The sequence below is a fragment of the Ornithorhynchus anatinus genome, chromosome 1 (assembly GCF_004115215.2).
Source record: "Ornithorhynchus anatinus isolate Pmale09 chromosome 1, mOrnAna1.pri.v4, whole genome shotgun sequence".
NCBI lineage: Eukaryota > Metazoa > Chordata > Mammalia > Monotremata > Ornithorhynchidae > Ornithorhynchus > Ornithorhynchus anatinus.
In genome coordinates this window covers 56237644-56380670 of record NC_041728.1, presented here as the reverse complement: position 1 = coordinate 56380670, position 143027 = coordinate 56237644, and the positions used below count along the sequence as shown (strand labels likewise).

The following is a 143027-nucleotide window of genomic DNA, read 5'->3' as shown; positions in this document are numbered from 1 at the left end:
TTAGTCGGTAACCCTGGAAAAAGATTTTGTGGGAAGGAAGCTTGAAACTAGTGATCGAAGTGGGATTTCGGTGACCCCTTCCCACATTATTACAGCAGTTCTAGAGACTGACTGTGGTGGGGGAATATCTTTCACAAGAGTTTCAACCTAAACTTTCAGTTTTCAAATGCCGATGTGAATGCACATCCCCTGCTTTTAAAGCACACATCTACATCTGAGGATTATTATATTTGGGGGGGATTGCATTTCTTGACTTCCCATTACAACTTCTCTGTGCCTCAGTGACCTTATCCGTAAAATGGGGATTAAGACTGCGAGCCGCACGTGGGACAACCTGATTACCTTGTATCTACCACAGTACTTAGAACAGTGCTTGGCACATAGTAAGCACTTAACAAACACCATCAACATCATTATTATTATTACAAGGGTTATTTGGCTCTGTTCTTGCAACACACTAGGAATGATAGAAGATTTCTCAAAGCCTCAATATTTTGCTTCCTTATCTTTCAAGGACTCAAATAGGGTGGCATGTGGCAGGAAAGAAGGACTTGGAAAATAATTCTGTGCAAAGAGAGGAAAATCTGGTTCCTCCCCTCCCTCTTTTTATTTTTTTTAATCTTTCACAATCCCTTAAATTTTGGCTAAAGCACATAGTGCCCTTAAGCATTAAAGTTGACGACTTCCTTGGATGTGAATTGCTGGGTAAGCAAAAGGTAATAAAATAATTTTGTATATGTACATAGATTGCTCTCACCTATAGTCAAATACATATATCATGTTCTACTTTTTCATGACCAGTTTATTAATATGTTAAAAATGTAAAATTTGTGACCAGAAAATTGGGAGATGGTATTTGTACAGTATATATATATTGACATAAAATACATACCTCATCTTTTCCTTCTCAGTTTGTCTTGATGCCGCTTACCACTCATTCATTTCTTTTCCTTCAACTTGGTCGTCTCTTTTCAACATTTGGGATCGTCTCCTTTTCCTGCCGCTCATTAATTAACAGATATTTCACACTAATCTGAAAGCAAGTTAGCCCATTTTATGGAGAAAAATTTAATTTTCCCTATTCGTGTTAACTATAAGAGAATAAATATTCTTTTTAATATAACCTGTCACAGTTATGCTTGGGCTAAGAAATGAATTTCTACAATTAATGTCCAGATGCATAGTTTAATACTTTTATCTACAAATGAAGATCATGGATTTGAGAAGCAGCGTGGCCTCATGGATAGGGCACAGGCCTGGCAGTTAGAAGGACCTGGATTCTGATCCCGGCTCCGCCACTTGTCCGCTGCGTGACCTGTGCTCTGTCCGCTAGGCTATGTAGCGATCCTTTTTAAATAAAAAATGATGCTTTTTAAACAGTGTACTTTAGCCCCAGCCCCCACTGACATTTTTAATGAAGAATTCAAATTCCAACATCCCTTTGGGTTTCGTTCCAAGTGCTAAATCGAATTGACCGCAGATAAAACAGAACACACAATTCACAAGTTATATTTTTCATGGTTCAGGCATGGACCCGGCCACAATATACAATGGCCATCTAATGTGTATTTCCTTCTGCCTTCAGGGCATCTTCTTGGATGTAGTGCTGACACCTCAAACTTAACATGTCCAAAGCAGACCTCTCGCCATCCAAATCCATTCCTCTCCCTGTCTTTCCCATCACTATCCTTCACTATCCTCCTTGTCTCATAAACTCATAACTTTGGTATTAGCCTCGACTCATCTCTCTCATTCAACCCATATATTCAACTTGTCACCAAATCCTCTGGATTCTTTCTTCATAACATCTCTAGAATCCACCCCTTCCTCTCCATCCAAACTGCTAACATGCTGATCCCAGCACTTAAGGTATCCTGTCTTGACTACTACATCAGCCTCCCTGCTGACCTCCATGCCTCCTCTCGTCCCCCTACTCTGGTCCCTACTTCTATCTGATGCCCAGATTATTTTTCTAGAAAACCGTTTAGTCAGTATCCCCACTCCTCAAAAACCCTCCGATGATTGCCCATCCATCTCCACATCAAACAGAAACTTCTTGATATCGGCTTTAAGGCAGAGTTCTCCTCCTCCTACCTTGTTTTGCTGATAACAGTAATAATAATACTATTAAGCCTTAGTATATGCCAAGCAGTGTACTAAACGCTGGGAAAGATACAAGATAAGCAGGTCCCACATAGGACTCACGGTCTAAGAATGAAGGAAGACAGGTATGACTCCCCATTTTGCAGATGGAGGTACAGAGAGGTGAAGTGGCTCTGACAACTGTCTGCAGACTTTGGTCCTCTGGACTGTAAGCTTATGGAGGGCAGGGAATATGTCTGTTTATTGTTATACTCTTCCAAGTGCTTCGTACAGTGCTCTGCATACTGTAAGCACTCAATAAATACAATCGACTGACTAACCTTATTGAACCTCCATCTCGTCTGTCTTGCCACTGACCCATTGCTCACTTCCACTCTTTGGCCTGAAACTCCCTCTCCTTTCATGTCTCACAGACCTCCCCTCCCCTGCAGCGCCCTCATAGAAATCAAATCTCCAAGAGGCCTTCCCCTATCGATCGATTGCATTTATTGAGCGCTTACTATACGTAGAGCTCTCTACTAAGCACTTCCCCTACTTGCCCTCACTTCTGCGTTGCCTCTGCAACTTGGATCTGTACCCTTTAAGCCCTAAAATTCACCTAAGTCCCGCAGCACTTATGTACATATCCTCTCCCAATCTCCCATCTGTAATTTATTTTAAAGTTTATTTCCCGCTCTGGACTGTAACCTCCTTACGGGCGGGGATTGGTCCACCAACCTTTTTGAATTGTACTGTATTTTCAAAGTCGGTGAGGGTAGACACTGTACAGTGATTAGAGATGATGAGACTGAGTGGGTGTCTATGTTGGTGAGTGCGAGATGGAGTGGGGAAGGAGGTCGCTAGAGTTGGGGAGTGAAAGGAAGGTCACTGGGAGCAGGCACTTAGTTACTGAAGTCCCAAGTATTATGCTAAAGAAGAAAGAAAGCATGTGAGAAGGCGATCAAAAATGGTTCATAAAGTTGTTGTTGGGAGCTAGAGGTTGGTAGATAATGGCAACCAGTAATTGGAGAGGGTGGTAGAGATGGATAATATGTTTTCCTTTGTGATGGAGAACTCTCTGTAGAGTTTCTCAAAGTTTTCATCCCTTTCCTACCCTGTCCCTCTAGATTTCAAGGATCCTAAACCATCCCTCTCTAAAAAGACCTGAAACCCAATTTTTCCAACTTTTAGGATCAGATCTCATCAATCAGTCAAGGAGTGGTTTTTATTAAGCACTTGGTTTGTGCAGACCACCGTCTCAAACACTTGGGAGAGTACAAGACATTTGGTAGATACGATCCCAGCACTCAGGGAATTTACAGTCTAACAGGAGACAGACATTAAAATAAATTACAGACAAGGAAAGCAACTGAGTGTAAGGATAGTTTATTATCAATAAACTGTATTAATAATAACTGTGGCATTTGTTAAGCACTTACTATGTGCCAGGCACTGTTCTAAGCACTGGAGTGGGTACAAGCAAATTGGGATAGACACAGTCCTTGTCCTACTTAGGGTTTGCGGTCTTAATCCCGTTTTACAGATGAGGTAGCCGAGGCACAGAGAGGTGACATGATTTGCCTAAGATTACGCAGCAGAGAGGTGGTGGAGCCGGGATTAGAACCCAGGCCCATGCTATTTCCACTAGGCCCAAGAAGGCATAGTAGGTGGGGGCTAAGTACTTTCATCGAGAGAACCAGAGTCAAACAAGAGCACTCTAGTTCTGGCCTCAGTTTCCCTCCAAACTCGATTGTATTTATCGAGTGCTTATTGTGTACAGAGCACTGTAGTAAGCGCCTGAGAGAGTACACTACAGCAGAGTGGATAGAGTTCGTTGTCCCTCGAGACTGTAAACCCATTGTGGGCGGTGAACGTGCCTACCAACTCTGTTATGTTGTCATGTCATAATAATAATGTTGGTATTTGTTAAGCGCTTACTATGTGCAGAGCACTGTTCTAAGTTCTAGGGTAGATACAGGATAATCAGGTTGTCCCACATGAGGCTCACATTTAATCCCCATTTTACAGATGAGGTAACTGAGGCACTGAGAAGTGAAGTGACTTGCCCCCAGGCACACAGCTGCCAAGTGGCAGAGCCAGGATTCAAACCCATGACCTCTGACTCCAAAGCCCGGGCTCTTTCCACTAAGCATTTAGTACAGTGCTCGGAACACAGTAAGCACTCAATAAATTTGATTGACTGATGGATAGGCAAGATCCCCACCTACAACTCTCCACGATCCCTTTTAGAAGAGTGATTTTTTTTTTTTAATTTGACCATTATCTTCAATTATCTGTATGTTTCCAGTCCGGCGGGGTTGAATATTATCAACTCTTCTTAGAATACAGCTCTCACTCTGGTGGAAGCGAGCCTGCCTGCAGCTGGCAACGGCCAACATCCAAACAGTGGAGGAAAGGGAGGAGCCGAGTGTCAGGGATTCTCTCTTTTCTATCAAGAGATCAGCAGTGGAGTTCCACACCAGGAGACATGGGACACACAGCCTACTCTCCGGGCAACGAACCACACGTTTCTTTAAAATGGGATGTTGTCGAGTCTCTCCGTTAATCTGGGCCATGTAGCTTAACTGGGAAAATTCTGGTCCTCCCAGTCATTCATTTTTGGGTGACCTGTTGTCCCAAATTGGGTGAGACAGTCATGCTGATGTGGGTGGGCTCCCATTATTGAGTTTTGCAATCCTTTAAGGGATGGATTCCTCCCTCTTCTTCGCCTCCCCTCAGCACTGTGCTCATTTTTATATATTATTTCTTCCCCTATTTATTGTGTTAAAGAGGTGTATATCTCCTCGATTCTATTTATCTTGATGATGTTGTCTTGTTTTGTTCTCTTTTGCTGTCTGCCTCCCCCGTTTAGACTGCGAGCCCGTCACTGGGCGGGGATCTGTTGCCGACTTGTTCATTCCAAGCGCTCAGTACAGTGCTCTGCACATAGTAAGCGCTCAATAAATACCGTTGAATGAATGAATGAATGGAGGGTCTCCATCTGTTGCCAAATTGTCCATTCCAAGGCTTGGTACAGTGCTCTGCACGTAGTAAGCGCTCAATAAATGCTAGTGAATGAATGAATGAATGAATGGAGGGTCTCCATCTGTTGCCAAATTGTCCATTCCAAGGCTTGGTACAGTGCTCTGCACGTAGTAAGCGCTCAATAAATGCTAGTGAATGAACGGATTTTAGAGAGAGAGGGCTGAGGTTGGTCAAGGTGTGGACGTGGGATGCTGCAATACCTTCAGAAGGGCAGCAGAGAGAGCTCAGTCCCTGTGGTTTGGGTTATATCGGTGACGTTGGTTTTCCCTTCCTGCAATAACGCTACTAATAATGGTGGTATTTAATAATAATGCTGGTATTTGTTAAGCGCTTACTAGGTGCAAAGCACTCTTCTAAGCGCTGGGATTGTTAAGTGCTCCCTATGCACCGGGACCTGCACTGAGCACTGAGATGGAGACAAGCAAATCAGGTTGGACACATCCCCTGTCCCACGTGGGGCTCATAATCCCCATTTTACAGACGAGGGAACTGAGGCACAGCGAATAATAATAATAATTGTGGTATTTGTTAAGCGCTTACTAGGTGCCAAGCACTGTTCTAAGCGCTAGGTAGATGCAAGGTCATCTGGTTGTCCCACGTGGGGCTCACAGTTTTAATCCCCATTTTCCAGATCACAATAATAATGTTGGTATTTGTTAAGCACCTACTACGTGCAGAGCACTGTTCTAAGCGCTGGGGTAGATACAGGGGAATCAGGTTGTCCCACGTGAGGCTCACCGTTAATCCCCATTTTACAGATGAGGTAACTGAGCCACAGAGAAGTGGTGACTTGCCCAGAGTCACACAGCTGATAAGTGGCAGAGCCTAGATTAGAATCCACGACCTCTGACTCCCAAGCCCATGCTCTTTCCACTGAGCCAAAGTAAAGTGACTTGCCCAAGGTCACACAGCAGACGAGGGGCAGAGCTGGGATTAGAACCCATGACCTTCTGACTCCCAGGCCTGTGCTCCATCCATCACACCACATTGCTCCAGTGCACTGAGGGGAGAACCCGGAAGGATGGGGGGGTGTCAAACACTTCATCCGGTGTGTGTTTCCACAGAGGCTTTATAGGTTCCCTTGGAACCTGTTGAAAACATTCAAATTCTATTTTGGGAGAGATTTCTTAAGTCTGGGTGGGAAGGGACATGAGGCAATCAATTAATCAATCATATTTATGAGTGCTTACTATGTGCAGAGCATTGTACTAAGCACCGGGAGATTACAATAATAATGTTGGTATTTGTTAAGCACTTACTATGTACAGAGCACTGTTCTAAGCGCTGGGGGAGATAGAGGGGAATCAGGTCGTCCCCCGTGAGGCTCACAGTTAATCCCCATTTTACAGATGAGGGAACTGAGGCACAGAGAAGTGAAGTGACTTGCCCACAGTCACACAGCCGACAAGTGGCAGAGGCGGTATTCGAACCCATGACCTCTGCCTCCCAAGCCCGGGCTCTTTCCACTGAGCCACGGGGGGATAGACTGTGAGCTCCATGTGGGGCAGGGACTCTCAAATCTGATTACCTTGTACCTACCCCAGCGCTTAGAACACTGCTTGCCATATAGCAAGCACTTAGCAAATACCATTAAAAAAGACAAAGAAAAAAGAAAGGCGTTACAGGATTTCAGGCTCCTTATGGTTGGTTGAGTGGATAGAGCACGGGCCTGGGAGTCAGAGAGGCCTTGGTTCTAATCCTGGCTCCTCCATCTGTCTGCTGTGTGACCTTAGGCAAGTCACTTCACTTCTCTGGGCCTCAGTTACCTCAGCTGTAAAATGGGGATAAGAGTGTGAGCCCCATGTGGGACAGGGACTGTGTCCAAAATTGATTACTTTGTATCTTGTCCAAACTGGTTACCTTGTAGCTACCCCAGGATTTAGAACAATGCTTGGAACATAGTAAGTGCTTAACAAGTACCATAATAATAATAATAATTATAATTATTATATATATTTTAAGCCACAGACGACATCTGTTTGAGCCCTGCCCAAGTTGGAGCTAGGGGAAGCAGCGTGGTTCAGTGGAAAGAGCCTGGGCTTGGGAGTCAGAGGTCATGGGTTCTAATCCCGGCTCCACAGCTTGACAGCTAGGTGACTTTGGGCAAGTCGCTTAACTTCTCTGTGCCTCAGTTCCCTCATCTGTAAAATGGGGATTAAGACTGTGAGCCCCACATGGGACAACTTGATCACCTTGTATCCCCCAGATCTTAGAACAGTGCCTTGCACTTAGTAAGCACCTAACAGATACCATAACTATTATTGTTATTATTATCAAGTCTGATAGCCTGAGGATTCAACCCCTCCATCTGCACATCCATCCCTTTGCACCTTATCAGAACACTAGCACACCTCTCTTCTTCCCTCCCTAACTGCCATCTTCAGCTGTTTGCTCTCCAGTGGCTTCTTCCCCATTGCTTTCAGCCACACCCATGTCTCCCCTTTCCTAAAAAAGACCTCCATTGACCCCACACCTCCCTCCAGTTATCGTTCCATCTCCCCCCACCTTTCCTCTCCAAACTCCTCGAGTGAGTTGTCTATACCTGCTGGCTCAGGTTCCTCTCCTACAATTCTCTCCCCGATCCCCTCCAATCTGGCTTCTGTCCCCTTCTCTCCATAGAAACCACCCTCACAGTGGTCACAGATGATTCCTTCTTGACAACTCCAATGGCCTCTACTCCGTCCTAATCCTCCTTCACCTCTCAGCTGCCTTCGACACTGTCGACCGTCACCTCCTCCTGCAAACGTTCTCCAACCTCGCCTTCACTGATACCGTCACCTCCTTGTCCTCCTCCTGACTTTCTGGCTGCTCATTCTCAGTCTCGTCTGTGGGATCTTCCTCTGCCTCCCACCCCCTAACTGTGGGGTGGGTCCGTCAAGGTTCAGTCCTGGTCCCCCTTCTATTCTCCATCTACCCCTACTCCCTTGGAGAACTCATTCAATCACTTGGATTCAACTACCGCCTCTAGGCGTATGATTCCCAAATCCACTTCTCCAGCCCTGATCTCTCTCCCTCTCTGCAGTCTCGCATTTCCTCGTGCCTTCGAGACATCTCTACTTGGATGTCTTGCCGTCACTTCAAACTTAACACGTCCAAAACCGAACTCCTGATCTACCCGCCCCATCCCTGCCCTTCCCCTGACTTTACCGTCACTGTAACCACCACCACCATCCTTCCTGTCTCACGAGCCCGTAACCTCGGCATTAACCTCGACTCCTCTCTCTCATTCGATCCTGCAGGCTTAACCTGCCCAACATTCATTCATTCATTCAATCGGTCGTATTTATAGAGCGCTTACTGTGTGCAGAGCACTGTACTAAGCGCTTGGAAAGCACAATTCGGCAACAGAGACAATCCCTACCCCACGGGCTCACAATCTAGAAGGAGGGAGACAGACAACATAAAGCAAGTGGACAGGCATCAGTAACATCAATGCAAACAGAATTATAGATGTATATATATCATTAATAAAATAAATAGAATAATAAATATGTATATATAAACACAAGTGCTCTGGGGTGGGGGTGGAGGAGGGAGAGCATCACTAAAATGTTCCCTTTCCTCTCCCTTTAAACTCCTACCATATTAATTCAGACCTTTATCCTATCCCTCCTAGATTACCGTATCGGCCTCTTTGCTGACCTTTCTGCCTCCTGTCTCTCCCCATTCCGGTCCATACTTTGCTCTGCTGCCCTGGTCCTTTTTCTACAAAAACGTTCAGTCCGTGTTTCCTTACTCCTCAAACAGAAACTCCTTACCATAAACCTTAAAGCACTCAATCATCTTGCCCCCTCCTACCTCACCTTGCTACTCTTCTATTACAACTCAGCCCGCACACTTGGCTCCTCTAATGCTAACCTCCTCTCTGTGCCTCAGTCTCGTCTATCTCACCAATGACCTCTCGCCCACTACCTTCCTCTGGCCAGGAACGCCCTCCCTCTTCTTGTGCAAAAGACAATTACTTTCCCCCGCTTTGAAGCTTGAAGAAGGCACATCTCCTCCAAGATGCCTTTCCTGCCTAAGCCCTCATTTCCTTTTCTTCCACTCCCTTCTGTGTAACCCTGCCTTGCTCCCTCTAGTCACCCCCCCAATCCCAGCCCCACTGTACTTATATAAGTATCCATAATTTATTAATTTATATCAATGTGTGTCTCCCTCCCTAGAGCGTAAGCTTGTGAGCAGGGAATGTGTCCATTATATCGTTATAGTCTCCTCTCCCAACCACTTAATACAGTGCTCTGCACGCAGTAAGCTCTCAGTGAATACGATTTACTGATTGATAGGATGGGGCGGCCGCTCTCCTCTGCAATTATAATAATAATGATGATGGTATAATTAGGCCCTGGAGGTCAAAAATAAAAACAAGGGATAAACACAGTAAGAATAAGACAAAGGGGACTCAAGCCAGCAGGAACAACAGCCCCTTAAAAACAACATATTTTCTTTCCTTGAACCAAAAAGACACTCCAATTTTGTTTGGGAGAAAGAAAACAAGATGATTAGGCAGGCGCAAAGTTTTCAAATACAGTGACTTGGCATAGCAGATATAATTCTGTTTTTGGCATCTTAGGCAAGTTAGAATAGAGCTGGGGAAGGTGCAGAGAAGGGCAAAGGAGATGATGAGATAGATGTGGTAGTTTCTGGAGGGTAGAGACTCCATCTTCTATCAGTAAATGCTGTGGATGAAGGCAATGGAGATTAGGGAGTTGGGGGAGCTTCTGAATGAGAAAAGACTTAAAATATTGGGATTCTGCAGCGGAAAGATGAAGGATGGAAGCTCACCTGAATGAAACCTACAGAATCACGAAGGGAATGACAGAGGCAGAGGGAATTATAGTTCACCCAAGAAGCAGCCTTAACTAATGGATAGAGCATGGGCCTGAGAGATAAAAGGACCTGGGTTCTACTTCTAGTTCCGCCACCCGTCTGCTGTGTGAACTAGGGCAAGTCACTAAACTTCTCTGTTCCTCAGTTACCTCATCTGTAAAATGGGGATTAAGACTGAGAGCCCCATGTGTGACATGGACTGTGTCCGACCTGGTTATGTTGCATCTACCGCAGTGCTTAGTACATTGTCTGGCCCATAATAGGTGCTTAATAAATACCATTAAAAAATTGCTCTTGGTACTGAAGCTCAAAGGAGACAGGGACAACATGAAAGGAAGCACTTTTCCACAAAGCAGATGGTAAACTTATGGAAATCATTAACACAGGAAGTCATGCCAGGCCTGACATAGAATTAGATTTAAGAAAAGATTTGATAAATTCTTGGATGAGGCAGGACTGCTGGATAATCAGCGGGAAGAGTTGTGGATGACAGAAGGGAATCTTTAAATAATAATAATGTTGGCATTTGTTAAGCGCTTACAGTGTACAGAGCACTGTTCTAAGCACTGGGGTAGATACAGGGTGATCAGGTTGTCCCACATGAGGCTCACAGTCTTAATCCCCATTTTATTGATGAGGTAACTGAGGCACAGAGAAGTTAAGTAACTTACCCACAGTCATACAGCTGACAAACTGCGGAGCCAGGATTCAAACCCATGACCTCTGACTCCCAAGCCCATGCTCTTTCCACTGAGCCAAACTGCTTCTCTATGTACATGATGCAGAAAGGATCATAATGTTAATATGAATACCACTACTACTAATAATAATTTTGATGTTTGTTCAGTGCTTACTATGTTCCAGGCACTATACTAAGCACTGGGGTGGTTACAAGCTAATTGGGTTGGAAACAGTCCCTGTCCCATGTGGGGCTCACAGTCTCAATCCCCATTTTACAGATGAGGTAACTGAGTCACAGAGATGTGAAATGACTTCCCCAGGGTCACACAGCAGACAAGTGGCAGAGCTGGGTTCATCAGTTTCCTTTCAGTCTGATCAGTCAAATTTGCACATCCTAGTGAATTTTCACTGTCGATAGCATCATCTTCATACCCAGATCAGTCAGTCAGCCAATCATATTTATTGAACACTTACTTTCTGCAGAGCACTGTACTAAGCACTTGGGAGAGTATGATGTCCCAATAAATGATTCTATTTATTCTTGATTCTATTTATTGCTATTGTTCTTGTCCATCTGTCTCCCCCGATTAGACTGTGAGCCCATCAAAGGGCAGGGACTGTCTCTATCTGTTACCGATTTGTACATTCCAAGCGCTTAGTACAATGCTCTGCACATAGTAAGTGCTCAATAAATACTATTGAATGAATAACCAGACACGTTCCCTGCCAGCAACAAGCTACCAGTCTAGACAGCTAGACTTTAAGGAGAGCTAGCCAGAACAGTGCAATTATTTGAATGTCACAAATGTTTGGGGCTAAATTACTCAGAGGATTTCTTATTTTTTGGCATAGTTTTCCTAATGGAGATCTAGCCTAGAGGACTGGGTCAGGAATTTGGAGGTGAATCAGTGAAAAGTTTAATAGCTGTCTACTAGGTTCTGTAGGGAATTACAACGAAAAAAAGCCAGGTATGATACCTCTTCTTTAGGACCTGTCACTTCTGTAGAAGAAATCTCAAGCAGAGAGAAATGGAAAATAGATTAGAAAAGACTCTTTTGTGAGAAGTTGAATGGAAGGCAGATGATGCATAGTTTAGGGTTAGATTAAAAATCGCAATTCAGGAAAATCCCCCAAATCGTAAAACCCTAGGTCATTTATAGCCATGAAAGAGCTTGTGACTTCCTCAGTGGAAAGAAATGGTGTGTTCAAATCTCTGTTAGAGAAACAAAAAAGGGAGACCATTTTATGATATCAATGCAGTATTTGAGTTTCCAGAAGGGCTGAAGTATGTTGTTGTTGAAACTAATCCATGTTATCCATTCATTCATTCAGTAGCATTAATTGAGCGCTTACTATGTGCGGAGCAATGTACTAAGCCCTTGGAATGTACAAATCGGTAACAGATACAGTCCCTGCCCTCTGACGGGCTTACAGTCTAATCGGAGGAGACGGACAGACAAGAACAATAGCAATAAATAGAATCGAGGGGATGAACATCTCATTAAAACAATAGCAAATAAATAGAATCAAGGCGATGTACGTCTCATTAACAAAATAAATAGGGTAATGAAAAAATACAGTTGAGCGGACGAGTACAGTGCTGAGGGGATGGGAAGGGAGAGGGGGAGGAGCAGAGGAAAAGGGGGGAAAAGAGGGTTATTCTGGAGAGACTAGTTTTCCTTGGATTGTGTAGATCCCCATCTCTATTCTTTTCTGAGAATAGGTTTAGGGCTGGATCAAAGCCTTGCTGCTGCTTCTCTTCTTCCCACTGTACCTTCAGAAACAGATCTCTGAAGCAGCGTGGCTTAGTGGAAACAGCACGAGCTTGGGAGCCATAGCTCGTGGGTTCCGGCTCTGCCACTTGTCATCTGTGTGACTTTGGGCAAGTCACTTAACTTCTCTGTGCCTCAGTTACCTCATCTGTAAAATGGGGATTAAGACTGTGAGCCCCACGTGGGACAACCCGATTACCTGTATCTACCCCAGTGCTTAGAACAGTGCTTGGCATGTAGTAAGTGTTTAACAAATACCATTATTATTATTATTATCTCTGTGCCACTGGGTTTGATCTGTTTTTGGAAAATTCTCTGGGAATTTGAGGGATGTGTGGGGCTTTCCATGTAGATCCAAGTGATCTCTAAACTGTAAACTCCTTGTGGACAGGGATTGGGTCTGCCCACCCTGTACTTTCCCAGGCATTTAGTTCAGTGGTCAGCACACAGTAAATGTTCAGTAAATACCATTAATTGATTGCCCAACACTATGTGGGTCTGTAAGGGAATCAACCAAGAGACATTTTATTTACTGGTCAAAGTTTCCCATTGTTTGCCTGAAGGGAATTCTTCACAGATAACCAGGGAAAAGGTCCCTTCACAAATCAGTCAGTCAGTCATTCATATGTATCTCATAATATCCCAACTGGATTATTGTGTCTCTCCTCTCTGATCTCCCTTCCTCCTGTCTCTCCCCATTCCAGTCTATTCTTCATTCCGCTGCAGGGCTCATCTTCCTACAGAAACGCTCTGGGCATGTCACTCCTCTCCTCAAAAACCTCCAGTGGTTGCCTATCAACCTCCGTACGAAACAAAAACTCCTCACTCTGGACTTCAAAGCTCTCCATCCCCTTGCCCGCTCCTACCTCACATGCCTCTTTCTACTGCCCACCCCATACACTCCGCTCCTCTGCCGCTCACCTCCTCACAGTCCCCCGTTCGCGCCTGTCCTGCCGTCGACCCCTGGCCCATGTCCTACCGCTGTCCTGGAATGCCCCCTCTCCTCACATCTGTCAAATTAACTCTCTTCCCCTCTTCAGAGCCCTACTGAGAGCTCACCTCCTCCAGAAGGCCTTCCCAGACTGAGCCCGCCTTTGCTCCTCCTCCCCTCCCCATTCCCCCTTCTCCCGCCCTCTGCTCTTCCCCCTTCCCCTCCCCTCAGCACAGTGCATATTTATGTATATTATTTATTACCTTATTTATTTTGTTAATGATGTGTATATCTCTCTGAATCTATTTATCTTGATGATGTCTGCACTAGACTGCTTGTTTTGTATTGTTTTGTTCTGTTTTGCTTTGCTGTCTGTCTACCCCATTTAGACCGTGAGCCCGTTATTGGGCAGGGATTGTCTCTATCTGTTGCCGAATTGTACACTCCAAGAGTTTAGTACAGTGCTCTGCACATAGTAGTAAGTGCTCAATAAATACTATTGATTGAATGAATGAATCTAGTGTTTACTGTGTGCAGAGCACTGTACTAAGAGCTTGGAGAGTACAATATAACTATAAACAGACACATTCTCTGTCCACAGTGGGCTTACAGTCTAGAGGGGGAGACAGACATTAATATAAATAAATTACACACATGAACAAAAATGTTGTGGGGCTGGGAGGGGGATAAATAAAGGGAGCCAGTTGGGGCGATGCAGAAGGGAGTGGGAGAAAAAGAAAGGAGGGCTTAGTCAGGGAAGGCTTCTTGGAGGAGATGTGCCTCAATAAGGCTTTGAAGAGCGGGGGAGAGTATTTTGCCTGCAGGATTTGAGGAGGGAGGGCGTTCCAGGCCAGAGGCAGGATATAGCAAGAGGTCGGCGGCGGGATAGATGAGATAGAGGTACAGTGAGAAGGTTGGCATTAGAGGAGTGAAGTGTGCAAGCTGGATTGTAGTAGGAGAGTAGTGAGGTGAGGTAGGATGAGTCAAGGTGATTGAGTGTTTTCTACTGATAATTATGGCAGTAATCTCTGCTTTTTGGACCACTCCTATCATGGCAGCCCTATACCCATTACAGGACTCCAAACAGGGCAGCCCCCACCACTGGAAAAATTCTACTGATTTCCAGCTTGGCTTTCAGCTACTCCTCAAGCGATCAATCAATCGTATTTATTGAGTGCTTACTATGTATCGAGAACTCCTGCTCCAGCAAAGGCCTGGGAGCCAGAAGGACCTGGGTTCTAATCCCCACTCTGCCACCTGCCTGCTGTATGACCTTGGGAAAATCACTTCACTTCTCTGTGCCTTAATTATCTCATCTGTAAAATGAGGATTAAGACTGTGAGCCCCATGTGGGACAGGGACTGTGTCTCACCTGATTAACTTATATCTACCCTAGTGCTTAGAAAAGTGCTTTGAGACATAGTAAAGAATAAACAAATACCATTAGAAGAACAGAAAAACAGTAACAGCAGTTTCTGTCTTCATTTGCTGAGGATACCAGGTGAATTTTGCTCTCCCTTTTTACTGAGGGATAAACTGAGGTTGCTAACTGCCTTCCAAGATCATGTCTACCACTGGAGGTGGAGTTGACCGAGATGAAAATAAAAATCTCTGAGTTTCTAGCTTTGCCGTATGATCACATGAATGGGCCCTGAATGTAGTTAAGCTACTTCTCTATAGCAGGAAGAATGAATTAGCAGAATACTAAGGCCCCTCACTAAAGCTACTGTGAACAGGGTGACGGAAGGGTGACGGAAGGGTGACAGAGATCCCAAGAGATCTCTGATGCTTCTCCTCTTCCTCCCACTTTCCCTCTAAAAGCATGCGAGGCAGCCTATTCTACAGACCACCAGGAAAATGGTGCAATTTGCATGTAGTTAAACCCTCTCTACCCCAAAGACCTTATTACTCAAATAGAATTAATCATTAATGGGTCAGCAAGTTTCACTGCGGGAAATCAAAATCCAATGTTGCAATGCATTTTCCTGTAATTCCGTTCTAGTTTCCTACCCATCGGGAACATCTCAAGAGGAGGTTAAGCAGCTGCATCCATTTAAAGTTTGCTGTGGTTTAGCAGAGCAGAGGCAGCGTTAAGCAGATTGATTTTCAGAGCAGGAAGGAGAGCTCCTTCTGAGAAGCAACTGGGAAAGGAGGAGAAGGAGGATGTGGGAGAATGAGGGGAAGTTCACCTCTGATGGTAACTTATAATAATAATAATGATAATGATGATTTTGGTAAGCGCTTACTATGTGCCAAGCACAGTTCTAAGCTCTGGGGTAGATACAAGTTAATCAGGTTGGTCCCAGGTGAGGTAACTGAGGCAAAGAGAAGGGAAGTGACTTGCCTAAAGTTATAGAGCAGGGGAGAGGGAGACGTGGAACACTGAGGATTCAAGAGGGAGTTAAAGATCTGGAATAGTTGGTGGGGGCAAAGGCTGTGAGAGACGATGTGGGAGGCAGTAAATAACGTTGGTATTTGTTAAGCGCTTACTACGTGCAGAGCACTGTTCTAAGCGCTGGGGTAGATACAGGGTCATCAGGTTGCCCCACGTGAGGCTCACAGTCAATCCCCATTTTACAGATGAGGTAACTGAGGCACAGAGAAGTGACTGGCCCACAGTCACACAGCTGACAAGTTGCAGAGGCGAAATTCAAACCCATGACCTCCGACTCCCAAACCCGTGCTCTTTCCACTGAGCCACGCTGCTTCTCTAGTAAAGGGTTGCTGAGTAGAAAAGAGAGGATTGAATTATAGCAGGCCAAAGTGAATTTGATTCCATCTCTGTCCTCATTTATTATTAAGTGCTTACTGTTGATCATTGGTATTTTCAATCAACTAATCAGGGGTATTTATTGAATGCTGTCTGTGTGCAGAGCACTCTACTAAGCATCTGGGGTAATAAAATACAACAGTTGGTAGACATGTCTCCTATCCATGACAAGCTTACAGTCTAGAGGAGCGCAAAGTTAGTCAATTGTATTTATTGAGTGCTTATTGTGTGTAGAGCACTATAATAAGCGCTTGGGAGAGTCGATTGCGACAATAAACAATGCCCAGGTTAAGTATTGGGCATCCAACCGGGGGAGGACAGACTCTCAGAGAAGGGATAACCAACTAAATCTGATCATTTAAAAGCAGCAGCAGTAAAAATAAATTCACTTCTTTTCAGTTTGGTTAGTTCCTGGCCTCCTTGGCCCCTCGTTTCTCCAGGTGGTCTAACCCTCCCAAGGTTTGCAAGGTTTTAATTTAATTTTAACTTGTTAAGACCTTATTATGTACCAGGCACTGTATTAAGTACTGAGGTGGATGTAAGAAAATAGGGTGGGACACAATCCCTGTCCCACATGGGGCTCATGGTCTCGATCCCTTTTTTACAGATGAGGTAATTGAGGCTCAGAGGAGTGAAGTGATTTGTCCAAGGTTACACAGTGGACAAGTGGCAAAGCTGGGATTAGAACCCATGACCTTTTAACTCCCAGGCCCATGCTCAATCTACTACATCATGCTGCTTCCCCAGTTGCTTTTGGGGTGACTCCTGTCCGTCCTCTGCTGCAGTGCAGGGGAAAGGGGAGAGGGTGTCACTCCAAAGATGGAGGCTTCTTCCTAAAATCAGGGAGTCCCCAAGGCCCCAGAGACCCCGAGACCAGGTGGCTTCTGACTCTCTGGATTCCCCTATCCAATTGCCCCACCCAAGTAGAAACAGTGGGGCCCTGTGGAAAGAGCATGGGCCTGGGAGTTAGAGGACATGGATTTTAATCCCAGCTCTGCCCCTTGTCTGTTGCGCTACCTTTGGCAAGTCACTTCACTTAATAATAATAATGTAATAATGATTATGGTAAGCGCTTACTATGTGCCAGGCACTGTATTAAGCGCTGGGGTGGGTACAGACAAATCAGGATGGACACAGACCCGGTCCCCCATAGGGCTCACGGTCTCAATCCCCATTTTACGGATGAAATAACTGAGGCACAGAGAAGTGAAGTGAGTGGCCCAAGCTCACCCAGCAGACAAGTGGCAGAGCAGGGATTAGAACCCATGACCTTCTGACTCCTGGGCTCTACTCTATCCGCTGTGCCAGGCTGCTTCTCTGGGCCTCAGTTTTACTTCATCTGCAAAATGGGGAGTCAATGCCTGTTCTCCCTCCTACTTAGATACTCAGCCCCATGTGGCACCCGATTTTCTTATAACTACCTCAGCGTTTCAAACAAAGCTTGGCATATAGTAAGTGCTTAACAAATATCACAATTATTGCCAGTGAGAGTAGAGAAGAAGGAAGGGAAAGGAGGAACAGGGGAAGAGGGTGAGGAAGATGAAATCAGGATGCTTTTAATGCATTTTTCCTGTTATTGAACAATTACAGGTTAGGCAAACCTTCCCAAGACGTCAGCTCTGAATGCTTAAGGTAGCTTCAGTCATTCAGTTGTATTTATTGAGCTCTTACTGTGTGCAAAGCACTGTACTCCGCAGTATCTATCAAGGTCCAGACTAGGCAAGGGTTCAATTAATAATAGTCACTGTATTTGTTAAACGCTTACTCTGTACCAAGCACTAGATTAAGAATTGGGGTAGATTCAAGATAATAAGGTAGGACACAGTCACAGAGGTCACAGTCTAACCATGGTGGATTCAGGGTAGGAGTGAGATGCTAGTCTGGCTCTGAGTAAACTTAAAATTTAAAAGAACGGACCAAAAAGCCCAAATATGCAATGTCAGTCAGTCAATGCCATTTACTGAGCGCTTACTGTGTGCAGAGCACTGCTCTAAACACTTGAGATTGTACAGTATAACAGAGTTGGTAGGCACAGTGAGCTTATGATCTTGATGGGGAGACAGACCTTAAAATAAAAAATAGATTACAGATCTGTACATACGTACCGTGGGGCTGAGAGAGGAATGAGTTAAGGATTCAAATCCAGGGACAAAGACAACACAGAAGGGAGTGGGAGAAGAGGAAGTGAGGGCTTAGATGGGGAAGGCCTCTTGGAGGAGATGGGCTTTCAATAAGGTTTTGAAGGAGGGGAGAATGATCGACTGTCGGATACGAAGAGGGAGGACGTTCCAGCCCGGAGGTAGGAAGTGCGTGAGAGGTTGACTGCTAAATACACAAGATCAAGGTACAGCGAATAGGTTGGATTTTAGAGGAGCAAAGCTTGCGGGGTGGGTTGTAGTAGGAAATTACAAAGTTAAGGTAGGTGAGGGCAAGGTGGTTGAGTGCTTTAAAAACTGATAGAAAGGAGTTTTGGTTTGTTAAGGAGACGCATGAGCAACCACTGGAGGTTCTCGTGGAGTGGGAAACCATGGACTGAATGTTTTTGTAGAAAAATGAACGGGGCAGCGGAGCAAAATGTAGACCGGACTGAGGAAAGACAGGCACGGAGGTCAGCGACGAGGCTGATGGCATAATCAAGATGAAACAGGGTAAGTTACCGAGTTAACACGGTAGCAGTTTGGATGGAGAGGAAAGGGTGGATTTTAGGGAAGTGTGAAGGTTGAACCGATAAGCTTTAGTGACAGATTGAATATGTGGGATGAATGAGAGAGCTGAGTCGAGGGAAACACCAAGGCTATGGGCTTTCGAGATAGGGAGGATGGTGAGAGAGGGAGTCGAGAAAAAGAGAGCTTAATCGGGGAAGGCCTCTTGGAGGAGATGTGACCTTAATAAGGCTTTGAAGGTGGGGAAAGGGATGGGCTGGTGTATTTGGAGAGGGAGAGTGTTCCAGGTTAGAGAGAGGGCATGAGAAAGAGGTTGGTGGTGAGATAGAGAAGGTTGGGGCGCAGTGAGGAAGCCGGTGCTAAAGGAGCCAAATGTGTACGAGGGGCTGTAGTAGGAGAACAGTTAGGTCAGGGAGGAGGTGGTGAACCTATTGAGGGCTTTAAAGCAGATCAAACCTAAGTGACAGAAGCAGCTAACCATTCACTGTACAGGGATTTGCACCCAAAGGGTGAGAAATTACAGGAAGGGTTGTGTGACTAGAAGATTTGAAATAGAATTGTCTAGAATTGTGTTTGCCTAGAAATTAAATAAAATTAATCAAAGCTAATTAATGCTTTATGCATACAGAATACTGTATAACTCCTCAATGTGGTAGGAAAAATACTACTATGGTGACACCTCAAACTGATTATGTCATCATTTTCCCCCATGCCCTGTCCTTCCCTTCTCCTTCATATCACTGTAGACAACAGCAATATCTCTGTATCTCACAAGCTTCCAACTTTGGCATTACCCTCGACTCATCTCTCTCATTCAACCCATATTTTCAATCTGTCGCCAAAGCCTTTTGGTTCCGCCATCACAATCCACACTTTCCTCTCCATCTAAACTGCTACTACCCTGATCCAAGCAGTTATTGTAGCCCACCTTGACAAGTGCAAGCAGCGTGGCTCAGTGAAAAGCCTGGGCTTCGGAGTCAGAGGTCATGAGTCCGACTCCCGGCTCTGCCACTTGTCAGCTGCGTGACTGTGGGTAAGTCACTTCACTTCTCTGGGCCTCAGTTACCTCATCTGTAAAATGGGGATTAACTGTGAGCCTCACGTGGGACAACCTGATTATCCTGTATCTACCCCAGCCCTTAGAACAGTGCTCTGCATATAGTAAGTGCTTAACAAATACCGACATTATTATTATTATTATTATATGCCCACTTTCTGACCTCCCTGCTTCCTGTTTCTCCCCACCCCAGTCCACACTTTAATGCCTGGATCGTTTTTCTGAAAAAGAACATTCAGCCCACACCTCCCCTCTTCTCAAGAACCTTCAGGGGTTGCCTCTCCACTGCAGTATCAAACAGAAACTCCTTACCGGTGGCTTTAAAGCACTCAAGCAACTCGCCTCCTCCTACCTCACCTCACTGATTTCCTGCTATAAACCAGCCTGTAACCTCAATTTACTCACTGTACCTCGATCTCATCAACCTCGCCGCTGACCCTTGTCTGTCTGTCCTGGAACTCCTCTCTCCTCCATATATGACAGACCACCACTCTCCCCACCTTCAAAGCCCTATTTAAATCACATCTCCTCCAAGAAGCCTTCTTCATTTAAGCCCCTCTTTTCCCCTATTTCCTCTCTTTCAACATTGCCTATGTGTTTATATCGGTATCCTTTAAGCACTTGGTATTCACCACATCCTTAGCCCCACAGCACTTAGTACGGATCTGTAATTTATTCTAATGTTTCTAATGTGTCTCCCCATATAGACTTGCCCGCAAGGAACAGGTCTACCAACTCAATTGTATTGTACTCTCTCAAAGACTTAGTCCAGTGCTCTGCACACAGTAAGTGCTCGATAAATACCACTGGTTGAATGATTTGATACAATTGGAGCTGAAATCACCCTAATATTAGAGAGATTATTAACAAACTCCATGAACTTGTTTGATCAAAATCTTATCAGGATTCTTAAGGATTTTCTACTCACCCTATCTCCTTTCATTAGACCTCTCGTTCCCTTATTCTCTCTCTTTGAACTCCCAAATTTTTCAATCTGTGCTTCTATCCTTTCCCTCTCACCCAAATCCCCTTTTCCTCATGAATGCTTAAGACTGTTTTTCAGAGAGGAAGTAGAACATCATATTAGCTGTTTTTCTTAAAGAAATTTCTACTAGGAGGAGGAGAGTTAGGGAATGTCTAGCTGGGAAAGTCCAGTTCATACCTTGCGGGTATGGTGTGTCTGTGCCGTGGGATTATGTCAGCATTGATCTGAACTCTCTGGGTGGATTTGGGAATGCAGTGTGTTGGGATGAGGTGGGGCATACAAACAGCACCTTTACCATTTTTTTAAATGGCATTTGTTAAGGGTATTTAAACACTTACTATGTACCAGACACTGTATTAAGTGCTGGGGTAGATCCAAGCAAATCAGGTTGGACACAGTCTATGTTCCATAAAGGGCCCGCAGTCTTAATCCCCATTTTATAGATGTGGTAACTATGGCACAGAAAAGTGAGGTGAGTTGTCCAAGGTCACACAGCAGACAATCGGCAGACAGGGGATTAGAACCGAGGCCTCTGACTCCTAGGCCTGTGCTCTATCCACTAGGCCACACTTCTCAAAATCTGAATGTGAAACCTAGTAGCCCATCTTCAGCTGCAGCAACAGACATCATCCATGACGTATTTTTGAATGGGACATTTCAGTATTAATTGATAAGTAATTTCGCTACGATTCCATTTCTCTGCAGTATCCCCGGAGCCTCAGGATGTTGATTATTTTTTCAGAAACTTATGCCCCTGTGGAGAGGTATCTGACCAATCAACATTCTGTCCCTCAGATCCGGGAAGTAAGCTTCCCAGGAGGCTTCTGGAAGGAGCTTCCAAGGGGCTAGGAAGAGGTCAGCAGAACCTCCCCAAGCTGCCCGTAGCTGACTCTATCTCCGGCTCTCCCGTCTTTCTCCCAGGCTCTGCTGGGTCAGCCGTCTCCAGCCTATCTCCACCATCTGCTCTTCCTTCTTCCTCCACCACCTCTCAGCCACTCTGCCCACGCTCCCTTCCATATTATTAATAATAATTGTGGTATTTTTTAAGCACCTACTATGTGCCAGGCACTGTACTAAGCACTGGGGTGGATACAAGCAAATCGGGTTGGACAAAGTCCCTTTCCCATGTGGGACTCACAGTCTTAATCCCCATTTTACAGATGAGGGAACTGAGGCTCACAGGAATGAAGTGATCTGCACAGGGTCACCGAGCAGACAAGTAACAGAACCGGTATGAGAACTCATGACCTTCTAACTACCAAGCCCGTGCTTTATCCACCGCACCATGCTGCTTCTCCCATCACCCCCACACCGTCCGCGGTCACGGGGCAGGGTCATCAGCTAGCAAGCAGTTAAGAGCAAGTTATTCTCCTCTGGCTCATTTTATAAATGAACTGACGAAATGCACTTGCTGACTGTCCTCCTTGGTATGCACTAAACTAGAGGCTTCGGAACATCTTGACAAGTTCAGCCAAGAGCAGTATAGTACCCTGGAAGAATTTCAGAGTTGGAAATCTGATAAATGCCTAGAGGCTTTCCCCAGTTAAGCCCTTTTCTCCCCGGCTCCCTCTCCCTTCTGTGACATCTGGGCACTTGGATCCATGAGGTTTGGGCATTAGATATTCACACCATCCTCAACCCCTCATCACTTATGTATATGTCTATAATTTATTGATTTATATTAATGTCTGCTTCCCTACTAGACTATAAGCTCGTTGTGGGCAAGGGAACATGTCTATCAATTCTTTAGTATTGTATTCTCCCAAGTCCTTAATACAGTGCTCTGCATACAGTAAGTGCTCAGTAAATATCACTGATGCTGATGATAATGATGATATTGGTCAGGGAACATGTCTGTTAATTCTGTTGTATTGTACTCTCCCAAGTGCTTAGTACAGTGTTCTGCCCATGGTAAGTGCTCAATAAATGCCCCTGATTGATTGAAAATGGGGCTTACACAATTTATGATAAATAGCCCAGGGGTCTGGAAATGTATTGCTGGGTAAGTCTGCGGCTTAAGCTGTAAGTATGCACGGGTAACGTACCTGATTAATAATATTAATAATAATCATCATCATCATCGTAAGAGCACGGGCTTGGGAGTCAAAGATCATGGGTTCTAATCCCGGCTCTGCCACTTGTCTGTTGGGTGACCCTGGGCAAATCTCTTCACTTCTCTGGGCCTCAGTTACCTCATCTGTAAAATGGGGATTAACTGTGAGCCTCACATGGGACAACCTGATTACCCTGTATCTTCCCCAGCGCTTAGAACAGTGCTCTGCTCATAGTAAGAGCTTAACAAATACCAACATTATTATTAAAATAACTGTGGTATTTATTAAGCGCTTACTATGTGCCAGGCACAGTACTAAGTGCTGGGATGGATACAAGCAAATCAGGGTGGACACAGTCCATGTCCCACATGGGGCTCATAGTTTTTTAATCCTCAGTTTACAGATGAGGCAACGGAGGCCCAAGGTCACACAGCAGACAATTGGTGGAGCTTTCTGTCTCCGTGATTAAGTTGTTTTGTTTTTGTCCGTCTGTCTCCCCTGATTAGACTCTAAGCCCGTTAAAGGGCAGGGATTGTCTCTATCTGTTGTCGAATTGTACATTCCAAGCGCTTAGTACAGTGCTCTGCACATAGTAAGCGCTCAATAAACACTATTGAATGAATGAATGAACGAATGAATATCCACTACACCATACGGTCAATGGCAGATGGGGTTCCAGATATTAGTCCTTGGGGGTGAAGTCACTTTTCTAGAGGCAGGGATATGGACTGGTTTTTCCAGCACCTTGATACTATTCTACATCATACTCTGCTCTCCATTCATGTCTGACCAGCTCTGGTTGTTTCCTTGGAAAGTTCTGCTCTGTCGCTCCCCTGAGGTTACGTGAGTTGACTGAAAGTTTTTTCCTTTTTAAAGTTTTTCCACGTGCAGACATGACACATCCACTTAGAGGCCTCGTTAGCAGGGAGCGTCAATTCTTTTAAGCCTCAAAATTCTCAACCAGGACTCTACGACTTTGGGGAAAAAATCTATAGACTCCAGTTCTTTTTGGCTCAAACGAGTGCAAAGGATGTTGCTAGGTGGTTGACTTCCCCTATAACGTCTCCTGGTGCTGCATCCAGTGGGTGAGTCAAAACCAGACATACCTCCTATAAATTCACCATCTGTGTGCACTGTTTAATGCCCTCCTAAGCAACTAGTCACTGGTTGGTTCTAAATCTCTCTTCGCATCCCCTTGGGCCGATGGAATTTGGAATTGAAATCTTCATTTTCCAGTCAACAAGACCTCGGCAAGTGTGGTGATTTCCGTAGTTGTATCCAGTGGGGGAAAAGACAGAATCATGTCAGCCCAACTTTACTGTTGCAAGGAGAGTGAACATGTAGTGATTGTAATAGCATTTCCTGATGAGCATCCACCCAGCGCAGCACACTGCACTAAGCGCTTGGGAGGATATAGTAGAAATAAAAGACAAGTTCCCAGTCCACTTGTAGGACTCAGGGAGGGTGCAGAAAGGTGGCATCTCTGCTCCTAAGACCCATCTAGCTACTGTCACACAGCTGGGCTACAAAAGCGCGTGGCTCAGTGGAAAGAGCACAGGCTTAGGAGTCAGAGGTCATGGGTTCTAATCCCAGCTCTGCTACCTGTCAGCTGTGTGACTTTGGGCATGTCACTGAAGTTCTTGGTGCCTCAGTTACCTCATCTGTAAAATGGGGATTAAGACTTGTGAGCCTCACGGGGGACAACCTGATTACGCTGTATCTACCCCAGCGCTTAGAACAGTGCTCGGCACATAGTAAGTGCTTAACAAATACGAACATTATTATTATTTTTATAGCAGCAGTCAATCAATCAATAGATCAAGCAAGTAAGTAGTGGAGCATTGAGGACGCTAGAGGGGATTTCATGCCATGGTACCAAAGCCCGGTCTCACCAAAAGGTTAGTCGACCCCCTCCTACCAGCCCTCCGGGGGTGGGGGTCTAATTTAATTGCAATCAATTCTTAGTGATGGCATTTTGAGCGTATCATGGGGCAGACTTGTTCATATATCTGTTCTGTGTTTTCGAAGATGACGCAGGTGAGAGACGAGGTGCTAACTACAAGTGCCGATGTGCCTGAGAAGACCAGAGTGGTATCGACGTTCCCGCCTGAGTCGTTTACATCTAAAGATTGAACTTGGTTGGGTCAGTGTGGTTTTGTCCAACATCAGGCCTATCTCTGCTTTTGACTCTACCCCTTTATGCCCCTAGCTTTCCGAGTCTTTGCTAGGAGAGAGACCTGCCTCCTGATTTCTGCCCACCCTGTTTACGTGTTTGCTGCAGTGATTTCCCAGCAGTTCACCGATATAGTATGAGATTGAATCCACTCCTCCACTCCCGGCCCCCCATGCCTTTATAATATACTGGACAACAACGGTGTAGTTGGGGGTAAACTGTGTAGAATATGAATATCCTCTCATAAGGAGTAAGGAAAACGTTTGAAATAAGATTAGTCTTCATCCCAAAGAGTCCATTCTTTTAATCGACTGAAGAATAAGTGCCATAACAAAGGACAAGAAAGCACAGCTCTTTGGTCAAAGTATGGTTTTAACATCCAAGGTAAAACCAGTGGGCTTCTTTTCTGAAGACTCGTATGACAAAGCAAATTTCCTTTGGAACCGCTGTTTATAAATTTCCCAAACCTTCGCCCTGAAAAATTTCCCCACGAAAACATAAATTATGGGATTCAGACAACTGTTGATAAAAGACAAGAATGTGGATAATTGGATGCCAAGGTCAATGAAATCCTCCCAGAAACAGCCCTTCAAAACGTTCTTGCTAAACAAAAAGTCAAAGAAACTAAGTAAGTGATAAGGAGTCCAGCACAGAAGGAAAATCACCACCAGGGTGAGGATTAGCGTGGTGGCCTTGGAGTCTTTTGGTTCTCCAGACCTCTTGAGTTTGGAGTCCTCTCGCCCCCAGAGCGATGTGATGATCTGATAGTTGAAGAAGACGATCGCTAGCAGAGGGAGAACAAAGCCCAACACACTTAAGAAAATGATCTTGTAGTTGTTCCACGATGGGCTGGGGAAATCGAGGATGCAGGCCGAGACGTTCAGGTCTGGAAGGTGTTTCACCGATCGGAACACCATTGTCGGGATGCTAAGGAGTCCTCCCGCGAACCAGATGACCGCACAGATGATCTGAGCTCGCCTCCGGCTCCGCTTCCTTCTGCTCGTTATGGTGTGTACCAGAGCCCAGTATCGGTCCAAGCTGATGGCCACCACCAAGAAAATGGATGTGAACAAGTTGGCCTTGATGAGCCCGTTGATGCCACGGCAACCCGACTCCCCGAATATCCAGTTGAATTTATTCTTGATAGTCTTCGCCCAGATGGGCAAACTAATGACGAAGATCAAATCTGCAGCAGCCAGGTTAGCCAGGTAGATTTCTGCCACCGTCAGTCGGTTCTTGTGCAGGAGGAAGACAGACAGGACGAATATATTTCCGACCAGACCGAAAAAGAAGATGACAATGAGGGTGGGTGGCAGTCCTTCATATAAAACTTCCCACCATCCTGAAGACTCACAGGTGGTAGCATTTTCCCTGGGATCTTTGCTCTGGTTTGAGAAATTCAATCCAAGAGGGGCCCCCGTTGCCATGGAAATCAGCCTGAAATGTAGAGGCAGTTGAAAATCATTAATCTCTCAAACTTGATTGAGGAACGGAAACCAAAGGTGGAGAAAAGAAAGATCCATTTTTGTTCCCTAATCACGTAAATGATTCTCATTCTCCATGAGAAATTTTTTCTTGGGAACCCCTGGTCATTTTCCCTTCGATCTATAGACTGGGAACTCATCAGCAGAATTAAATGTATCGTGTCAAGCGATGGCTCTTTTCAGAAACCGTAACCAGTTTTTCTATGCTGTAATAGTAGAGTTCATTTTCCTTTCACATTTTTTTAGGATACAGAGATAGAAGAAGGTTAGTTTAGACTTTTCCCAAGCTTTGTCTTTAGGAGGTCTACTCAGTGGACGTCAGAATGTGGGGAAGGGGCCTCCATCTTGTCTTGTAATAACTGTGATATTTGTTAAGCGCTTACTTGTGTCAGGCACTATACTAAGTGCTAGGGTGGATGCAAACAATTCGGGTTAGGCACAGTCCCCGTCCTATCTGGGGCTCACAGTCTTAGTCCCCATTTTGCAGGTGAGGTAACTGAGGCCCAGAGAAGTGAAGTGATTTGCCCAAGGTCACCCAGCAGACAAGTGGCAGAGCAAGGATTAGAATCCATGACCTTCTGACTCCCAGGTATCCACTACACCATCCTGCTTCTACTAGATGAAACGCTTGGAAACAGCATGGGCTTGGGAGTCAGAGGTCATGGGTTCAAATCCTGGTTCAGCCACTTGTCAGCTGTGTGACTTTGGGCAAGTCACTTAACTTCTCTGTGCCTCAGTTACCCTATCTGTAAAATGGGGAATAAGACTGTGAGCACCACATAGGACAACCTGATCACCTTGTATCCTCCCCAGTGCTTAGAACAGTGCCTTGCACATAGTAAGTGCTTAACAAATGCCATAATTATTATTATTATTAATATTATTTATACTGTAAGCTCTTTGTGGGTAGGGAATGTTTCTACCAACTCTGTTATATTGTACTCTGCCAAACAGTACAGTGCTCTAAAATCAATCAGTCATATTAAGCACTTATTATGTGCAGAGCACTGTACTAAGTGCTTGGGAGAGCACAATACAACAGAATTAGCAGACAACTTCCCTGCCCATAAAGTATTTACAGTCTATAGCAGGAGACAGACATTAATATGAATAAATAATTTACAATACATGATTTAAAGACATGTATATATGTGCCGTGGGGTTGGGGGTTGGGTGAATATCAACTATCCAAAGGTCATAGATTGAAGTGCACCGATGACACAGAAGGGAGAGTGAGCCAGGGAAAAGAGGGCTTAATTGGAGAAAACCTCTTGGAGAAGAAGTGACCTTAAAAAAGCTTTGAAAGTAGACGGAGTGATGTCCTGGCAAATAAGGAGAGGAAGAGAGTTCCAGGCTAGGGGGAGGACACGGGGAAGGGGTTGGTGGTGAGATAGACAAGATAGGGGCACAGTGAATAAGCTCGTGCTAGAGGAGTGGAGTGTGCGGGCTGAGGTGAAGTAGGGAGGAATGAGCTGGGTGAGTGCTTTAAAACCAATGGAAAGGAATTTGGGTTTGATGCGGGGGCATACAGGCAGCCATTGGAGGTTACTGAGGAGCAAAGAGACACAATAAGCACTCAGTAAGTACCACTGATTGATTGATTGCATGGAGTAATGATATGCACCATTTCTTAAGGCTGATCAATAGCCTCTGAAACCCATTACCTCCCTCCTTGGATTTTATGCTGTGGGCTCCTCATGGGCAGGGAACATGACTTACAACTCTGTTGTATTGTCATTCATTCATTCATTCATTCATTCAATCATTCGTATTTATTGATCGCTTACTCTGTGCAGAGGACTGTTCTAAGCACTTGGGAGAGTATAATTCAACAATAAATAGACACATTCCCTGCCCACAACGAGTTTACAGTATAGAAGAGATGGTTGAACTGTCCTTGGGAAGTTGAGAGCGAAAAGGCCAGGGTCTAGGAGAGTCCTGAGGAGATAGATGGTTGAATTGTCCTTGGAGCCTTGGGAGTGAATAGGCCAGTGAATAGGAATAAACAGCTTGGGGGGGGGGGCTGAAGGCCGGCAGCTTCTGAAATGTAATAATGTTGTCCTCTACCAAACATCTATTACAGCGATCTGCACAGAGTAAGCACTCAATAAGTACCATTGGTTGACTAGACCGAGTATTAAAGGAGTGTATTGAGAAAAAGCATGTTTCTTTCAGAACAGGAATTCCTCTGTGGAAAGACAAAGTGATTTATTTCAGCTATTTGGCATCGATGCGGGAGGGACTCTGTTTTTTGAATGTCTGGTAAGTTCTGCGGTCTTCTTCAGCAGAACTAGTAGAGCTCAGTTTCCATCTAGGGCTTCAGCCGGAGGAATTTGGAAGCATTGATGTTTTCACACAGGAAGGTGTAGGTGTGCATTTTGCCAGTCAATCATATTTATTAAGCACTTACTCTGTGCAGAGCACTGTCCTAAGCTCTCGGAAGAGTGCCGTGTAACAATATAACAGATGCATTCCCTGCTCATGAATCAATCAGTGGTATTTATTGAGTGCTCACTGTGTGAGGAGCACTGTACTAAGCTCTTGGGAGAGTACAATAAGGTCCCTGCCCCCGAAAAGTTTCAGCTAAAAAGTCTTCATAATTTCATAATATCAGCACCATATACAATCTAAAATGAGTAGTGTGGCTGGGCTGAACTACCTCTATCATAAAACTTTCACCAAGACCTTTTTTGCCTGTGAGGGGTAGGCTAGGTTCTATTCAGAGCGGGAGAAGTTAATTCAGTCCACCATCCAGAAGTTGACCATGAATTGCAGTTAACATACAAGCTGACAGGCATATGCAAACAGATAGATGAACATCGTATGAATAAATACAAATCAATTTAAATAGAATTAAATATTCCTATTATTTACAAGCAAGGAGTACACTTTCCTGGAATAGAAGCATCCATTAGTCATTCCAATATTTCGCTCAATTTTCCTAATTCAGTAGATTAGTCTTTTTAGCTCTATTTAGAATCTTTTCTTTTAACACCTGCTCAATTAGGGACATTTTTATCATTAATGTGGGAGGTGATTCAGAGGGGTGAGGATAGGAGAATTGTTACCTTAGCCAATACATCAATTTCTTCAAGCTAGGGCTAATGGAGTTAGAGTACTATTAAATGATTAGTGTAAATTAATGCATAACTACTCCAAGAGATCCCTCTTAATGGCATATGTTAGTATGCAAAAAACACCCCAAATAATTAATAATCAAAAATTCTACAATAGAAAAAAATAGATTATTCATTTGACTCAGGTAAAGACCAATGGCACATTTTGCATTTTGATATATCATGATGTACAGATCGATTCTGGTTACAATACATCAATGAATCAGTAGATTATTTTACGTAGCGATCTTTTTAAAATACCATTTAGATAAATAACTCTGACCTCAAAAAAATTCCAAACTACCTCCCTAGAAAACAAAGCAAAATCAGTTTTAATAAAGAAAAGCAATCAACATCTGGAAGATAGAAAGTACTACATTTGAGAAATATATTTAGAGAGAATACTTTTTCTAACCTCCTGCCACCACAAACTGCTTTCCCCTGTATTTTCACTGAACTGAGATTTCAAATATGAAAAGAAAGCCAATTACTTACTCCATCACGAAATAAAACAGAATCAACCTCTAATCCTGTTGATTTTCTTTAATGCGAGAAATGAACTTGCGCACTACTTGCTTTGCTATGATTCTGGAAAGAAATTCGGGAATAGAATGATTTTCAATTTCTTAACCATAATGAGGTCATTCGTGGGGAAAAAAAAATGATACCCTCTAAGTTGAAATGAGAAGATTCACTGCTCCAGTAAAAATGTCGAGATGTCAGAGTTTTGTTTATCTGCTCTGACATCATTCGAAGTGAATGCTCCTCTCCTCATTTATCTCGGAGACACTTTGTAAAGTTCCGTACTGATGCATCTTCCATAACGTGGCCAAACAGATCGTTCCTAGATGTGTTTGAAACCCATTCCTGGCTTTTATTCCCTTGGAACGGCTCTCCCTGAACCCAACTTGTCATCCAGGCAGGACTGGGCATTCATTTTGGAAATTGATTAATAAAGGGGCATTTTGATAACATCAGGCAAATCTCTAGGACCTTAGCGTCACAGGAAATAGTCCCACTTAACTTCTGGCAGAGTCTATTGTTTTCATACTGACTGCAGAAATCTGGAACTTCCACACACTAATCGACTCTGGTTTTGACCTTACTGGGAAGTTTGGGTTTGGCGGGGCCGGGGCAGTGTGGAGGTGGGGTGGTGGGGTGGGAGCTTCCTATTGCACACAGGTGAAAGTAGAAATGTCCAGAATGAATCCACGGCTGGTTCACATCCCAGCCACCAGCTCTGTGCGGTCGATGGTGCCTTTGGCCAGTCGGCTTTGGGTTGCCGCTGCTGCTGTTTTGAATTCCAGAGTCACTCAGTTATATTTAGTGAGCGCTTTCTGTGTGCAGAGCACTGAGCTAAGTGCTTGGGAGCGTACAATGGAACAAGAAACGGACACATTCCCTGCCCACAACGAGTTTAGAGTCCAGAGAGACAGCCCTACACTGTTGGGGGTTGTGACCAACAATAGTAATAATAACAACAATTATTATTATTATGGCATTTGTTAAGCACTTACTATGTGCCAGGCACTGTACTAAATCACGGGGTGGATTCGAGTTAAATGGTTTGGACACAGTCCCTGTTCCACATGGAGTTTCCACTCTTAATCCCCATTTTACAGATGAGGTAACTGAGGCCCAGGTAAGTAAAGATACTTGCCCAAGGTCACCCAGAAGACAAGAGGCGGAGCCGGGATTAGAATCCTGTTGTTGGGCAGGGACTGTCTCTATCTCTTGCCGAACTGTACATTCCAAGCGCTTAGTACAGGGCTCTGCACACAGGAAGAGCTCAATAAATACAATGGAATGAATGAATGAACCCAGGTCCTTCTGACTCCCAGGCCATAGTGTAGTGGCTATGCTGCTTCTCCTACCCCATGTGCTGTGATGCCCGTGATCAAAGGAGCACAGCCCGTGTCTGAACACTGAATGAGTGGAGCCCCTGTTCTCTAAAATGGATGGCGGGAAGGTCGAACATGACAAAATGGTGGTTTATGTTGGGGTCGTTCCATTATTGATTGAGTTCCCGAGGACTTTCCGGTAGCAACTGTAGTCGCGGTCAATAGCTCTTTCCCGCCCCCGTATTGTCTCTGTCCCACTTGTCCACCCACGGAGGAGGTCCCTGACAGTTCTCTGGACGCAGTGTCTGCCGCAGCCAAGGTCACCCCCATCTGGAGCGGATCTGGCCGGGGAAGAGGGAGGGAGAGTAGAGCCAGATGGGAACAGCTGCCCTGGATGTGCATGGAGACCTCCTCCGGCTCAGAGAGGAAGCCTCCGCTCCATGTCTGGATCCATGGCTGGGCTCTGCTTACCCCACCTGTTTCCCTTCACTTCTGGCTTGGCTGTACTCAGCATAGCTGGTTAGTAATAATAATAACAATAATAATTGTGGTATTTGTTAAGTGCCTACTATGTGCTAGCGCTGGGGTGGATACAAGTTAATCAGTCCATATCCCACCTGTGGGGCTCACAGTCTCAATCCCCATTTTACAGATGAGGTAACTGAGGTTCAGAGGAGTGAAGGCATTTGCCCAAGGTCACCCAGCAGACAGTGGCAGACTGGGATTAGAACCCATGTCCCTCTGTCTCCCAACCCTGTGCTCTATTCCCTATACCATGCTGGGTGCCTTTGGTTTGCTTTTCTGTGTATTTGCATTTTCTGTGGCTATGGTTGGGCATTTTTAAATGCTAAATATAATAGTAATTATGGTATTTGTTAAGTGCTTATTATGTGCCAGGCACTATTCTAAACGCTGGGCTGCATACAAACAAATCGGGTTGGACACAGCCCCTGTCCCACGTGGAGCTCACAGTCTCAATCCCCATTTTACGGATGAGGTAACCGAGGCCTAGAGAATTAAAGTGACTTGCCCAAGGTCACACCGCAGACAAGTGATGGAGCAGGGATTAGAACTCATGACCTGCTGACTCCCAGGCCCGTGGTCTATCTACTATGCCATGCTGCTTCACTATTTGTTAAGTGCTTACTATATGCCAGTCACTGTACTAAGCATTGAGGTAAATACAAGCACTGAGGTAAATACGTTGGACACAGTCCCTGTCCCACACAGGGCTCACAATCTTAAACCCCATTTTACAGATCAGGAAACTGAGGCACAGAGAAGCGAAGTAACTTGCCTACTAAGGTCACACAGCAGACAAGTGGCAGAGCTGGGATTAGAACCCAGCTCCTTCTGTCTCCCAGGCCCGTGCTCTATCCACAAGAGCATCCTGCTTTTTGTTCCCAATTTTTTTGCCAGAAACCCTGCCCCCAGAAAGCAACAGCATTCACTGAGCGCCTTCTTCGGGCCAAACACTGTACTAAATGCTTGGGAAGGTGCAGCAAGAATGAGTACAGCAGTGGCTTGGTTTCCACGGGGGGTTGGTTGGAGAAAGCCCTGCGAATGAAGCAGTGTTGCTTAGTGGAAAGAACATGGGCTTGAGAGTCGGAAGTCCTGGGTTCCAATCCCAGCTCTGCCAATTGCCTAATTTACTGGACAAGTCACTTAACTTCTCTGTCCCTCAGTTTCCTTTTCTGTTAATCGGGGATTAAACGCCTCTTCGCCCTCCTACTTAGACTGTGAGTCCTAAGTGGGAAAGTGACTATGTCTGATCTGATTAATTTGTATCTACCCCAGCACTTAGAACAGTGCTTGACACAAAATGCTTAATAAATGCCCTTATTATGATGTTGATGATAATGATGAGAAACTGTCTATAGCCGCTAAGTTCTTTTTTAATTATCCAAACTCTCCGTGGTTCTGGTATTCATTCCTTCCATCGTATTTATTGAGAGGTCACTCTGTGATAAACGCTACTAAGCTCAACACTGTACTAAGCTTTTGGGAGAGTACAATACAATGGCAAACGGCCCACGGTGAGCTCTCCGAACTAAGCCTAGTTCCAGATAATTAACGTCCAGACAGAAAATCTTTTCTCTTCAGTACCAGACCTTAACGTGACTCCCAAGTCTTAATGACCGGTATGTTGCTCTCTCCTTCTCCTTCGAACTTTAATCCAAGAGCAAGTGCCGGAATCCCATCCCTCTCCCCCTCTCTCCCTTGATCCCCAGATGCCGGCAGAAAGTTCTTCCCAACCATCCCCTAGAAAACAACCCTCTTTAAGCATCCACAGAATCTGACCTGAGTGAAACATCCCATTGGCATCAAGTAAAGATTGAGAGAGACCTTTCCAGCCCCAATTTCTACCCCTCGAGGAACCTGGATACTTTTTCTGTTTTGCTCTTGAGCTGAAAGAAAATCTTACCTTCTCTGGGAACACTAACTCTCCATTCTCCTCCAGAAAGAACACTACCAAGTGACTGATGTTCAGAAGTGTGGAAATAGCCCAGAAATACAGGTAGTCGAATAAACGTTGCTTGAAATTGTTGCTTGTTGCTTGCACACGAAATTTCTCCAGAATTCTCTGACTTGCCAATTCCCTCACAGCTTAGCAGAAAATGAACAACACAGTGGCTCCTTTCTCGTGCCTCACCCAGGACTGACGAGTCTCCTCTCCCATCTTCCACTCTAGATAATTTGAAGTGATTGCATACAGACTGTGGTGTTGCCCGTACCCATCCAGAGTCTGACTGATTGCCAACAAAAACCAGAATCTGACCCTTTGCCCTTCTAAGACTGCCCTGACTGACTGAAACATTGCCACCAACCCCCTTTTACTTTTGAATCAACAAAAACGGGGATCCAGACTGCACTGGCACCTTCTTCTGTACACAGTTTTCACTTTAACATTTTTTTTTTTGTCATCCTCATGCTCCGGAGGCAAAATTGCTTGGTTTATGTTCTCCCAGAGTTTTCTAAAACATAGGCTGATTTTGAAGACATTCCCCTTTCTTTTGACACGGTTAAGCAGTTCTTTCTCAGTAGTGAATGTTAATAATTGTGGTATTCGTTAAATGCTCACTGTGTCAAGCACTGGGGTTAGATACAAGGTAATCGGGTCAATTACATTCTCTGCCATATGTGGAGCTCACAGTTTAACTAGCAGAGAGCAGGGTGGCTCGGTGGGAAGAGCCTGGGCTTAGGAGTCAGAGTCATGGGTTCGACTCCCCGCTCTGCCACTTGTCAGCTGTGTGACTGTGGGCAAGTCACTTCACTTCTCTGAGCCTCAGTTATCTCATCTGGAAAATGGGGATTAACTGTGAGCCTCACATGGGACAACCTGATGACCCTGTATCTACCCCAGCGCCTAGAACAGTGCTCTGCACATAGTAAACGGTTAACAAATACCAACATTATTAACCTCCCATCCTACAGATAAGGAAACTGAGACACAGAGAAGTTATATGACTTGCCCAAAGTTACAAAATAGGGAAGTAACAGAGCCAGGATTAGAACCTAAGTCCTTTGACTCCCAGGACCATGTTCTGTTCCCAAGACCACATTGGTTCCCAGGTTTCCTAGTGTATGTGATTTCTTTTTCCAAGAGTCAAACAATGTTGGGATAATGGAACTGTTTCTTAGCAAATTCTGAGGCCCTTGCTAAGGGAAAAGGGACTACAGGACAAGGGATGGATTTCTTGGTGAAAGAACAATCATTATGATTGTTACTTACCTGTATTTGATTGTTAGTTGTCCCTGGGGATGTTTGTCAAAGAACCTTAATGGGGATATACAAGGGGATCTATAAAACTTTTCCTGAAAATAGTGGTGACATTTGGACTCACTTACATTCATCTCTTCCATCTAAGTGAGCAGCACCCTTGGCCGAGGTGCATAAGGGTTCGTGTGTTCTTCCAATGAGGGCACAAGACACGGACTTTGCCATCTGGCCTAAGATAGGCGAGATGGGCTGGAGCTACTTCCCGGGACTGCTGCGGCTGCTGTCTTGGTGGTGGTGGGAGAAGATGGTAGTCCAAGCTTTAGCAGTGGCAGATTTACAGAAGCTGGCACTCTTCTCATCCCTCAATCATCCAGGTTGACTGGGTGGGCCTGGGCAAGATGGGCACCCAGCTCATCTCACTGGACTCTGGGTCAGAGAGAGAGGGACCTCCAGTTTGGTCCTGGACCTCAAGGTGGGTGGGAGGACCTGGAAAGGAGCAAAAAAATGGAGTCTACACCTTGGGCCACTTCAGGCTCCAAGGGGCACATAGGGTGGGCTACCTATGGTTAGTTACGGTTGGTTGAGTCCCAGGCCTAGTAGGAAGAGCACGGGCCTGGGATTCAGAGGAGCGGGATTCTAATCCCAGTTACTTGTCTTCTGTGTGATTTTAGGCAAGTCATCTTATTTCTCTGTGCCTCAAGTTCCTCATCTGTAAAATGGGGATTAAATATCTGTTCTTCCTCCTCTTCAGACTGTTAGTCCCATATGGGACAGGGCTTAATAATAATAATTGTGGCATTTGTTAAGCCACAGTTTTGTGCCCAGCACTATGCAGGTACAAGATAACCAGTTTGGATACCATCCCTATCCCAAGTCTGTAAGCTTGTTGTGGGCAGGGAATGTGTTTATTTATTGTTGTATTGTGCTCTCCCAACAGCTTAGTAGAGTGCTCTGCATACAGTAAGTGCTTAATAAATCCCATCGACTGATGAATGAATGAACTTTACAGACAAGAGACCTGAGGCACAAAGAAGCCAAGTGACTTGTCCAGGCAACTGGGATTAGAACCCAGATTCCCTGACTTTCAGGGCCCTGCTCTTTCCATTAAGCCATGCTACTTCTCAGCATGTATCTGTTCTAATTTTCTTGTCTCTACCCCACGCTAAGCACAGTGTTTGGCCCACAGCAGTGCTCATATCCTGACAACTTGATCCTGCCCAGACCAATTTGTGGATCCAATTCTATCCAGACTGAAGCATGCTCTGTAAAGAATGACTGTTCTTCATTTGGGTAATGAAAACGTACAGTATAGGAGACCTGACTGTAGCATTTAAGAGTGTTTTACCCATTCAAGTTGGTGCTAGGGCTCAAGCATTTAGAAAGTTTGCTACAAGGAAGTTTAACTGGTCAGTTTCCTTATCAAAGGTCTTTTGTATGATTTGGCAGGGTGTGGGGAGAGGGGTGTGTGTGTGTGTGTGCTTGTGTGTGTGTGAGCATGCACAGCTGCATGGATCCCGCCAGAGCCTCACAGAGAGGAACCTGGCTCCTTAACTGGTAACCTCAGATCGCCAGCAAGAACCCCATCACTACCGGCTCTGACTTGCATTTCCCCCGTTCAACAGAACCTTGGAACAAGAGGAAATTGATTTGGTTTATTGTAAATAAGCATTTTACTGATTTAATAGAGCAGTCTCTGCTGTTCTGTTTTATATCACTAAAATAGTTTAATTACTTGGGTGTTTTCAGCCTTAATCCCTGAGGTAATTTTTTTCACTCTGGGTGAAATCTTGAAAAGCAAATGAATAATTACATTCCATTGCGACAGGAGAAATTCAGGTTAGACAGGAGGAAAAAACGCCCTGGCCACGAGGGTGATTAATCACTAGAACTGGATGCCCCAGGCGATTTTGAAATCTCCTCCTCCGGAAATCCCAACAGGGGTTGGAGACCTACCTGCTGTCCATGCTGGTTTAACTGGGAGCCCTGCTGGTGGCTGAAGTGACTTTTGGAAATTCTCAAGCTCTAAGAGTCTCATATCTCTGACATTGCTAATATCTAATGGTGCCCGAGGGTCAGAGAGGGATGCTATTTGGGAAGCTCAGAAGTGGAATTAAACATATCAAATTTCTGTAAAAGAATCAGACCCTGTCGCCTGGGTCTCCAACATCTACTGGCGCCGCCTGGTTCAACTGGTTTCCTCCACAGAGCTATTTTTTCAGAGACCAAGCAACCAACAAGGTTTTAAAACAGTCTAAACTTTATATTTGGACAGCTTTCCCTAGACTTGAATTATCAATTGTGTATTCAGTGTGGTACCTCCACATAAAAACCTCTGTACAGTGCTCCTGATTAGCAAGGGCAAATGCTCGAGCACCAAGACTTACTCCATTTTAACTTCAATTAAACTCATTTTAGCCTTGACCACACCTTCCCTCAGACTGTAAACTCGTTGTGGTGAGGGAAGGCGTTCGCTAACTCGGTTGAATCGTTCCCTCGCAAGCTCTTAGTATAGTGAATGCTCTGCACATAGTAAGCGCTCAGTAAATACCACTGCTTGATTGATTCCCCTGGTCTTTATTAGCGGGCTTTCCCAATCAGCCCCATCTGGTAAGAAATACAGGCCACCCACACCAGACCCAGTTTTACTGCCAAGCTTCAATTTACCTTCATGAGGTCCAGGAGAAGTCTGTTCCCAAAGGTTGTCCAGCCAGAGAAGACCACGGGTTCCCAGCGGCCTCCTGGTTCATGTGAATTTGCTCAGCAAAGAGCTAAACTCAGGCAGATTCTTTCGAGATGTCATCTCCACTTAACTGTGAGTGCTCTGTGTTTTGGCACTTTTTTTAAGCCTCTTTGCATTTACTCATGCTAACATCTCTGATATTTTGTTGGTAGTCCTGTGGTTTTTCTGAATGCCTTACTGTTATGAAAACCCTTGAGTCATGAAACAAGTCTGATTTTGATAGAGCTTTTGTGAATAGTAAGGTTTAGCTTTCCTGTGCACACGCCAAGAGAAAGGAGCTAAACTTGACTCATTCATTCATCATCCTCCTTGAATTACCCAACAGTTATGGGTGTGTATCACTGGGTAAACCTGGACTCCATTAAATGTCTTAAAAAGTAGATTTGCTTCCTAAATGCTGAACTCTTTTAACAATCAATTATACTTATTGAACCCTTATTATGTGCAGAACACTGTTTTAAGTGCTTGGGAGAGTACAATACAACAGAATTAGCAGATACATCCCGTGCCCACGACCAGCTTACGGTCTAGAAGGGGAGATAGGCATTGATATGGATAAATAAGTAATTTGTAATATATAATTTGAAGATATGTACATAAGTGCTGTGGGTTTAGGGGTGGAGCGGATATCAAATGTCTAATGGTCACAGATTGAAGTGCATAGACAACACAGAAGGGAGAGTGAGTTGGGGAGAAGAAGGCTTAATTGGGGAAGCCCTTCTGGAGAAGATATGTCCTTAGTAATGCTTTGAATATTGAGAGCGTGGTGGTCTGGAGTATATGGAGAGGGAGGGAGTTCCAGGCTAGGGGGAGAACATGTGAAAGGGGCCTGCGATGAGATGAGAATGAGGCAGAGTGAGTAACCTGGTGCTAGACGAACCGAGTTTGCGGGCTGGGCTGTAGTAGGATTTTAATGAGGTGAGGTAGGATGGGGCAAGCTGATTGAGTGCTTTAAAGCCAATAAGTAAGGAGTTTCAGTTTCACGCGGAGGTATAAGCGCCGCCATTGGAAGTTCTTGAGAAGCAGAATGGTTAGACTATAAGCCCGTTTTTGGACAGTGATTTTCTCTATCTGTTGTCCAATTGTACATTGCAAGTACTTAGTACAGTGCTCTGCACACAGCACTCAATAAATACGATTGAATGAATGTAGCAGAGAGAGCATGGGCCTGGAAGTCAGAAGGTTATGTGTTCTAATCCCTGCTCTTCCACTTGTCTGCTGTGTGACCCTGAGCAAGTCACTTCATTTCTCTGTGTCTCAATTACATCTGTAAAATGGAGATTGAGACCATGAGCCCTGCGTGGGACAGGGACTATGTCCAACCCACTTTGCTTATATCCACTCCAATGCTTAGTACAGTGCCTGGCACAGAGTAAGCACTTAACAAATGCCACAGTAATTATTAGGATTATTGAGGAGTGGGGAGAAAAGAACTGAATGTTGTAAAAAAGTGATTCAAGCAGCAGAGTGAAGTAGGAGTGGGGAGAGACTGGAGCCTGGGAGGTCAGCGAGGAGGCAGATGCAGTATTCAAGATGGGATACGGTAAGTGCTTGGATCAGCTTGGAAGCAGTTTGGATGGAGACGTAAGGGCAGATTTTAGCAGTGCTGACAAGGTAGAATTGACAGGTTTTGGTGAAAGATTGAATATGCGGGTGGAATGAGATAGATGAATTGAGAATACCAAGGTTACAAGCTTGGGAGGTAGGGAGGATAGTGATGTTAGCAAAGGATGGGAATGACAGGAGAAGGACAGCATTTAGGTGGGAAGATAAGGAGTTCAGTTTGGGATATGTTCAATTTGAGGTATCAGTGGGACATCCAAATAGATATGTCTTCCTTGTTACTGTAGGGAATATAGGGAGAGTTAGAGAGGGTGGAGGAGGGGGAGGCAGGCGGTGTTGGAGAGGAGCTGGGGAGATTTTAGGGAGATCATGCCTTATGGTTTCAATTTTATTGATGACGTATGTAGCCAGGTCAATAGGGGAAAGAGATGATGGGGATGCAGGGACAGGAGGTTTGAGGAGGGAGTTGAATGTCTAACAGGGAGCAGTGGGTATGGGAGTGAACTAGGAAGAAGTATTGTTGCCGATCGGCGGAGAGGGCCGAATTGAAACAGATAAGAATGAACTTCAGGTGGACAAATCAGAGACATGTCTGGATTTCCTTCAGTAGCGCTCTGCAGATTGTGCAGATCTCATGATTATTTTGATTTTGTTTTAAATCTGTTTAACTCCAAATACTTCCCGTAGAAGATTTAAGAACTTGAGGCATATTTGAAATAAGTACTAAGAGTTGTACTATGTATTGAGGATTCTGGGGTAGGGAATCCTCCGTCAGGAAGGTACCCAGCTCTCTGAATAAGGAAAAAATAAAATAAAATTCTGGGTGCTCTACCACACTCTGCCTAAAAGGAGGATTTTTTTTTAAGTAAGGATGCATTCCTGGTTGCCTCTGAAAGGGTAGGGGTGTTCTGTTGTGTTAATTGTTAATTGTTGTGTTCTGTTGAGAAGCAGCGTGGCTCAGTGGAAAGAGCACGGGCTTTGGAGTCAGAGGTCATGGGTTCGAATCCCGGCTCTGCCACTTGTCAGCTGTGTGACTGTGGGCAAGTCACTTCACTTCTCTGTGCCTCAGTTACCTCATCTGTAAAATGGGGATTAAGACTGTGAGCCCCAAGTGGGACAACCTGATTTCCCTGTGTCCACCCCAGCGCTTAGCACAGCGCTCTGCACATAGTAAGCGCTTAACAAATACCAACATTATTAATGCTTCAGTTATGGGAGTAATGAGGAGACGTGTATATGCTTGAAGGGTGGAAGAGATGAACAACATTTTCTTAAGCTATTCTTAAGACTGCGGAAGGTCCATAGTATTGCCACTGGGTGATGGAGAGTGGTGAGGAAGTGAAGAGAGAGCTGAAAATGAAAACTAAGTTCTGTCCTACTCCACAGGCATAGTATTGGGAAATGAGAAGCAGTGTTGCCTACTGGATAGAGCACAGGCAGGCCTGGGAGTCAGAAGGACCAGGGTTCTAATCCCACCTCTGCCACTTGTCTGCTGTGACCTTGGGCATGTCACTTCACTTCTCTGTGCCTCAGTTCCTTCATCTGTAAAATGGGCATTAATTCCGTGAGCCGCCTGTGGGACACGGACCGCGTCCAACCTCATTAACTTGTACCTACCCCAGCACTTAGTATAGTGTCTGGCTCATAGAGCTTAAATATCAAAAGAAAAAACGGGGGGACCATCTAGTCACCCCAAATAAGGACACATTGGAGAAGGAAGAGGGCTCTTCTCCCACTTGTTTCTGTGTGACCTTTAAACTTGGATTTGCAACCCCACAGCTCTTAAGCACTCATCTGTAATTTATTTATAGTAATGTCCATCTCCCCCTCTAGATTATAAGCTCAGTGTGTGCAGGGAACGTGTCCACCAACTTTGTTATACTGTACTCTGCCAAGTACTTAGTACAGTGCTCTGCACACAGTAAGCATTCAATAAATACTACTGATTGATCGATTCTCTTTTGTCCCAGTATCAAGGCAAGGAAGGTGTCCGAATATATTTTCTCAGATGAGTTAGGAAGGGAAATTAGTGTGGTTGGGGAAGAGAGGATGCTTTGTAGAAGGATCTAAATACTTCCTCCTGAGAAGGAATCAGAATTTTTTACATGCTAATCATGTGGTCTGATGACCTTTAAGAAAGGCTCACACCTATCCTTACTTTCTAATTCTATTTATCTATTTTGATGCTATTGATGTCTATCTACTTGTTTTGATTTGTTGTCAGCTCCCCCTTCTAGACTGTGAGCCCGTTGTTGGGTAGGGATTGTCTCTGTTGCCAAATAGTAGTTTCCAAGCGCTGAGTCCAGTGCTCTGCACACAGCAAGCACTCAATAAATATGATTGAATGAATGAATGAAGAATCAGTGGCTATCTGATCAACTATTTAATGGTTTCAGAAAGAGGCCCCATGGTAGAAAATGAGAGAAATGAATGTGACCTTTTAAAAAAAAATGGTATTTGCTAAGTGCTCTCTAAGTGGCAAGCACTGTTCTGAGCAGTGAGTGCTATTCTGAGTGCTGCTGAGTGCAATGCTAGTTAATTGGGTCGGACACAATCCCTTTCGCTAAGTTTTTCACTCCCATTTTACAGTTGAGAAAATGGAGGCACAAATGAAGTTAAGTGATTTGCCCAAGTCATACAGCAGGTAAGTGGCAGAGCCAGGTTTAGAACTCAGATCCGGCTAACTCCTAGGCTCATCCTTTTTCCAGTAGGCCTCGGCGACTTGCAACTCCATGACTTTCTTGCCTGGACTTCCCTCACAACACATGGCCGGAGACCTGTTGTGCAACATGGGTCGTGGCTGACTCATGCTGGCTTAATGACCAGTTTCCCAACTGACTTCAGACTGGGCATTAATTAGTGCCAGGGCTTGCCAAGTCATAGCCTTGGCCTCTCTAGGCTTTCCCATTCAGCTCTGATAGTAAATAGAAAATCAGTAATCTGGGCTGGTAAACTTCTTTGATATTGTAAACCGCTAAACCATTCAGTATCACACTGCACTATTTTAGACTGACTTCTCAAATAAGCTTTGTTATGATGGTATATGGGGCGGCATTATTGTTTCTGGTAACACAAGCACACTTTTGAAGTTTTTCCAAATTTAAAATGTAACACTCTTTAATCATTATCATCCCAGTGCCTTTCCTTTATAAATTAAGCCGTGCTTCAGACATATTATCTATATTCTCTCTCTCTCTCACTCCATGAATGAAATGGAAATAGTTTGCCTTAGGGAAACAAGTTGTGATTAATAAAGAGACAGGAGGTATAAATTGCTCAAGTGCTGTAGGCTATTGTAATCTTCATGAATTAAAGATGCAGCACCCACTTAGTCGAAAACATCACAATACCTGTGCACTGTTTTTCCGTCATTCCAATGTATCTCAGTAATTAGAAGATATGCTTTGAACTCTGCATTAAGGCCCCGAAGGAGGTAATGGTGATAGGTTTCTTCCTGGGGGTATATTAATTCCTCTGGCTTCCAATGAGATTAACGCAAATTGAAAGAAAGCTTTTCAAAGTTGTGGTTCACTGAACTCCCGGATGGAGGTCTCCAGCAGATGAGTTCGTGTGAGGATGAAAAAGCTTTGGCTGGTTCAGTGGATTCTTCTAGTTCAGGCATTGTCAGAGCCAGCACACTGACCGCAGAGTGGCACCCCAGGCTCTTCTGCTGGACCCACCAGCTCCCCTTCCCTGTCCTCTCCCACACCTCCCACCCAATTCCCCGGTACAGTGGTCAGGGTGACTTCTCCAGCTCTGAGCAGTTCAGGCTCCATCATGTGCCTCAGGTGCCCCTTGGCTGACCTGTGACCTCCACAACTCTCCTCAGTGGTCACGTCTCCATAGCCATGACACTCTGGCAAGAGAAGGGTCCCAAGTCAGTGGCCCCAGTGACAGGGGAGTGTCCAGGCTCTGTGGAACCTCAAAGTCAGGGGAAAAGCTATGGCTCTCAAGCAATAGGAAGTGACTGGTGAGGCCCCTGGGGGCAGATATGCACCCCGACCAGTCCCATCTTTCCTCCCACCCTCAGAAATGGCAAAGGTGGGGGAGAAATCTGACCGAGGCCTAATTCTAGAGCAAATTAGCAAGGTAGAGAGAGGAAATCAAGTGCAATTTGATCATTTACTCTCTTGACTTTTTATGTAACAAACATATGCATGGTTACTAAAGACAGTCCTCTTATATTCTTAGTTTGGTGACGAAGCCTTGACTGGGAGTCTGGGTACCTGGGTTTAATAATAATAATGATAATAAGTGTGGTATTTGTTAAGTGCTTACTATGTGCCAGGCACTGTACTACATTCCGGGGTGGATACAAGCAAATCGGGTTGGACACAATCCCTGTCCCATGTGGGGCTCCCAATCTCAATCCCCATTTTAGAGATGAGGGAACTGAGGCCCAGAGAAGGGAAGTGACTTGCCCAAGGTCACACAGCAGACATGTGGCGGAGCCAGGAATAGAACCCATAACTTTATGACTCCCAGCCCTATGCTCTATCTACTACACCATGCTGCTTCTTAATCCCCAGGCCTTTTGTTTGGTTTTATACTGGGCAGTCCAGTTTACAGCTGCCCTGTCCCCTCTCTGGTGCCAAGAGCTTTTATGTTTGGAAGCTGTGTGACTTAGCAAATAGAGCACAGGCCTGGGAGTCAGAAGGACCTGGGTTCTAATCCCCGCTCTGCCACTTGTCTGCTGTGTTACCTTGGGAAAATAATTTCATTTCTCTGTGCCTTAGTTATTTCATCTGTAAAATAGGGATTAAGGCTGTGCCCCCTGGTGGAACGCGGACTGTGTCCAGCCCAATTTGCTTGTATCTACCCTGGCACTTAGTACAGTGCCTGAAACATAGTAAATGCTTAACAGATACCACTGTTGCCACATTAATCCAAGCACTTATCCTATCCCACCTTGTTTACTGTATCAGCCTCCTTGCCAACCTCCCTGCCTCCTGTCTCTCCCCATTCTAGTAGTACATACTTCATTCTGCGGCCCAGATAATTTTTCTACAAAATAAAGACTCTGTTTCCCCACTCCTCAAGAACCTCCAGTAGTTGCCCATCCACCTCCACATCAAACAAAGACTCCTCACCATTGACTTTAAAGCAATCCATCACCTTGGCCCTTCCTACCTCTCTACTCTCCTACTACAACCCAACCCGCACACTTCACTCCTCTAATACTAACCTTCTCACTGTACTTCAGTCTTGTCTATCTTGCCACCGACCTCTCACCCATGTCCTGCCTCTGGCCTGGAACACCCTCCCTCCTGACACAATTACTCTCTCCACATCCTTATTGTAGACACATCTCCTCCAAGAGGCCTTCCCTGACTAAGCCCTCCTTTCCCCTTCTCCCTCTTCTTTCTGTATCACCCTGACTTGCTCTCTTTATTCATCTACCTTCCCAGTCCCACAAAACTTATGTACATAACTGCAATTTATTTATATTAATGTCTGTCTCCCCCTCTAGAATATAAACTTGCTGTGGGCAGGGAATCTGTCTATTCATTGTTATATTGTATTCTCCGAAGCACTTAGCCACAATGCTTTGCACGCGGTAATGGTTCAATAAATACGATTGAATAAATGAAGTGAGTGAATGAATATTATTAAAAACTGGAACTTGCTGATGGAAATCAGATAAACATTCCCAACTTTGTTCCTCAGGGAAAAAAAATGAAACAAAACACTGACTACATACATACAGTGGATATATACAAATATATATATATATGTACACGTATGTATATATACACATAGGAAGAGAGAAATATACATTTGGCAATATGTACATGTTTTAGCCTTTGTTCTCCCCTCACCCCCTCCCACCCACAACACCTCTGTGTCTACTTACAGAATATTCTTGCCTAATTGCCTTACTTTCTGTGAATGGTTCAACATTGTTCCGATTCCCTAGCAGAGGTGTTTTGGATGGGGTGAAACTGTAAGGTGAGAGCTAGCCCAATTGATCAGGCTGCCCTGCCCTTTCCGACCTGGGAAAGCAGAGTGTGACTTTGGGGTGACGCGTCTACTGCAGCGGGCCCCAGTCGGGAACTGCCCAGACTCGTTTCTGCTTGCTGAGCCCCTTCGTGTTTGGAGTCAGGTGAGGGAAGACGCCTGGCAATCAACTCGTGCTGTCTCCTCAACCCTTGCTGCAAAGGAAGAGAATAAATGAGATCCACTAGACTGGAAGCTCCTTGTTGGCAGGGATCATGTCTACCAACTCAATAAAGACGATCGAATGAATGAATGAACTCTAATAATAATAATAGTTGTAGTGTTTGTTAAGCGCTTACTATGTGCCAGGCACTGTACTAAGCACTGGGATGGGTACAAACAGATTGGGTTGGAATCAGTCCCTGTCCCTCGTGGGGCTCACAGTCTCAATCCCCATTTTACAGATGAGGGAACTGAGGCACAGAGAAGTGAAGAGACTTGCCCAAAGTCCCACAGCAGAGAAGTGGCAGAGCCGGGCTTAAAACCCAGGATCTTCTGACTCTTCAAACCCAGGACCTTCTGACTCCCAGCCCCGTGCTCTCTCCACTACACCATGCCGCTTCTCTATCGTAGCACTTAATGCAGTGCTCTGTGCAGAGTAAGGACTCAATAATTATCACTGATTGAGTTTTGTAGTGTTTTTTTCCCCCTTCCATTAATCCATCCCTCTCAGGCGTACTTTGCCTATCTTTGGGCATCAGATTTGTCACATTCGAAATCAGAAAAAGTCATCTCACTGCCAGAGAAACAGCACAAAAGTCCTACGCGAGTGGGTCATTTGCCAGAGTCGGATTAGGCTTAACCCCTTACCTCTCCAGCCCAGTTCCAAAACTGAAAAGATTAGCTCTAAGTAGAGCAGATCTTTCTCAGACATATCTTATCCGAATGATTCTACTCCCATTTTTCCTTCCACTTTGGAAAACCCTTCTCGTACCCTTCGATTTATCTTTCAAGCCCAGTGCTGCCGAGGTGAGTGCGATAATACTGGCCTTCACTGTCATTATACAGCTGCTTTACAGAGGCAGACATCCACCTTTGTTGGTGTAAAACTTTTCTCAGAAGTCATTGCTCTAAAGAGTCAAGAAACCAGAGGAAAGAGGTCAGGCAAGGAAATGCTGGTTCCCTGGAGTGAGGGATGTAGGGACTCCGGTAGTTCGCTCCACCCCGTTGTCAGTCTCTAGCGTGTTGGTGAGTGATCAGTGAGGGTGGTTCTTTTCCCGGTGAGTGGATGGAACGGATAAACGTGAAGTGTCCTGCACCGACGCTTGAGGAGACTGTGCAAACAGTTCAGGTGAGGGGAAATTCACTGCTTGGCCGGGCAGTCAGCCCGGCTGCTTGTGATTTTGGATGTCCATGGAGATGGAGGTTCTCAAGGTGCCCATGGAGTTCTCTAGCTGGTTGCCGTCCCCCGTGCACCTCCCCATTTTGAGCAACCTCCTGTAGACCTCCTTGGACTTCTTCCGGAAACGCTTTCCCACGATGACGTAAACCAGGGGGTTCAGGAAGCTGTTGCTGTAAGCCATGTAGGTCCCCACCTGCGTGAATATATCGATGGCCATATCTACAGAGCAGCCCGTTATGATTTTCAGTCGGAAGAGGGTGTCCAGAAAGGTGCTGATCTGGAAGGGGAGCCAGCAGATGACAAACAGCAGGAGGACGGAGAGAACCAGAACGGTGGCCTTCTTCTCCGTCTGGATCTCCTTGAACTTCTGCATCTCGTTGTGCTGCAGGACTCTTATGATTTGGGCCGAGCAGAAGCCGATCACGCAGAGGGGGAGCAGGAAGCCCACCATGTTCAGGAGGGTGTTGGTGAAAATCTCCCAGTTCTTGGAGGGGTAGTTGATCACGCAGGCCAGTATGCCCTCATTCTCCAGGTAGTTCAGCTTCCTGAACACGATCATCGGCGAGCTCAACAACAGGCTGCAGAGCCAGATCAAAACGCTATAGGTTTTCGCCCCCCGAACCCTCCTCAGACGCCCCAGAGACATCGTCTTCACCAGGGCCAGGTAGCGGTCCACGCTCACCAGCATCAGGAAGCAGATGCTGCTGTATAAGTTCATGCTCACGAGGCAGTTGACCGTGCGGCAGAGGAACTCCCCGAAGGGCCAGTTGAACCTATTTGCGATGTTCATGGCCCAGAAGGGCAGACTGCAGGATAGGATCAGGTCGGCGGCCGCCAGGTTCCCCAGGTAGATCTCGGCCACGGTGCAGCTACTCTTGTGGAAGCAGAAGACGCTGAGAACGAAAATGTTCTCTATGGCCGCCAGCATGAAGATGAACCAGAGGAAGGGGGGCTGGATCTTGGCCATCAGAGTCATGTAATGAGGGAACGGGCATTCGCTGCTATTGGTGGCATTTAGAGAAGAGTCGTTGATTCCGGCGGAAACGTTGGCCATGAAGTGGGCCATTTTGGGACTGAAAAATAGGGGAAAAGGGGATCATTTCGCTTGGTGACCACAAGAAAATGGGGATCAGTCGGCGGGTCCCCAAAGTGTGTTTTTAGGGGCGTCTTCCTCTGGGCATCAGGGTTGCTCTAGCCAAGGTGGGAAATAAACATTTGCTCAGGGTCCACTGCTGACCTGCCACAGCTCCGGTGGGCTTCTGGGACTATCTTGGGGGCTCTCTGGTCCACCTCCCCCTATTTTACTTCAGCGGCACTAGCTCCTGTGGGCTTCTGGGACACTCCTGGGGGCTCTCTGGGTCTTATTCCCTCTTCCTTTCCCTGTCTTACCTCAGAGGCACTACTACTCGTATCTAAAGGTGGCCTGGCAGCTTGAGGGGAGTTCAAGTCCGTGAGGTACAAGGGTGGGTAGGCAATGAAGAGAACAGATAGGGGCTGAACTCCAGGCTGGGGGTGGTGGGACAGGTAACTGTTTAAATGTTATTATTTTGTTTTGGCAAGGCAATGAAAGATCAGTCTAGCATCCTGGACTCCTGTTAACAGAGTTGACAAACAGGAAAGATTCTGAGGCGGTGGGGACCCGCGGCTGAGGAGAGCCACAGTAGGAGCAGCCATCTCATTGTAATCTGTTAAACAGGAAAAGGAAAGTGTGTGTGGGGAGGGAGTGGATCAGTAGAAAGGGCACATGGCTGGGAGTCAGGACACCTGGGTTCTGACCCTGGCCCTGCCTCTTGTCTGCTGGGTGATCCTGGCCAAGTGACTTATCTTCTACGTGTCTCAGTTTCCTCAATTGAAAAATAAGGGTTAAATAACTGGTGCCCTCCCCTTTAGACTGTGAGCTCCGTATGGGTCAGGGACTGCATCTGGTCTAAATGTATGGTACCTAGCCTGGTGCTTAGCTCAGTGTTTGGCACATGGCACTTAATGAATACTATAGGTATCGGTAATTGGAGTTCTCTTTGGGCCTTAGATGAGGACAACAGAAAGAGCAGGACCCATATAGAGAGGGACCTGGGAAAGGAATGCAGTGGCTCTGGAAGAAATTGGGGAGGTGGCTGGGGTCCCCACTGGAGAAGGATTCTAGGTTAGGGCATCCTAGGCATACTTCTGCAGAAGAGAGTGCATGACGGCATCATGTCATAATGCGTGTGTGGTCACGTGGGACTCCATCTCTGATATTTCAGAGTTGTCTGGGCCCACCCAACCCTGACCCCAGGTTAGGTGGGTTCCAGGACTCTCCCTATGGGTTAGGGGACGGGTGCGAAGATGTTATAGAAACAGAAGGGACAGGTTGCACACGTCAATCGACCATATAAGCAGTGTGACCAAGTGGTTAGAGAACAGGCCTGGAAGGCAGAAGGAGCGGGGTTCTAATCCCAGTTCTGCCACTTGTCTGCTGTGTGACCTTGGACAAGCCACTTCTCCGTGCCTCAGTTACCGCATCCGTGAAATGGGGATTAAGACTGGAGCTCCATGTGGAACATGGACTGTGTCCAACCTGATTAACTTTTATATCACAGTGCTTAGTATAGTGCCTGGCATGTAGTAAGTACTTAGCAAAGATTAAAACATTAATCAATCGACCATATTTATTGAGAGCTTACTTTATACTAAGAGCTTGGAAGAGTACATTTTAACAGAATTGTTCCCTGCCCACAATATAAACTAGACAGGGAGCTAGGCATTAATATAAATAAATTACAGATATGACTCGACAGCAAAAGACAAGACACAAGTGCTCTGGGGCAGAAGAAAGGGTGAATAAAGGGTGCAAAATCCATCCATGAGAGAAAATGTCAGACACAAGATGCGAGAATCCTAGCCATCCAATAGGAGTAGTTGTTCAAGGTACACTATCACAGTGGAGTTTGGGGGCCTTTTTTATTTTAACATTCCATTTGGAATGTTGTACAGTGTAATAATAGAAGAGACACATTCCCTGCTCACAAAGAGCTTCACACTACACTCACAATGTCAATCAGGAGAGTGGCTCTTTTTATTTGAGAGGATTTTAATTTTTCCCCTTTGAATCTAGGCAAAGTGACTACAAGCGGCTCAAATACATGTTGTTTCTGTGGTTCCAGGAGTTCATTCAATAGTATTTATTGAGCGCTTACTATGTGCAGAGCACTGTACTAAGCGCTTGGAATGTACAAATCGGTAACAGATAGAGACAGTCCCTGCCCTTTGACGAGCTTACAGTCTAATCCGGGGAGACGGACAGACAAGAACAATAGCAATAAATAGAATCTAGGGGATGAACATATTAAAAACAATAGCAAATAAATGAGAATGAATGAGAAGGAATGAGACAGAGCTTTCTTCTGTAGTCAGGGTATGTCCTGATGCTGATTGTCAGGTAGAGTGCAGACAAAAATGGGGGGAATTCTGTCACGATAAGTGATCCCGATAGCAGTCTCCTTAGGAGTCCTTTTTTTTTTTTATGGTAGTTGTTAAGCACCTACTATGTACCATGCACTGAACTAAGTGCTGGGGTTGACAATAAGCCAATCAGGTTGGACACAGTCCACGTCTCACATGGGGCTCACGGTATTAATTCCCATTTTACAGATGAGGTAATTGAGGCGCTGATAAGTGACTTGCCCAGGGTCACACAACAGACAAGTGGCAGAGCTGGTATTAGAACACAGGTCCTTCTGACTTCCAGACCCCTGTGCTCTTATCCACTGGGCCCCACGGCTTCTCATGACCTGCCATCATTTTGACTGGATCAATCAATCAATCAGTAATATTGAACACCTGCTGTGTACCCGGCACGGTACTAAGAATTTGAGAAAACCAAATCTCTTAGTGGCACTGGGGAAAGAGGTGGTTTTCCCAGTTACAAAAAATATCGACCATGGATAAAATAGTCTTATGCTTGTTAAATTTTGGGAGGTTGGTTACTTACATCTCTTCACTTATTTCCCTTGTTTCCTGATTAAAATTTCTGGCATCTTGGTATTTTACTTTCTTTAGGCCCTGATTCATTCAATCAAATTTATTTAGCGCTTACTGTGTGCAAAGCACTGTACTGATAAACGCTGTGAACCTATCTTTCTCTTATCTTTTCTAAAGCTGGACTGTAGTGGCGTATCCCGTTTGCAATCGCTGCCGGCAGGTTTTGGAAAACAGGGGGCTTGGGGCGAGGATAACATTTGGGTTTATATCTTGTCTCCTCTTAGATCCAGCGAGGTGGTCTGACCTGTCTCTCGGCACCACACAAGGTCTGACAGAGTTGGGGTCCCCGATTTTGGTAGAGGTGACTCGCCACGTAGGTGTGACAGAGTTCCCAACCTACACGGTCCCTGTCCCACACGGGGCTCAGAATCTTAAACTCATTTTACAGATGAGGTAACTGATGCCCAGAGAAGTGAAGTGACTCACCTAAGGTCACACAGCAGACAAGAGGCAGAGCTGGGATTAGAACCCGGGTCCTTCTGGCTCCTTGGCCCGGGCTCTTTCCACTAGGCCACACTGCTTCTCAGAGACAGTCTGACAGAATGAACATAGTGCTTGTAACAAACAAGTTGGGGTCAGTGGAAAAGCTCAATGCCTCCTTGTGAGCCCTGGAAAATGTTTCACTGAAAATCTGGGCTTGAATACTGACTTTCAGTCAGTTGGATTTCAGTCAGTGCAGGAGTGCAGAGAGATCTTGGGCCACATGGCCCGTTTTATACCCTCCAGATCTGGCCTAGCACTAGTTTGAGGATTCTTCTTGAGGATAATTTATAATCTAATTACCTGCTGACTGTTGATCTAGTCAGGGTCTTGGAGAAGGAAGAAGTGGATGATGATGATAACTAATACTACAGTTATTATTATTATTATTGTCATGTGCTTACCATGTGCCAAGCACTGTTCTTAGCATAAAAAGCAGTATGGGCTAGAGAAAAGAGCACAGGTCTGAGAGTAGGAGGACCTGGGTTCTAATCCCAGTCCTGCCACTTGTCTGCTATATGACCTTAGACCCAGACCTGCCACTTGTCTGCTCTACGATCTTAGACAAGTCACTTCTCTGTGCTTTCATTCATTCATTCATTCATTCATTCATTCATTCATTCATTCATTCATTCATTCATTCACTCACTCACTCATTCATTCATTCAATAGTATTTATTGAGCGCTTACTATGTGCAGAGCACTGTACTAAGCGCTTGGAATGAACAAGTCGGCAACAGATAGAGACAGTCCCTGCCGTTTGACGGGCTTACGGTCTAATCGGGGGAGACGGACAGACGAGAACGATGGCAATAAATAGAGTCGAGGGGAAGAACATCTCATAAAAACAATAGCAACTAAATAGAATCAAGGCGATGTACATTTCATTAACAAAGTGCTTGTTTCCCCAGAGCTTCAGTTTCCTCCATGCTTAACAAATGGCATTTAAAACATCCCAGCTCTACCACTTGCCTGCTGTGTGACCTTAAGTATGTCACTTAACTTCTCTGTGGCTCAGTTCCTCGTCTGTAATATGGGAATTAAATACCTGTTCTCCCTCCCTCTTCAACTGTGAGTTTCCTGTGAGACAGGGATTGAGTCCAACTTGATTCTCTTGTGTCTTCTCCAGCACTTAGTATGGACCTGGCACATAGTAAGCACTTTACAGGCACCACAGTTATTATTATGGGGTAGATACAATCAGGTTAGACCCAGTCCCTGAAGCGTGGCTCAGTGGAAAGAGCCTGGGCTTCGGAGTCAGAGGTCATGAGTTCGACTTCCGGCTCTGCCACTTGTCAGCTGTGTGACTGTGGGCAAGTCACTTAACTTCTCTGTGCCTCAGTTACCTCATCTGTAAAATGGGGATTAACTGTGAGCCTCACGTGGGACAATTTGAATACCCTGTATCTACCCCAGTGCTTAGTACAGTGCTCTGCACATAGTAAGCGCTTAACAAATACCAAAATTATTATTATTATTATTGAGTGGCTCACAGTCAAAGGGGGAGGGAGAACATGCATTGAATCCCCACCTTACAGAGGAGGAAACTGAGGCATAGAAAAGTTAAGTGACTTCTGTAGATTGTAAACTCATTATGGGGAAGGAATGTGTCTACTAATCCTGTTATATTTTACTAGCCCAAGTGCTTAGTTCGGTGCTCTGCACATAGGAAGCACTCAGTAAGTACCATCGATTGATTTGACCAAGGTCACACAGCAGACAAGTGGTGGAGCTAGGATTAGAACCCAAATCCCCTTACTCCCAGGCCCACGTTCTTTCCACTAGTCCATACAGATCACAGGGAACAGGGGAAATGTGCGACTTAATGAAATTGCTGTATTCAGCCTCAGTGCTGCATTAAATTTCAATCTAGCGGGGGTCCTGTCATTTCTCAGACCTTTCTTGAAGGGTAATTTCTTTCCCTCACAGGATGAACTTGATTTGCTTTTACTAGGATTTTCCTTTGAGGGACTTTCCGTGGCTCACATGAAACAAAACCATCCAATGGTTCAGGCTACTTCAATGCCTGTACACACTTTAGCTCTCAGGGTGTCTGAGAAGATACCCTGCTTGGACTTGGGGAAATATGCTAGCGAGTTAAATGATCATCAATGAAATTAACTGTCTACCGTGCGTATAGAGCACTGTGCATATTGGGAGGATATTGTCATTCCCTTGGGGAGTTCTTGCATGCCCATGGTTTCGACTGTCACCAGTATGCGGTTGACTCCCAAATCTCCCTGTCCCACAGCACATATGTATCTCTCTGTAATTTATTATTTATTCACTTATTTATTGATGTATATTATCTGACTCCCCCTCTAGACTGAGAGCTTTCTGTGGGCAGGGAATGCATCTGTTTGTTGTTGTACTCTTCTAAGCGCTTAGCACAATGGTTTGCACATAGTAAGTGCTCAATAAATATGAATGAATGAATCTTCCTTGCTGGCCCTGACTTCTCAGCTCCTCTGCAGTTTTCATTTCCTCTTGCCTCACATCTCCATAAAGATATTCATTTAATATGTCTTAAACTGGATTCTTTCTCTTCCCTCACAGATACTTTTCTTCTCTTAACCTCCCCATCACAGTTGAGAACACTACCATCCTCTCTGTTATTTTTAAAAAAATACTATTTGATAATCGCTTACTACGTGCCAGACACTGTACTAAGCAATGGGGGAAATCAATCAAACATATTTATTGAACATTTACACACTCATTCATTTATTCGTATTTATTGAGTGCTTACTGTGTGCAGAGCACTGTACTAAACATTTGGGAAAGTACAATACCACAACAATAATAATGATTATGGTATTTGTTAAGTACTTACTGTGTGCCAGGTACTGTTCTAAGCACTGAGGTGGATGCAAGCAAATTGGGTTGGGCACAATCCCTGTCCCATGTGGGATTCACAATCTCATTCCCCATTTTCCAGATGAGGGAACTGAGGCACAGAGAAGTGAAGTGACTTGCTCAAGGTCACCCAGCAGACAAATAGAGCCAGGCTTAGAACCCATGACCTACTGACTCCCAGGCCCGGACTGGATCTGCTACACCATGCTGGGAAAGCAAAATTCAACGGAGCTGGCAGGCATGTTCCCTGCCCACAGTGAGCTTACAGTTTAGAGGGGAGGCAGACATTAATGTAAATAAATTGCGGATAAGTACGTTAAGTGCTGTGGGACTGCAAGAGTGGTCAAAAAAGAGAGAGCAAATCCAAGCATAATGGTGATGCAGAAGGCAGTGGGAGAAAAATAAATGAGGGCTTAGTCAGGGAAGGCCTCTTGGAAGAGAGGCATCTTTGTTATCTGCTCTCCTGGAACAGTAAGCCATCCACCTTGATGGCTCAGTGGCTAATTTCAGAGGAGAACAAAAGCTTATTTAAAAAGGAACATATCAAATAAAGGGAAAACAAGGAAAGTTCAGAATCCACTTTTTTCTTGACCATGCAAGCAAGCAGGAACAACCTTATTTTTGATGCAGCGCCAGGCAGCCTGACAAGCGTTTTCCTTCATTTGAATATTCTAGTTATCCGCTAGACTGTAAGCTCGTTACGGGCAGGGAACATTTCCACTAAATCTGTTGTATTGTACTCTTCCAAGTGCTCAGTACAGTTCTCTGCAAATGGTAAGCACTCAATAAATACCATAAATGATTGATTGATTCAGCAGGGCCAGTCAGGGGAGTCTTGACTGTGGGTTTCTCATGGTTGCATCCAAGAGCCATTCTTGACCCCACCCAGGGAATGAATATTGTCTGGCTGCCATCCTGCCTGACTATATTGGTGACCGTCTTCCCTCGGCAGACTCTCTGATCGGAAATGATACCAAGCCAACTGCGGATTTGTGGCAAGATGATCGAGGTGGGCTCTGGGAAGGCACTGGTGTCACAGGGTGAAATTTACAAGTAACTTCAGGATTTAAATTGTTAGTTCAGGGGAAACCTCTCCAAAAATCTTCTTGCCCTCTGTAGGCTGAACGAGGACTTATCAGTCAAGCTCCAGAGGAACCTAATCAAGAAACTAGTTGTAGATCTGGTGGTTGGGAGAGAATAACCTACCTGCGATTCTGCCTGGCACAAAATGGGCATTTGTCTATAATTGTTCAATCTGATGGACACAAGCAGCCAAGCTTGATGATGTCAGCCTCGGAGGACCCTTTGGGCGAAATTACCTGGTTAAGCTGTCAGCACAGAGCAATGAGGCAGGCAATTGGCCATTTTCCACTTGGTTTTGCAGGCAGACACACGGTGGATGTGTCAGTGGAAAATATTGTTTGGCCTCGAGTCTCCGTGGGGACGGCCTACAGCTCGATTCCTAAAGAGCATTCACGACATCTAAGCCAGACAGATGAACCCCAGACCAGGACAGTCAATTTTTTTTAATGGTCTTTGCTAAACACTTACTATGTGCCAGGCACTATACTAAGCACTGCGGTAGATACGAGTTAATCAGGTTGGACATAGGTCTCAGGTTTTAATACCATTTTACAGATGAGGTAACTGAGGCACAGAGAAGTGAAGCAACTTGCCCAAATCACACAGCATTCGAGTGGCAGAGCTGGGATTAGAACCTAGGTCCTCTGATTCTCAAGTCTGTACTCTATCCCCTACGCCACACTGATCAGTGGTATTTATTGATCACAGAAAACACTGTACTAAGCACCCCCCCGTTTCCCCAAGTCCGGCTGACAGGCCCATCCCATCTCAACACTTGCCCTCCTCCCCCACCGACTTGTTGCAGTGTTTTCTAGCATCCCGCCCCTGGGGTTGTCTCCTATTGTAAGAACAAAGATCATTCTGCCGAACAAGACTCACTCATAGTCTGACATAGTTCCAATTTGATTTCCAATCACTCTTATTTAAAAATATCCTGAACTTGGCCCACTATAGACAGTTACTTCTTTTAGGGCACTGTTTATTATTTCCCATTTCTGAGGACCACCCCCAGTATATTATTATTATTTTTGTTAAACGCTTACTATGTCAGGCACTGTTCTAAGTGCTGGAATAGATATAAATTAATCAGAATGGACACAGTTCCTGTCCCACATGGGCCTCACAGTCTAAGAAGGAGGAAGAACAGGCATGGAATCCCCATTTTAGTTGGGCCCTCATGATACACCAGGAAGAGCAACAGTGGCTGTCAAATAGTTGTGCTTATCACCAGGATCGAATACTTAATGAACACTTTCTGAATGAAAAGTTTTTTTCTCGTCAGTCAGTCAGTCATGTTTATTGAGCACTTATTGTGTGCAGAGCTCTTGGCAGAGTACAATATAGAGATAAAAAGACATATTGCCTACTCGCGGTGAGCTAAGGCACTGGAGTTCTGAATCATCCTTCCGCTCGATGGAGCTCATTGTCTAAGTAAGGAGGCAAAATGCAAGAAAATGGAACTTTTTTGTCTGGCAATAATAATTAACCTTTAAGAATCTTAATGGGAAGAAAGAAATTACGTCCTGTCTTTCTCCTTCCCAGCCACGGGCTTCTGGACCATTTTTCCTAATACATAGCAGTGAATCAGTAGATAGACATTTTACCCCTGGACTGGATGAAAAGCAGATAGAGCTGGTATGCAAATGAAGAAACCGTGGTTGGGGGGAAGACCTGACTCCCTTTTCAGACAATTCATTATGGGATTTGAGTCAGAACACAGATTTGAGCCAAGTCAAGGGGAAGGCTCGTCATTTTCCTTGTCTGGTTATGGGAGGTTTCAGAAAGCGCTACCGACAAGATTAGCAGGTTTAGACTGCGTAAGATGCTGCTGAACTGTGAGCTGAACGCTAACTTATCTCGGAGGTGGTGAACAATTAGGGAAGTTTCAAACTAGTGTTACTTAAACCTTTCAGCATAGTGGCAGTGTCCCTATTCATTCCATGATTCATTTTGGACCACTCAGGTCCATTTTTCTCATTTCCTGTTGTGCAGCACAGGCTATTTTTACTACGCTGAAAAGAGCTTTGAATTGAGCCCGCCTTCACGGTGAGTTGTTTTTTTTATCGAAAAGTGCGGAGTTCCTGGCCAAAACTCTGCTCCTTCAATTTATCCTTTAAATAACCAATAATTCACAAATGTTCAAGTGGACTGCAGTGCATTTTGTAGGTGAGGAAACTTAATGATGCTCTGGTTCTATTCAAGATCATTCCACACAAGAGAAAGCCCGGCTATTTTGGCGAGGTATTGACTTTTTTGCCCCCACAAGGAGCAGATCTCCCAATTTTCGATCTTGTTCTGAGAATCAGAGGGAGCGGTGCTTTCTAGGACAAAAAACCTTGGGTTATCCTCTAGTTGGGCACTGATTGTGACAACAAGGAAAAGTCATTTCACCGCTCTGTGATTCAGTTTCCTCTGAAGTCAAATGAGTGGGAACACTTGCTCCTCATTTACTTAAGCAGACAAATAAAATCACAAAGGTGGCCCCGCTATATTTTTTGGAGAGCAGCTCATTTGGCAGCTGCAAAATAGCCCAGTAAGCCTTACTGCATAAAACTCACCTCACAGATGAAAGCAAAGCAGAAGAGAAGCAGTGTTGCCTAGTGGATAGAGCATAGGCCTGGGAGTCAGAAGGCCCTGGGTTCTAATCTTAGCTCCTCCACTTGTTTCTGTGTGACCTTGGACAAGTCACTTAACTTCTCCATGCCTCAGTTACCTCATCTGTAAAATGGGGATTAGGGCCATGAGACCCATGGAAACACAGACTGTGTCCAACCTGATTAGCTTGTTATCTACCCCAGTGTTTCGTACGGTGTCCGGCACACAGTAAGCACTTAATAAATACCATAAAAAAAGAGAATTAGCCTGACTAGACTTGTTCAAGTTCTGCTTCTTGCCAAAATTTTTCCCTATTTCCCCCTTTAGATGGCAAATTTCTTGACAGCAGGGACAGTGGGCTTTAACTGTACTCTCCCAAGAGCTTAGTGTAGTCCTTTAACATCGATTTGTTGATTGACGGTATAATGAGGAATTGCATTTCTTGAAATGCAATCAGGCATTTTCACTTCCAAGTCCATTGCAAGAAGGGTGTTCATTTATTCATGATAGAATTGGAACTCCCGCTCCTGGACTTTTCTTTAAACGGTATTTGTAAAGTGCTTACTATGTGTCGAGCGCTGTTCTAAACACTGGGGGTAGATACAAGTTAATGAGATTGTAAGGAGTCCCTGTCCCACACGGGGTTCACAGTCAAGTAGGAGAGAGAACAGGCACTTACTCCCCATTTTATAGAAGAGAAAACTGAAGTACAGAAGAGTTAAGTGACTTGCCCAAGGTCACGTAACGGGCAACTGGCAGAGCCAGGATTAGAACCCAGGTCTCTTTCCATTAAGCCATGCTGCTTCTTTGGAATTCCTTCCCTGCCCCAAATCCGCAGAACCGCAGTTCTGTCCACCTGAAAACCCACTTCCTCCAGAAGGTACTCATCACCGTCATCATCACCAACATCAGTCATGTTTAATAATAATAATAATAATAATAATCTTTCATCTCGCAGGCTTTCGGTTTAATAATGTTGGTATTTGTTAAGCGCTTACTATGTGCCGAGCACTGTTCTAAGTGCTGGGGTAGACATAGGGGAATCAGGTTGTCCCATGTGGAGCTCACAGTCTTAATCCACAATTTACAGATGAGGGAACTGAGGCCCAGAGAAGTTAAGTGACTTGCCCACAGTCACACAGCCGACAAGTGGCAGAGCTGGGATTCGAACTCATGAGCCCTGACTCCAAAGCCCATGCTCTTTCCACTGAGCCACGCTGCTTCTTAAGTATCTCCCGGGTAAAACCTCCTGTACTAAGCTATTGGGTGGGTACAGTAATGAAAAAGACTCAGTCTCCAAACTCCAGAAGTTTACAAAATGATAAAGAGGCAGTCCTCTAGACTGGGAGTTCACTGTGTGCAGGGAATGAGTCTGTTTATTAATAATAATAATAATATTGGTATTTGTTAAGCGCTTACTATGTGCAGAGCACTGTTCTAAGTGCTGGGGTAGACACAGGGGAATCAGGTTGTCCCACGTGGGGCTCACAGTCTTAATCCCCATTTTACAGATGAGGTAACTGAGGCACAGAGAAGTGACTTGCCCACAGTCACACAGCTGACAAGTGGCAGAGCTGGCATTCAAACCCATGACCTCTGACTCTAAAGCCTGTGCTCTTTCCACTGAGCCACGCTGCTTGTACTGTCCCAAATGCTTAGTACAGCGCTGTGCACAGAGTAAGTGCTCAATAAATGTCCCTGATAGATTAATGAATACATCAATGATTTTATAAAATAAAATATCTCAGTCAGAAGATCAATCGTATTTATTTAGTATTTACTGTGTGCAGAGCACTGTACTAAACTCTTGGGAAAGTACAATATATACCTAAGTGCTAGGGAATTTTTTTTGTGGTTTTGGGAAGCAGAGTAGTCTAGTGGAAAGAGTACAGGCCTGGAATTTGTACTTGAGATTAATTCCACCCTCAGTTCCACAGCCCTTATGTATATACCAATAATTCATTTTATTGTGTGTCTGCCCCTTTAGACTGTAAGCTTGTGTGGGCAGGGAACGTGTCTACCAACTCTCTTGTATCGTTCTCTTCTAAGCATTTAGCACAGTGCTCCACACACAGTAAGCACGGGCTTTGGAGTCAGAGGTCATGAGTTTGAATCCCAGCTCTGCCACTTGTCAGCTGTGTGACTGTGGGCAAGTCACTTCACTTCTCTGTGCCTCAGTTCCCTCATCTGTAAAATGGGGATGAAGACTGTGAGCCCCACGTGGGACATCCTGATTCCCCTGTGTCTACCCCAGCGCTTAGAACAGTGCTCGGCACATAGTAAGCGCTTAACAAATACCAACATTATTATTATTATTATTATTATTATTAAGCACTCAATTATTACCACATTGATCTACTGATTAATTGGGAATCAGTTAACCTCTGCCACTTGCCTGCTGGGTGACCTTGGGCAAGTCACTTAACTTACCTGGGCCTCTACTTCCTCATCTGAAAAATGGGGACTAAGTACCTAGTCTCCCTTTCCTTTCGATGGTATTTGGTATTTGTTAAGTGCTTACTATGTGCAGAGCACTGTTCTAAGCGCTGGGGGGAGATACAGGGTAATCATGTTGTCCCACGTGAGGCTCACAGTCTTAATCCCCATTTTACAGATGAGGTAATTGAGGCCCAGGTAAGTTAAGTAACTTGCCCGCAGTCACACAGCTGACAAGTGGCAGAGCTGGGATTCGAACCCATGACCTCTGACTCTCAAGCCCGTGCTCTTTCCCCTGAGCCATGCCACTTCTCATCAAGATGGTGAACCTCTTGTAGTAGAGCAAGTGTGTCTGACCTGATTATCTTGCATCTATTCCGGTGGTTAATACAGTGCTTAGCGATTATTGTTATATGCATAAGTTCTTAGGGTTCTCCAACTAATCTTCACTTCCTCTGGTCTTGTCATCCCAACAGCAATTATTTATAAATTGATTTTATATACATATTTTATATATATTTTCCCAGAACATGCATTTTCACTATTCACTTTGGTTAGAATGTGAGATCAGAATGAGAATCTGTTGGGATAGAACATGAAGGCAGCAGAAGAAGTAGTTACGGGTGAATTGTAAGAGGAAGGAGGGAGAACAGGGACTTACACAGGGTAGGGGATGAGTACTAAAAGATGAGTTTTCCTTAATGTGAAGTTTCTTCAAGTTACAAGAGAACTGACTGAACGTACGTCACCGAATGAATCATTCACTCGTGTTTTCCATACTCTTGCTATCGGTTTTTATCAATACTTATTCTCCTACACCCATTGTTTATATATAATTTGTCAGCCTGTTTCTCCCGCGAGTTTGCAAATTCCTCAAAGGGAGGAAAACATGTCTTCAATTGTATTTTTGAGTGCTGGCTCTGGACAGGGCATTGTCACTAATCTCTTGGGAGAAAGTAACAGAATTAATAAGCGTGATCCCCGACCTCAAGACGCTTGCAATCTAGGGGGGGAGTCAGACACTAAAGTAAAATTTAGTTATAGAGGAAGTTATAGAGCGTGAAGATATGAACCTAAGTGCTTTGGGTGTTGTGAGGACTTAGGAGATGCAGCTTGGCCTAATGGTAAGAGCACGCACAGACTTGGAAGTCAGAGGACCTGGGTTCTTAACCTGGCTCCTCCACTTGTCTGCTGTGTGACCTTGGGCAAATCACTTAATTTCTCTGTGCCTCTCTTACTTCATCTGTAAAATGGAGATTAAGATAAGGAGCCTTATATGGGACATGGACTGTGTCCAGCCTATCTTGTATCTAGTACAGCGCTTAGTACCGTGCTTGGCACATAGTAAGTGCTTAACAAATGCTATTTAAAAAAAGTTCTTAGGAAGCAATGAAGGGGTACAGTGGTAACTGGGGAGGGGATGGATATAAAGCCGGGAGGGATATAAAGCAGGGAGATTAGAATTTAATTGGAAAAGGGTCCCTGTAGAAAATGCAATTTCAGGAGGTCTTTGATGATGGGGAGAGCTGCTGTCTGTTGACTGGGAAGGGGGAGGAAGTCAGGAAGGAGGGAGGATGTGAACAATAAGTTGGGCGGAATACTACTCTGCCCTCAAAACCCAGTTCTGAATGAACAAATTTTAAAATCATCATCCTAATCTATTGCCTATTTAGTCCCCAAATCTCCCTCCAAATCATTTTATAGATGTTACCATGGACTTTAGGTAAGAGGCGTTGCCTTTTAGTCACTCGCGATCCGAAAGTCTATACATTTAATTATATGAAACTCTTCGTTGTTAAAAAGATCCATTCTCAAGAGCTTTGGACCCAGGGACCTTATTAACCCCAGAGGACCATGTCCCGCGGAGACTAGTGGGTCAGACTTGGCAGGGTGAGTCACTTGCCCCAGTGAATCATATCTGAGCAATATTGCCCCAGCTTCCTATAGTCAGGTCCAGTCAGACAAGTACTGTTTTCAGTTGAACAATAACTAGGTCTCTTCACTTTCAGTGGATACTTGACTCCTTTTATTTGGATTTGAGGCAATTTCCTTAGCAGCGTGACCTAATGGAATGAGCTCAGGGGAAGGAGTCAGGAGTTCCTGGTCTGCTACTGGCCGGCCGTCTGACCTTGGGCAAACGTCATAATCCCTCTGGGCCTCACTTTCCTCCTTGGTAGGATGGAGATGAGCTAGACTGTGAGCCTTATTTAGAAGGGGGTAATGTGTCTGACCTGATGACTGTGTATTTATTCCCAAAGCTCTTAAATGCTACAGTTAGTAGGAAAAAATGTATTTTTTCCAAAGGAAATTTAAGAGGCTTACTATAAATTTATCTAAAATTGGCTAGTTATGATGCAGGAGTAGTAGTCACAGGAAGGGAAAAGTTCTAGGCTGGGAGGGTGTGTATTCATATATTCTGATTTGAGGAAGCCATCTGAAGTGCTAATATGCCACCTTGCCTAGAGATGCCTTGTGGCCAGGGACCCCTGAATCCTGAATACTTCAGAGACTCAGGTTGAGGGTCATATTTTCCATTTCTGTAATAAAACACTGATTTGACTGGAGCATCTGGCTCTGCCACTTGTCAGCTGTGTGACTGTGGGCAAGTCACTTAACTTCTCTGTGCCTCAGTTCCCTCCTCTGTAAAATCATGGCTCAGTGGAAAGAGCACAGGCTTGGGAGTCAGAGCTCATGGGTTTGAATTCCTGCTCTGCCATTTGTCAGCTGTGTGACTGTGGGCAAGTCACTGAACTTCTCTGTGCCTCAGTTACCTCATCTGGAAAATGGGGATTAAGACTGTGAGCCTCACGTGGGACAACCTGGTTACCCTGTATCTCCCCAGCACTTAGAACAGTGCTCTGCACATAGTAAGCACTTAACAAATATCAACATTATTATTATTATTATTAAAAAGGGGATTAAGACTGTGAGCCTCACATGGGACAACCTAATTACCCTGTATCTACCCCAGTGCTTAGAAGAGTGCTCTGCACATAGTAAGCGCTTAACAAATACCAACATTATTATTATTATTATCCTTCCTTTAGGACCTAAGCTGCTGTCATTGGCCGGTTCCACTGACAGAGGGACCAAAGATTCTGATGGCACACACAGAAACTCTGCCAACTGCCACTGACAGCTTGCCAAGAGGCCACGGTGCCGAGTTCCATTAGATGCTGGTTGTGTCTGGCCAAGGTTAAGTGTGGCCCCTGGGGCCTGGCCTATCGGAAAACTCCTCATGTGGTCCCAGGGTTGGGCGGAGGCTTTACCACCTCTCCCCAGTCCTGCCCCATTCAACTCCCTAGTTGGGGAGTGGGAGAAATAAGGCAGGGCTGAGGGAGAGTGTTCATGGAGGAGGGAGCAGTGAGCTTCTCTACCAATCAGTCGATCAGTGGTATTTGTTGAGTGCTTACTGTGGGCTGAGCAATATACTAGGAGCTCCAGGGAGAATAATAATAATTATAGTATTTGTTAAGCGCTTACTATGTGCCAGGCACTGTACTAAGCTCTGGGGTAGAAACGGTGTCCAAAACGGTTTGGACACAATCCCTGTCCCATATGTGGCTCACAGTCTCAATCTCCATTTTACAGATGAGGTAACTGAGGCACAGAGAAGTCAAGTGATATTCCCAAGGTCGTACAGCAGACAAGTCACTTAACTTCTCAGTGCATTCAGTTCATGGGTCGTTCCGTGAGGCCCAGAGAAGTGAACTGACTTGCCCAACATCACACAGTAGACAAGTGGTAGAGCCAGGATTAGAATCCATAACCTTCTGACTCCCAGGCCCGTGCTCTATCCACTCACTGTGCCATGTTGTACGTAGCCAACATCCGGGATTAGAACGCTTAAGCTTCTGACTCCCAGATCCGTGCTCTATCCACTACACCAGGCTGTTTCTCTTAATCCATTAGAGTTGATAGCCATGCTCCTTGCCCACAAGGAATTTACAGTCTAGAGAAGGAGAGAGACAGTAAAAAGAATTACAGTTAAAGGAAGCGGCAGAGTATGAGGATATGTTCATAAATGTTGCGGGGGTGGGGGGAAGTAACAAGAATTTAAGAGGTCAGATCCAAGGGCGTAGGTGATCTGGAAGGGAGGGCATTCAGGAGAAATGAAGACTTTCTCAGGGAAGGCCTTTGGGAAGGGGTGGAATTTTAGTACTGTTCTTCCTTCCGCACACCACACCTGGTATAGGTAGAAGAGGGAGGTGAAGACAGTGATCTGGCGCTTTGTTCCTAGCACCAAACCAAGGGAAGCAACATGGCGTAGTGGATAGAGCACAGACCCGGGAGTCAGAAGGTCATGGGTTCTATTACCCCCTCCGTCACTTGTCTGCTGTATGACCCTGGGAGAGTCAGTTTACTTGTCTGTGCCTCAGTTCCCTCATCTGTAAAATGGGGATTGAGGCTGTGAACCCCATGTGGGACAGAGACTGTGTCCAACCCAATTTCCTTATGTCTACCCCAACTCTTAGAACAGTGACGGGCACATTGTTATCAATCAATATTATCTATTGAGCCCCTACTGGGTGCAGGGCACTGTACTAAGCATTTTAGTTTGTAAATGACTGTCTCCCCCTCTAGATTGTAACTTCATTGTGGACAGGGAATGTATCTGCCAACTCTTTTGCTTTGTACTCTCTCAAATGCTCAGTCTGGTGTTCTGTACTTCATAAGTGCTCAATAAATACCACTGATTTATGGTTTGATTAAACATGATCCCTGCCCTCACAGAGCTTTTAATCTAGCTGGGAAGATGGACACTAAAATCACCTGCAAAGCAGAAGAAGGGAAGGACCAAGGTCCTGTGATTGGCCCTTTAGCCACCTACTTATGTTTGGCTCCCATGATCCCTCCGTAAAGCCGAAATCCTTGGGTATGTCGAAATCAGACACCGCTATGATGACAAAATGCCCAGACAGACAAGAAAGACTTGCTCCATGCCCTCAGTGTCTTCCGCTGGCCTCTGACTTTTAAGCACACTAAACTCAAGACATGTCCAAGCCACGGTCATTCCGTGAGATGATGGATTTTTATCTTTTTTTTCACTCTCTTTTTCTCTCCACTGGCACTCTGCCTTGTTTTATTGTGTCTTCCTCCCCTCCATGTTTGGTAAACTGTGCTGGGTGGGAAGCAAAGGTCAGCTCAGGCTTGCATGCCTCAGAATGGCTAGGGATGATCTCAGTATCATGTGTGGGGAAGCGGGCTGAGATCATCTTGCCCGCTTCGTTACTGAATCATCACGATCATCATCAGTGGTAATTACTGAGCGCTTACTGTGCGCACAGCACTATACTGAGCGCTTGGGGGAGTACAATACAACGGTTGATAGACACATTGCCTGCCCACAAGGAACTTACGTTCTACTGAACGGTGAGAGTTGCCCACAACTTAATGATGATAATAATAATAATAACTGTGTTGCTTGTTCAACACTTTGCCAGGCACTGTACTAATCTGTAACAGAGAAGCAGCGCGGCTCAATGGAAAGAGCCCGGACTTGGGAGTAAGAGGTCATGGGTTCGAATCCCCGCTCTGCCACTTGTCAGCTGTGTGACTGTGGGCAAGTCACTTAACTTTTCTGGGCCTCAGTTACCTCATCTGTAAAATGGGGATTAGGACTGTGAGCCTCACGTGGGACAACCTGATTACCCTGTATCTACCCCAGTGCTTAGAACAGTGCTCTGCACATAGTAAGCGCTTAACAAATACCAACCTCATCATCATCATCAATCGCTGGGGTGGTTGCAAGCCAAACAGGTTGGACGAAGTCCCTTTCCCAAATGGGGCTCACAGTGTCAATCTTTACATTATAGAAGAGGCAACTGAGGCCCAGAGAAGTGAACTGACTTGCCCAACATCCCACAGTAGACAAGTGGTAGAGCCAGGATTAGAAACCATAACCTTCTGACTCCCAGGCCCGTGCTCTATCCACTCACTGTGCCATGCTGTACGTAGCCAAGTGCCTAGACATGCTGAGGGGAGGGTGGGTAGAGCGAAGATGTCTTGGGGGAGATGTGAAAGGGGTTGAGAGCCCTGGAAAGCCAGAGGCCGGACCAACTTTCTGTGTTTCCGCAGATGTGGGATGCAGAGAATGTTCATCCCTTCAAGGGTACGTCAGAGCACAAGCAATTGAGGCACACAGTGCCAGAAAGCAAGGGATATCTACCAGGGACTTTCCTGTGGACTGAGCCGAGGTGATGTTTCAGCACCCCCACCAAGTCTTTGCCTGGATAATACCGAGCATCTGTCTCCCAAGGTTCTCTGAATTGGCAAAGATGAGGCTTGGGGATTTGAAGAGCCCTACCCTTCAAACTCTTGCAATTCTGGGCGTGTCTGATGTGGAGTCTGCCCTGATGGTTGAGAAGCAGTGTGGCCAGTGGAAAGAGCCCAGGCCCGGGGGGCTTTGATTCCAGCATGATTCTACAAGTCTGCTGTGTGACCCTGGACGAGTCACTTGACTTCTCCGGGCCTCCTTTTCCTCCGCTGTAAAAGGGGGGCTTTAATACCTGTTCTCCCTCCTACTTGAGACTGTGAGCCTCATGTAGGACTTGGGCAATGTCCAAGCTCGATATGGGCAGGGAATGTGTCTATTATTGTATTGGACTCCAGTGTGCAGAGTAAGCGCTCAATAAATATGATTGAATGAACCTGATTATCCTGTATTTACCCCAGCACTTAGTACAGTGTTTGGCACCTAATAAGCACCTAATACCACCATTATCATTGTTAATGATGGTTATCCAATAAGAGCTGCCCTGGTCAAAAGGTAGATGATATGAGAAACATTCACTTGTCCTCATCCTGTAAGACTATTAAATATGCAATGGATGGTACCCAAATGCCAGGCAAAATGCATTTTCCTCCTGGATTTCTGCCAATATCATAATCTAATGAATACTGCTCTCTAGATTTTCATGTCTTACTCCCTTATTCTAGGAGTGAATCTGAAGGCCACCAACAGTACTCTTCAAAATTCTCCCTAACCCTCACCACTTCCTTACTCCTCCCCAACAGAAAAAGGACAAAAAAAAGAAAGTTTCTGTATGTGATTCTCTCTCTTTCAAACAATTTAACATCCTCCTTTACTTATCCTTCCTCCTCTAATAACCGTGATGTATTTGTTAAGCACTGGGGAAGACACGAGATGATCAGACAGACCTTATCCCATAAGGGACTCCCAAACTAAGTAGGAGGGAAACAGAGAAATTAGATGACTTGCAGGTCACACAACAGGCACGTGGCACAGCCGGGATTAGAACTCAGGTCCTCTGACTCCCAGGCCCATGCTCTTTCCACTAAGCCACACTGCTTCTCTAGACTGCAAGCCTTGACCGGGAATGAGTCTACCACCTCTGTTACATTGTACTTTCCCAAGCACTAAGTATGCGCTCTGTACACAGTAAACAGTCAGTAAATGCCACTGATTGATTATCTGAGTGGCTCCGTCAGAACAGTGCACCCAAGTCCTCTGCAACACGTTGCGTATGGTGTCATGTTATGGGGCAAGCCAGCACAGAGCAACTGTGTCACACAGAGCAATTTTGTCATACAGAAGTGATTTTTCCACTCACGGTTTCCAAATTCTGAAGTCAGTCCTAAGTATGGAAGAGTCTTAAAGAACCGGGTTTGCAGTTGCTGGGCCTTAGCTAGTCACCTACCTATTGCCTGTTCCTCCTCCCTTTGCATACTAGCCACAACCCTGCTTATCTCCCCTCTGTTTATCTCAGGTTGTCTACTACAGGCCTGGGAGACAACCACATAGCCAGGCAAGCCGGGGGAGCAGCAGCTGAGCTTGGCCCATGGCCTCAACCCCCTCACTGTGACCCCTTCTTTACCTCTTCCTCCCACGCTCTCCACCCCACCCTTCTCTCCTTCAGCCACCATCTGTTCCCTGTTCTTCTCTCCCTCTTCTCCCCTTCACTTCTTTATTTTTTTTTTAATGGAATTTGTTAAGTTCTTACTATATGCCAGGAACTGCTCTCAGCACAGGCTTGGAAGTCAGAAGGTCATGGGTCCTATTCCTGGCCCCGCCACTTTGCTGCGTGACCTTGCGCTAGTCACTTCTCTGTGCCTCAGGTACTTCATCTGTAAAATGGGGATTGAGACTGTGAGCCCCACATGGAACAGAGACTGTGTCCAACCCAATTTGTCTGTATCTTCCCCAGCCCGTAGTACAAAGCCTGGCACATAGTAAGCACTTAACAAATATCACAATTAGCATTATTATTAATATTGTTATTATTACAAGCTAGTCAGGTTGGACTAGACTGTGGACTTTAGACTCATCTCTAGACTGTACACATGTTGTGGGCATGGAATGGAATATTGTTATATTGTACTCTCCCAAGTGCTTAGTGCGGTGCAAAATCTAAATAAATAGATTTAATTGAATGAATGAATAATAATAATAGTAATGTTGGTATTTGTTAAGCGCTTACTATGTGCAGAGCACTGTTCTAAGCGCTGGGGGAGACACGGGGGAATCAGGTTGTCCCACATGGGGCTCACAATCTTAAGCCCCATTTTACAGATGAGGTAACTGAGGCCCAGAGAAGTGAAGTGACTTGCCCACAGTCACACAGCTGACCAGTGGCAGAGCTGGGATTCGAACTCATGACCTCTGACTCCAAAGCGCATGCTCTTTCCACTGAGCCACGCTGCTTCTCTACACAGTCCATGCCCCACATGGGGCTCACAGTCTTAATCCCCATTTTACAGATGAGGTAACTGAGGCACAGAGGAATGAAGTGAGTTGCTCAAAGTCCCATAGCAGATAAGTGGCGGAACCAGGATCAGAACCCAGGTCCTTCTGACTCCCAGGCCCGTGCTCTTTCTACTAGGCCATGCTGCTTTTCTTATCTGAACTCTTAAGACTTTTATGTCCTTGGAGTCAGATGTTCTGATTGTAATTTATAGACTTTTTTTGGGGGGGGTTCCTTATCTGTCAATCGAAAACTTCTTGAGGGCAAAGAAATTGATGGAGACATCTTGTAAATCATTTCATTCATCCCATTGTATTAATTGAGCACTTACCGTGTGCAGAGCACTGTACCAAGTGTTTGGGGGAGTATAGTGCAACAATAAACCGACACACTTCCCTGCTTACAGTCTGAAGTGGAATACGTGTGGAGAAGACAGACATCAATACAAATAAATAAATTATAGATGTGTACATAAGTGCTCTGGGGCTGGGAGGGGGGAAGAACAAAGGGAGCAAGTCAGGGCGATGCAGAAGGGAGTGGGAGAAGACGAAAGGGGAGCTTAGTTTGGGAAGCCTTCCTGGTGGAGATGTGCCTTCAATTAGGCTTTGAAACGGGAAGAGTAATTGTGGGATTTGAGGTGGGAGGGCGATCCAGGCCAGAGTCAGGAGGTGGGCTAGGAGATAGGTGAGATCGAGATACAGTGAGAAGGTTAACATTAGAGGAGGAAAGTGTGGAAGCTGGGTTGTAGAAGGAAATCAGCAAGGGGAGGTGGGGGGGGCAAGGTGGTGGAGCCTTAGTACAGTGTTCTGGTCACAGTAAGCACTCAATAAATACCACTGATTGACCGACTGATCGCTTCACTGTGCCCTCGATATGATTCCAAAGAGAAGATGTTCAGTAAATAGTGAGAGGAAGAGGGCAAGCCTTTCACCTTTTAAGAGCCTCTTAACTGGCTATTCAACAGAGTGTTCAAGTTGGATGAAAGCTTACGGGAGATTCACACTACAAGGTCCCTGTCCTCATTCTGACCCAGACATGGCCAGGGCAGCAGATCAGACGTTTATTCACTTTCCTCGGTTGATAGTCCCAGAAGTTATTAGAGAGCTTTAAGTACCTCCTGAGACTTCCTTGACCGACTCATTCGTAACTGCATCGTGGCTCCAATTTTCACGGTCTGAAATTGAACTCTGAGATCTGCAGGGGGAGGCAAGAGGCCTGGGATGGCTGCTGTGGTCTAATTCTCTGGCCTGACATCATGGAGAAAAAAAGCCCATCTTTCCTCTACTCCAAGTGCTGGAATGACTACTGAAGGAGGTCTGTGGTGGCAAAACATGTGACGAACTGAGGAAGAATGTTGTGGTTGTTTCTGGATTGTTAAATTTAGCCAGGGCTGCCTTCAGACTGTAGAACTTCAGGCTGTAAGCTCATCTCTAGACTGTAACCTCGCTGTGAGGAGGGAACGTGTCTACCAACTCTGTTATCTTCTACTCTACCCAGAGATTGGTACAGTGCTCTGCACAAAGTTAGCCCTCAATAAATACAATCGATAGATCAATTGATTTAGATGGTAAGGAAATGAGGCAATGGCCTCAAGAAAGCATTACGAAGAAGGCAGCTCTGGACGTTACAGACGTCAAAGCATCTGCCTTGTAAGGAAATGTAAAAACTTCAAAACACAGGGGTGAGGGGCAAGACTTGCCTCCCACAGAGAAATGCTGCAAGCTCCTTAAGGGCAGGTCTCTGAAGCGCTCAGTACAGCTCTCTGCTCATAGTAAGCGCTCAATAAATACCACTGAATGGTTGATTCAGGTATTTATTAAGCACTTACTATGTAAAGAGCACTATACTGAGAGCTGAGAGCTTGGGAGAGTACAGATTGCTTTATGATTGATCGGTTTATCAAACTACCAAGTGTAGTGTACTTTCCCAAGCACATAGCGCAGTGTTCTGCACAAATTAAGTACTCGGTAAATACCAGTGATTGATTCTTTATTTCAAACAAGCTTCCATCACGACAACATAGAGAAAGCTGGACTCACTCATTGTGACATCATGATGCGTGAAACTAGATTAATTCATTTATTCAATTGTATTTATTGAGCGTTCATTGTGTGCAAAGCACTGTACTAAGCACTTGGGAGATTACAATGCGACAACAGAGAGACACATTCCCTGCCCCTAAGGAGCTCACAATCTAGAGGGGGAGGCAGACATTAATATACATAAATCGATCAATTACAAATATATACATATGTGCTGTGGGAGGGAAGATGAATGAAAGGGAGGAAGTCAGAGCCATGCAGAAGGGAGTGGGAGAAGAGGAGAGGAGGGCTTAGGCAAGGAAGACTTCCTTGAGGAGATGTGCCTTCAGTAAGACTTTGATAGGAGAAGGGAGGGCATTCCAAGACAGAGGTAGGATGTGGGCGACAGGTCGGCGGTGAGACAGACCAGATCGAAGTACACTGAGAAGGTTAGATGCGGCGACAAATTGCTGGTCCCTTATTTAGCCGGTCATTTTTCCTGTTCGGTGTCTGTACTCCCCACTCCATTTAAATTGCGACTCCATGTGAGAGAAGGATTGGATCTGATTTAAAATCCGTGTATTCTTTTCAGCACTAGTTCAGTCCTGTACACATCATAAATGTTTACCAATGTTGTTGCCAGAGAAATGCGATATTGAAATATTTGCACTTGGCTTTTACAACTAATGGGATTGGTTTTCGTCATTTTTCCTGTCTTCAATACTCTCTTTAAAAAGTAAACAAAGTGTTTACAGTCATCAGTGCTGTTAGGCAGGGACTGTGTCTACAAATTCTGTTATACTTTATTCTCCCAAGCACTTAGTACAGTGGTCTGCACACTGTAAGCACTCAATAAATACAATTGATGGATTGTTGATTGAGGAGGTGACTGGATAGCCGTAGGATACCCAAATAACTATGGTATGGCATCCCAAAAGAAGCAAGGGGAACAGAAGAAATACAACCTCAGCTATTCAAGATCATCAGGTCAATTTCAGTTCCTGTCCCAATATGGGGCTCACAGCCTAAGGAAGAGGGAGACTAGGTACTGAATCCCCATTTTACAGATGAGGGAAGTGAGGCCCAGAGAAGCTAAGTGACTTGCCTGGTATGGTATGGCATCCCAAAAGAAGCAAGGGGAACAGAAGAAATACAACCTCAGCTATTCAAGATCATCAGGTCAATTTCAGTTCCTGTCCCAATATGGGGCTCACAGCCTAAGGAAGAGGGAGACTAGGTACTGAATCCCCATTTTACAGATGAGGGAAGTGAGGCCCAGAGAAGCTAAGTGACTTGCCCAAGGGCACACAGCAGGAAAATGGCAGAGAGATTATCACACGGATTCTCGGGCTCCCAGGCCAGGGCTCTTTCAACTAGGCCGAACAAGAAAAGAGCCGGTGAGGACCAAGCAACAAAAAGGGGAAAAAGGAAAAAGTCCTAGACACTGCAGGCAATCTCTGGACAAACTTCACTTGAGTGGGGATCACCATCTTGCTCACTCTGTTCACCTACACTCACATTTGCAGGAAAATTGCACTCCTGGCATCATCATTTGGAAATACTCACACAAGCTCCTTCCCTTCACACACTCATTCACTCTCTATTTCTCTCTCAATGATGATGAAGAGGAGACCAAAATATGTAAGTAAAAGCGTTTACATCCGTCTCTGGGGGAGTGAGTAACCACTGTGGTTTCCAGAGTGCCACAGACCCTCTGACCTCCGCTTGGAGAGGGAAGGTGTCGACCAAAACTAGTATTGTAGTCTCCCAAGATCCTAGTACCTTAAGAGCTCAGTAAATACAATTCCGTCCTTGATTAAGGTCAGTAACTTATTGATCGCTAATTTTAACCCACTAAAAGACAGAGTTTCTTTTATAAAGGCAATTTGTTGAAGGGTTTCTGAGCTTTATCCAACAGGCACCAGCCTGACTCTCCTCTTTTGCTAAGGCTTCTCAATACAGTGCCCCAGGACCACTTGGCTGAGTGGCATAAGAAGGATAAGAAAGAAGAAAAAAAAAATAAGCCCTCTCACCCCTCCGGCCCCCCCGCCCCCTCCCACCCCAAAGAAATGAAGCAGCAACCCTGAGCAGAGGACATTAGGACACTGTGATCTTTTCTACAAAACACTGGCCTTTCCAGTGGTAAAATATGAGTCCGTCTGGTTCCGGCTTCATGTTGAATAACACGGTGCCCTGATAATCCAGATTCAAAACCCCTGCCCCAAAACAATATGAAGGAGGCCCCTTGAACATAATCCTGTTTGGACATTAAATTGGCTAGAGACAGTAGTTATTCACCGGGTGCTTTGACATTTTCCAGGAGGAGGATCATTCTGGAGCCAGGCTGGTGGATTAAAAAGCCCTGCCAACCTCCAGGGAAAAGCCCTGGCGTAAAATTAATTTGTCAGTAGTTTTTATCTGAATCTCTCCTGTGACAGCCTGAGGAGGGAGTATAAAGAATGGAGACATCTTGTAAATTGGGCACCCACTGGGGATAATCAGCAGATGTTACTTATTGAATACTTACTAGATGTACTGGATTAAGCGCTTAGGAGAGTACAGTACAATAGAGTCGGTAGACACGAGCCCTGCCCTCAAGGAGTTTACAGTCTAGAGAGGAGTCGACAATCTAGTGATTAGAAATAACTTTGGAATGGTGCTTCAAATCCTGCTCTTCCATATCATGGTTGGGTAGGGGTGATCTTGGCAAATGAGAGCCAAAGCTTTGAAAGTGAGTTTTGCCTATGCGTGTGAGCATCTCTATGTTTTGGGGAGCGCTAGGGATTTATGTGGAATTGAACCATTCGAGGTTCCAGGTTATTTCTGTTGACTCAATCATCATATTCACGGAGCACTTACTTTGGGCAGGACACTGAACACCAAACATTTAGGAGAGTACAATAAAATAGAATTAGTAGGCACGATCCCCACCCGCAAGAAGTGTACAGTCTAGAGGGGTAGATGGACATTTAAATAAATTACAGATAGAATGGGAGAGTAAAAGGATATGCAGAGAAGCAGCGTGGCTCAGTGGAAAGAGCCCGGGCTTGGGAGTCAGAGGTCATGGGTTCTAATCCCGACTCTGCCCCTTGTCAGCTGTGTGACTGTGGGCAAGTCACTTCACTTCTCTGTGCCTCAGTTACCTCATCTGTAAAATGGGGATGAAGACTGTGAGCCTCATGTGGGACAACCTCATTCCCCTGTATCTACCCCAGCGCTTAGAACAGTGCTCTGCACGTAGTAAGCGCTTAACAAAAACCAACATTATTATTATTATATGTACTTAAGGGCTCTGGACCTGAATAACTATCACTGCTTAAAGGCTGCAGATCCAAGCATATAAGGTGCACAGAAAGAAGGGAGAGTAGGGGAAATGAGGACTTAGTCAGGGGAGGCCTCTTATTGAACCTTATCGTGTTCTTCTGCCGGTTCTGAAGGTCCCAGGCCAAAGAAAAACTGGAAACAACCTCTGAGCCAAGGAAACTCGAATGGACACATTTTTTCCAACCTCTCCAGAGGTGGGTAAAAAAACCCCACTTCCCTGCCTTGATGTAAGCATTTTCTAAAGAGACTGGAGAATCATACCCTGAGAGCCAAACAGATGCTCAAAATGGAAATAACTAGGCTAACTCAAGGAAAAAAAGCCCCCTCCTACGGATATTTATATTCTGGGTAAATACACATATTCACAAGATTAACGTCACGTTTATAGTGAGAATTCAAAAACACATATGGCAGGAAGTTTGTATTCTCCCAAGTGCTTTATACTCTCCTAAGTGCTTAGTATAGTGCTTTGCGCACAGTAAGTGCTCAATAAATACTATAATATTTAATAATTTACAGTGATTCCCCAACAGCGTTATTTAATAATAAATTAATAAATAAAACTTAATAAGAAGTTTAAAAATTTGAAATCATTTTCCAAGGCACATCCGTGTAAGCACCTTTGATTAGCGCGAAGTAAGTGTTGGAAAGAGTAGACTAGAAGCAGGGTGAGTGTGTGTGTATATGTGTGGCGAGGGTGGTGGTGGGGATCTAGGATTTGGGGGAGGGCATTTGGCGTACTAATTTTGGCACTGACTCACAAACAACTTCATTCCTCTGTGCACCCCCATCCCTCTATCTTTAATCAATAAAACAATCAACCAATAGTATTTACTGAGTGCTTACTGTGTGCAGAGCCTCTCCTATGAATCAATGCCTTATCGTGGCAGTTTGCACACACTGACGAAGCTCAGAACTATGCCATTTAGGTTTATCCATAAGCCGAAGCGGCAGACAAAGTTGATTCATCTGTGCTGGGCAGCAGCGGCATGGGAAAGGGTCAAAGGCGGATGATCAAGTTAACGTAACCGGTCAAAGACAACAGCAGAGACTCAAACTTTTACTGAATGGAAGAAGGCAATGATAAACCACCACCGCATATTTACCAAGAACACCCTACGGATACACGTACCAGAACGACTTTATGACAGAAGATGGGACGTTGGGAAGAGGGTGTGTCCATGGATTCGCTATGGGTCGGGAATTACTCCATGGTATTTGAAGAAGTGTGCAGAGCACCGTACTAAGCACTTCTTAACTTCTCTGTGCCTCAGTTACCCCATCTGTAAAATGGGGATTAAGACTGTGAGCCCGTGTGATCACCTTGTATCCTCCCCAGCGCTTAGAACAGTACCTTGCACAAATGCCATCATTAATATTTATTATTCTTGGGTTGATCGATACATTCCTTCTCCACAGTGATCTTATAGTCTAGAAAGGGAGACAATAATAATAAGTGGATTTTGGATGTGAACATAAATGCTGTGGAGCTGAAGGTGGGGTGAATCCCAAATGCTCACAGGTCACAGATCCAATTGCATATATAACGTGAGAGAGAGAGGGAGCCGGGGAAAAGAGGGTTTACTGGGGAAGACCACTTGGAGGTGATATGACTTTAAAAGGCAGATGTGACCCCAGTAAGGCAAACCTAAAGAAGTCTAAAGCTCTCTCAGAGCACAGCTTATATCTGCTTCAAACTGGGGGAAATTTATAGGTTTCCTTACAGGCTGCCACATGCGGCACATTGAGATCAGTTGAGAAAGGAGTAGAATCTTTAGTTCATTCATTCATTCAGTAGTATTTATTGAGCGTGCAGAGCACTGTACTAAGCGCTTGGGCCACTGATGACCGAATCTTTGCCCATTTTGTATGAGCTTCCCTGCTCCCTGGTCTGCTACTTCAAAGACAGGGCTTACCCATCAAGGGTGGGGCTTCGGCCCCAAAAATGAGTAACGGCACCGGGGGGAAAGGGTGATCTGCACTCAATCCTTCCTCCCCACTGTGAACTAAGCTCACCTCCCTATGCAAGGAAGACAGTAAGGTAGGCTATGCCGTAGTAGTAGTAATAATGATTCAATCACATTTATTGAGCGCTTACCGTGTGCAGAGCACTGTACTAAGCACTTGGAAAGTACAATTTGGCAACAGGTAATGATATAATGATATTTAATGAGAGTTTTTCCCTCAGCCTCATAGGATGTTGCATGGACAGTAAGTTCCTGTTTATTTTGGATGTAAGGAACCTTAACTTACAACTGTATAATTAACTCAGTTCTGCCATGATGCAGGTTTCTGACACGCCTTTTCGCTAAAACGCTTTTGGGGAATCAGTCTTGGCCATTTGTTGTACTGAACTCTCCCAAGCACTTACTATGGTGCTCTGCATATAGTAAGCACTCAATAAACACCACTGATTCATTGATTCCTCCAACTTCATTATATTGTAAGCTCCCAAGGGCTTAGAGCAGTTCTCTGCACGCGGTACATGCTAAATTAATACCACTGATTGATTCACTGATTACTGTTGAGGCTCAGTGGCACTTAGAACCTATTAGCTAATGCTCGATATGGGCAGGGAGTGTGCCTGCTAATTCTGTTGCATTATCTTCATTTGATCATATTTATTGAGTGCTTACCGTGTGTAGAACGCTGTACTAAGTGCTTGGGGGAGTACAATCCAACAATAAACAGATACATTCCCACAAAGAGCTCCCAAGAGCTTAGTATGGGGCTCTGCACATAGTAAGCGCTCAGTAAATACAATTGATCGATTAATCCAGCCTTAAGAATTGGTATTCAAAATTCCAGACCCACATTTCTTCACCCAGAAGGCAGTCACTTTATTGAAACTGGCATTCTCTTAGTCACCTGGTAGAACAAATTCCTCGGTGTGCAGGTGGTGATTTGCCAGGATGTTTGAAGCATCATGTGGAGTACCACCTCAGAGTCGGAAGGACCAGGGTTCTAATCCCTGTTCTGCAGTTTAATCAACCACTAGTTATATTTATTGAACACTTACTGTATGCAGGGGTCTGTACTAAGTTCTTGGAAGAGTACAATATAAGAGAGCTTAGAGTCAGCACGGTCAAGGGGATAGAGCACAGTCCCGGGAGCCAGAAGGTCATGGGTTCTAATCCCAGCTCTGCCCCATGTCTGCTCTGTGATCTTGGGCAAGGCACTACACTTCTCTGGACCTCAGTTACCTCATCTGTAAAATGAGTATTGAGACCGTGAGCCCCATTGGCAGAGGGACTGTGTCCTACCTGATTGACTTGTATCCACCCCAGAGCCCGGCACATAGTAAGCACTTAACAAATACCACAGCTCTTCTTCTTCTTCTTATTACCTTGCCTTTTGAGGGATCTTGGGCAAGTCACCTACTCCTCTAGGCCTCAGGTCCCTCAACTGTAAAATGGGGATTCAAACCTGTTAGCCCTCCTACTTAGACTGTGAGCCCCACGCAAAATGGGGATTGTGTTCAACTGGATTAGCTTCTGTTTCCCCCTTAGCGCAGTGCTTGACATATAAAAGTACTTAACAAATACCACACATCTCTATCTGGATCTACTGAGCTGCGTCACATAGCTACTAGGGGGTCATCTGAGTCCACGGCTAACTCTGCTCAGGATAAAACCAATAGTACTTTAAATAAATAAATAAATATACTTTGCCCCTCCTTCCTCACCTAGCTTCTCTCCTACAACCCAGCCGGCACACTTCCCTCCTCTGGTGCTAACCTCAGTGTGCTTCAATCCGACCCCTGACCCATGTCTGCCTCTGGCCTGGAACACCCTCCCTCCTCAAATGCCACGGACAATTGCTCTCCTCCACTTCAAAAGGCACATCTCCTCCCAAAGACCTTTCCAGACTGAGCCTCACTTTTCCTCATCTCCCACACCCTTCTGACCAGCTCTGACTTGTTCCCTTTGCCCTTCCCTCCCTTCCCAGCCCTACAGCACTAATGTATATATCAGTAATTTTATGTATTTGTGCTGATGTCTGTCTCCCCCCTCTTCCTGCCACCCCCCATACTGTGAGCTCATTGCGGGCAGGGAACGTTGCTATTTATTGTTGTATTGAATATTCCTAAGTGCTTAGGACAGTGCTCTGCACACAATAAGTATTTAATAAATGCGACCGAATGAATGAGTGTATATATGTGTATCCTGAACCCATGCAATTCTCAGTAGCTCAACCATGACCAATTGCCCTTTCACTCACACTATAAATTTAATGTTGGTATTTGTTAAGCACTTACTATGTGCAGAGCACCGTTCTAATCGCTGGGGGAGATACAGGGTAATCAGATTGCCCCACGTGAGGCTCACAGTCTTCATCCCCATTTTACAGATGAGGGACCTGAGGCACCGAGAAGTGAAGTGACTGGCTCAAAGTCACACAGGTGACAAGCGGCAGAGCCGGGGTTTGAACCCATGACCTCTGACTCCCAAGCCCAGGCTCTTTCCACTGAGCCACGCTGCTAGGAATGAACAAACATGATGTATTATGCGGACAAGGATTTTTGGCCAGGAGAACACATCCTTGGGTGTATCTCCTTAGTGACCCAGGAGTTAGCCAGTTTAACAACCAGTGCCCAGAAGGTTAGGTGCTTTGAGTTGCTTCCTTCCCTCTGCTGTGGCAGGACTTCCTGGACTTTGGGTACTACCACGAGTCTCTCCAGGACAATATCTGGTTAGCGGGAGAGCAGGAGAACGACCGTAGGCTGGACAAGACTGAGATGCTCTTGGCCGATCAGGAGGGTGTGTTGGCATCAGCAGAAGTAGGGTGGGCTCCGACGCTGGATCAGTGCTCCATTAGTTTCAAAGGTTGGTTGCTCCATGAGGATGGACGTGAGAATTTTCCACCGGAAAACCCCTCTTTTAACTGACACTATCTCCCGTGCAAAACAGGTTGCTGACCCCTCCCCTCTAGGAGAGGATTTACTCAGCTGCAGGGGGCTGCTCTTCGTGGAGAGGATGCCTGCTCACCCGGGGAGCATTCCCTTGGGTGGAAAGAGGGGACTAGGTGGGAAATCTTATAAGAGTTTTCCTCTAGACTGTAAGTTTGTTATAGGCAGGGAATGTATTTATTGTACTGTACTCTCCCCAGTGCTTAGTACAGTGCTCTGCACATATTAAGCACTCAATAAATTTGATTGCCTGACTGCTCCATATTCCCTGGAAAACCTAGACTGCGGGCTTCTCTCAGGGCTCTCCCACCCCCTTGCCTCCCTGAAGGCTGTATCCAAGGCTGCCGCAACTGGAGATTGGTGATAATCAATGCTGACGGACCAGAAAACACCAGCGGGGACGTCAGTGGGAAGGTGGCTGAGCCACCGCAGAGTTAGGAAACTGGTGAACTGGTTTTGCAGGCCTTATGCCACTGATTTGTTCATTCAATCGAATTTAGTGAGCGCTTACTGTGTGCAAAGCACTTTACTAAGCACTTGGGAGAGTATAACATAGCAACAAACAGACCCATCCCCTACCCAGAGTGAGCTCACAGTCTAAGACTTGGGTGCCAACAAGAACCGTTAGGGTTTCCCGGTAAATTCATATCACATTCAATAGAGCCAAGCTCTGTTCTGGGAGCTGAGGAGAGAGAAATCAAGCTCAAGCAGTTTACAGTTTACTGTGGGAGGGGCGGGAGGAGATGATGACCCAAATGAACAAACCAGTAGGACAAACAATTTAGAGAACATTTTGTTCTCAGGAGCTTTTTTTGCTTGACACTGAAATGCGGTGGATCAGAAGAGGTAAGCAGAGATCACTTCTCCCAGACATGCACAACTGTAAACAACATGCGCAACTGAGAGACCACGAACCTGGGATACAGAGGACCTGAGTTCTAATCCCAGCTCTGTCACTTGTCAGTTGTGTGGCCTTGGGCAAGTCACTTTATTTCCTTGTGCCTGTTACCTCATCTGTAAAATGGGGATTAAGTCTGTGACTCCTATGTGAGACAGGAGCTGTGTCCAGCCCAGTTATCTCATATCTACCTCAGAGTTTAGTATGAAGTCTGGTTCATAGTAAGTGCTTAACCAATACCCCTAAAACAAAACAAAACAACAAAAATGTGTTTTGCATTCTTTGCAGGAAGCCAAATGCAGGGTCCCTTTTCGTCGGGATCGCTCCTAGATGAGAGGCTAATGATTCCCCTTTGGATCCTAGATGGAATCAAAGCCAGTGGATGCTATGTTGGTTTGAGAGAGAAAGGGTAGAGAGAGACACACATACAGAAAGAGAGAAAATGTGTGTATGTCTGTGTACGTGTGCTTGCTTTAAGCTACTTCACTAGGGGCTCAACATAGGAATCTGGCATAAACAACTGAAAAGCAATGTTTTCTGCTCCAAACCCTCATTTCCTTCAGGAGAAATCTTTTCTCCAAATAGATATCTGGTCCCACCTTTCTGAGCTTCCACAGGACTAAGTTTAGACCCGTCCTTTGTGTCGGCAGCTTCTGCCTCTACAGTAGTGACTTCTCATAGGTTCTTCCCTGTTCCTCTGGCTCCTTCCCTTCATCCTGACTCCACTGAACAGCACGGGCCTTGGTGTAGAGGGAGTCTGGGATGCCTTCCCTTGACTATGTTGTGAAACAGAGAAGTTTTTTTTCCTTGACTCAAGTGTGTAGAACTCTCTGCTATGTCCTCTTCTTGCTTGCACGGTTTGTAAATCATTGTCATTTACATTAGTAAATTAATAAACTCTTCAAAATTAACTCCATTAAATGAGTAAACACCTTGGGTGCCTTCCTACTCTTGTGATCTCCCAATAATAATGATGGTATTTGTTAAGCCTTTTCATACAACACACTGTATTGGGTTAGATACAGGATAATCAGGCAGGTAGGATGCTTTCCTCTCTGTCCCCCTCTCCTCCCTGCTAGACTGTGGACAGGGACCATGTCTATTGATTGTTATATTGAACTCTCCCAAGTGCTTAGTGTAGTGTTCTGCACACAGTAATCTCTCAATAAATATGACTGAATGAATGAATGATTGAATATGGATTCACAATCTAAGTAGGAGGCGGAACAGGTATTTAATTCCCATTTTAGAGATGAGGGAATGGAGGATCAGAGAAGTTAAGTGACTTGCCCAAGGTCACGCATCAAGAAAGGAGCAGAGCTGAGACTAGAACCCAGGTCCTCTGTGTCCCAGGACTGCGCTCTTTCCACTAGGTCAAGCTCCCAGTATTTGGCATGAGGTAGGAACTCAATAAACACCACGGATTGATTGAGAAGCCCAAATTTGCTAGTTTTGTCAGCATCTCTTCCAGCAGGACAGTCACTCTATGTCAAACTCTCACAGACTAAACCTACTATATTCCAGTGAGCGTGGCTCAGTGGAAAAGAGCCCGGGCTTTGGAGTCAGAGGTCACGAGTTCGAATTCCGGCTAGGCCACTTGTCAGCTGTGTGACTGTGGGCAAGTCACTTCACTTCTTGGTGCCTCAGTTCCCTCATCTGTAAATTGGGGATGAAGACTGTGAGCTCCACGTGGGACAACTTGATTCCCGTGTCTACCCCAGCACTTAGAACAGTGCTCGGCACATAGTAAGCGCTTAACAAATACCAACATTATTAACAGTGCTTGGCACATAGTAAGCACTTAACAAATACCATCTTTATGATTAAAAACAGGTCAGAGACAGAAAATGGTTCCCTCTTCCTTGGAAAACTGCTATAGCTAACCCAGAGTGGATCATCCATGGTTTTTTTTTTTTCTAATAAATATTTCTTATTTTCCAAACCTTTAGAGGTTTGCCTCTCGGGGGAAGTGGTCATCAAAATCTTCAGTCCATCAGTAGTATGTATTGAGTACCTACTATGTACAGAATACTGTACTAAGCTCTAGTGAGCGCACTTTGGGGTTAGTAATCAGTCAATCAACTGCATTTATTGAATGGTTACTGTGTGCGGAGCACCGTAATAAGCACTTGGGAGAGTACAATATAACAGAGATGGTAGACACTTTCCCTGCTTGCAAGCCTAGAGGGGGAGAAAGACATTAAAATCAATTATGGATATGAATATTAGTGCTGTGATGCTGAGGGTGGGGGAAGAAAAGGCAAATCGAAAATGCGAGGGTGACATAGAAGGCAGAGAGAGTAGTGGAAGTGAGGGTTTATTTCGGGGAGACTTTCTGGAGATGTGATTTTAAGAAGGCTTTGAAGGTGGGGAGAGTGGTGGTCTGTCAGATATGATGGGGGAGGGTCCTTGCTCCCAAGGAATTTACAATCTAGCTGGGGAGACAGATACCAAAATAAATCATAGGTAAGAAGGAAAAAAGGGATACATACAGAGAGAAGCAGCATGGCTTAGTGGAAAGAACATGAGCTTGAGAGTCAGAGGTCATGGGTTCTAATTCTAACTCTACCACTTTGGGCAAGTCACTTAACTTCTCTCTGCCTCAGTTACCTCATGTGCAAAATGGGGATTAATAATACTGTTGGTATTTGTTAAGCGCTTACTATGTGCAGAGCACTGTTCTAAGCGCTGGGGTAGATACAGGGTGATCAGGTTGTCCCACGTGAGGCTCACAGTTAATCCCCATTTTACAGATGAGGTCACTGAGGCACAGACAAGTGTAGTGATTTGCCCACAGTCACACAGCTGACAAGTGGCAGAGTCGGGATTCAAACCCATGACCTCTGACTCCCAAGCCCGGACTCTTTTCACTGAGCCACGCTGCTTCTCTAAGACCGTGGATTGGGGATTAAGACTGGGGATTAAGACTGTGACCCCCCCCCCGACGTGGGACAACCTGATTATCTTGTATCTACCCCAGTGCTTAGAACAGTGCTTGGCACATAGTAAGTGCTTATCAACTACCATTATTATTATTATTGTGAGTCAATCCTTCAGTAACAAAAATGCTTAGGGTGGTTGCGAGCGTTCTAGTATCAATTAATCAAAGGTATTTATTTAGTACTAGTGTGTAGGCACAGAGAGGTTAAGTGATTTGCTCAAGGACACAGAGCAGGCAAGGGGCAGAGCCAGGTTTATAGTCTGAGTCTACAGATTCCCAGGCCCGTGCTCTTTCCACCTACCTGTTCTGTTTCCCTCCTACACCTCAGTTCATGTGCATTATTAAATTTGACAAGCATACGTCAGGTTTAAGTGTTTTTGAAACCACCTCGCAGCATCCTATCTCTGAGCTAGGCACTAGCAAATCTTCATGGATCTTGGGCAAATGAAATGCTGTCACCACTTTCCAAATTACAAGGAAGGATGGATGGTTTCTGCTGGATCTGGCACTTTCATTCCAAAGGGTAAATAACCCTTCCTAATTCCAAGCCAGTTCTTTCCCATGAGAAGAAACGTCTCAGGTGGATGCTTGATTTCAAATGCACTTGATAGCAGTTCTAACATCTTCAGACACTCTCCCTGTGTGCGTACGCGACTGATCTTTTCTGATCATTACAGTGCCAGGGCTGCGGAGGCCCAGAGACGTTATCGGCATTAACTTGTTTTTCTCTAAATTCAGTTCTTTACACTGGAAACTCTTAGGTTTCCCACCACTGTGTTATAAAAACAGTAATGACAAATGGCACTGGATAAAGTCAAGTTGAACACCCAGAAGAAATTAAGCAGGGGGAGATAGATGAAGCTACTGGCACTGTTAAACAAAGCTTGTGTTGTTCCTCTGTTTTTGATTTATGCTGTAAATTGCTGCTGGTCGATACTCATCTATCCGTCACCCTTGTAGCAGGAACGATAGTTTTGCAAAAGATACAATCAGTGCTTTCTCCTCTGAGTTTGAAAAAGAAATCCAAGTTCATTATGTTAGACCACTGGGTGGAGCTTTCTATTAGGGGTAATATTAAAAAACCAAGAGGCCGAAGACCTGTGGGTCGTTTCAAATCCTCACCAGTCTGCACAGTGGCCCTCCTAGTACTGGTTTCTGCAACTTTCTGCCTCTCCTCTACTCACACCTGTTCGTTTCCACTCTCCCTCCCCATACCGTTTCCCCATTCTCTTGTGGATTTTGCATCTGTTGCCTCTTCTCATCGTCCACTTCCCCCATCTCTGCATTTCTCTCTGTTCATCTTCTTTCCTCTCCCCTTCTCCCAGGTATTTTCCATTGCCTGGAAACCATCTTGCTATTGGCTCCATTTCTTCCCTTTGTCCTGGTTTGCTCCTGGTTTATTTTTGCCTCTCGTCAGCTATTGCTCTTTTCCTCCTTTCTGTATTTCTCTATTCTGTTCCACGGTCTCCCTCCTGTCTTCCCCCTTTCCCGTGCTGATCTTTGTCTTTTTTCTGTATCTCTCATTGCACCCCCATCCCCCCTAACTGAGTCCCTGAAGAGAATCCCTTTTTTTATATTTAAGCACTTCCCGTATGCCAGGCCCTAAACTAAGCGCTGGGCTAAAAACAAGATAATCAGGTTGGACACAGTCCTTGTTCCACATAGGGGTCACAGCCTTAATCATTTAAAAGATGAGGCCACTGAGGCACGAAGAAGTTAATAATAATAATAATAATGATAATACTTGTCACATTTCTTAAGGACTTACTAGGTGTCAGGCACTGAACTAAGCACTGCGGTAGATAAAAGATAATCTAGTTGGACACACTCCCTGTCCCACATGGGGTTCACAGTCTTAATCCCCAATTTACAGATGAGGTAACTGAGGCACAAAGAAGTTGTGACTTGCCCAAGGTTACGCGGCGGACGAGTGACGGAGCCGGGAATTCCAGAACTGGACAGGACGCCGGGGGGTCCGGCCAAGATGCCACATGAGGGGAAAGAACCCCTTCCAAGCCTCTGCATCCCGAGCCCGGGCCCAGTCTGATTGAGGGGGTGTCCATGTGGCCCAGGGATACATCTAGCCCAGGCCACTCTCCTCACTCCCTCTTGAAGCAGAGTGGGATATAACAGCTCAGTGCCTGAGGTTATCTAATAATAATAATAATAATAATGTTGGTATTTGTTAAGTGCTTACTATGTGCAGAGCACTGTTCTAAGCGCTGGAATAGATACAGGGTAATCAAGTTGTCCCACATGAGGCTCACAGTTAATCCCCATTTTACAGATGAGGGAACTGAGGCCCAGAGAAGTGAAGTGACTTGCCCACAGTCACACAGCTGACAAGTGGCAGAGCAGGGATTCAAACTCATGACCTCTGACTCCCAAGCCCGTGCTCTTTCCACCGAGCCACGCTGCTTCCCTGACATTTCTATCCTGACATGCGGGAAGAGCAGGCAGGGAATACACTGACTCTCCCATTCTCCACCCTCAACCTGTTCCCAGCTTTAACAGAAAGAGGTTTAAAGCCAGTACCATGTGGGGCTGCTTCTCTTCATCCCCTCACCCCCACGCTCGATAAAACGCACTAGAGTGAACCAGTGAACTAAAAACTAAATCGTGTCCTCTCCATCTATTCACTCTCTCAGAAAGTTTTTCTTAAAGTGCTATTTTGCTGAACGAAAGTAACTTGACAGAACGTGGTCCTTTAGGCCACTGGGAAGAGGGTTGGGGGAAAGCGGGCAGTCCAAGAAGGAATGATCCCGGCTGAAGCTCCACGCCCCTCTCCAAAGGAGAAAGCCGGAGTGTTTTTAGGGCAGCGACTCCTGCTTACACTCCCCTTGCTCTCTGGAACTACTCCTAGTGTGAAAGGAAGGCAGATGCTTTTGAATAGTGAGAGTTTTTTCTACCACTCTAAAAGGAAAAGAGGAAAGAAGAGGGAGAGAAAGAGACAGAGAGTAAGTCACATACCTTCCTAGGAACCAGTCCCACACGGCTCAGGTCGGGAACATATAAAAGTTTTCAACAGCTCTCCCCCGACCTTGCTTTGATTCCAACTTCCGCTTCGAAGTGGCAGTCCGAATCCAAGGATCGGCTCATCTTTCTATTGATGGTGATGTAATCAGCTCCTAGCTATATTTCTCTAACTCTACTCCACCCACTGACCTCTAATCCTGTTCAAGAACAAAAACTGGCACCAGTTCAATTTGAAGCCACTGATACTGATTCAAGAAGTCAGAGTGATCCGTGCTTTGTGAGTCACCCGGGGAATAGAACATCCAGAAGGGCGCATTCGATTCAGGTGCAAAAAGAGAATTCTTTTAATTTGCTTCCATACACACTTCTTTGCAGGGTGGAACTCTGTCATGCATCTTGGAAAAGGTTTCCTGGAGATATGAAATATTTATTCAGAAGTTGCCCGCAAAGTCACAAATGCTTTGCGAATTCCAGACATTAGCGAATTCATTAGAGGCAATATTCAAGGATCCTATCTGTGCTCACTGTTTAAAGGTACTTAAAGTCACTTGTATAATTAATGAGCACAGAACAGAATTTAAGTTGAGTTAATGCATTTATCAAAGTCTTTACACAACTAGCTGGAGCCTGGAATGTCCTCCTTGAAAAAACTCTTAAAATACTGCTCGATCAATCAGTGATCTTTATTGAGCACATACTGTGTGCAGAGCACTGTACTAAGTAATGAGAGAGTGCAAGAGCCCGGGCTTGGGAGTCAGATGTCATGGGTTTGACTCCCGGCTCTGCCACTTGGCAGCTGCGTGACTGTGGGCAAGTCACTTCACGTCTCTGTGCCTCAGTTACTTCATCTGTAAAATGAGGATTAACTGTGAGCCTCACGTGGGACAACCTGATTACCCTGTATCTACCCCAGCGCTTAGAACAGCGCTCTGCATAGTAAGCGCTTAACAAATACCAACATTAGAGTTGGTAGACAAGTTCCCTGCCTACAAAGAGCTTGCAGTTTAGATGATACTCCTTTCCCAGACCCAGCTTAACGTGACCTAGAACTGTTTCTATTCACTGGAAATCTGCAGCCATTAACTTTGTGTAGCCCATCGGAGTTTACAGGAGCATTTCTGAGATAGGGAGAAAGTCTAGTGATAATAAACAGCATAGAGAACTTCCAGTGGAATTCCGGAGCCTGCCAAGTGTCTTATGTCTTCAAAAAACAAACAAAAAAAAATTGTCAAGTTTGGAATCTTCTCCCAGTAACAAAGTTCCAGTGAACTCATGTGGCTTAGTGGATAGAGCTTCGGCCCAGGAGTCAGAAGGACCTGGGTTCTAATCCCAGCTCCGCCACTTGTCCGCTGGGTGACCTTGGGCAGGTCATGTCACTTTTCTGGGCGTCGGGGAACTCATCTGTAAAATAGGGATCAAGACTGTGAGCCTAGTGTGGGACATAGACCGTGTCCAACCTGATTAGCTTGAATCTATCCCCAGCGCTTAGAACAGCGGCTTGGCACGTAGCTATTAACAAATACCTTTAAAAATAATAATAGCAATTGGTAATAATAATAGTAATTATTGTTTTGGTAGTTGTGGTCAATCAATAGTATTGGCTGCGTACTTACTAGGTTCAGAGCACTGTACTAAGTGCTTGGGAGAAGACAGTACAACGGAGTTGGTAGACGGTCTCTGCCCACAAGGCGCTTACAGTGTAGAGGGTATTTGTTCTGCGATTCCTATAAACCAAGCACTGTGCTAAGTGCTAGAGTAGATTCATTTGTTCATTCAGTTGTATTTATTGAGCGCTTACTGTGTGCAGAACACAATCAAGCTGGACACAGCCTCTGTCCCATGTGGGGTTCACAGTCCAAGTGGGGAAGGAGGGCTGAATGAAAGAGGTGAGTAAATGTGTAACTGCAGCTTTGGAGGTGGGACTGTGGATGTCTGGAAAACCTGGGGCCGTTTGGCCAGGAAGGGATTTTGGTTAATGGCGGAAACTCCAATCCAACTAGCTAAATTAACAGAACTGTAACATTCCACCCCTAATCTTTCCTTTCCAATGAGGAGTATTTAAGTAATGTAACATTCTAAGCGTTCCTACGAGAAGCAGTGTGGCTCAGTGGAAAGAGCCCGGGCTTGGGAGTCAGAGGTCATGAGTTCAAATCCCAGCTCTGCCGCTTGTCAGCTGTGTGACTTTGGGCAAGTCACTTCACTTCTCTGTGCCTCAGTTACCTCATCTGTAAAATGGGGATGAAGACTGTGAGCCCCACGTGGGACAACCTGATCACCTTGTATCCTCCCCAGCGCTTAGAACAGTGCTTTGCACATAGTAAGTGCTTAATACATGCCATCATTATTGTTATTATTATTATTTGCCAAAAAGCAGTAATGCGTGGCTGATGCGTGGGCAACTTCCCAGCCCCCATATAAGCCGCAGGTCATGACTAAACCATCCCAGCTGGGTTTTGACGGCATTGGTTGATGACTTTACTGGATTTGAGCTGCATTTGATTACATTCCTAGGTTTGATCGTTTACCTACCTCTTCAGCGATGACCTGAATGGGATCCTCTGCCTTTCTGTCCTTATCATGTGCATGGAACACTTTTTTTTGTTCAGTTCACTGAGGAAAAATCCATTTTTAATTCAGTTGGTGTTTCAACTGTTTTTAAATATTTCTCTGTGTTAACAAACCTTCCAACTAGGATGGAAAACCGCACATAACAATGATAATAATAATAACTATGGTATTTGTTAAGCACTTATTACGTGCCAGGTGCTGAACTAAGCTCTGGGGTGGATGCAAGCAAATTGAGATGGACACAGTCTCTGTCCCACATGGGGCTCACAGTCTCATTCCCCATTTTATGGATAAGGTAACTGAGGCCCAGAGAAGTGAAATGACTTGCCCAAGTTCACAAAGCAGACAAGTGGCAGAGCCCGGATTAGAACCCATGACCTTCTGACTCCCAGTCCCGTGCTCTATCCACTACACCATTTTCCCCTCCCCTGAAATCAAAGGCAAAACTGGGGCTTACGGAGTCCATTTTGCACCCTTTTCCAAACTCTCCAAAAGATGGCTGTTTTCTACCAAATACACACAGGTGACTTTCTGTGACTGGCATTCACAACTGGTCGGTTTATATACAGAACACCACTGGGTTTGTATAAGTGGTATTTATGGTATTTATTGATCACTTACTGCGTACAGAGCCAGAGGGCTAGAGAGGTTAAGTGACTTGCCCGAGATCATACAGCAGCCCATTGACAGAGTTGGAATTGGAAACTGCGTGTCCGGATTCCCAATCCCATGTTCTTTTTGTTCATCCGTATTAATTTTCTTTTTTCACACTAACCAAAAAAAATGGCAGCATTAACATGCCAGTGCCACTTTTAGCATCAGTGCCTCTATGGACATATTTACTTCATCCACAGGTAATCGGGTGATAAGGAGAGAATCGGGTAGAGGGGCAGAGAACACTCTTCTCTCAGATGAATTTAGGTAATGTGGGTCTCTTGGTGGAAAGGGAAGAAAGAAGTTGAATGGTTGTTCCATTAGACTGTAAGCTCCTCCTCAATGACGGGGGCCACATTCTCCCTAGCTCCTTGTACATGCTCAGCATACAGTAAGGACTCATGATAATGATGATGAAGATAAGTATTAAGGGTCCAAGCACTGAACTAAGAGCTATGGTAGATGCAAGATAATGAATTCCCAAAAGGGGTTCACAGTCTAAATAGGAGGGAGAACAGCTATTGAATCCCCATTTAGCAGATGAGGGAACTGAGGCACAGGGAAGTTAAGTGATTTGCCCAAGGTCATATAGAAGGCAAGTGTCAGAGCCTCTGACTCCCGGGCTCTCACTCTTTCCACTAAGCCACCGATGCTACCCTAATGAGTGGGCAGGAAAATATCCATAAATTCTACATGTTTTCTATTTGCTTGACTTTTGTCATCATTCCTGGCTTAATGATAAACTGTAATAAATCCGAAGGGCTATTTCTAATTTGGTATTTGTTAAGTGCTTACTAAATACTTTGGTATTTGTTAAGCCAAGCACTGTTCTAAGCGCTGGGTAGATACAAGGTAATTACCATTTACCTATTTACCAAATAAGGGGAAAGTGACATCTCTGTCTCCCACTATGTGTGACAGCTGTCTTTCTGAAAATTTCGGAAGGACTAAGGGGATTGGTTAAGTCCAATTTAGAAGGGGTGTTTCCCCATAATTAGAAAGATATGCCTTTCCACTCATTTCCCAGGTAGTAGTGGGAGACAGCTGCAGCAGCTTGACCAGTCTGGAGTGTCACAATAAAAGAGAAACTATGTAAATTTGCAGAGCCTGAGGTAAAAAAACAAGGACATCACCAGAGCTACACCAGGTGAGCAAAGAGAGTGAAGTAAGCAAAGACTAAGCTTTCATTTCCACTTCTCCCTCTTCCTTCTGCATCACCCGTCGCACCAGGATCTGTACCCTTTATTTGCCCCTCTTCCTTTTGTACATATCTGTTATTTAACCTATTTGTTGAATGCCTGTCTCCCCTTCTAGATGGTAAGTTCGTTGTGGGTAGGGAGTGTTTCTGCTAACTGTGGCATTGAACTCTCCCATGTGCTTAAGTACAGTGCTCTGTGCACAATAAGCATTCAGTAAATACGGTTGATTGATTAAGGACACACACCGGCGCTTCTGGAGATTGTCTTTGGTGTAGTAATAATAATAACAATAAATAATTTAATTGTGGTATTTGTTAAAGGTTTACTATGTGTCAAGCTCTGTACTAAGCCCTGGGGTAGACACTAGATAATCAGTTGGGACCCAGTCCTTGTCCCATTTGGGGCTCACAGTCTGAGTAGGAGGTAAAACAGCTATTGAATCCCCCATTTTACAGATGAGGAAACTGAAGCAGAGATAAGTTAAGGGACTTGCCCAAGGAGTCACAGCCGGAACGCGGTGGAGCCGGGGTTAGAGCCCAGAGCCCCTGATTCTCAGGCTCGTACTCGTTCCATTAGGCCACGCTGCTTCAATCATGTACACTGTGGGGTTGGGACTCTCAGTTTCACTGTTGACTTTTCAGCAACACTTGCTCCACGGGTAAATTCCATCGTTGACATGGCCCTCAAACGCAAAGGGTACACAAACACACACCCAAACACACATACACAACCTCAGTCACTCGGTTGATAGTTCAGACTTTGTCATTCATCTTGCTAATTATATTCCTGGCACCAGGTCCTGCTGCCTTACAAAAATGTCAGCATCCTCCTGTCTCGGGGCCACTTTACTCATCTGCTTCCTGCAGGGGCCTTTCAAAGCCAGGAAATCTCTCTGCCTGGATGTGATGACTGGTTCTCATCACCCATTCATTCCCACTGACTTATTTTTTACTGGATTCCTTTTTCTGGAAAATTGAGTTGTGGCAGGCAATCTCCTGCCCAGATTAGAGAGTAACTCCTCAAGGGCACAAGGTAAATGCTTCTGAGAAAGAACCTGAGCCTGGGAATCAGGCAACCTGGGTTCTAATCCCGGTTCTACCACTTGTCTGCTGCGTGATCTTGGGCAAGCTGCTGAACTGCTCTGAGCTTCAGTTTCCTTATTTGTAAATTGGGGAGGAAATACTTTTTTTTCTCCTTCCTATTTAGACTGTGAGCTCTTCTGGTTAATTTGTTATGATTAAGACAGGGAATGCGTCCAGCCTGATTATGCTCAGTACAGCGCTTAGCACATAATATGCACTTAAATTCCATGAATTATTAGTAGTAGTAGTAGTATTTTTATTTGCAATGAGGACCTGAAGACTGAGGACATTAGAGCAAGCTTAGAGACTGTGGGAAACTTAGTTTCCAGTTTTACTTCTGGAAAGTAATTGATGAATTCATTGGCATGATCATCTGTTTCACTGCAAGTTCAAAGTTCAATTACCCCAGAGAGTTTCAAGGCTCCTCTGAAGACAGACAGCTTGTATTTCCTAGGGATATTGTTTTTCCTCCCCTAACCCTTCCTGGCTGCTCCTGTTAGCTCTTTTTCCTTTTCCTGCTTCTCCCCACTGAGAGTACTCGGGAATTCCAACATGATGTCACATCAGGTCTTTCCCCCTACCTCTTTGAAGTGAGGTAGGGGAGCAGTTTTTTTTAATGTATTCTGGTTGCCGCTGCGAATTGCTGTTTCTTTACATCATCATTATTATCGTCAATAAAACCATTTATAAAGCATCTGTTGTGTGCTGAGCACTGACCTTGTTGCTTGGTACAGAACCATCAAAAGTCAAAGATGTGGTTCCTGTCCTTGTGTTGCTTACAGCATTGTGGAGGGATGAGAAGCACCATGATCTCATAGAATAAGCATGGGCTGGAAATCGGAAGGTTCATTCATTCAATCATATTTATCGAGTGCTTACTGTGTGCAGAGCGCTGTACTGAGTGCTTGGAATGTACAATTCGACAACAGATAGAGACGATCCCTGGCCAATAATGGGCTCACAGTCTAAAAGGGGGAGACAGATAGCAAAACGAAACAAGTAATAAGGCATCAGTACCATCAAGATATATAAATGGAATCATAGATATATACACATCATTAATAAAATAAATAGAGTAATAAATAATATATACAAATATACACAAGTGCTGTGGGGAGGGGAAAGGGGTAGAGCAAAGGGAGGGAGTAGGGGAAATGGGGAGGGGAGGAGGGGTGGAGGGAAAGGGAGGACTCAGTCTGGGAAGGTGTCCTGGAGGAGGTGAACTCTCAGTAGGGCTTTGAAGAGGGGAAGAGAGTTAGTTTGGCAGATGTGAGGAGAGAGGGCATTCCAGGTCAGTGACAGGACGTGGGCCAGGGGTCGACAGCGGGAGAGGCGAGAACAAGGCACCGTGAAGATGGTAGTGGCAGAGGAGCGGAGTGTATGGGGGTGGGCAGTAGAAGGAGAGAAGGGAGGTGAGGCAGGAGGGGGCCAGGTGATGGAGAGCTTTGCAACCAAGAATGAGGAGTTTTTGGTTCATGCGAACGTTGATAGGCAACTACTGGAGGTTTTTGAGGAGGGTAGTGACATGCCCAGAGCATTTATGTAGAAAGATAATCTGGCAGCAGAGCTAAGTATAGACTGGAGCGGGGAGAGACAGGAGGATGGGAGATCAGAGAGGAGGCTGATGCAATAATCCAGTCAGGATTATGAGAACTTGTACCATCAAGGTAGCAGTTTGGAAGCAGAGGAAAGGGCAGCTCTTGGTCATGTTATGAAGGTGAGACCGGGGGGTTTTGGTGATGGATTGGATGTGTGGGGTGAATGAGAGAGCAGAGTCAAGGATGACACCAAGGTTGCGAGCTTGTGAAACGGGAAGGATGTGCCATCCACAGTGACGGGGAAGTCAGGGAGAGGACAGGGTTTGGGAAAGAAGATAAGGAGCTCAGTCTTGGACATGTTGAATTTTAGGGGGCGGGCAGACATCCAGGTGGAGATATCCTGAAGTCAGGAGGAGATACGAGCCTGGAGGGAGGGGGAGGGGGCAGGTGAGGAGATGTAGATTTGGGTGTCATCTGCGTAGAGATGATAGTTGAAGCCATGGGAGTGAATGAGTTCACCAAGGGAGTGAGTATTGATGGAGAACAGAAGGGGACCAAGAACTGACCCTTGAGGAACCTCTACATTTAGGGGAGGGGGAGGAGGAGCCCACAGAGGAGACCGAGAATGAATGGCCAGAGAGATGAGGAGAACCAGGAGAGGACGAAGTCCGTGAAGCCAAGGTTTGATAAAGTGTTGAGGAGAAGGGGATGGTCGACAATGTTAAAGGCAGCTGAGAGGTCAAGGAGGATTAGAATAGAGTAGGAGCCATTGGATTTGGCAAGAAGGAGGTCATTGGTGACCTTTGAGAGGGCATTTTTGGTGGAATGGAGGGGACGAAGCCAGATTGGAGGGGGTCCAGGAGAGAGGTGGAGTTGAGGAATTCAAGGCAGCGAGTGTAGACGACTCATTCTAGGAGTTTGGAAAGGAAGGGTAGGAGGGAGATAGGACGATAGCTAGAAGGGGAAGCGGGGTCGAGAGAGGGTTTTTTTTAGGATGGGAGAGACGTGGGCATGTTTGAAGGCAGAGGGGAAGAAGCCATTGGAGAGTGGTTAAAGATAGAAGTTAAGGAGGGGAGGAGGGAAGGGGCGATAGTTTTTATAAGGTGAGCAGGAATGGGGTCTGAGGCACAGGTGGAGGGGGTTCTAATCCTGACTCCCTTCTAATCCTGACTCCCCCCACATGTCTGCTGCGTGACCTTGGGCAAGTCACTTCACTTCTCAGTTACCTCATTTGTAAAATTGGGATTAAGGCTATGAGCCCATGTGGGACATGGACTGCATCCAACCTGATTATAATGTATCTACCCCAGTATTTAGAATAGTTCTTAACAGTGCTTAACAAGTACCATAATTATCATTTGATAATTATTAGTAGTACACACAAATGGATGCCAGTGTAATAGAGTAAGAACATAGATACAAATGATAAAAACAAGAACAAGCAGATAAATGAATGAAATGAACAGATACACACCAAAGTGCGAGGATACTGGTCCCCTAGAAGTTGTACACAAGGAGCAGATATGACTATACAAACAGGCCTGAAACCAGAAGCACGCATGTATCTAGAAGAGCATGGAGCAGAGTCAATCAATCAATCAGTCAATGGTATTTATTTAATACCTACCATGTGCAGAACACCATACTAAGCGCTGGGAGAACGCAAGTTAGTAGACATGTTTGCTGCCCATAATTTATTTACAGTCTAACGGGGGAGACAGACATTAATATAAATGAATTACGGATATGTACATAAGTGCTGTGGTGCTGAGGGTGGAGTGAATATCAAGTGCTTAAAGAGCACAGATCCAAGTTCATAGGCTACATAAAAGGGAGAGGGAGTAGGGGAAATGAAGGCTTAGTCAGGGAAGGCCTCTTGGAAGATATGTGTTTTTAGAAGGGCTTTTTCGGAGCTCCTGGGAGAATACAATATAACACAGTTGGTAGTTACATTCCCTGCCCACAAGGAGCTTACAGTCTAGAGACTAGAGATTTCTTTTGGAAATAATGGGTGAAGAGATTCTGAATGCAGTATTTTCATTCTCTTATGGAAGAGCAGTTCCCTTTAGATCATCCTATAGGGTTAAAGCAATTTAACATTCTTGATTTGGAGGACCCCCTTAAACTGTTCAGGTGTAAGTGGAGAAGAACAGAGAGAGGAGGAATTGATGGCTGCCTTTTACTCTCTTTCCTCTCCCTTCATGCCTCTCCCCTTTCATCTCTGCCCAGCCCTAGAGCAGCCCTGCAGGTCTGACTGTAGGACATTCAGTGGCCACCAGCAGCTCCACTTGATCAATCAGTCAATGGTATTTATTTAGCTTTTTCTGGGTGCAGAGCACCATCCTAAGCGCCTGGGAGAGTACAGTGTAACAAAGTTGGTAAGACTTCTCATTTCGTTGCGTGAGCGCAGCGTAACCTGGGGCTGCAGAGGCTGCAGTTTGTGACAGAGGGCCTCAGGTGGGCCCTGCTGTAGAGGAAAGCCTCAGGGAGAATAATTTCCCATCACTCCTACGGATATAAGGCTCTGTGGATTCTAGTTAGGGAATGAAAGAACTGAGTTCGGGAACTCTAAGGGGTGTTTGGGGGAGAATGAGATGAGCACAGAGTTGGGCAGAACGTGACTACCTATAAACTTTAACAGGTGGTCTGAGAGAAGCAGCTTGGCTCAGTGGAAAGAGCGCGGGTTCTAATCCCAGCTCCGCCGCTAGTCAGCTGTGTGACCGTGGGCAAGTCACTTAACTTCTCTGTGCCTCGGTTACCTCATCTGTCAAATGGGTATTAAAACTGTAAGCCCCATGTGGGACAGACTGATCACCTTGTATCCCCCAGCGCTTAGAACAGTGCTTGGCACATAGTAAGCGCTTAACAAATACCACAATTTATAATAATAATAATTGTGGTATTTGTTAAGCACTTATTATGTGCCAAGCACTGTTTTAAGCACTTGGGTGGTTACAGAGTAATCAGGTTGTCCCACATGGAGCTCACACTTTTAATCCCCATTTTACAGATGACGGAACTGCGGCACAGAGAAGTTAAGTGACTTGCCTGAGGTCACACAGCAGACAAGTGGCAGAGCCAGGATTAGAATTCATGTCCTCTGACTCCCAAGCCCATGTTCTTTCCACTAAGCCACACTGCTGTGCCAGGCACTCTACTAAGCACTTGGGTGGATACGAGAAAATCGGGCTGGACACAGTCCCTGTCCCTCATGGGGCTCACAGTCTAAATCCCCATTTTACAGATGAGGTAACTGAGGCCCGGAGAAGTGAAGTGAGTTGCTCAAGGTCACACAGAAGACCTGCGGCGGAGCCGGAATTAGAACCCAGGTCCTTTTGACTCCCGGGCCCATGCTCTATCCACTAGGCCACACTGTTTCTCAGTGTGAAGTGAATGAAGTGACCGCCCTCCAAAGAAGGGGTGCCAGGTAGACGGAAACACCCAAAAGGAAAGGTCTTTGCATGCAGACTACAGGAAAAGTCAATGAATTTGTCCTTGATAAGAAGATGTCAGTATAATCCTTTCCTGTTATTGCTCCTTTATTAATAGACATCATAGGCCTTCTAAAAACAAACTGTATTGAAGGAAATGAGTGATTTCAATGTTGGAAATAAATGATTTGTCTTTCCTCTGACTGAAAAATGTATTCATTCATTCAATAGTATTTATTGAGCGCTTACTATGTGCAGAGCACTGTACTAAGCGCCTGGAATGAACAAGTCGGCAACAGATAGAGACGGTCCCTGCCGTTTGACGGGCTTACGGTCTAATCGGGGGAGACGGGCAGACGAGAACGATGGCATTGAATAGAGTCAAGGGGAAGAACATCTCGTAAAAACGATGGCAACTGAATAGAATCAAGGCGATGTACATTTCATTAACAAAATGAATAGGGTAATGAAAATATATACAGTCGAGCGGACGAGTACAGTGCCGAGGGGATGGGAAGGGAGAGGGGGAGGGGCAGAGGGAAAGGGGGAAAAGAGGGTTTAGCTGCGGAGAGGTGAAGGGGGGGTGGTAGAGGGAGTAGAGGGAGAAGAGGAGCTCAGTCTAGGAAGGCCTCTTGGAGGAGGTGAGTTTTAAGTAGGGTTTTGAAGAGGGGAAGAGAATCAGTTTGGCGGAGGTGAGGAGGGAAGGTGTTCCGGGACCGCGGGAGGACGTGGCCCGGGGGTCGACGGCGGGATGGGCGAGACCAAAGGTTGGTGAGGAGGTGGGGGGCGGAGGAGCGGAGCGTGCTGGGTGGGCGGTAGAAAGAGAGAAGGGAGGAGAGGTAGAAAGGGGCGAGGTGATGGAGAGCCCTGAAGCCTAGAGTGAGGAGTTTTTGTTTGGAGCCGAGGTCGATAGGCAACCACTGGAGGTGTTTAAGAAGGGGAGTGACATGCCCAGATCGTTTCTGCGGGAAGACGAGCCGGGCAGCGGAGTGAAGAATAGACCGGAGCGGGGCGAGAGAGGAGGAAGGGAGGTCAGAGAGAGGGCTGACACGGTAGTCTAGCCGGGTTATAACGAGAGCCCGTAGCAGTAAGGTAGCCATTTGGGTGGAGAGGAAAGGGCAGATCTTGGCGCTTTGTATGTGGTTTGGGTTTGAGGATGATCTTTCTAAGATGAGATGAGCTATCGACGAGTAGGAGAAAGCTGGAAGACTGGTAGGAGCTGGCAATCTATTCTACACTGGGCACCCAGTGGTCTTCGGCTCTGCCACTTGTCAGCTGTGTTACTGTGGGCAAGTCACTTAACTTCTCTGTGCCTCATTTACCTCATCTGTAAAATGGGGATGAAGACTGTGAGCCCCATGTGGGACAACCTGATTCCCCTGTGTCTACCCCAGCGCTTAGAGCAGTGCTCTGCACGTAGTAAGCGCTTAACAAATACCAACATTGTTCTTCTTCTTCTTATTAAATCCATCCTTTTCTGTGTCATCTTAAATGGTACCCGAAGTGACTAGAACCGAATTGGATTCTACCTCTTGCGCTTTGAACTCTTCCTGAAGCCGAGGCGTGCAAAGAGTAATCTATTTCTGGTAGACAGCGGTCAAACTGGCTTGCCTCCTGTTGGAAATTACTGAAAGCTCCTGGAGAACATGATTTAAGATTTTGCTTTATGACGTTTTTAAAACATTTCCTCCTTTCTCCTTCTTTTTCAGTTCCCTCTTTTCAGCTTGTCAAAAAAACTCCTTGTGGACTTGAAACTCGTCTTACCTTTAAGACAGTTACCTCTTCTGTAAAATGGGGATTAAGACTGTCAGGCCCATGTGGTACAGGAACTGTGTCCAACTCAATTTTTCTTGTATTCACCTCACTGCTTAGTACAGTGCCTGGCATATAGTAAATGCTTAATAAAAAGCATAAAAAAGGCTCCATCCAGCAAGGCAGAGATAGCGTAAACACTATTCTTATGCTTTCAGGCTTCCTTGCAATCCAGAATCTCACTGCCAGAGATTCCTTCTTGCAATTTGGTGTTCAGTATGGCCTACAGGTGATGCCGATGAAACTGCTTGAGAAGCTAGAGGTGTGTTCTGTGGTAAATTTAGTTCTCATGGCCATATAGAAGGTTGGGTATTATAAGTAGTAAGAAGTGTGACCTAGCGGAAAGAACCTGGTCTTGGGAGTCAGAGGATCTGGGTTCTAATTCCAGCTCTGGCTTGTGTCTGTTGTGTGGCCTTGGGCAAGTCACTTAACTTCTCTGGGCCCTCAGTTCCTCATCAGGAAAATGGACATTAAATCCTACTCCTTCCTACTTAGACTGTGAGTCCCATTTTGGGTAGGGGCTGTGTCCAACCTGATTAACTTCTATCTGCCCCAGTGTTTAGAGCCAAGCACATAGTACCCACTTTATAAATTCCATTAAAAACATTAAACCAAACAAACAAACTGCTCAGAGTTTGAGATTGGCCCAGAGGACATACTGGTTTTCAGGATTTTGACTTCTTGATTCAGCTGTCAATCGCCAAAGTAGCAGAATTCTATAATAGAATTCAACTCTATTTTTTCCGTGCAGAGCTTTGGGGGCATGGTTTCCTTGGTGGAGGCTGTTAATCTGGCCTCAGTCTACTTCAGTCTAATCTAATTCCAGCTCTGCCACTCAGCTGCTGAGTGACCTTGGGCAAGTCAGTTACCTTCTCAAAACCTCATGAGAAGCAGCGTGGCTCAGTGGAAAGAGCCCGGGCTTGGGAGTCAGACGTCATGTGTTCGAATCCCAGCTCTGCCACTCGCCAGCTGTGTGACTTTGAGCAAGCCACTTAACTTCTCTGTGCCTCAGTTCCCTCATCTGTAAAATGGGGATTAAAACTGTGAACCCCACGTGGGACAACCTGATCACCTTGTATCCCCCCAGCGCTTAGAACAGTGCTTTGCACATAGTAAGCTCTTAACAAATACCACCATTATTAATACCTCAATTACCTCATATGGGGATTGAGATTTGGGATTAAATTGGGATTAAGACTGTGAGCTCCATGTAGGACATGGACTGTGTCCAACCCGATTGCCTTGTATCTACCCCAGCGCTTAGTACAGTGCCTGACACATAGTGAATGCTTAACAAATACCACTAAAACAAAACAAAACAAAACAAAACAAATTGCGAGTCCTTTGCTCATTCTGGAGTTCAGATCACCATTTGGTTTGTGCACTTCCAGAGCACTGTCACCAGGCTACAATTTTTCTTGTAAGGTACTCATAGATGTGTGAGTTGTAATAGTTTCTTAGAAGACCAGAAGGATATTGTAACAACAATTCCGATTCCTTGTTAAATCTATAAGGATGACTGTGTACAATAATTTGAATAGACCAGGCCTGAATCATTCAGTCGTTCATTCAATCATATTTACTGAGTGCTTTCTGTGTGCAGAATGCTGTACTAAGTGCTTTATTCATTCAAGAGTTGGCTTAGCAAATTGATCCAAGGCTACCAAACCTCTAATAATGGTCAATAGACTGCAGACTGAAAATTCACTGTGAACAGAGAATGTCTGTTTATTGTCATATTCTACTCACCCAAGTGCTTAGTACAGTGCTCTGCACACCCTAAGCACTCAATAAATATGAATTAATGAATGAAAATGTTCCAGCTTGCCTTGTTCAAGGCGGGTAATTGTACCCAAAGTGACTCCTTTTAATTCTAATAGTAAAATTGTGAACTTGATTCCATGCAGTTGTAGGAAGATCTTTTCCTTCCAAGGCTCATGTTTTCTTCCCTTAGAAGTGAGAAGAATATAATTATGCCAAGATTGAGAAACTGTGAAAATCCTCATTATAACAGGAACACCCCTTCCCTCTGCTGAACTTGAGGAAACTATAAGAGTGTACTAATTCTGCCAATCCTCTAGGAATTCTATGGTGTCTTTTGTGAAGCAATTTATGAGTGCACTGGTTCCGCATTTCTGTTTCCTCCCTGAATGGGATCAGTCAATCAATCAATGGTATTTATTGAGCACTTACAGTGGTCTGAGCATTAGTTGGAGTGGGCACAGTCTCCTTTCAAAAACTGTTTATCATTACATTTACAGTGGTTGTTAAAATGCTCAATTTTTGCTTTTTTAATAAGGATACCCTGAGCGGGAAGAATTGAATTATGTACAAGAATAAGTCAGGGTTGTTTTAATCAGTGAAACACCCCCTGCAAACTATTATAAACCTTATTTTGTAGGCTTGGAAAATTGGCTTCTTCAGGGTTTCAGTTTTCCTCTGACTCAGCCCAACTCAGGGGATGTTGAGCAGCAGCGTGGCTCAGTAGAAGGAGCCCGGGCTTGGGAGTCAGAGGTCATGGGTTCGAATCCCGGCTCTGCCACTTGTCAGCTGTGTGACTGTGGGCAAGTCACTTCACTTCTCTCTGCCTCAGTTCCCTCATCTGTAAAATGGGGATTAAGACTGTGAGCCCCATGTGGGACAACCTGATGACCCTGTATCTACTCCAGCGCTTAGAACAGCGCTCTGCACATAGTAAGCGCTTAACAAATACCAACATTATTATCCTTATCCTCTACTAGGGCCAGGGTGTGGCCCAGTTAAATCCAATATTGGCTTCAGAAAGCCAATATCTCCCAGGAAGCCTGCCGCTCTCTGAAGAAAAGGAGATTGCTCTTGGAAACAGGAGACCTGGGACGTTACCCTCGTTCTGTCCCTGGCTGGCCAATGGAAGAATTAGCCTCACATGCACTTCACTTTGCTATGAGTGATGCTGCACTGACACTAAGTGCCGCTAAGACCGATTCCTCTATTCAGGTTCTCCTCCCTCAAGCTGATCAACTAATCGTATTCATTGAGCACTTACAGCCTGCAGAGTGCTCGTCATAGGCGGTGAATGTGTCTGTTATATTGTTCAACTGTAGTCTCCCAAGCGCATAGTACAGTGTTCTGCACACAGGAATTGCTCAGTACATGTGATTGACTGACTTAGCCGATTTGTACATTCCAAGCGCTTAGTACAGTGCCCTGCACATAGTAAGCGCTCAATAAATACTGTTGAATGAATGAATGAACTTAGGAGAAGACAATATATCAGAATTGGTAGACATGTTCCCTGCTTGCACTGTTTGCTCCAGTTGGAGGCTTTACCGTCATTTCTTAAAGGTCACCTCTCCTCCAAGAGGCCCTCCCTGAGTAAGTCCTCTTTCTCCTTTCTGCATCATCTATGCACATGGATCTGTACCTCTGGGCACTTGGTATTCACCCCACCCTCAACCCCACAGCACTTATGTACATATCCGTAACTTATATTAGTGTCTGTCTCCCCCTCTAGACCGTAAGCTCGTTGTGGGCAGGGGAATGTGTCTACTAACTCTTGTATTTTTCTCTCCCAAGTGCTTAGCACAGTTTTCTGCACACAGTAAGTACTCAAAAAATATCAGAATGATTGAGAGCCCATCATCATCATCTCTGCAGGACTCTGGTCTAGTGCATAGAGCATGGTCCTGGGAATCAGGAGGACCTGGGTTCTAATCCCTGCTCTGCCACTTATCTACTGTGGAACCCTAGGTTAGTCACTTAATAATAATAATGTTGGTATTTGTTAAGAGCTTACTATGTGCCGAGCACTGTTCTAAGTGCTGGGGTAGACACAGAGGGATCAGGTTGTCCCACGTGGGGCTCACAGTCTTCATCCCCATTTTACAGATGAGGTAACTGAGACACTGAGAAGTTAAGTGACTTGCCCAAAGTCACACAGCTGACAAGTGGCCGAGCTGGGATTCGAACCCATGACCTCTGACTCCAAAGCCCATGCTCTTTCCACTGAGCCACGCTGCTTCTCAATGTCTCACTTACCTCACCTGTAAAATAGGGATTAAGTCTGTGAGCCCCAAGTGGGATATAGACTTTGTCCAGATGGATTAACTCATATCTACCCCAATGCTTAGTACAGTGCCTGGCACATAGTAAGTACTTAAGAAATACCATTTAGCATTAGCACGCTATGTTTTTCCAAAGGCAATATATCCATTACAGTTAGATGAACCCCTTGTAATGCACCAAAGTATAGCTGTTAATAGTGGAACTATACAGATGTGGAGGGATGGCCTCGAACGCGGTCGGCAAAGCAGGTTCAACCTGATGGACTGGTGTCTACCCCAGGGTTTAGAACAGTGTTTGGCACGGAGCATTTAACAAGTACCATTTTATTAGTAGTAGTACACAGTCAATTGCATGATGGGGCAGGGAAGCCCTCCAATCTCCACTGTTGGGGCAAGAGGGCAGAGCTTTTCAGTCAGCCAGTCAATTGTATTTATTGAGTGCTTACTGTATGCAGAGCGTGGTACTAAGTATTTGGGAGAGTACGACATAACAGTAAAAAGACACATTCCCTGCCCACAGTTAACTTACTGTCTAAAAGGCTTTTGAGGTGGAGAAGCACTGGGGGAGGTCGGACAGGCTTCAGAGGAGCCAAGGGAGACTCTTCCCTCTTCAGCCATGCTTGAAACTCCTCCAAAAGGCTACCAAGTGAAATTGGTAAGAAGAGCCTGCTCTCTGAATGTGACTGCATCTTTAAATAATAAAAAGAACCAAACTGTCCCTCCACATTCCTCATGTATTCATTTTAAATTAATTTTTAAAAAAACACCACCCAAACCCTTGTCTCTCCCCCGCTTTTTCTCCCCACTCACTCCCAAACCCCTACCCTTGGTTCCCTTCCCGATCTAGGCCCCATGGCATGCAGCTGACACAGGTTTTCGGGCTGAATTCTTTCACAAACAGCATTCCCCCAGCGTCTAGAGGAGCCTTCTGCTGCCAGATGCTGAGGGCATGCACCTGCCTCAGTTACCTCATCTGTAAAATGAGGATGAAGACTGTGAGCCCTGTGCAGGACAGGGACCGTGTCCAACCTGATTTGCTTGTATCTACCCCAGCGCTTAGTAAAGAGACTAGCGCATAGTAAGTGCTTAACAAATATAATTATTATTATTAATGAAGGACATCTAACAGCAAATCTAGTTGTCTCTCTCCCCTTTCCTAACTCCATAAGACCTGAGTGGCCAACACACAACCCTCTTGGAATTCTTAGTAGGCTAAACTTTCAGCCCAGAGAGGTTAAGGGGTTTGCCCAAGGTCACAAAGCCAGCTAGTGGAAGAGCCATCCCCCATGCTAGTTTGTGGAAGACAAAGAGCTGCCTAAAACTAGGGTGATTTTCTGGAGTTTCCTCACCTCTTTATTTGCTGCAGAGCTTTTGTGTTTCCTTCTCTGGTCCATAGGAAAGTAGGCAGTGCTTCTGAGTTGCTGAATAGCAGCATAAAAGCAACCGATGTTGTGTCTCTAAAAATCTGAATGGATGAAGATCCAGCTTACAAGGGACCTTGATAGGAACTAAGTAAAGCACATAATAATAATTGTGACATTTATTAAGCACTTATTATGTATTAAGTTGTACTAAGTGCTGGGATGGATACAAGCAAATTGGGTTGGACGCAGTCCCTGTCCCATGTGAGGCTCACTGTCTCAATCCCCATTTTACAGATAAGATAACTGAGGTAACCGAGAAGTAAAGTGACCTGCCCAAGGCCACAGAGCAGACAAGTGGCAGAATCGCGATTAGAATTTATGACTTTCTGACTCCCAGGCATCCACTATTCCGTGCTAAATGAAAGAAGAGGGAGTATGGTCAAGATCACATTTGGTTAAAACCCAAATGCTGAGCCTAAGATTGTAAGAGCGATTTCCAGCTCCTTAGTAGACTGTAAACTCATTTCAGGGAGGGCCGCGGTCGTTCCTATGAAGGGACTAGACTTTTAGAGGTGGGAAAGAAGTCTGCAGTAGCTTCCTACGGTCTCCGTCCACTTGGGTCAAAGGTCCTGCCTGACTAGTCACATGAGAAAAGCTTGCTGACGCCAACGACCAACCTCCTACCACCTTGGATGAGCTCCACCTAAATCGTAGAGAGAAGAGATTCCTGGCCATTTTCGGAGCAGATTAGAAGTCTCCCAGCAGGTACGTGAAATCACTCATCTTGGCTGAATATTTCTAGCATTAAAATGCCTTCTTCTCATTGGCCCATTGAGCCACTGTAGAGCAGAGTTCTTTCACTGGACTATGGTCCGTGTAGTACACCAGGAAGCGGGCTGACCCTTAGTCCTTGCCAGCGTGTTTGGCTAGTGGACTCTGACCTCCATGTATTGGCATTGCGTTGGCCTGTCGAATTGTCCATGCACCTGATGATGATTGTGCCGCCTTGCTCTCAGGAGAAGAGAGGGAATGCTTTATTTCATCTTGATAGGGCTGTCCTTGTGTCACCTTTGTTCCTCTTGCTCTTAGCAACAATAATAAATAATAATAATGGTACTTGTGAAGTGCTTACTACATGCCAAAGACTGTTCCAAGTGCTGGGGTAAATAGAAGTGAATCAGGTTGGACACAGTCCCTGTTCCACATGGAGCTCATACTCCTAATCCTCATTTTACAGATGAGGTACGGGAGGCCCAGAAAAGTTAAGTGATTTGCCCAAGGCGCATAGCAGACATGTGGCAGACTGGGCTTAGAACACAGGTCTTCCTGACTCCCAGGCCCCTGTTCTATCCTCTAAGCCATATTGCTTCTCAGCAATATACACTAGACTGTAAGCATGATGTAGGCAGGGAATACATCTCTTATATCGCTACATTGTACTCTCCCAACTGCTTAGTACGGTGCTCTGCACACTGTAAGGGCTAAATAAATACGATTGACTGGCTGGCTGACAGGCAAAGCAGCAAGTGATGAAACTGAGAACCCCGAATGACTCTACAGGTCTGAGCTATGATCCCTCTTGCACAAACCTCTAGAAGCCAAACATGATAGTTAATTGCCAACTCCTTTCAACCAGATAAAGCCACTAAACCCCATGAGAAGCAGCATGGCCTAGTGGATAGCGTATGGGTCTGGAGGTCAGAAGAACCTGGGTTCTAATCCTGACTCCACCGCTTGTCTGCTGTTTGAACTTGGGCAAATCATTTAATTTCCCTGGGCCTCAGTTACTTCATCTGTAAAATGGGGATTTAAGACTGTGAGCCCCAGGTGGGACATGGACGGAGTCCAACCTGATTAGCCCAATGCTTAGTACAGTGCCTGGCACATAGTAAGTACTTAACAAATACCATTAAAAACAGAGAACAAAACCAACTTGATTTTGCTTAATACATTCTTCCTGTTTGTGTTGGAGAAAAATCCAACTAGATTAGCTAAATTTAATAAAATGAGGAAATGAATGATGAGGGAGGGATTCTGGATTTCTTTTACCAGAATCTATCTTAAATATCTGGAAGAAATATTACAATAAAATTAAATCAATGTAACCTCAACATTGGCCCTTAACCAGAGTTGTCTTGTCTCCTGACCATAAGCTTATTTAGTTGAATTTTATTTATTACAGCAGAAACACCCCAGGGCAACTGAAGTGCTTTCTGTCAAATAAAAATGACAGACTTTGGAATCTGTCCAGAACGGGAGCTTTTTGGATTAATCTTTTTACGGAACCAACTCTGGAAAGGAGATACCATTGAGGACATTAAAATGGTAAATTGGGCCCATAAAAGGATTTGCATTCTACATCCGGAAAAGAGAAAATTGAATCTCTGCTCACCACAGTCAGGCTGCAGAGCGTAATGTGCACATGGAAAGAGAAGGTGGGAAGGGACAGGTGATTAGCTGGTCATGTGTTCTAATAGGGAAATTGTTAAGGTCAAGACTCTGCCATGGACTGCTACAACTCCAGGTCATATACTGGAGAGATGGTTACCCTTACTTGACTCTTGAAGTTCAGGATTCTCCATGGTAACGTCCATCTCTACAACCCTGATAGGAGGCAGGTATTCATTGACTCATTCAATCGTATTTATTGAGCACTTACTGTGTGTGAAGTACTGTATTAAGTGCTTGGAGGAGTACAATATAACAGTGAACAGACATTTCCTGCCTACAACAAGTTTGCAAAGAGAGAGAGACAGACATTAGATAAATAAATAAATTACAAATATATACATAAGTGCTAAGGAGCTGGGAAGGGGGAATGAACAAAGGGAGCAAGTCAAGGGGATGCAGAAGGGAGTTGGAGAAGAGGAAAGGAGGGCTCACTCGGGAAAGGCCTCTTGGAAGAGATGCGCCTTCAATGAGGCTTTGAAGCAGGGGAGAGTAATTGCCCGTTGGATATAAGGAGGGAGGGCATCTCGGGCCAGAGGCAGGACTTGGGTGATAGGTCGGCGGCAAGATGGATGAGATCGAAGTACAGCAAAGAGGTTAGCAATAGAGGATCAAAGTGTGCAGGTTGGGTTGTAGTAGGAGAGTAGTGAGGTGAGATAAGAGGGGACAAGGTGATTGACTGCTTTGAAAGTGATGAGGAATTTTTGTTTGATAAGGAGGTGGATGGGCAACCATTAGACTTTCTTGAGGAGTGGGGAAACATGGTCTGAAACTTTTTTTAAGAAAATGATCCAGGGAGCAGAATGTATGGACTGGAGTGGGGAGAGACAGGAAGCAGAGAGGTTAGCAAGGAAGCTGATAAAGTAATCAAGGCAAAAAAGGTTAAGTGCCTGGATTAAGGTGGTAACAGATTGGATGGAGAGGAAGGGGAAGATTTTAACTATGTTGTGATGGTGGAACAGACAGGTTTTAGTGATGGATTGAATATGTGGGTTAAATGAAAGAGAGGAGTCAAGGATAATGCCAAAGTTAGGAGTTTGTGAGACAGGAAGGATGGGGGTTCCAACTGCGCTGATGAGAAAGTGATGGGGAGTACAGGGTTTAGGTGGGAAAGTAAGTTCTGTTTTAGACATATTAAGTTTGAAGTGACAGGAGGACATCCAAGTAGAGAAGTCTTGAAGGCAGGAGGAGATGTGAGACTGCAGAGAAGGAGAGAGACCAGGGCTGTAGCGGTAGATTTGGAAGTCACCCGCTCAGAGGTGGTAGTGAAGCCGAGGGAGAGAATGAGTTCTCCAGTGGGGTGGATGTAGATGGAGACTAGAAGGGGACCCAGAACTGAATCTTGAGGGACCCCTCCATGTTAAGGGGTGGGAGGCAGAGGAAGAGCCCTGAGTAGAAGAGATAGAAGGAGAACTAGGGGAGGACAGAGTCACTGAGGCCGAGATTGAATAACGTCTCCAAGAGAAGAGGGTGAGAGGCAGCTGAGAGGTCAAGGAGGATTAGGATGGAGTAGGGACTATGGATTTGACAAGAAGGAGATCGTTGGTGATCTTTGGGAAGGTGGTTTCTGTGGAGGGAAGGGGACGGAAGCCAGACTGGAGGGGATGAAGGAGAGAATTGGAGGAGAGGAACTTGATACAGAAGGTGGAGACGGCTTGCTCAAGTAATTTGGAGAAGAATGGTAGGAGGGAGATGGGGTGATAACTGGAGGGACTAGGTCTAGGTAGGGTTATTTTAGGATAGGAGAGACATGGGCATGTTTGAGAGCAGTGGAAAAGAAGCCAATGGAGAGCAAATATATGGCAGTTAGGGAAGGAAGGGGAGAGGGGGCAAATGTTTTGATAAGGTTTGAAGGAATAGGGTCAGATGCGCAGGTGGAGGGAGTGGATTTAGAGAAAAGACAGGAGATCTCTAGAGATCCTGCTGGGAAAGATGAGAAAGCTATCTTTGGTAGAGCCAATTAGACATGACAAAGGAGAAAAGATGGACTGTGCAGGACTTAGGCTCTCCCACCTTCACTGAGGCCAGCAGTTTCAAACTCTTCTGCTCCCTAACCTCTGAACAGATCTGTTGTCAAGCAACAAAGTGGACTTATGGTCCTCTTTTCTGCTTTCCCCTTTCCCAGCTTCTGGTTGAGTCACTAAAGAGCAATGAATTGTCCAAAATCCCTGGATCAGGAGGGAGAGATGGAGAAGAAGTGGGGCAGAAGTAATTCAGTCAATCAATCAGTGGTATTTATTGAGCACTTCTTGTGTGCAGAGCACTGTACTAAATGGTGGAGTGTACAATGCAACAACAAGAGTTGAAGCAGGTCTAGTGGAAAGAGCACAGACCTGGGAATCAGAGGACCAGGGTTCTAACTCTGGGTCCTCCACGTGTCTGCTGTGTGACCTTGGGGAAGTCACTTCACTTCTCCGTGCCTCAGTTACCTCATCTGTAAAATGGGGATTATGGCTCTGAGCCCCATGTGGGACAGGGACTGTGTCCAACCCGATTAGCTTGTATCTACCCCAGAGCTATGGCTGGCACATAGTAAGCGCTTAACACATACCATAGAAAGCAAACAAAAAATTAAAAAATAAGAAAACCAGAATTGGTTAACAAGTTCCTCCCTTCTCCCTCTTCCCCATCTATGTAGAGAGTCTTCTTTAAATGATCCCTTCAATCAGAACTACATAGGGATTTCGAAGTTTAGAAGTTCTTTGTTCAGCAGGATGTTTGTTGTTTCTTGGTTTACTAATTACTTCTTTGACAAGACTAACTTAACAAGATCAAATTTTTGCCTCAGTCATTTGTCTGTTCCAGTGTGTGCTCTTTTTTTTTTACTTTTATAACAAAATTAGGGGAATGAAAAAGATAAGGAAAGCCAGAAGTGAGGATTTTACATCAAAGAATCTGCGATCGAGAATCATGTGTGGGAGACTTGCCTTGGGGCAGCTGCAGGAGGATGATTCATTCATTCAGTCATATTTATTGAGCGCTCACTGTGTGCAGAGCACTGCACTAAGCACTTAGGTAAGTACAGTACAACAGTGAACAGTGACATTCCCTGCCCACAACGAGCTCACAGTTTTGAGTTGGGGAGACACTCATCAGTAAAAATAGATAAAATTACAGATATGTATATAACTGCTTTGAAGCTGAGAGGGGAGTAGAGAAAAAGTAGCAAGTCAGAGCAATGCAGAAGGGAGTAAGAGATAAGGAAAAGTGGAACTTAGTCTGGGGAGGTCTCTTGGTGGAGATGCGCCTTCAATAAGACTTTGCGGTGGGGGAGAGTGGTTATCTGTTGGATTAGAAGAGGGAATAGGATTCACTGTGGATGGGTACAAAGAAGGGTTTATTTCTCTATGTTTTGCTTTTATAGGGTAGGAGAGAGAGCAAGCCCTGAGTGGACACCATGTTTTTATTTGCCCTTTTAGTCAGGTCAGTAGTTGAATCCAGCTTACTCTGGCAGTGAGTCATTTAAGCCTTCCAGGGACTATCTAGATGAACCAGGTAGTGTTGTGCTATCAGAAGCAACGTAGGCTAGTATAAAGAGCACAAGTCTGGGACTCAGAGGACCAGAGCTCTAACCCTAACTCCTCCACTTTGCTGTGTGACCGTGGGCAAATCACTTAACTTATCCATGTCTCAGTAACGCCATAAAAAAAATGGACTGACCAATTTCCTGATTTGTACTCTAGGTTGTCCTTGCCAGTGCAGGCTCCCCATGGCCCTCTGTTTCCATTATCCTTTTCTCTATGAACGTCAGGATTTGTAAGCCTGCTTTAGTATTTTGCTATGTACCCATCAGGCTCACCCCAAACTGCATCCTCCCCCTGCTGCCAAATGGCCTGTTTTTTTTGCAGAGAAATACACATAGCTTTCCTGGCCTTGGAATTTTGTCCGTGTTTTGAATTCAGCAGCAAACAAAAAGCTAGATTTTGATTGTGGTCTGGGGACTCCAGGGTGTTATTTTGAAACACCATCAGGTTTTATTACCACCTCACTTATAATCATTCTTAAGTACTTTCTATGGGTCAAGCACTGTTCTAAGCCCTGGGTTGGATACAAGATTCATTCATTCATTCAATAGTATTTATTGGGAGCTTACTGTGTGCAGAGCACTGTACTAAGCGCTTGGAATGTACAATTCGGCAACAGATAGAGACAATCCCTGCCCATTGACGGGCTTACAGTCTGATCGGGGGAGACAGACAGTTTGGACACCATCCCCATGGGGGTCACATTGACTCCAGCTGGATTACTGCAATACTCTATTCTGTTATATTCTTGCATTGTGTTCTCCCAAGTGTTTAGAACAGGGTACTGAGCACAGTGAGCGCTCAATAAATACAATTGATTGACTGACTCCGTTTTGTTCTCTCCTTAAATTTTCTCAGACTACTTTTGGGGTTGAACTGGGGTGAAGAATTAGCTTTGGGTTGAACTGTTCAGTTTCAATGAATTAGGTACCTCCGAGGTCCCTGTATGGCCTACAGACCAAAATGATACTTTGGCATTCTGAAAAACTTCATGGTTGTCACCTGTTGGAGCTGTTGACTGGAAGAGAGAGATTGAGTGGCCTGGGTTCCTGATCATTCGTTCATTCATTCATTCAGTTGTATTTATGGAGAGTTTATGCGTGCAACGCACTGTACTAAGAGCTTGGGAGAGTACAATATAACAAGTAACACATTCCCTGACCACAGTAAAGCTTGTAAAAGGAGAAAGAGGGATTCTGGAAAGCAAGCAGGAGAAGCTACAAATCTGTGCTATGAAATAATTATATTGGGGGGGGGGACATTTTCCCACTTCCCAACATAGGTTATGAGCTCTTCAGGCTTTTTGTTGTCTTTGCAGCAAGGGTGGGTTTGGAATTCACTGAGGAGAACAAGTTTCCAGGGAGAGTTTCAGAAGAAGGAGATTATGAATATATTAAAGCATTACTATGGATGCTGATGGGCTGTTATCTCACGGTGAGGAATTTCTGGGTCACTCTCTTATCAAAACTCAGACAATCTCTAAGTCAATGGGACAGTCATGATTTTGGGGGTTCTGTTGTGCCTCCTGAAAGGCCCAAGGGGGTACCTGTTAGTGGCTCCCAATAGACATGGGTGTCCCAGAAACATGTCATTTAGACACCTCAGGAACAGTTTTGGGGCTGCTTGGCCTGAGAGCAGCCTAGCCTCCTGTCATCTCCTGCATGCTCTGACCCACCTAAGGTGTCCAGGGTTTTTTTTTTTAGATTTTTTGTGGGGGGGTTTTATGGTATTTGTTAAGTGCTTACTATGTACCTGGCACTATACTAAGTGCCGGAGTGGATACAGGTTAATCAGTTTGGACACAGTCCCACTCCCACAGGGGACTCAGTCTTAATCCCCATTTTACAGGTGAGGTAACTGTGGCACAGAGAAACGAAGTGAAGTCACACCGCAGACAAACGGCAGAAGCCGGGACTAGAACCCAGGTCCTTCCGACTCCCAGGTCCATCCTCTATCCACTAGTCCACTTTGCTTCTCACTAACCGCCCCGCCCTCCGGTCACCACTCTTGTTAGTAGCAAATGAGAGCCTTGTATCTACAAGTGTAAATATCAATCAGGACAAATGTAGCACATAAATCCTTGAATTCATTTCTACTTTACCTTCAAGAGGGCTTACTTTGGTCTAATCCACCTCAGCTGGAAATAACAGCCTGAGGTGTTCTATCTCTGAGAAGTGGAAACACTTCTGCAGGCCTTGTAGCTTTCTACTCTGGGGGTAACTTGCACCCGTTCACTTAACTCAAAATAATCTTTTGTGTGACCGGCTCCCTTGACCTTGAATTCTCTAAGGGAAGAAAAAAGCATTCCTCCACCCAAATCTCCCTCCACCTCCTTCCCCTTTCTTTGTTTTCCAGAGAACAAATGGCAAACAAATGCCTGAAAAATTAAACAGATGTATGTCTGCGATTATTCTGCTGGGATGGAAGGGAAGTCTTACTTTTCCAACTCATGCCAGTGCATGGCCACAAATCCTACCCAAGTCACATCAATTCCCACTAATGTACAGGAACAAAGATTCCTCTCCACCCTTCTTACTCACCAGGGGATAGCAGAAGGAAGGAAGTTGCTCTCGTTCTCTCCTGCACTTCCTCTGTGTGTTTCTCCAGTGCTCAGAATAGCATACCCCAAACATTACTAAATTTTACACTTGTACAGACGCTGGGAATACAATATGGAGCCTTTCACTGAACTTCAGTGATGTGTGAGAATTGGGATGAGGAGAGGTCATCAGGAATCCCTTATTTTGATTTATCCAAAATCCATCGGGCCAGGAATTCATCAGACTCCTCCTGAGCCTTGTAGTTTCTCCAACCACACTTTGGTGCTAAAAATGGTGGTGGTTGTGCTATCATTCACGTTGCCCATATTTGTGAAGTCAGAAAATATTAATTGGTGCGAGAAGGGCTGATATCAAACCACGGATGAAATGTCCATTATAGTATTACTCTGGGTAAAGTGAAAGATGTTTGAAGGAGAAGCAGCACGGCAAACGGGCCTGGGAGTCAGAAGGGCCTGGGTTCTAATCCCAGCTCTGCCACTTATCTGCTCTGTGACCTTGGGCAAGTCACTTAACTTCTCTGTGCCTCACTTACCTCATCTAAAAAATTGGGATTAAGACTGTAAGACCCATGTGGGACAGGGACTGTGTCCAACTTGGTTAGCTTGTATCTGTCTCAGAGCTTAGTACAGAGCCTGGCATGTAGTAAGTGCTCAACAACCTCCATGAAAAAAATAGGAAAGATTAGAGAAGTTGAATTATATATGGTTTTCAGGGTGGCTGAAATTTTGGAACACCGTTCACCCAGAACTGCTCAGTGCCTTTGTTTAACCACACCCAGGCTTCCAAAATTGTTACTGAATTTTTCTTCCTCTTTTTCTTAATCGATTAATTAGTGGTATTTATTGAGCACCTACAGTGTGCAGAGCACTGTACTAAGTGCTTGGGAAAGTACAATACAACAGAGTTGGTAGACACGATCCTTGCTTACAGCTACTGACCATATATGAGAAAACCTTAACCATCTTCGCTGCCACTAAGATGGAAAAATGGAAAACTCTGAGTCAATTGAAGGGATGCAGACAATGCGTTTTAGGTGATTAAGATCAACTGAATTTGCAAAGTGATGGTGGTGACGACAAGATGTCTATCTTAATGTCATCTATGGTTGGAATTTTAAAATGCCCCTCCCAGCGCAGTGTCAGAGAAAGCATACTGATTTTGCATATTTCACCATGACTCACCAGTGAGTTTTAAAACATCTCAAATGGGTGTTTTTCATCTGAAAATTTGAGAGAGCTCAAATCTATATTTGAAGAGGGAACTTTGTTTTTCTAGTAAATGAGTCAAAAGACACTTCCGGTAAAATCATCCAACCCTAATGAGCAATGGGCCAATCAACACATTCTGTTTCATAGGAGAAACTGCCCTCTCTTACTCACTTTCAATAATGGTGTTCTCTGAAATCATTTTTCCAGGTCTACAGACATTGTTCTTTCAACTGGAAAACTCACAGTGGTCTTTGAAGTTGCAACTACTAAATGAGTCCCAAAGAAAGGTCATTGTTTGCCAAGTTTAGGCCCTATGCTTAGGTGGCTTGCATCTGACATTGTGTCATGCATTAATGATCTCACTCAACCTGAAAAATAATTAAAGTAGCACACTCGAAGGTGAATCAGTCTCGGGTGCTCATATCACAGATGGGTGAAACTCTGGTTTTCAAGTTCTGGGCTTTGGGCAACTCACCGAATATTCACCTCCTTTAGAATTTCAATGGATAGGAGCTACACCCAAGAGAAAATATTAAGTGATGAGGAATCTCCGAATGAGAGATGAGGAAAGGGTAAGTCATTTCATTTCTCTGGACTTCCATTTCCTCAGTTAGGGGGTGGAGAGAACCTTTAACACAAGTGTACTGGTAGCCAGGGCCAGCAAAATTCTGAATTCCATTAGATGAAGATGGATACTGAATCAGCAGAACTGTTAATAGCCAGGAATCAACTAGGCCAGATCTCCCAGGGGTTTGAGGCTAGCACCTTGTAAATAACAATAAATTTTCATGGGAAGATAGAGAAAGAGGCAGTTTCTGGAGGCAGAATGTGAAAGGAAGGCCCCAGGGAGAAAACACTTGATGGGTGACAGTCGGGAAGAGTGAAAAGAACAGAGAGTTAGTAAAGAATGATTCCTTCCTTCCAGTGGTGGATGATGGAGGGCTGATGGAGAGCTGCAAATAAACTGCTTACTCCTATGATGATGATAATAATGTTTAAGTGCTTAATATGTGTCAAGCACTGTTTAAGCTCTGAGGTAGATACAAGATAATCAGGATGGACATAGTCCCTGTCTTACTTAGTGCTCACAATCTTAATCCTCATTTTACAGATGAGTCACAGAGAAGGGAAGTGACTTGCCCAAGGTCCCACCACAGACAAGTGGCAGAGCTGGGATTAGAGCCTAGGTTCTTCTGACTTCCAGGCTCATGCTCTAACCATTAGGCCATGCTGCTTCCCCTCCAGAGACCCAGTGGTATTTTATTAATTGAGCGCTTACTATGGACTGAGCACTGTACTAGGTGCTTAAGAGAGAAAAATACAGTAGAACTGAGAGACACGTTCCCTGCCCACAAGGACTTGCAGATCAGAAGGGGAGACGGACATTAAAATAAAGTACAGATAGGTTCACAAGTGTTGTGGGGCTGAGAGCGGGGTGACTATAGAGCTTAAAAGGTACAGATCCAAGTACAAGAGTGACACAGAAGGGGAGGGAACTGGGGAAAGGAGGGCTTAGTTGGGGAAGGTCTCTGAGAGGAGATGTGATTTTAATGGGGCTTTGAAGGTAATCCGAACTAGATGACCTCTTGATCTGTCTTGGGCCTGTCCCATACCCCAAATCTTGTGGTAAGGAGAACTTTCTCGCCCTCCATTCTCTTTTTTAGCCAGCTGAAAAGATGTAATGTGCAAGGGCATGATTGACCATGGGAAGGTGATCTGAAATAATTTTCAATCTTTCCATAATGTGAATTGCAAGAATTTAGTTTTAACGGCCCGCTGCTCGGAGATAAGAAAATAACAAGTCCGAGGAGGCGGACATTCATAACTCCTAATGCCCTGGGAAACAGAAAGGAATGAATGTTTCTTCTGAAGTTCCATATCTACTTATATTTATGGTTTTATTCCACCCAATGTCATTTATAACCTCCTTGAGGGTGTTTACCCAGCTTAATGCAAACCGGCTCTGCTAAAACTGTGGGTCACACAGTGCTTTCCACTGTTTCCCAATATCTAAAACGTTCAAGTGGAACAACAGAGTTGCATTAAACCATTTCTCTTAGAAATGACTGCTTGTGTATTCTAGAATTGGTGCAGCATAAACAAGGGGATGTTTCTCGATGGATTACGCTCTCGTGGATTGTGCCAATGTTCCATAAAAGCTTATATGAGTAGTTTCCTCTGGTGGGAGCTTAGATCCCGACTCTTGTGTGTCAGTGAATGTTTGGTTGTGTGCTTACACGAGTGTATGCCTACACGCATCTTATGTTGTAATTGACCGCGATGCAATGCCCGAGATGTTTTGGAAACTGCAGCTTTTCCTCAAAATGGTAAATGGGTTCCCCTATAAAGATTTGAGGCTGAAGAATCTTAAACGGGCCATTTATCAATAGGTTACGAATTTAGGGAATGAGAGCTCTAACCTCAGACCCCTCATTCCCAAATTGGCTGTCCAGGGCCAATTCCTAAACCTCTCTGTTTTATTGTACACCCCCAAGTGCTTAGGACACTACTCTACACACAGTAAGTGCCCAATAAATACCATTGATTGACTGATCTGTGGGTTTGATGCTCCTTATTGATTAATTGGTGCAAAACTAATCTGGCTCTCATGGTGAGAAAAGGGATACCTACTACATGGAATAAAACACTCAATGTATATAAATATCTGCTTTTCTTACCTCAACTGTATTGGACTGGACAGGTAAAGAGAATGGATGACAAGAGGATATCCAAACAACTCCTCTATGGTGAACTGAAATGGGGTAATCATAAATAGAAACCAGGGGAAATGCTTTAAAGATACCATGAAGCAGTGCGTGGAGCAGCATGACCTAGTGAAAAGAGCATGGGCCTAGGAGTCAGAGGACCTGAGGCAAATCCTGCCTCTGACACGTGACTGCTGTGTGAACGTGAATAAGTCATGCAACTTCTCTGTGCCTCCTTTACCTCATCATAGACTCACAGTCTATGTAGGAGGGAGAACAAGTATCTCCATTTTACAGTTGAGGAAACCGAGGCACAGAGAAATTAAGTGACGCCTCAGGTCACACAGCAAATAATTGGCAGAGCCAGAATTAGAACCCAGGGCCTTCTGACTTCCAGGACCATGCTCTCTCCACTTGGCCATGCTGCTTCACGTTCCCTATTCTTCCTACCTGAATAGCGAGATCTGTGTGGGACAGGGACTGTATCTGATCTGATTGTCTTGTATCAGCACCAGTGTTTAATACAGTGCTTGACATACAGTGAGTGTTTAATGAATAAGAGACTCATTATTATTATGAAGCCAAACCTTAAATCATGTAGCAGAGCAATGGACTGTTAGGAGACAGCTGTGAAAGATAGGTGAGGCTGAAAATTAGCCATTAGAAATGGGGTTACTCTCTTAGAACGAAGGCTTCGGGAAGTGTCATAAGAACTGTGGAATTTGTTAAGCGCTTACTATGAACCAAGTGCTGGAGTAGATACAAGACAATCAGGTGAGACAAAGTTCCTGTCCTAAGTGGGACTCAGTCTGAGGTCAGGAGAAGATTTATTGAATCTGTATAATACAGATAAGGAAACTGAGGCAGAGAAAAGTTAAGCCACTTGCCCTAGGTCAATCAATCAAATATTTATTGAGTGCTCCCTGGTTGCAAAGTACTGTACTAAGCACTTGGGAGAGTACAATATAACAGAGTTGGTAGACATGTTCCCTGTCCATAAGGAGCTTTCAGTCTAGAGGGGGAGACAGACAGTAAAACGAGATATATATATATATATATATATATATATATACACACACACACACACATATATACATATATACACACACACATATATATACACACATATATACACACACACACACACATATATACATATATACACATATATATATATACACACACATATATACACACACACACACACACACACACACACATATATACACACACACACACACATCTACATATATACACACACACATATATACATATACACACATATGTAATTTATATATATATACACAATATATATGTAATATGTAATATATGTAATATATATAATGTATATTATAATATCTATATGTACAATATGTAATATATATATACTACGGGGGTAGTGAGGGGGTCTCGCTGCTGACCTCTTGCCTGTGTCCTGCCTCTGGCCTAGAATGTTCTCCCTCCTCAAATCTGACAGATGATCACTCTCCCCTCTTTCAGAGCCTTATTGAAGGCACATCTCCTCCCCTGACTAAGCCCTCCTTTCCTCTTCTCCCACCCTCTTCTGCATCACCCTGACTTGCTCCCTTTATTCACCCTCCCTCTCAGAGCCACAGCACCTATGTACATATCAGTCATTTATTTATTTATATTAATGTCTGTCTCCCCCTCTAGACTACAAGCTCATTGTGGGCAAGGAAGGTATCTGTTTATCTTTATTTTGTACTCTCTCAAGCACTTAGTACAATGCTCTGCACAGAGTAAGTGCTAAATGAATACTATTGAATGAATGAATGAATGAGTCAATGGTAGTGCTAAATGAATACTATTGAATGAATGAATGAGTCAATGGTGAAAACAGGGTAAAATCCAAGTGCAATGCAGAAGGAAGAGCAAGTAAGGGAAATGAGGGCTCAGGGAAGGGCTCTTGCAGGAGATGTGATAAGACTTTAAAGATGGGGAGAGTGATGGCCTGTGGGTTATGAAGGGGGTGGGACTTCTAGGCCAGAAGCAGGACACAGACTAGGGGGTGGTGACAAAATAGACAAGATCAAGTTACCATCAGTAGGATGGTGTTAGGGAAGCACTGTGTGTGGGCTGGATTGTGGTAAGAAATCAACTAGGTGAGATAGGAGGGGGCGATGTGATTGGTAAGGAGTTCCTGTTTGGTAAGGAGGTGGATGGGTAAACACTGGAGGTTCTTGAGGAGTGGGGAGATGTGGACTGAGCATTTATTTTTGAAAAATGATCCAGATAGAGTGGTGTGGGGAGGGATGGGAGTCAGGGAGGTCAACAAGAAGGTTGATGCAGTAGTCGAGGCAGGATAGGATAAGTGTTTGGATCAATGTGGTAATAATAATAATAATTATGTTGGTATTTGTTCAGCGCTTACTATGTGCAGAGCACTGTTCAAAGCGCTGGGGTAGATACAGGGTAATCAGGTTGTCCCACGTTAGGCTCACAGTTAACCCCCATTTTACAGATGAGGGAACTGAGGCACAGAGAAGTGAAGTGACTTGCCCACAGTCACACAGCTGACAAGTGGCAGAGGTGGAATTTGAACTCATGACCTCTGACTCCCAAGCCCGTGCTCTTTCCACTGAGCCACGCTGCTTCTCAGTTTGGATGGAGCAGTTTGGTAGCAGTTTGGATGGAGAAGAAAGGGTGTTTTAGTAATGTCGTGAAGGTGGAACAGATGGGATCGTATGACAGATTGAATCTGTGGGTTGAATGAGAGAGATGATTCGAGAACAATTCCAAGGTTAGGACTTGGGATACAGGGAGACGATGGTGACGCTGTCTGGTGATGGGAAAGTTAGTGGAAGGACAGGGTTTGGGTGAGAAGATGAGGAGGCCTGTTTTGGACGGGTAAACCTTGAGGTTCGGCGGGATAGCCAAGTAGAAATGCCCCGAAGGCAGGAGGAAATACAAGATTCCAGAGAAGGAGATCAGAACTGGAGATGTAGATTCGATTGTACGGCAGGCAAGTGACAAATGCGGAATTAGAATCCAGGGCCCAAAAGGAGAAATGAAAACATTGCCAGACACTGCAGGTAACAAATGCAGAAGTGTGGCAAGGGTAAACCTTCAATATACACAATGTGGAAAGGACTGCCTGGCAACCAGTGGTCTTAGCAACTATATCCACTCACACTGAAAAAAATTCGTTGTCACTAGTGTCATATTTGAACTCAAAAGTATGCCTTTATAATCTACATATCTATCTGTCTATAGGTATATATCTATATGTCCTATATGGAACCACACAGTTCCGTATAGGTCATTATCTGCTACTATAAATCATTTTAGGTCTTGAGAGCAACAGTGGGTGGGAAACTATTAAAACCCTAATATGACTAAACATGGGGGTAGATGATCGTGTGTGGGATACTCAATAAAGCAGAGTACAGCCAGTACAAACTAAGACAGACAACCAAAGTTTTTAGTAAAACTGTTTATGAGCAGCAGTGGGGAAGTAGCTAATGGCTCTATTTTCCTCAGTGACTCCAAACAATGACTAACCTAAAACATTTTAAAGAGTTGCTGATTTAACTTTCTAGAAACATTGTGGTTGAAGTCAAAACCAAGTCCTAGGCATCGGGTTAGTAAATATATGGAGACATCTCTGCTCTGAAGTTCCTCACTGTCTCCACACCATCAGTGGAATAATGGTATTCATTAAGTCCTTACCATGTACCAAGCACTGTGCTCTACACCAGAGAAGGTGTAGGTGAAGCAACATGTCCTCATGGAAAGAGTAAACGTCTGCAAGTCATTCATTCATTTAGTTCGTATTTACTGAGTGCTTACTATGTGCAGAGCGCTTGTACGAAGTACAATTCGGCCACAGATAAAGACAATCCCTACCCAACAACAGGCTCATAATCTAGAAAGGAGGAGACAGACAGCAAAACAAACAAGTAGATAAGTATCAATAGCATCAATATAAATAATAGAATTATGGAAATATACACATCATAATAAAATAAAATGATTATCCTCTGACACAAGTCAGAGGACTTGAGTTGTATTACTGACCTAGCCACTTGTCGGCTGCGTGACCCTGGACAAGTCACTTATCTTCTCTGTGCCTCAGTTTCCTCACCTCAAAATGGAGATTCAATCCCTGTTTTCCCTCCTACTTAGACAGTGAGCCTCATGTGGGACCTGATTAACTTTATCTATCCTACTGCTTAGAACAGTGTTTGATACTTACTAAGTGCTTAACAAATACCAGTTGTTATTATTATTATTATGTTCCACAAGGGGCTCTCAGTCTAAGAGTATGGGAGAACGGTCTCTTGTCGCCTCCTCCAGCATAGCTGCATAAAAGAAGCTGAGCAGGACTTGAATCCACTACACACACCCTTTCTACTCCATTGGCTCGGCCTGGCTTGGACACGACCCTTGTTGGCTCTGCCCCGGCCAGCCACGCTGTCAAAGCAGCATGGCTCAGTGGAAAGAGCCCAGGCTTGGGAGTCAGAGGTCATGGGTTCGATTCCCGGCTCTGCCGCTTGTCAGCTGTGTGACTGTGGGCAAGTCGCTTAACTTCTCTGTGCCTCAGTTACCTCATCCGGAAAATGGGGATGAAGACTGTGAGCCTCACGTGGGACGACCTGATTACCCTGTATCTCCCCCAGCGCTTAGAACAGTGCTCTGCACATAGTAAGCGCTTACCAAATACCAACATTATTATTATTATGAAGCACCCTCAGAGTCTTGATGAATTTTTCAGGGCAACCAAGCCAGTCAGTCAGTCGACTGTATTTATCAGATGCTTACTGAGTGCAGGACACTGTAGTAAGTGGTTGAGAGAGTACAGTATAACAATATAACAGACACATTTCCTACCCACAACAAGCTTACAGTCTAGAGGGGAAGACACACATTAATAAAAATAAATAAATTACAGATTTATATATATATATATATACATATATTTGGGGGCTAGGAGCGGAGATGAATAAGGGGTGTAAGTCAGAGCAACACAGAAGAGAGTGGGAGAAAATGAAAAGAGGGCTTAGTCAGGGAAGGCCTCTCGGAGGAGATGTGCCTTCATTAAGGCTCTGAAAGTGGGGAAAGTAATTGCCTGTCAGATAAGAAGAGAGAGGGTGTTCCAGGCCAGAGACAGGACCTGGTTGAGAAGTCGTCCACGATATAGATGAGATCAAGGTGCAGTGAAAAGGTTAACATTAGAGGAGCGAAGTGTGTGGGCTGGGTTATAATAGGAGAGTAACAAAGTGAGGTAGGAGGGGCCAGGGTGATTGGGTGCTTTGAAGTCCATGATCAGGAGTTTCTGTTTAATGCGGAAATGGATGGCAACTACTGGAGGTTCTTGAGAAGTGGAGAAACGTGGCTTGATCATTTTGGTAGAAAAATGATCCAGTCAACAGAGTGAAATATGGACTGGAGTGGGAAAGGACAGGAGACAGTGAGGCCAGCAAGGAGGATGATAGTAATCAGGGCAGGATAGGAGAAATACTTGGATTAATGTGATAAATGGAGAAGACAGGGTGGATTTTAGAGATGCTGTGAAGGTCAAACAGACAGGATTTAGTGATGGATTAAATATGTTGGTTGAATTAGAAAGAGGAGTCAAGGATAACCGCAAGGTTATGGGCTTATGAGACAGGAAGGTCGGTGGTGTTGTCTGCAGTGATGGGAAAATCAGGGGAAAAACAGGGTTGGGGTGGGAAAATATGGAGTTCTGTTTTGGATATGTTAAATTTGAACTGACAGTAGGATATCCAGTTAGAGATGTCTTGAAGGCAGGAGGAAATGTCAGTTTGGAGAGAGGAAGAGCGGTCAAGGCTGGAAATGTAGAGTTAGGAATCATCCACATAGAGATGGTAGTTGAAGCCATGGGGGCAAATGAGTTCTCCAAGGGAGTGGGTGTAGATGGAGAATAGAGCTAAACCACTTCCAGAGTTCAAATGTACAGATGGTGGTACATTTGTTTTCATGCATAGGTTTTCATAACAAGAAGCAGTGTGGCCCATTGGAAAGAGCCCAGGCTTGGGAGACAGAGGTCATGGGTTCTAATCCCGGCTCTGCCGCTTGTCAGCTGTGTGAACTTGGGCAAGTCACTTAGCTTCTCTGTGCCTCAGTTACCTCATCTGTAAAATGGGAATGAAGACTGTGAGACCTATGTGGGACAACCTGATTACCTTGTATCTACCCTAACACTTAGAACAGTGTTTGGCACATAGTAATTGCTTAACAAATACCAACATTATTATTATTTTACAGTCTACAAAAATGTGTTAGACATTTTGATTCCATTCCCTGAACTTTTCCTGCATCTGTTGCATGGCAGAGATTATGTGGTCTGAAGCCACAGTGCGACTTCTGCTATGTCCTGTTGATGACTGGTTCTGTGACCTTTGGGAATTTGAAATTCACCCCACTCCCAACCCCTCAGCATTTTAGTACTTTGGTACTTGTCTTTAAAATAAATGTTATGAACTACTAATTTATTCATATTAACATCTGTCTTCCCCTCTATGCTTTAAACGTGTTGTGGGCAGGGAAACTGCCTGCCAACCCCGTTGTACTGTACTCTTCTAAGCTCATAGTACAGTGCTCTGCACATAGTAAGCGCTCAGTGCGTATCGTTGATCGATCGATTGATTGACAATAATGTTTAGTAGTTCATTCATTCATTCAATTGTATTTATTGAGCGCTTGCTGTAGGCAAAGCATTGCACTAAACACTTGGGGGTGTAAAATATAACAATAAACAGATCCATTCTCTGCCCACAGCAAGCTTACAGTCTAGTTGACCCAGAAGTGCTCTGGCAAAGATTTGTACTAATCAGCGGTGGAAAGTAATGGGGACCCTCAATAACTGTCACAAACCACAATCTATGAGAGTCAGAAACAGCCTCTCCTTGCCTGTCCCCAAGTCCCCTCCCTAAAGCTGGAGCCAAGGCATCCCACTTGCCCGCTTCCTGCCTAGCTGTGGGGCAGAGCCCGCTCCTCGCCCTCTGGAAAGGGGAAGCCTGTGTCCTAGTGGAAAGAACATGGGCTTCATAGTCAGAGGATCTGGGTTCTAATCCAGACTCTGCTGTGTGATCTTGGGTAAGTCACTTCACTTTCAGTTCCTCAAACTTAAAGTAGGGATTCAATACCTGTTCTCTCTCCTACGTAGACTGTGAGCCCCTTGCAGGACAGGGATCGTGTCTGACCTAATTAATATGTACCTACCCCAGCACCTCAAACTGTTCGACACACAGTAATCACTTAACAAATATCATTTTGAAAAATCCCATTTTCTCCTTTTCTTTTTGAAGTTGGTCTTTACCGGGTAGCGACTTGGAGGTTTGATGGCATCCTTCCTCTGTGCTGCTTATGTCAACAAAAGACTGTGTTAGTTGCTTAAGCAGAGTGTCTCCCTGCTTGTAAATCTCAGCAGGGATGCCACTGGATCCTGATCAATTAGCGTTTTTCATGACTCTAACTTTGTGTGTGTGTGTGTGTGTTGGCACACACTAGATTATTGGGGGTGCCGTATTAGAGAATAGACATGATTTCTGCTCTCCAAAGGCTGCTTCCATTGCATTTGGGTAGGTGCAGTAGATTAATGTTCAAACTGCATTTGCACCAATACTCCTATTCACACATTCACACCCATCTCTCTGCACCCCAGAATAATTCCAACTGTGAGTCGAAGGGGAGAATTGGGTTATGGAATGTGCAGAGGGAGACCTAAGTGGGGAAAGCTTCTTTCTATTAATGGAGAAGAATGTAGGGTGTTGAATAGATTTGTACCTTTCAAGCATTTGATTTTTGCCTCACCCTTAGCCCCACAGCTCTTAAGTATAAATTTATGTATATATATATATATAAATTATAATTATAAATTAATTTTAACTGCTGTCTCCTGTTCTGGACTGTAAGCTCCTCATGGGCAGGGGATGTATATGCCAACTCTGTTGAATGCACTGTCCCAAGCGCTTAGCCCAGTGCTCTGCATAAAGTGAGTGGTCAATGAATACCACTGATTGATTGATTAAAAGGAAATTGGTCCATACCCATGGGCAAAGGATTGGGGGTAGGAGAGGAAGGGCAGGATTGGTTGGTAATGGAGATTGAGGACTCAGATGAAACAAGGGATAAGACAGAATAGGTAACATGGAGCTAACGATTAAGGAGCTTTGGTAAATGGCTTTCTTTGGGAAAAATTCCAAATGTCTTTCCCAGCATACCAATCTGCACAGGTTAATTGATAATCAGGGGCTTGATATAGGTAATAATAATAATGGCATTTGTTAAACCCTCACTATGTGCCAGGCACTGTTCTAATCACTGGGGTAGATACAAGGTTATCAGGTTGTCCCACGTGGAGCTCATAGTCTTAATCCCCATTTTTAGAAATTAAGTGACTTGTCCAAAGTCACACAGCTGACAAGTGGTGGAGCGGGGATTAGAACTCACGACCCCTGATTCCCAAGCCTGGGCTCTTTCCACTAAGCCACGCTGCTTCTCGCTCATGGACCACAGTGTTTAGTTCTGCATCAGTCTTGGATGTACTCTTAGTTGCAGTGTGTGGAAACGTCGGATGCCCTCGTGTTCTCCCTACGTTTCCCTATCATAATATTATCTGTCATAATTCACATCCTGTGTTGGAAAACAAAGGAAATTTCTCACAATTAATTCTACCACAATCAGTATTAATTTTACAGCAGGACAGGATGACTGAGACATGTGGATCATGGCTGTGGCCAGCAGTTTCAGGAATGATATTAGGATGAAAATTACTGGAGAGAAGGGTACAGTTAGGGCCAATTAATGAAGTGATGCATCTCTTTTCACTTGATTTAAAAGATCAGTTGTTTATATTTAAAGGGAAGGGGCTGGTCAGAGAATATAGCTTAGAATTTTTTTAGGTTATTCTTTTAACTTTAGAAAATGATTACCTCCCACTCACATTTGAAATCATTACTTTTCTGAGGGAATTACTCTAGTTAAGTGAAAACTAACCTATACACATAAGAAAGGGAAGTCATGAACAGCACTGTTGTTAGGGGCCCTGGTAGGGATGATGTGCTGCCAGAAAATTAAATTAATTTGGTGATGCCTTTAAGGATCTCAGAACCATTAAACTAGACAGACAATATTACTTGGGCCTCAGTTTACCTGAGCCGTTACCTTTGGGTAACAGGTCCCTTGGGAAACTATTAAAAGAGTATTTATTATCGTATTAAGTTTTTACTATGTGCTACATCTTGGGCTAGACACAAGATAAGCAATCCAGGCCCAGTTCCTGTCCCGGGGGGCTTGCAATCTAAGAAACAGTGAGAGCAGGTCTTACTCCCATTCTATAGATGAGAAAGCTGAGGCCCTCAGAGAGGTCAATAAGGCTCTAAATCTAGGGTCCTGACCCTACTGGATCATGCTACCTTCAGCTGCCTCAATTGGCTATTGGATTGCTTCTGAGAGGTGACATGGAGGTAGATTCTTTCCCCTACGGGTTCCCTCTGCCTGCTATTTGTGCACAAACATGGGTAAGGTGAGGAATACCAGACCAGTAAGACTGATTGCTAGGATGCGGACCCGAAAAGACTAATTTTCAAGAGCAAATAATATGGTTTAGTAATAAACAACAGACAGGTACTCTTTTGGGGAATCATGTCCTAGGCCTCAGTGACTTCAGTACTCACTTTTAGATCGCAAGCTCCTTGTGCGGAGGGAATGTATCTACCAATTCTATTGTACTGCCCTCTCCCAAGTGTTAACTACAGTTAACTACGGGAAGCAGCGTGGCTCTTTGGAAAGGGCTTGGGCTTGGAAGTCAGATGTCATGGGTTCGACTCTCGGCTCTGCCACTTGTCAGCTATGTGACTGCGGGCTTCACTTAACTTCTCTGTGCCTCAGTTACCTCATCTGTAAAATGGGGATTAACTGTGAGCCTCACATGGGACAACTTGATTACCCTGTATCTACCCCAGCCCTTAGAACAGTGCTCTGCATATAGAAAGTGCTTAACAAATACCAACATGATTATTATTATTATTACACTGCTCAGAACACTGAAAGAGCTCAATAAATGGAGAAGCAGCGTGATCTAGAGAATAGCGCACAGGTCTGAGAATCAGGAGGACCTATGTACTAATTCCACCTCGGCTATTTGTCCTCTGTGTGACCTTGGGCAAGTCACTTAACTTTTCTGTGCCTCAGCTACCTCATCTGTAAAATGGGGATTGAACCCCATGTGGGACATGGACTGTGTCCCACTTGATTAAATTGTATCTACCCCAGGGCTTAGTACAGTGCATGGTATATAGTAGATATTTAGCAAATACCATAAAAATTGTGGTCAGGGAACATGTCTACCAACTCTGATATACAGTTATATATATCAAGTTTTTAGTACATTGCTCTGCACACAGTAAGTGCTCAATAAGTACGATTGATTGATTGCACAATTTTAGGGTGATTTCTGCAAATGAGCTCCTCCTCTTTATCAGTGTTATAAACAACAAAAACTAAAGGATTAAAGTGGGAGGAGTAGGTCAGGAAGGGGAGGAGCTAGGGAGGAGATAGAGGAGGGGAAGGGAGGCTACATTTGTCTGAGCCTTGAACCCTGGTCTAGTTTTTTGTTTTCTTGTTTTCATTCATTGATTCGTTCAATAGTATTTATTGAGCGCTTACTATGTGCAGAGCACTGTACTAAGCGCTTGGAATGTACAAATTGATAACAGAGACAGTCCCTGCCCTTTGATGGGCTTACAGTCTAATCTGGGGCGATGGACAGACAAAAACAATAGCAATAAATAGAATCAAGGGGATGAACAATAGCAAATAAATCAAATCAAGGTGATGTACATCTCATTAACAAAATAATAGAATCAAGGTGATGTACATCTCATTAACAAAATAAATAAGGTAATGAAAATATATACACTTGAGCGGATGAGTACAGTGCTGAGGGGAGGGGAAGGAAGAGGGGGAGGAGCAGATTTTAATGATATTTGTTAAGCATTTACAGTACTAAGAGCTGGGGTAGATGCAAACTAATCAGGATGGATACAGTCCATGTCCTACATGGGGCCCACAAGTCCTATCCACATTTTACAGATGAGGTAACTGAGGCACAGAGAAGTTAAGTGACTTGCCCAAAGTCATCCAGCAGACAAATGGCAGAGCTGGAAAATACAAAAGACCAGGACTTTCCCAGCTAAATCACGATGAATTGCCAACCTAGAGTGGCCAGTGACAAGACCCAGTCACAGTGGTCCCCTGCCAATTGTTAAGAGAATGGTATGTCACAGTCACACCAGAGGTCTAAGAGAAAGCTTCCGACAATTCAATTAATTGGTATTTATTTATTTTTACTAAGCTCTTGGGAGAGTACAATACAAGAGAGTTGGTGAACACATGCCCTTCCTATTTTTCCAAAAGTGACGTGCCCCTCTAGCCTTAGAGACTGCATTTGTGACAACGGATCAAATGCCGACGTGGGGAAGCCTATAGAGAGAGAGGGCCAGATAGTCAAAGATGGTGCCCAACCAAATGCCAAGACCACTGCTGGTTGCCCAGCTTCTTGTAGCAGCTTTAATTCCACTGTTGAGGAAAATAAAGCACCTCATAGAGGGGAAGGATGCATTTGAGAAAAATCACCTTACGGAAAATATGAAAATCAAGGTGACTGATCTTTCGGGACTCAAAATCCTTATGTGTCCACCTTCCTTTCTAAAAAATCCTTTAAATTATTATTTTAAAATCACATTTTACAAGTGGCAAGGGTTCTGATAAAGAAATAGAGCAGGTTGTACGCTTCTCTTCAGATCACTTTGGGCAAGTCACTTAACTTCTCATTGCCTCATTTACCTCATCTGTAAAATGGGGATGAAGACTGTGAGCATCACGTGGGACAACCTGATTACCCTGTATCTACCCCAGCGCTTAGAACAGTGCTCGGCACATAGAAAGCACTTAACGAATACCAACATTATTATTATTATCAGAGCAGTCTCAGTCAATCAGCAGGGAGATGACAATGCTAACACACATCTAACAGCCTAAGCATCCGTGGCATGGTTCTATGAACAGAGTCATTTCACTGCTAATCACTTTGGGGAATGAATCCTGTTTTCGGTAGCCTTTGGTCATTTAATTCAGACTCCAATTTCAGGGAACAGAAAACAGTTCCTCAGTTTCATTAGTAGAAAGCCCTCCCAGCATATTAACCAGTAAGTTGGATATCCTGGCAGCTCCCCCCCCCCCCAAAAATAGCACGTTTGAAACCCATTATGATCAAATAAATGAAGACTTATTGTATTCACTGGCCAGCCCAATTAAGTGTTTATTTGCATCACCTCCTGCAAATCTATTCTATAAGGTAATAATCAGCCTGGTGAAAAAAAAAACATGTTATTAGGTTTATTTCACAATTTCCTGTTGCTTGAGTTGCAGTCTGTTGGGGTCTAAAATACCCTCTTTGTTCCCTTCAAATGTGGAAGAGTGGGGAAACGTAATCCAGCCTGTAAAAAGGAAACTGGGAAAAGGGTCTCAAGGACAAGGTTAGTGGGTTCCCCAGCAGCTTTGCCACAGCCTCAGGAATTTCAGAGTTCTCGGTGGCCCTGACCATGTTTCATTGTCTTCCAAAGGATCAAGTTGTTGTGGAGTGAAGTGCCATGTCCTCATGTTTTGGAATATCTCACATGTTTTTCTTGGCCTCTTTTTCAATAATAGAAGGCCCTGAAATTTTGATCATTGAAATATTCTTGCCAGCTTTATCGGATTCCCTTCTCATCTATGATGAGAATGAGGCTGTCTTCACTCCTCAGGGGTTTTGTGATGGCTTGAACAGGGCCACAGAATAATAATAATAATAACAATAGCTACATATTATTATTATTGTGGTGTGTGTTAAGCACTTTCTATGTGCCAGGCACTGTACTAAGCACTGGGGTGGACACAAGCAAATCAAATTGGACACAGTCCCTCTCACATGGGGCTTATTTATGGGCAGGGAATGTGTCTGTTGACTCTCTTGAAGTGTACTCTCCCAAACATTTAAAAGTGTTTAGCACATAGTAAGCACTCAATAAATATCATTGATTGACTGATGAATCCCTATTTTACAGATGAGGTGAGGCACAGAGAAGTTAAGCGATATGCCCAGCAGAGCTGGGATTAGAACCCAGGTCCCTCTGAGTCCCAGGCCCAAGCTCTATCCCGTAGGCCACACTGCTTCTCCAATGAATGACCTGAGCAGTCTATAGATGTGTTTGGTTTTGTGGCTGTCTCGAGCTGTCTCGTACCTCTTCTTCCCAACCTTGCATCAGACACACTATGCGGTCCTCTAGACTGGAAGCTGCTTGTGGGCAGGGAATTTGTCTACCAATTTTGTTGAATTGTGCTCTCCCAAGCGCTTAGTTAAATTGAAGTTAGTTGAACTGTTTTGGGCATTAGAGTGCATATGGTGAAAGTCAAAAGAGGCAGTCCTGCCCTCAAACTTGATAGTAATAGTAATTGTGGTATTTGTTAAGTGTTTACTATGTGCTAGGCACTCATCTAAGCACTGGGGTAGATACAAGATAATTGTATTTGACACAGTCGCTGGCCCACATGGGCCTTATAGTCTTAATCCCCATTTTACAAGATGAGAGAACTGAGGCACAGAGCAGTTAAATGAGTTGCCCAAGGTCACACAGCAGGCAAGTGGTGCAGCTGGAATCAGAACCCAGCTCATTGGAGGCAGAGAATGTGTCTGTTTATTCATTCTCCCAAGTGCTTTGTACAGTGCTTTGCACACAGTAAGCGCTCAATAAATATGATTGATTGAATGAATTATTGAAAGTCCTTTTTTTTTTCCAAAAAAATCATATTTGTTAAGCACTTACTATTTGTATAACACTGTTCTGAGTCCCAAACCCATGCTCTATCCACTAGGCCATGCTGCTTCTGTTGTAATGTACTGTAAGACTAGACTAGATTGTAAGCCTGGTGTGGGCAGGCATTGTCTCTCTTATCAGCTGTGTGACTGTGGGCAAGTCACTTAACTTCTCTGTGCCTCAGTTATCTCATCTGTAAAATGGGGATTAAGACTGTGAGCCCCACGTGGGACAACCTGATCCCCTATGTCTACTCCACGCTTAGAACAGTGCTCTGCACATAGTAAGCGCTTAACAAATACCAACATTATTATTACTTTCCAAGCACCTCCTATAGTGCTCCGCACACAGTAAACTCTCAATAAATTTGATTGAATGAATACTCCCCCAAGCATTTAGTTTAGTGCTCTGCACACAGCAAGCCCTCAGTAGATATCATTGGTTGGATGACTGTTACTCTGTTGTATCGTACTCTCCCAAGTGCTTAGGACAGTGCTCTGCACAGAATATGTGCTCAATTTGATACCACTGGTTGATTGATTGTCTCCCCTTCAGAGGTAGGCACTAAGCAGGAGACAGCCCTTAAAAGGTATCATCTCAGTGGGAAAGCTGAAGTGAGGGAATTTGTCAAAATAGGGAAACTGTGAGAAACAATCTGATCCCTGAGAAAACAACAACATTCCAGGCTGAAATGAAAAAAAAATGCAGGAAAGGACGGTGTTTCTTTTCAGAAACAAAAGGGTTCTGAAAGACTTAATGGAGTTAGAGCTCCAACTGAAACAGTCCAGACAATGAGCAGGTAATTCCCCAGGCTGCTAAATTTTAACTGCACTAGCCCTATTTTAGTATCGGTATCTAATTACTCATTAGTGAGGTTCCAGAAGGGAAGAAGGAGTTGCTTATGGAATTCCAGTGTTCCTAGAAATATTTCCAAGGTTTCTGTTCCAAATCATGAAAGGAAGCCACGATTGATTCTAATTTCCCACCGCCCCCCGGCCACAAACAATGGAAAGCTTAATTTTTCAGTCAGAGGTTGCTAGAATACAAGGATAAAGAACAATACCAGGGTGCCTTACAGAACTTCCAAAGAGAAAAAGCCAGGTCAAAATGGCATTTTGGGGTGAGGAGTGGGTGAAGGCTTGGCATGGGAAGCAGTATGGTCTAATGAATAGAGCATGGGCCTGGGGGTCAGAAAGACCTGGGATCTAATCCTGCACCACTTGTTTACTGCGTGACTTTGGGCAAGACACTTCACTTCTCTGGGCCTCAGTTACCTCATCTATAAAATGTGGATTAAGACTGTGAGCCCCATGTGGGACAGGGACTGTGTCCAACTCAATTTTTCTTATATCCATCCCAGCACTTAGTACAGTGTCTGGGACATAGGGAGTGCTTAACCAATACCAAAGACACCACAATTATTATGAGTTTTCTAATTAGTTACATATGCAAATATATATAAATGGTATATACAGATGGTTTATTACTAAGGACAAAAATGGCCATTCTAGCAGTATTGAAAGTTATACCAAGATGGTGGTAAGTCTAATTCAGTTGAAGAATTCTATTAGGGTAAAGAGAGCAGCGAGGAACAGTCCCTAGAGCAGACTGCAGGAGCTCTTGGAACTAATAGGAACCATATCTGGTCTGGAGAGAAGCAGCGTGGCTCAGTGGAAAGAGCCCGGGCTTGGGAGTCAGAGTTCATGTCTTCGAATCCCAGCTCTGCCACTTGGCAGCTGTGTGACTGTGGGCAAGTCACTTCACTTCTCTGGGCCTCAGTTCCCTCCTCTGTAAAATGGGGATTAACTGTGAGCCTCACGTGGGACAACCTGATTACCCTGTATCTACCCAGCGCTTAGAACAGTGCCCTGCACATAGGAAGCGCTTAACAAATACCAACATTATTATTATTATGAACAAAGACAGATCGAGCAGTTAATTTTCTGAGGAATTTTGACCCAGCCAATCTGATATCCATCTAGCCCAGACTGCCTATTTAGCTCAAAAATTATTTTTATTTTTTTGTTTGTATTATTTGTTCACTGCTTACTATGCGTCAAGTCCGGTTGTAAGTACTGGGGTAGATATAAGTTCATCAGGCCAGATACAGTCCTTATCTCACATGGACCTCACGGTTGAAGCAGGAGGAGAGAGAACAAGTACTGAATCCCCATTTTGCACTTGAAGAAACTGGGGCTCACAGAGGTTGAACGGTTTGCCCAACTGTGGAGCTGGGATTAGAACCCAGGTCCTCTGGCTCCTAGGATGAGGCTTTTTCCACTAGGCCATGCTGCTTCCCTTTCAAAGAATCTTAGTACAATCATGCCTGATGTTTGAAGCCCCCGAAGGTTCAAGCCTCATTTTCAATTGGTAAATTGAAGCTTTTTTCTTTTTTTTGTTTTTGTTTCACTTGAGGTTGGAGATACCAGACAGTGGCTTCCTTGTGCTTGCTTCCTGGACCAAGAGGAGATGTGATTGCGAAGTTGATGGTAGGGGGTGTTAGCATCTTCCCATTCTGCTCCGCCTCCAGAAACTGCAATAAGGGGGCCTGCAACAATAACAATAAAAACTGTGCTATTTGTTAGGTGTTTATTACGTGCCAAGCACCGTATTGGGTTAGATACAAGATCATCAGCTCCCACACAGGCCTCACAGTCCAAGTGGGAGAAAGAACAGTTATTGAATCCCCATTTTGCAGACGAGGAAACTGAGGCCCAGAGAAGTAAAGTGGCTTTCCCAAGGTCACACAGAAGGTAGGTGGCAGAGCTAAGATTCGAATCTGGGTCCTCTTACTCACAGACCCATGCTCTTTCCACTAGGCCGTGCTGCTTCCCACGCTGAAGACTGTAAGCTCCTCATCTAGGTTGTAAGATCCTTTAGGGCGGCGATTGCCTCTTCTTTACTGCACTCTACCAAATACTGAGTATAGTGCTCTACATAAAGCACTCCTCTAGACTGTAAGCCCGTTGTAGTCGGGAAGCGTCGTCCATCTCTGTTGTCTTGTGCTCTCCCAAGAGGTTATTCATTCATTCATTCAATAGTATTTATTGAGCTCTTACTATGTGCAGAGCACTGTACTAAGCGCTTGGAATGTACAAATCGGTAACAGAGACAATCCCTGCCCTTTGACGGGCTCACAGTCTAATCGGGGGAGACGGACGGACAAGAACAATAGCAATAAATAGAATCGAGGGGATGAACATCTCATTAAAACAATAGCAAATAAATAGAATGAAAGCGATGTACATCTCATTAACAAAATGAATAGGGTGATGAAAATATATACAGTTGAGCGGACGAGTACAGTGCTGAGGGGAGGGGAAGGGAGGGGGGAGGAGCAGAGGGAAATGGGGGGAAAAGAGGGTTAAGCTGCGGAGAGGTGAAGGGGGGTGGTAGAGGGAGTAGAAGGAGAAGGGGAGCTCAGTCTGCGAAGGCCTCTTCGAGGAGGTGAGCTGTAAGTAGGGTTTTGAAGAGGGGAAGAGAATGAGTTTGGCGGAGGTGAGGAGGGAGGGCGTTCCGGGACCGCGGGAGGACGTGGCCCAGGCGTCGACGGCGGGATAGGCGAGAACGGGGGACGGTGAGGAGGTGGGCGGCAGAGGAGCGGAGCGTGTGGGGTGGGCGGTGGAAAGAGAGAAGGGAGGAGAGGTAGGAGGGAGCAAGGTGATGGACAGCCTTGAAGCTCAGAGTGAGAAGTTTAGTTAGGAGGTTAGAAGGTTAGTACAGTGCTCTGCACATGTAAGTGCTCAATAAATACTCTCGATGCTGATGCTCAATAACCACGGCTGATAGATCGATTGATTAAAGAAATCAGAGGCTTGGGGAAACCTAAACCCTGAGAACTCTGGTCACTGCAAATCAGGAATGTGCAGTTATTTCAGAGTGCCTGGAGAGGACTATTTGCCCGACTACTTGTTTGTTTTGCTGTCTCCCGTTTTAGACTGTGAGCCCGTTGTTAGGCAGGGATTGTCTCTATTTGTTGCCAAATTGTACATTCCAAGCGCTTAGTACAGTGCTCTGCACGCAGTAAGCACTCAATAAATATGATTGAATGAATGAATGACTTGAGTGAGATGCACGGCACAGTGGTTGCAGCTTCACACTTGAGCATTTACAGAAATGGATGGGATTGTGGGGGGAGAAAAAATAACTCCAGGATTGAGCTGTGTAATTCTGACTTGTGAAACTCTTAAGCAAACACACACGGCTGGGTCAGAAGCTATTTAAGGGCTTAGCATCAGGATGACCCTGTATGGTAACCTGAAAGAATCATCTTTTGTTTTTTTTTAACTGAAAATGAAATGGGTTCCTTTAGGAAGTTGGACAGAAAGAAAATATCAGTATATTCAAGAGGGGTTTGGATGATTGCATGAATGAGCAATCCATAATTGGTGACCAGAGGGAAAATTAGGGATGTTAGATGTTTCATTCCTAGCCTAGTCAAGGAGGACAACAATTTTGTGTTTTCTTTAAGTCCCTTATTGTCTCTGACAGAGACAGAATGCAGGTCTGGATTCATGTCCGACTCATTAATGGCAATTCTGAGGTTCATTTATTCTTCAAATTTGTTCAGCAAAGACATATTTGTCTGGCAAGTTATTTGAGGGCAGAAGTTGTATCTACCTGTTCTACTGTGCTTTCCCCTGTGCTTAGTACAATGCTCTGCGCACAATAAGTTGCTCAACAAACACCACAGATTGATCGTATGGACTCCATCTTTGTAGGTGTAAAGCAATAGGAGGAATTTGAGCACCTTATAGATGAAGAAAGAGAAAAGGCTACACTGTCTGAATTGCTCACCTACACCTCAGATATTTCTCACATAAAGACAATCGAATATACAGTTACATGTATGGGGAGACAGAAAACAGACAATTTCAATGGATTTGATTGAAGCAAGTGGTCTATTTTTCCTGCAGTGAGACAGGGAGTCTGTGATTCCATTCTTCCTCTTGAAAATTTTTCCACCCAAAAATAATTTGTGGACAGAGGGACTTCTTAAACAGCCAAATTCATTCATTCAGTTGTATTTATTGAGCACTGACTTTGTGCAAAGCACTGTACTGAGTGCTTGGGAGAGTACAATACAACAACAGACACATTCCCTACCCACAATGAGCTCACAGTCTAGAGGGGGAGACATACATTAACATAGATACACAGATAACAGAGAAGCAGTGTGGGTCAGTGGAAAAAGCCCGGGCTTGGGAGTCAGAGGTCATGGGTTCGAATCCCAGCTCTGCCACTTAGCTGTGTGACTATGGGAAAGTCACTTAACTTCTCTGTGCCTCAGTTACCTCATCTGTAAAATGGGGATTAACTGTGAGCCTCACGTGGGACAACCTGATTACCCTGTATCTACCCTAGTACTTAGACCAGTGCTCTGCACATAGTAAGTACTTAACAAATACCAACATTATTATTATTAGTATACATAAATACATAAATTAGAGATATATATATACATTCCTGTGGGGATGGGAGGGAGGATGAACGAAGGGAGCAAGTCAGGGTGACACAGAAGGAAGTGGGAAATACGATCAAATGAATGAATGAGAAGAGGAGAGGAGGGCTTAGTCAGGGAAGGCTTCTTGGAGAAGATGTGCCTTCAATAAGGCTTTTAAGTGGGGGAGATCAATTGATAGCCAAACTATCAGTAGACAGTTTAGTCACTCGTACTCATCTGCCCTGCAGTGTAACCCAATTCCCTCTCAGTGCCTGGCCAGATCAGAGCTGACCGTGATTACGCATTGAGTTTTGTACAATCCAGGGCACACACTTGACTCCCCATCAAGTCTAGCAAAACATCCAATCCCAAATCAGAAAGGTAACATCAGAGCCCAGAGCATCTCAGTAGCTGATGGGAGACTTTGATTCAGGCCACATTCTATTTTGTCAGTTTATCAGAATACTTGTAAATCAAGACTTCCAGCCCTGGGAATTCGTTTCTTTTTGGACTGGACCAGGAATTTGGTTGTGGGAGTTGCTTAAGGGATCAAAATGATACAATTATTAATTTCAGGTTAGAAGTCATTTTTTCATTCCCAGTGATCTCATTCATGTCTGTAAGTGCTAGGTAGGAAGGGAATTCCAGGAATTAAGATAAAACAACTCTGATTCAAGCAATTAACTTACTTTTTTAAAAGAAGATGGGGGATGAGAGTCACAGGCTACCCAGTCAATCAATTAGTGATATTTATTGGGCACTTACTGTGTGCGGAACACTGTACGAAATGCTTGGGAGAGTACAATACAGTGGAGTAGGTAGAATGACCCTACCCATAAGGAGCTTACTGTCTAGATGGGGAGAGAGACATTAAAATAAATTACAGATGGGGAAATGTGAGGGTATATCTGCATAAGTGTTGTGGGCGGGGTGGATATCAAGTGTTTAAAGGGTATATAGATCCAAGTGCATAAGTGACCCAGAATGGAGGAGAAGTAGGGAAAATGATGGCTTAGTTGGGGAAGGAATGGAAGTGGAGTGGAAGAAATGGAATTGCAAGCTTAGCCAGGGAAGACCTCTTGGAGGAGAATTCATTCATCCATTCAATAGTATTTATTAAGCGCTTACTATGTGCAGATCACTGTACTAAGCACTTGGAATGAACAAATCAGTAACAGATTGAGGCAGTCCCTGCCCTTTGACGGGCTTATAGTCTAATTGGGGGAGACAGGCAGACAAAAACAATAGCAATAAATAGAATCAAGGGGATGTACATCTCATTAACAAAATAAATAGGGTAATGAAAATATATACAGTTGAGCAGACCAGTACAGTGCTGAGGGGAGGGGAAGGAAGAGGGGGAGGAGCAGAGGATAAGGGAGGAAAGGAGGGCTTAGCTGAGGAGAGGTGAAGGGGAGGGTAGAGGGGGAGCAGAGGGAAAAGGGGGAGCTCAGTCTGGGAAGGCGTCTTGGAGGAGGTGAGCTTTAAGTGGGTTTTGAAGAGGGGAAGAGAATTTGAACTGCCTTCAAGAAGGCTTTCAATGTGGGGAGAATAATTGCCTGTTGGATATGAAGAGGGAGGGTGTTCCAGGCCAGAGGCAGGACATGGGCGAGTGGTTGGCGGTGAGATAGATAAGATCAAAGGTATATTGAGTAGGTTGGCATTATAGAGTAGCAAAGTGTGTGAGCTGGGTTGTAGTAGGAGAATACAGAAGTGAGGTAGGAGAGGGCAAGGTGATTGAGTGCTTTAAAGCTGGTGGTAAGGAGCTTCTGTTTGATATGGAGGTAGATAGGCAACCCCAAGAATGTCGAGGAGTGGGGAAACATAGACTCAACATTTTTGTAGTAAAATAATACAGGCGGCAGAATGGAGTAGGGACTGGAGGGGGAAGAGACAGGAGGCAGGGAGATCAGCAAGAAGGCTTATACAGTAATCAAGGCAGGATAGGATAAGTGCTTGGATTAACATAGTAGCAGTTTGGGTGGAGAGGAAAGGTATCTTAGTGATGTTGTGCAGAATGAAGTGACAGGATTTAGTGAGAGATTGAATATGTGGGTTGAATGAGAGTAGTCAAGGATAGCTCCAAAGTTACGGGCTTGTGAGACAGGAAGGTTGATGGTGCCGTTAACTGGAGGGCAGGTTACGAGCGGGAAGATAAGAAGTTCTATTTTGGATATGTTAAATGCGAGTTGTTGTCATGTCTTGAAGGCAGGAAGAAATGCGAGACCACAGAGAGGGAGAAAGATCAGGGCTGGAAAAGTAGATTTGGGAATCATTCGTGTAGAGGTTATAGTTGAAGCCATGGGAGCGAATGAGTTCTCCAAGGAAGTGGGTGTAGATGGAGAATAATAATAATAATCATGGTATTTGTTAAGCACTTAACTATGTGCCAAGCACTGTACTAAGTGCTTTAGTGGATACAGGCAGATTGGATTGGACACAGTCCCTGTCCCACGTGGGGCTCACAGTCTCAATCCCCATTTTACAGTTGAGGGAACTGAGGCCCAGAGAAGTGAAGTGACTTGCCCAAGTTCACACAGCAGACAAGTGGCGGACCCAAGATTAGAACCCATGACCTTCTGACTCCCAGGACCGTGCTCTATCCACTACGCTGCTTAGAAGGGGACCCAGAATTAAACCTTGCGGGACATCCGCAACTAGGGACTGGGAGGCAGATAAAGAGCCCACCAAAGAGATTGAGAATGAGTGGCCAGAGACATAGGAGGAAAACCTGTAGAGGACACTGTCAGTGAAACTTGGATAATATTTCCAGGAGATGGGGGTGATCAGCAGGGTCGATGATAGCCGAAAGGTTGAGGAGGATTAGGATGGAGTAGAGGTTGTTGGATTTGACAAGAAGGAGATCATTTGTGAATTTTCAGAAGGCAGTTTCTTTGGAGTGGAAGAGACGGAAGCCAGATTGCAGGGGGGTCAAGGAGAGAATTGGCGAAGTGGAACTTGAGACGGCAGTTGTAGACAATTCACTCTAGGAGATTGGTGAGGAACAGTAGGAGGGAAATGGGCTGATAACCGGAGGGACCCATGTGGTCAAGAGAGGGATTTTTTTAGAATAAGGGAAACATGGACATGTTCGAAAACAGTGGGGTAAAAGCCCTTGTAGAGCGAACAGTTAAAGTTGGTTATTAGGGAGGCCAGAAGGGAGGGCAAAGTGTTTTGATAAGGTGAAAAGGGATGAGATCAGATGTGAAGCAGCGTGGCTTAGTGGAAAGAGCATGGGCTTGGGAGCCAGAGGTCATGGGTTTGAATCCCGGCTCTGCCACTTGTCAGCTGGGTGACTGTGGGCAAGTCGCTTCACTTCTCTGGGCCTCAGTTCCCTCATCTGTAAAATGGGGATTAAGACTGTGAGCCTCATGTGGGACAACCTGATTACCCTGTATCTACTCCAGCGCTTAGAACAATGCTCTGCACATAGTAAGCGCTTAACAAATACCAACATTGTTATTATTATTAGTTGGAGGGGGTGGATTTTGATAGAAGGCAGGAGATTGCCCCTTGAGACACTGCTGGGAAAGATGGGAGAGGTGAAGAAGGGTCAGAAGGAGGAAGAGACTGGAGAGGAGGGAGATTTTAGGGAGTTCTCACCTGATAGTTTCAATTTTCTCAATAACATAGGTGGCCAGCTCATTAATAGAAGAGATTGGGGTGGAGGGGAGGACAGGAGGTTTGAGGAGGGAGTTAAATGTTATTATCATTACAGGTTTGTGAGGCTTCTGTTGAGGAAAAAAGTTGTTTGTTAATAGGTTCTACCTTTCTCTCAACAATAGTAAAGTCAGTAGTCGATTCAGGATGGAGAACGATCTGTAGCGCGGGTGCAAATGAAAGTAAACACATGGACAACGTTTCAGGTACAATTTTGTCCCCCCAAATCCCAACTGCAAATACTAGCCTTAAGAAGATTTTCCCTCCTCTGTGAAGAGGCTGTCACTCTTCAGACCTGCCCAGGAAGTGACAGCATTGTGGGTTTTCAGCTATGAGAGAGCCGTTGGGAAAGGAGAGGAAGAGGAGGGTGGAGACTTGTGGGTTCAGAGACACTTTGTTCTCCCAGAGGTAGTATTAGGAGGCTACTCTTTGCTTCTGTTTCCTTTCGATGGCAAATATATATATATTTTTGTGTGTGTGTGTGTGTGTGTGTGTGTGTGTGGCGTGCATAATTTCAGGAGAAAAATGGGAGCCTAAGACAATGGCAAATGATTTATAAGACTTTAGAGCTGTTTAGTGTTGCTAAGCAACTTAAATGGATTTGTTGTTTTCCCAAGGTTCCTAATGCAATCCTCAGGAATTTTACTCCATTTATGGGTTCACATGTAAAGATAGCCCTGTGTGAGAGTGGATTTTGATTGTGTGAGACTTGTGAAAGATACAGTTTCTGGTTTCCAGGAGTTTACAAACGGAAAGACTTGGAGCAGGAAACATGTCTATAACAACCTCAAATGATAGAACCTAAATATGGTATGTACCTAATCAATCAATCGGTTGTATTTATTAAGCACTTAATGTGTGCTAAGTGGTTGGGAGAATACGGTATAACAGAAGTGGTAGACACAATCCCTACACACAACATGCTGCAGCCTAACGTGGGGAAGAAAGACATTAATTTAAATAAATTAATTATGGATATGTACATAAGTGCTGTGGGACTGAGAGTAGAGTGAACAGCGAATGTCCAAAGGGTAGAAATTCAAGTGCGTAGAAAATGCTGAAGGGAGAGGGAGTCAGGGCAATTAATTAGGAAAGGCCTCTTGGAGGAGATGTGACCTTAGTACGGCTTTGAAGGTGGGGAGAGTTGTAGCTTGGCATATATGGAAGGGGAAGAAGTTCCAGGCCAGAGAGAGGATATGGGAAAGGAACTGGCAAGATCTGGGCACTGTGTCCAAGCTGGCTCTAAAAGAGTGACATATGCAGGCTGGTTTGTAGTAGGAACTCAGTAAGGGAAGGTCGGAGAGGGCGAGCTGATTGAATGATTTAAAGCCGACGGTAAGGAGTCTCTTTGATGCGCAGGTGGATGGGCAACCACTAGAGATTCTTGAGGAGTGGAGAGACAAGGCCTGAATGTTCCTTTAGAAAATTAATCCAGGAAGCAGAATGAAGTATGGACTGGAATGGGAAGAGACAGAAGGTGGGGAGATCAATGAGGAGTCATATGCATTAGTCAAGTTGGTCTAGGATAAGTGTTTGGATCAGCATAGTAGCAATTTGGATGAAGAGAAAAGGGAAGATTTTAGCAATATTGTGAAGGTAGAACCAAGAGGATTTGGTGACAGAATGAATATGCGAGTTGTATGAGAGAGATGAGTTGAGGATAGTCCCAAGGTTACAGTAGCCTTTGGAAACAGAGGCAATAGTGGTATTGTCTACAGTAATGGGGAAGACATGGGGAGGATGGGGTTTGAATGGAAAGATTAGGAGTTCTTTTTTGGACATGTTTAATTTGAGGTATCGGTGGGACATCTAGGTAGAGATGTCCTGAAGGCAGGAGGAAATGTAAGACTTCAGAAAAGGAGAGAGGTCAGGGCTAGAGAGATAAATTTCGGAATCATCATTGAGCACTTACTCTGGGCAAAGCACTGTACTAAGCACTTAAGAGAGTACAATATGGGAGAGTAGATAGGCGTGTTCTCTGCCCATACTATTTAAAGATGGTAATTGAATGCCTCCTCAAAGGGAGTAGGTGTATGGAGAATAGAAAGGAAAACAGAACTGAGCCTTGAGGAACCGCTGTCAGAGGGTGGGAGGCAGAGAAGGAGCCTGCTGAAGAGACTGAAGTCATTCTCTGAAGGTCAGAGAGATAGGAGGAGAACCAGGAGAGGACTGTGACAGCAAAGTCAAAGTTGGATAATGTTTCTAGGAGAAGGGGGTGGTAGACAGTGTTGAAGGCAGCTGAGAAGTTGAGGAGGATTAGGTTGAAGTAGAGACTGTTGGACTTGGCAAGAAGGTCATTGGTGACTTTTCGAGACGAGAGTTTCTGTCAGTCAATCAATTACACTTGTTGAGTGCTTACAGTATGCAAGACACTGTAGTGAGTTCTTGGGAGAGTACAACATAACAGAGTTAGTATAAATTTTCTCTGTCCCTAATGAGTTTACAGTATTGAGTGGGAGACAGTAATATAAATAAATTATGAATATGCACATAAGTGCTGTGGGGCTGAGGGAAGGGGTGAGTGAAGGGTGCAAATCCAAGCATAAGGGTGATGCAGAAGGGAATGGGAGTAGAGAAAATGAGGACTTAGCTGGGGAAGGCCTCTTCAAGGAAATGTGCTTCAGTGGAGTGAATGGAGTGGAAACCAGGTTGGAGGGTGTCAAGGAGAGCACTGGAATAGAGGAAGTGGAGACGGCAGATGTAGACAACTTGTTCAAGAAGTTTGAAGAGGAATGGTAGGAGGGAGATGGGGCGATACCTGGAGTGAGCCATGGGCTCAGGGGAGAGTTTTTGTTTTTTTAGGAAAGGAGATATGTGAGAATGTTGGAAAGCAGTGGGAAAGAAGCTCTTGGAAAGTGAATGGTTGAAGATGGTGGTTAGGGAGGGAAGAATGGAGGGGCAAGTGTTTTCGTAAGGTATGTAGGGATGAGGTCAGAGGCGTGGGTGGGGGAGTAGGTTTTGAGAGGAGGAGAGAGATACTGAGATATTGCAGTTATCCAGTGTTAGTCACAGATACGCTACGTGGTCAGGGAGTGTGTGTTCCATAAAGATTATATCTACAAACTCTGTTGTATTGTACTTTCCCAAGCAGTTAGTAGAGTGCTCTTCACTCAGTAAATAATAAATATGATTTATTGATTAGTTGATATACCTAGGTTGGGGAAAGTGGGGAGAGATGGAAGGAGGGCTGGTATCAGTATAGAAAGTTTTATGAGCGAGCCCTTTTAACTTTTATTACATGGCAATATTTCTGTAATTCAATATGCATTTCTGTACTAATTTAGACTCCCCGCACCCTCCAATTTCTCATATTGTGATATCTCCATCGATGTCTCCAGGGCAGAAAATAGACCTTCCCAAGGAAAGTTTCTTCAAGTCTGCTGAATACTTCATTGATATTCATTTGGCATGGTTCTTCCCCAGATTAGTACAGCTCTTATGAACATATTTATAAATCATATATTTAAAATAATTTATATTAATTTCTGTTTCCCCCTTCAGACTGTAAGGTAACTGTGGGCAGAGATCGTGTCAACCAACTCTTTTGTATTGTACTTTCCCAAGCACTTAGTACAATGATATGAACAAGGTAAGCACTCAATAAATATCAATGGCTTCTTCCCCACCATTTTCAAGCACCTATCCCCATCCATGGCTGTTTGCAGTTATTGCCCCACCTCCCTCCTACCATTCCTGTCAAAACTCCTTGAAAGAGTTGTCTACATCGGCAGTCTCCACTTCCTCTCCTCCAATTCTCTCTCTACTTCCTCTCCTCCAATTCTCTTCTTGACCCCCTCCAATTTGGTTTCCTCCCCAATAAATACCGTTGTTGACAAGCATAGAATGGACTAATTTTGG

At 44.7% G+C, this 143027-nt stretch overlaps 2 protein-coding genes across 3 annotated transcripts; both read right to left on the bottom strand.

Annotated features, from left to right (window-relative positions):
- Positions 1-25325: 25325 nt before the first annotated feature.
- On the bottom strand, positions 25326-86188 carry BDKRB1 (bradykinin receptor B1). Of its 2 annotated transcripts, none has more exons than XM_007669361.4 (2): positions 86083-86188; positions 25326-26477 (listed from the first exon to the last, which is right to left on the bottom strand). In XM_007669361.4, the coding sequence occupies exon 2, from the start codon at positions 26465-26467 to the stop codon at positions 25400-25402; it is 1068 nt and encodes a 355-aa protein (XP_007667551.1). In that variant the 5' UTR covers positions 26468-26477; positions 86083-86188; the 3' UTR covers positions 25326-25399. The 2 variants fall into 2 exon arrangements, with proteins under 2 accessions (XP_007667551.1, XP_007667552.1); XM_007669362.3 differs by lacking the exon at positions 86083-86188 and adding an exon at positions 33907-34313.
- BDKRB2 (bradykinin receptor B2) lies at positions 46095-86148 on the bottom strand. Its single transcript, XM_001511921.5, has 2 exons — positions 86083-86148; positions 46095-47917 (listed from the first exon to the last, which is right to left on the bottom strand). Exon 2 carries the CDS (start codon positions 47908-47910, stop codon positions 46825-46827), a length of 1086 nt encoding a protein of 361 aa, XP_001511971.1. The 5' UTR covers positions 47911-47917; positions 86083-86148; the 3' UTR covers positions 46095-46824.
- Positions 86189-143027: the final 56839 nt, after the last annotated feature.

Coding starts and splice junctions, on each gene's coding strand:
- BDKRB1 (XM_007669361.4), bottom strand. CDS start 26,467: ATGGCAACGGGGGCCCCTCTTGGATTGAATTTCTCAAACCAGAGCAAA.
- BDKRB2 (XM_001511921.5), bottom strand. CDS start 47,910: ATGGCCCACTTCATGGCCAACGTTTCCGCCGGAATCAACGACTCTTCT.